This window comes from Paroedura picta, chromosome 14 (assembly GCF_049243985.1).
Source record: "Paroedura picta isolate Pp20150507F chromosome 14, Ppicta_v3.0, whole genome shotgun sequence".
NCBI lineage: Eukaryota > Metazoa > Chordata > Lepidosauria > Squamata > Gekkonidae > Paroedura > Paroedura picta.
Window position 1 is genome coordinate 6,828,864 of NC_135382.1, and position 141,913 is coordinate 6,970,776.

A 141,913-nucleotide genomic window follows, 5' to 3' on the forward strand; every position below is an offset into this window, starting at 1 on the left:
ACCGAGCCCTGAGGTACCCCGCTACTCACCCCTCTCCAGTCTGATGAAACACCATTGACAACAACTCTTTGAGTGCGGTTCTCTAACCAATTCCCTATCCACCTAACGATCTGAAAATCCAGATTGCAGTCCATCTTGCAAAGTAATTGCAGCCATCCAGTGATGATTGTTTATAACTATAATATACATAAGTAATATTTTAGGAGAAAGTTGGAGTGAAAACAGAATTGAAATCTGAAGAGCCCTGGGGTGAACGTGAGACACGCACAATGAGACAGAGTAGCTAAGCATCATTCTTTAGTTTTTGAAAGCACTTAGAGCTGGTCACTAATTAGGGAAGCCAAATTCCAGGTGGGGCCTGGCAGACTCTTGGAATCAGAACTGATCTCCAGAACTGACCCATGTGACAGGAAGAGTTGTGGCCTCACTGGTGTCAAAGACAGGTCCCTGGGCAGCAGATGGAGAGTCAGAGATAGGAAGCCAAATCCCAGGAGACATGACCTGGAGAGGAACAGGTCAAGGTCAGGGCCATGGAGAAATCCTCTTCCCCACTGAATGTCATCTCCTCTCCATCTGCTCTGCTGCTTCTTTCTGTATCTGCATTAGGGTGGACAGCCCATATCCAGTTGATGCTGCAGGAGCCAGTGGAATTCCAGATGCCCTTGAAAAGAGTTCACAGTCTTGGCTCAGTGTATCTTAGGGACCATCTAACTCACTATGCCCCCTGCAGTGCCTCACGCTCTGTAAATTCAAATAGGTTGGTGATCCCCATCCCATGTGAAATCTGCCTGGCCTCAACCAGGGCCAATGCCTGTTGGAATAAGCTCCCAGAAGAGCTACAGGCATTGCCGTAGCGAACGCTGTTTTGCAGGGCCTATAAGACAGAGCTCTTCTGCCTGGTTTTCGGTTGAGGCCTGGATGAAGGTTAAAGGAAAATCTTGGGTCCCTCCTCTGTTATTCTTTGATGATGTAATTTATGTCTTTCTGGCTTGCCGGTTGCAGGCAAGCAGCTGGGGGAGGGTTTTTTAAGGGGATAACAGAGTTGCTTACTGTTTACGGTAAGGGCCATTTCGCACGGCTTCAAAATAGCACAATGGTTGCTAATTGAAAACGCTACTAATTTGGAATAACCCACGATGTCGTAGACAATCTGCAACACTCCTGAAACCGACCCGCAAAAAGCGCTTCGTTGTAGCGCTTTCAGGGGAATCCCAAACAGTGGATTCACCCTCCGGAAAGCGATACACTCCTGCAACCAATCTGCAACAATAGCGATAAAGACCTGTGCGTTAACATTGTTGCTGTTTCTTCAAAGTCCCTCCTCCTGAGCCTGTCCTCCAAACTTCCGGCGAAGCGATCGCCATTTTTTTTTCCCCGAGCGAGTGGAGATCAACGCACCGGCGAGCCTCCGTTTAGCCAGTGAGGCTTCCCAGGCTGCAGTCCCTCCTCAGAGCTGTTTACAGTCACTAAGCACAAGAAGCCCGCAGAAGCCCGTTTGCTGATGTATTTTCCCTTTATTTTTCACACTGTTTCGGCTGAAAATCGCGCCCGTGAGGGGGGGGGAGGGGGGATTTTTTTTTTTTCACTCTGAGGCAGCGTGTTAACGATCAACCGATCAAACGACAGCTCAAACACCCCAGGCAGCTGGATGGGTCTCTCCGTTGCAACGAATCTACCCAGATTTGTTACAATGGGTCTGTTTTTTTTTTAAAAAAAACCTTCCTTAAAGGGAAAGGGGCTGTTTGGAAGCATGCTAACGGCTGCCCATTGGCTGCTTGACGGCCAGGGGCGGGACGAGCTTGGCAATAGCGCTTCCTTTCTAGCGATTTCTGCCGAGACCGGAACCTGTGGGAAACGCTAAAAAACGCAACTGATTCCACTACAAAGGCAGGTATGCATAACGACGAATTCCACTATTTTAAATGGCGATTTTTCATTCCGCAAACAATTTGCAACAAAGATCCCCGTGCAAAAAGGCCCTAAGTGTTGTTCATTGATGTCTTGTGTGCAGGCACACATTGGGACTGCGCATGCGCAGGCCTGCCGCTCAGATGTTCCCTAGCTAAAAGTCTCCAAAGAGGGCGCTCCGCACCGCTACCACGCATGCGCCGGGTTTCCCGCGCACCGATCATGAGGACACGGGGCGGAGCACCCACTCTCCTCAGTTCTCTGCCGCCTCTCATCGGAACGAATCCGATAAACTCTAAGACTCAGCGAGGCAGGCGGGAGGGAATGTGTGCCTGCACACAAGACGTCAATGAACAACTCTTACCGTAAACGGTAAGCAACTCTGTTTTCATTTTATGTCTTGTAGTGCAGTCCCACATTGGGATTTTCACGAGCTAAATACCTGTGGAGGTGGGTGAGTCCTCTAAGAAAAAAGTGAATGCAGAACCGAAGTTCCAAACCGAGCCTCTGATCTTGCTGACAGATTGATTGCATAATGCTTGATGAAGGTGCTTTCATTAGACCACGTCACTGCTCTGCAGATGTCACAAAGAGGAACCTGCCTGAGGAATGCAGCAGAGGAGGCCTGAGATCTCAACAAATGCTCCCGCAGGTGTAATAGGCATGGGAGTGCTGCAGCCTTGTATGAGGCACGAATTGCGGACACCAGCCAACGAGAGAGGGTCTGGGAAGACGCCCTGCATCCCTTCTTAGGCCCCCAATAACAAACGAACAGGGACATCGCACGTTTGACGTCTAAATTGTGTAGTTCCTGTTCTCCCGGAGATTGTGGGTTCGGGAAAAAAAAAACAGAAGGGAAATCTCTTGTGAAAGGTGAAACTGTGAGACTACCTTGGGTAGAAACTGCCAATCTGGATGGAGGACAACCCTGGAGGGTAACACCTCCAGGGGGAATCTATCCTAAGCGAGGCTAGTTCACTGACTCTTCTCGCAGAGGTAATCCCGACTAAAAAAGCTACCTTCATGGATAGCAAAGCCAAAGAAATGGACACCATGGGTTCAAAGGGAGGACTCATCAAGGCCTGAAGGACCACCTCCAAAGACCATTGCGGGATTGGTGGTTGACAGGGGGGGGGGAAACAAATTCGTAAGACCCCGGAGAAAACGTTTGGATAATTTGTGGGCAAATAATGAAGTGCCTTGCACTTCGGCGTGATAAGAAGCCAACGCCGCCAAGTGAGTCCTGACCGAGGTAACTGCCAGACCAGAGTTTGCTGATTCCCATAAGTACAACAGGACCTGTGGTAAGGGACAAGTAAATGGGCAAAGATGTCGTGATAGACACCAACGTTCAAATCTAGCCCACTTATTCGTGTAACTACGCCTAGTAGAGCTTTTCTGGGACTGCAACAACACCTCCCTTACGCTAGGTGGGAGGGGTTCGTTAGTGATATAATCTGCTATGCCGTGAGGTGAAGCCTGGATAAATCTGGACATGGTTGGGAACTGGAAGTCAGGAGGGCAGGATCTAACGGGAGTCGGATCCAAATGCCGTTGGCCATCAAATTCAGCTTGGTAAACCATGGCTGACGGGGCCAAAAAGGGGCAATCAATATTGCATCCGTATTGTCCGCCGACATCTTCGCCAACACCCTCAGGATAAGAGGCAGCGGGGGAAACGCGTAATGCAGAACCCCTGTCCATGTGATCTGGAACGCATCCCCCAGAGACTGCGGGTCTAGTGTCCAATCGTATTCCTGAGAAAACACCCTGCTCAATCTGTCTGCCCTGGTATTCATGAAGCCCGCTATGTGTATCGCCCTCATGTCTGCCTGAATGTCGAAAAGAATCTGCCACACTCTCAGGGCCTCGGCACATAGGGCTAAGGACCCGGTGCCCCCTTGTTTGTTGATGTAGAATAGGGTCGCAGTATTGTCCGTGCGAAGGAGAATCCGCTTGCTTCGGCATAAATCTGAAAAAGCAGTCAAGGCCAAAACCACAGCTTGAATTTCCAGTAAGTTAATGTGTAACGTACATTCCCAAGGGGACCAACGACCCTGAGTTGACAACTCGCCGCAGTATGCCCCCCAACCCTCTAAAGACGCATCAGTAGTAAGAACTAAGTCATGCATCCAGGAGCCAAAGGGTACACCCCTCAACAGGTTATTTTCCGAGGACCACCAATGAAGGGATCGGACAACTGACCTTGGAACCGAAAAGTGTTGGAACTGTGAGTGTCTTAATGGGTTAAAATGCCTGAGAAACCAGGATTGAAGACCCCTCATGTGCCATCTGGCATAGGGGACCACAGCTGTCACTGAGGCCATAAGGCCGAGTGCCTGTTGAAATCTGTATGCAGGTTGCCATCGGTTCCGTCCAAAGGAACCCAGAATGGAAGACAAGGGCCGTATTCTATGGACTGGCAAGGAGGCGGCAGCAGTAGACGAATTTAGGAATGCTCCTATGAACTCTATCTCCTGCGATGGAACAAGGTGGGACTTCTCTCTGTTCACAGCCAAACCCAGTTGGGCACAGACCAATAAGGTAAATCAGACCTGGTCCGTGAGCTTCGAAGCTTCAGGACCTACTAAAAGCCAGTTATGGAAATATTGTAATGCCTCTCAGCCTGAGAAAAGCGATTACTACTGCCATACACTTTGTGAAAACCCACGGAGCAGTAGCTAATCCAAAAGGTAAAACGGTGTACTGATAAATATCGGAACCATGTCAGAACCGAAGGTATTTCCTGTAGGACCTATGAATACCAATATGGAAGTATGCGTCCTTGAGGTCCAAGACTGCAAACCAAGCATTACGTTGTAGGGATTTGATAATGGAAGGTAACGAGACCATATGAAATTTGGAAATGTATAAGCATTTATTTAGCTGCCGAAGGTCTAGGATTGGGCGGACCCCGCCGTCTCCCTTATCCACCAAGAAAAAAACGGGAGAAAAAACCCAACTCTTGGACACCTGTTGGCATCAACTCTACAGCTCCTTTGGACAAGAGGTCAGAGAGCTGGACACTAAGCTCTGGGAAGGGGTTGTCTGGGGCAGAGGCACCCAAGACACAGACTGGTGAGGACTGAAACTCCAAGTGATAACCCTCAACAATGATAGACAAAACCCAGGTGTCCTGGGTAATACTGAACCAGGCCTCACGGAATTCGGCCAAACGATCCCCAAAAAACTGGACTACAGGGTTGGGCTGCTGGCATAGTCAGAACTTTTGTTGGGGGTGGGGGTGGCTTCGACCAAAAGATTGGTTCGAAGGGCATTGACGCTGAGGATGTTTACGGGCTTGGAACGGGGCGGACCAGAGCGGAGCGGATACTGGGATGGAGGACCAGAGAAGCGTTGAGGGTAGTAGGGCATAGAAAACGAGGCCTGACGTTGGAAGCGCTGCTAGTAAAAATTTTGAGAAGGTGGAGGAGGGAAAGAATTTAAGTATCTCGCAGACTGCCGGGTCTTCCTCAAGGAGAATAGGAAATCATCCGTTGTCTTAGCAAACAGCGAGGACTTCTCGAACGGCACGTCTTCAACCTTGATTCTGGTTTCGACAGGAAGAGATGTATTTCGGAGCCAGGAATGGCGACGAAGGACGATAGCAGAGGCCATGGATCAGGCCGCAATATCTGCCGCATGCTTGCCTGATACCCTGTTAGGAAGTTTTGATCGCCTCGGCTTGGATCATGCGGGCGAGACTTCGTTGCTCTTCGGGAATCAGCTCGATATACTTCGAGAAACTCTCCCACAGGCAAAGCTGATAGGCGCCTATGATGGCCTGGTAATTGGCTATACGAAAACTGAGCGCCAAGGAAGAGTAGACCTTCCGTCCCAACGTATCCAAGCACCTGCTCTCTCTATCTACCGGGGAGGAATGCTGGCCAGGTTTGCGTTTCAACTGCATATCGTCTATAATGGAAGACGTGGCAGACGGATGGATAGAAAGATATTCCGAAGAGTCAGGCTTTACCCTGTACAAGGATTCAATTTTCTTTGGTGCCGGTTGTACCGAAGCAGGTTTGTCCCAGATAGGGACCGTCAGATCTTCGAAACCCTGGATAATAGGCAGGGCAATATTCGACGGGGCATTAGAATAGAGTCTGCTCATGATCTTGTCCTTGGGTCTTGCATCCGACGTCGAAACGTCCAGGTCAACGGCCTTGGCCATTCTTAGGAGCTGCTCTCCATACATTCTGTAGTCCTCAGTAGGCGAAATTGAGGTAGGGTCTGCCAAGGCTTCGTCGCGGGACGGATCCGACGCGGAGTCTGGGCTGGTGGGAATCGGAACGGACTGGGGCCCAAACGAACCTAACGGAACAGCCGACATCATGGCCGAAGCGCTGTCAGGGAAGTTCAGAACAGGATCCTCCTCCTCGGCCATAGGCCGACATATACCGGTGAATGCTCCACAGGGACCTGGGTTAACGGTCTCCATTGAGCCGGGGGAGCAGAGACTGATTGAGGCAACGCAACCGAGGATCCATCGTCCTGCACATCCAAGGAATAGGATTGCTTTAAAGGCTCTCGCAACGGAGGCGTAGAGGACCGACGAACGGAACCCATGGATCCGTGTTTCGGAACCGAAGGCTTGTCCTTATGCTTAGACTTTTTTGCCTTTTTAACAGGGGGATCAGCCGAGGCGCCCCGTTCCGAAGGCGGTAAAGCCGGTGCCGAAGCTACGTTAGGAACCTCAGACGCCACTGGGGGTCTCTTAGGAGGTTTTGGGGAGCCTCTTGACGGCTCCATGGCAGAACGGACGGAAGAAGGTCTGGATCCAAGGACGGATGGCACCTTCGATGGTGCCCGAGATGGAGTCGGCTCAGACTGGGTCCGTACAGGAGGGTCTGCTGAAAGGGCCTTCTCCCAAAGCGCCGCCTTGAGCCTCGCAGCTCTGTCAGAGCGGGCCTTCGGAGTAAACTTCTGACAAATTGTACATGAAGGTACGGAGTGGCCCTCACCCAGACAAATAAGGCAACGGTCGTGCTCGTCCATCACCGGCATCTTCACAGCACACTGGCTGCACTTCTTAAAAATAGCCTTAGAAGCCATTCTGAAGAAAAAATCGCTGACACAGTAAGAAAAAGATGAGGAGACTAGCAAAGGACGTCCACTAATCGCAGCGGCGAAAGGAGAACTGAGGAGGGTGGGTGCTCCGCCCCGTGTCCTCGTGATCGGTGTACGGGAAACCCGGCGCATGCGCATGTGGAGCACCCTCTTTGGAGACTTTTAGCTAGGGAAGTTCCGAGCGGCAGGCCTGCGCGTGCGCAGTCCCAATGTGGGACTGCACTACAAGACAGAAAATGAATGGATGGCTACAAGGGTTATTTATGTTGCATATTTTAAGCTTGTGATTAATTTCTGTTGTTAGCTAATGTGAGCTGGCTATGCCAAGAGCAGCAGCATATATAAGAAATAAAATACATAAATACATTCTAAATTGGGAAATTCCTGGAATTTTAGGAATTGGGGAGGGAGAGGGATTGGGGAGGGAGAGACCTCGGCAGGGTGTCAGGATCAGGAGCTCTGATCTCTACCATGATTTGTGTTTGACCTAAGTGACTCCATCTTGAATCAATGTGTGTTATTCTAAGAGTCTCTCTAGAACCCTGAACTGTCTGCTTTGCGATGTGATTTAGATTTGCAAATATTTTTGCTAGACTGTGTTATCTTGAGGAGAGGAACTGTCTAACATCCAACGCCAAGACAACCTGGTTATTGCTTTGGATGTGAGCCCAGGCTGGCATCTGTGGGAGGGGTTTTTCGCTCTCTGGGAAAATGTACAGCTTTGGGCGGGAAAGAGAACCGGTAAAAGTGTTTGCTGTCTGTGTATTGATCAGAATCGACCATGAATGTTGAGGTGTCTTGATCTGCTAGCAATAAAGCTTTCTATTAGTCCAGAAGTATCATTGATACTCTGTCTGCCCTTGACACAGGGTAAAATGCTGGAAAGCCCACAACCCAAAGCCACTGACCTCTCTCACCTGGGGATTCCAGGAGATCTCTGGGTCGTTGGGGGTTGACACCCTTATGTGTGCACGGAGGCAGAAGCCCTAGCGCCATCATCACACATGACCTGAAACAGCACGGGGGAAAGGAAATGGCTGCACTATGGGTCTTGTGGCTGCATTTAAGGTAAGGCTGCTGAGGGTTTCTTGAAAGGCCAGCTTCAAACTGCTGCTCAATACAAAATAACGTTTCTCTCTGAGCTGGATAGTAAGATATGCCTGCTCAACAAGAATTGGCGATCTCTTAGTCCTTCAATCCAGGCGATACTCCACCTGCCAAGGTGTGTGCCAAGAGAGGGGAAAAAGGCAATTTGCATTTGGCAGAGAAATTTGCTGCTAGCAAGCTGGTCAGCAAGTAATGAGGGAGGGAGGCAAAAGGGAAATTTCTGCCATTGCTTTGGGAGGACTGAGTTTCTCTCACAATCTGTATTCCTCTTTGCTTCTAATCACACTACTTGTATATGGATATATTTTAAAGAGACATGTCCATTACCTTTCCACCACAAAGACAACGCCCCCATAAAAATGCCTTAGAACTAGCTGAGATTCTGAAAGCAGGAAAATAACATTTGGACGAGACACGTGTTGGCGGTGTGGGGAATTCCTGTGGAGGACAGCAGGTGCCATGCCATCCTGGACAGAGGAAAATATGTCCTCACATCACTGGCTTGATCTTGTTTCAAATGCAGCCCACAGTCCTGCAGTGCATGATCCATAAAGAGCACAATTACTTTTTGCTAACCTTTTAAATCAGAATTGCCATTATGTCCTTCACTATCTTCTAAAAAACATATGCCTGCATGGCTCAGCAAACACAATTAGCAGTTGTGAGCATTAATATTAGTACAACTATTAAATGCACTGCTGTGTTGAAAACTGAGGCTGGCATGAAGTTGTTCATTTAAAAAAGCAATTACTTTTGAAAGATTTGTGGAGCACTACATCCACTTCTAATAAACAATTATATGAATGAGCTAGGAGCTTTGTTCCTGCACATCAGTAAATCCAACCCTGGTTTAAACAGAGTAGGAAATGGTGAAAAAGGACGGATTGGAAATAAATATAATTGATCTATGCACAATTTAGGGCTCTATTTCTTCTTCCCTGTGTGTTGCCAGCCATGCAAAGATCATGTAGGGAATGTGATGGTGTCAAAGCAGCACTTAACCAATCAGATTTGACTATCTGACAGTGTCACCAAGGGCAAACAAAGGTTTCATATTGCCCTCCCTGGAAATGGGGAATGTAGCAAAAGCAAATACATACTTGTTGCTATGGCAACTAGATGGATGCTCCCGATCTTGCTGGACTGGTGACTTCATTACTTGCCAGCCCAGCAAAGCAAGACATTTTCACACCAATCCAGCTCTAATTCCATACATATTTTTGAGATTCATCCCTTCCAGGTATGGATATGTGCCCCTGTTTATTGTTCTGGACCTGCAAGTCTGCTGCTTGCAACATGGACAAGGGAATGTTGGTTGAGTAGCCTTAGCAACAGGGAGATGTTTCCTCTTCTTGCAGACACCAGGTCTTTGTGTGGCATTTCATAGAATGGTTGATAAGGGGGGATGATTTTCCAAGGAGACTGAAGGACTTGGGGAAATGCTCCTCCCTGCCACCATGTCCCGGTTTAACACTTTCTACTTAAGAGTTACATCGATGAAACTAATCTGTAAATTAAAACTGAATCCCTATAACCAAAGGACTATCTGAGTTTAACTCAGGACTTTTGCACAACATCGCAAACTCTCGCTGCACCTCCTGGGCAGGCCCTGGGGTGGCTTTGCGGCAATGGTGTTTACACTCAGGGTCATTGAAGGTGAGCACCCAAGAACGCCATCTCACACTGGATCATGCTTCCTCAACCAGTCCAACCCCAGAATGAAGGGGAAAGCCGCCCACAGGGCCACTACAGGCTGTATGTGCTCCCAATGTTCCTCTATGTCCAATTTAAGGGGAAGGGTACAGGCCACTGCCTCTCCCCCCTTGCAGAATTCTCCATCCATCTGGGAGAAACGGATGGGGTTCCATAGTGGCTCTACCTCCACCTCCAAAGTCTGTACCATGTGTGGATTTACTATAGTCCTGGTACAACCACACTCCAAAATCCCTTGCACCCTCACTACTGCTCTACTTTGGGGATCAGACAAAGTCACTGGAATTAGAAGAAGGGGTATGGGACTTACTGAATGATTGCCCCTGCCTCTGACCTGCCGATGGGGCTGTCTCATGACAGGTCTGCCCCATTTTCTGCTGGCTTCTGGGGATCCTTGTCTTCCTCTGAACCGTCACTGGATGAGGTTTCCAGGGGTTTGGTCAGAGGAGTACGCAGGGCACGCACCGTCTTCTTGCTTGATTTCCCAGCCGGAGTATGGGTTTCACAGCAGATTTCGGCGAAGGGGTTCTTTCAATGGTGGTAGATTTCTTCATCTTCTTGGAGGGGTAATCTGCCAGGAAATGCCCCTGGCCCCCACAGCCCAGGCACAGCCCCATCTCTTGGCACCTCGCTCTCTCCGCTGTATCAGGTGTCGTGGGCTTGGCTGCTGGACCCTTCTTCACCCTGCTGGGGCGCTCGGGGGTTTTCCCACTGGCATCCCTTGCATCCATGAAGGACAGAATGTGCATTCGGTTTTCAATCTCCCCAGCCAACTGGATCCAGCCCATTAGCATTGTTGGGTGCGCCTGAGTCAGACACTGCTGTAGAAGGTCACAGCAGAGGCTATCCTGGAAGGCATGAACCCAGTTAAGCTCCAACCACTATAGTACCACTAGCCGGCGAAATTCACCTGCGTACTTCAACACAGTCAAGGAACCTTGCCTCAGGTTTCTGAGTTCCTCCACAGCCAGGTCCACCGCCAAGGGGTCCTCAAAGCGCTCACGGAAAGCATAAAGGAACAAGTTGAAATCTTGGGTTTCAGGATTCGCATAGATGAACAGGCTCATGTACCAATCTGCTGCCACTCCATCCAGGGCTTCACCCACAATATGCACATGATCCACTCCATCCCTGAGTAGGTGATCAAAGTCCATGATGTATCCTTGTAGCTGGATCATGAAATGGGCAAATTTCTCCAGGGAACCATCGTACTGGGAATCGCCACATATGTTGGCGTGGGTCCCTTCTCTGGCTCCCCAGGTAGGCATGGGATTCCTCGGCAGCTAGGCGCCCAGGCACGGCAGGTGCCTGCGGAGCTGGCAGCTGGGCTGGCAACATTGGCTGCTGCGGTTGCTTGGGAGGGACCTGTGGTGGTGGCGATGCAGGTTGGACTGGTTGACCAATGGCCCTGGCTCCTGGTGGAGGCACCTCTGGACGAATCATCTCCCCCTCCAGATGCAGGATGGGCTGCCCCAACTTAAATATTTCTCATCTTTAAAAAGGACATGTAGCCAAGGTTTCTGCTCTTTTCCATTAATATATTGCTCCCATAATTATGTTTCTGAGAAGAAACCTACCACCCATTCCTAGCTTTGGGCATTTGCTCCTGCATGTATTTTAAGAAGTCTTTCTCTAGGAATCCTGTACAATTAAATCAAATTGAAAGGAGGGTACTGGAAGACATAATTTCATTTGACATGTGCACATGAATCCAAGTATATGGACAAAAGCACCTCTTCTGTAACACAGAATCAAAATACTCCCAGAAATATCAGATGTTGGAAGGCACCATCTTTAACAGCGCTTCGCTGTTAAAATAACAGCCTAAGGGGTGGGTAAGAGCCTCTTGTGGCGGAGAGTGGTAAGGCAGCCTTCTGAAAGCTTTTCCCATGAGGCTGGGAGTTCAATCCCAGCAGCCGGCTCAAGGTTGACTCAGCCTTCCATCCTTCCGAGGTCGGCAAAATGAGTACCCAGCTTGCTGGGGGGTAAACGGTAATGACTGGGGAAGGCACTGGCAAACCACCCCGTATTGAGTCTGCCATGAAAACGCCGAAGGGCGTCACCCCAAGGGTCAGACATGACTCGGTGCTTGCACAGGGGATACCTTTACCTTTAAGGGGTGGGTGGGTAGAAACTGGGCGTGGCCTGTCTGAAGCAGGGCCCAATCAGGACGTCCTCCTGGGATATGAGCTTTGGCCAGCCCTTGCCAGCAACTGTTTGTATTCTGGGACATAGACAGACGAGCATCAATCCTGTGAGTCTGGAAAGTTTAGGAAGATCTAAATAGAGAATATTTACAGCCTGAATCTGTAAACAGTGAACAAGTAAATGGCTGGAGAGACATGGGAACTGAAGTGACTTTTTTCAAGCTTGGCCTGGTAAATAAAAAAACAGTATAAAAAAACCTTACTAAGGTCAAGACTGCTGTGCACAGAGAGACCTCCTCTTAGGGTTGCCATCTTCCAAGTGGGGCTTTCTACCCCACCTCCCTCACGGGGAGTCTGCTATGGGGTGAGGAAGGGAAGGTGATTGGAAACTGTTTTGAGACACCTGCGGCCTCCTGGGTGACTGTGGCCCATTCCCAGTTCTCTCAGATCTCTCACAGCCCCACACCCCTCACAGGTTATCTATTGTGGGGAGACGAAGGGAAAAAGTGTTTGTAAACTGCTTTGAGAATCCTTTGGGTAGTAAACAACAGGATATAAAAATCCAGTTCTTCTAAGGAGCAACCATGAAAGAAGCATGTGGCCACATAACATTTTATCAACAGGTAAAAAATGGAGACAGAAGGAACAGGGTGGACACCTGTGTACTGTGACTACCCCATGTGTATTAGGGCAGGGGGACATTTCAGTGTTTGTGGCCTAATTCACAGAAGAAGGGAAATGACGCAGAACTGGGAGGAATTGGTTGCCATGTAATCTTTCCCTAAGAAGAGTCTCCAGTCTGATTTTCCCTTCACATATCTGAAGACATGGCTCTGGAAAGCTCATCTGTAACCACTATGCCAAAATTCCCAAAGGTCAGTCCTCTCCCACACTCAACGAACATTCCAAACCACAGGTTCTTGACACTCATATCTCCATACCTGTTCTGTCCAGCCAGGCAGCCTTTAGCTAGAGTGCCGAGAAGTAGGAGATATTCTCCCTTGTCACTTTTAGAGATAGGATGTTGGGAATTGTAGTAAGTTAGCTCTTTCCTTTGTTCCCCAAATGTGATTGGAAGATAAGCCCAATTTCCTGGCTAACAGCCAAGGTGGAAAAACACCCCTCCCTCCCTCCCTCCCTCTTTCCAAACTGTTAGTCTTCAGCCAACCACAGTAGATGGAACACACACTCTTTTTCACCAAACTAAACCTAAAAGAACCATTTTCTTTTAGAAGATCTCCAGCCACCATGTAAGTTTGCTGCCATGATATGCCTATGTGTTGGACACTCTCTGTCGAAAGTCATTCTGCTCGGGCTGTGAGACAGAACAACATTCATGCCCTCATTTGTCACCACACCAACACAACCTCTCACGCAACACACAACCCCATGCCCTTACAGACTGGAGAAATTCTTCCCCTTCCTCTTCCCACTGCCAAGCTCTAGTGCCGTTATATTCCTGGCTTTGCCCCTAGTTCTAAATCCATCATTATATTTTGCTATTTATTATACTATCACATTTTAAATTATCTCACAACTTGTGATCACTTCTGTTTTCCCTACCCACTGAGCTTGGGACATTGATCTGAACCAGGACTACAAAAAAAAAAAAAAAAAAAGGTCCATGCATTTTGCAGGTAATGCTATTACTTCTGAAATGTTTTACTGACAAATCAATGGAATTGTATCCATCTAGAAAACAACTACTTTCCCCATTTGGAGGGCTGTGTCCAGACTTACAACAGATTCAAACAGTTTGTCCCAGTGGATATTCCCTGCTTTCCCCACCTCAGTACAGCTCCTGTACCTTGATGCATTTTGGTATACAAGCCCCATAAATGTCAACTTATGATCTGGATGTCACATGGGAAGGCAGAGCAGGGCACTGCTGGGGAAGACAGAAAAGATCAACTTGCTTGGTCATCATCCACTTAATCTCACATATGTTTGGGTCAACCCAACCTCGAGTAATCAGGAGTATGCTTGGTCATAGTTCAGACATCTTCCCATTCATTCTGAAAGATTCTGAATTATATCCCCACACGGTGTCGATGCCCTCTCCAGTGCTATGACTTGGCTTCCAGTGGGGGAAAGGGAAACGACAGACAACAACTTTGGCTTCTGGCCGGAGTTCTTTTCCAAGCTTGTCCTCAAGTTGCAGCATCTGAGAAGAAGCAAAAAGTGCTTTGGGTGGTGTGGAAGACACGACATGCAGTGACAGAATACAGATTAGAACTGAATGCGTTAAGCTGTATGAAGAGCTCAGTAGAAAAGACCCAGGGACTGCAAAATCATTAGAAAATGAGTTTGGAATAGAACAATCAAACACGGATGATAGCACTTTGAAGGAGCTGAAGAATTGTAAACAAAAAAGGACATACAAGAATTAAAATAATTGATTTGCTAAACATCAAAAGGAGAAAGATGCTGGGTGGACAAAAGAGAGGTACAAAAGAAAATGAGGGGCGGGATGACAGCTAAAAGATCAACAGAGGAAGCCATGTAGAATAAGTCTTCCTTTCCCAGACACAGAGACTTCTTCCTCCTTGAGGATGCTTCAACAGCATCTGAAAATGTCGCCCTTATCCTGAGTCTTTAACCTTCAGTTTCTGTTTCTCCTCTGTAACATTGTCTCCTGCACTATTCTGTATTATGATCCTGTGAGTTTTTTCCTCCTGATTTCATTACTGAACAGCACTTATTAGTGAGCACCTTAAACATCTTTATCCCTGGTGCCTATGTATATTTCTGAAACCGGCCTCGGGGAGGAGCAAGTCCGGCTGTCTGAGTAAAAATAGGGCCAATAAGGCCCGTGCACCACCCACCCTCCCTCACCCCTCGCCTCACAGACACGCCTGAAACAGCAAGTCCCCGCACTTGCTGGGCCCCAGGCGGCGGCGGGAGCCTTCCCTGCACCCTGCCAAACGCGGCTGCTGCCTTGTGCAGGCAGCGGCCGTGGTTGGCACAGCTAAGGTGCGGAGGGGGGGAGGCCTTCCCTTCCCCGCAGCCCGCCAAGTGCACCCGCTGCCTTGCACAGGTGATGGCCATGCTTGGCAGCCTGCGGGGAAACCCCTACTCCATGGGCGGGGGGAAGCCTTGCAAAGCCCATTCTTGCGGCTAGTATTTAATAAGAACAACAAAGTTTTATGCAGGCACACATTTTTGGACTGTATCCTTGAATAAAACTTTTGGGGTCTTAAAGGTGCTACTGGAATCAAACATTATTCTGCTGCTTCTGACCAACAACGGTACCGACATGATGGGCTACATGGTCCCTTGCAGCTGCATTCTGCAACAGTTGTAATTTCCGGGTCAGGGTCAAGGGCAGGCCCTCATAGAGTATAAAATTAAAGGTCTCCCCTGTGCAAGCACTGAGTCATGTCTGACCCTTGGGGTAACGCCCTCTAGCGTTTTCTTGGCAGACTCAATACGGGGTGGTTTGCCACTGGGGGGTAAACAGTAATGACTGTTTACCCCCTAGAAAGCTGGGTACTCATTTCACTAACCTCGGAAGGATGGGAGGCTGAGTCAACCTTGAGCCGGCTGCTGGGATTGAACTCCCAGCCTCATGGGCAGAGGTTCAGACAGCATGTCTGCTGCTTTACCACTCTGCGCCACAAGAGGCTCTTTGTAGAGCATATTACAAGTCAATTCTAGAGGCCAACATTTCATGGATCACTGTGGTTAGGTGCTCAGGAGACAGGTAGGGCACTAGTAGCCTCGACTGGCGAAGGTGGAAATATGCCTGGCGGGCTACCTTAGTGACCTGAGCCTCCATGGATAGGCATCCAAAGTCACCCCCAGATTTCTGGCCTGCGGCACGTGGTCAGTTGCGTCCCAGCCAGGATGGGTAAAAATGCTTCCTGGTCTGCCTCCTTCCTACCCAACCACAGGACCTCCGTCTTGGACAGGTTGAGTTTCAGGTGACTCAGGCTGTAGTCTGCTTGCAGCAGGTTATGGCTTCCAAACATCTGGTGAATCAATCGGGGGGGGGGATCCTGTCCATCCATCCATGAGGAGATAGAGCTGAGTGTCATCTGCATATTGAACCAAGCCCCCAACTCCATACCAGCTGTGCCAGAGGGCCCATAAAGATGTGGAACAAAGTTGGGGAGAGCACCACCCCCTTCGGGACCCCATAAGGGAGTCGACAAGGGTAACTCATCCCCCACTGCCACCCTCTGGGTCCGGTTTTGGAGAAAGGGGCGCAGTCACTGAAGGGCTGTACCCCAAATCCGTGCCCCAGCAGTGCACCAATAGCTCGTGGTCGGCCACATAAAAAGCAATTGACAGATCTAACAGTACAAGAATGGTGAAACCGCCCCAATCCAGCTGGTGACAGAGATCATCCAACAGGGCAACTAACACTGTCTCCACCCTGTGGTCAGAATGGAAGCCTGACTGATATGGGTCGAGCAACGAAGTTTTCTCAAGCAAATGGGGGCACAAGTTGTATTCTCTTCAATCTTGCCTGTCAAGGGAAGAGGAATGTGTCGGGAGAGGAAGATAATGGAGGTGAATCACCGGCTGCGTAGTTGGTGCTGGCAGGAGAGATTTGGTTTCTGGAACCATGGGATAGGCTTTCTTGAGGAAGGCCTACTAGCACCTGATGGACTGCACTTATCGAAACTGGGGAAGAATGTGTTTGGCAGGAACCTGGGAAGATTCATCAGGAGAGCTTTAAACTAAAGACACTAGGGAAAGGAGACGATCAACATAGGGAGTGTATGGAAGGAAAACGATCGGAGGCAGCCCAACCGGTAAGGCCAGCTCATAGGCAACCAAAAGTAAAAGGATTCAGATGTCTTTATACTAACGCCCGAAGCATGGGCAATAAAAAGGAAGAGCTGGAACTTCTCATGCTGATGGAAAGGTATGATCTAGTAGGCATCACAGAAACTTGGTGGAATGATTCTCATGACTGGAATGTAATGGTGGATGGATATGAACTGTTCAGAAAAAACAGAATAGATCGAAGAGGTGGAGGAGTGGCACTGTATGTGAGGAAAGGGCTTACCTGCCAGGAAATTCTAGTGAAGGACAGCATATCTACAGTGGAAAGCATCTGGGTGAAAATAAGCGAGGGGAAAACAAACAGTGTGGTGGTTGGTATCTGCTACCGACCGCCTGGCTAATGAGAGGATGTGGATGCTGCACTTTGTGAGCAGCTTGAGAAAATATCCAAGCGGCAGGACCTTGTCATCATGGGTGACTTCAATTTCCCAGATGTGTGCTGGGAAACAAACTCTGCGAAGCGTCCTCAGTCATGCAACTTTCTGACCTGCCTGGCTGACAATTTCATTTATCAAATGGTAGAGGAACCCACAAGAGGTTCAGCCATACTGGACTTAATACTGACCAACAGGCAAGAGTTGGTGGATGAGGTGAAGGAGGTGGGGACCCTAGGGGGAAGTGACCATGTCCTCATAGAATTCCTTTTGAGATGGGGAGCCAAGGAAGCTTGTAGCCAGACTCGGATGTTGGATTTTCGTAGGGCAAACTTTAATAAACTCAGAGACATGACGCGTGTCATACCATGGACGAGAATGCTGGAAGGGAAGGGAGCATGTGAAGGGTGGGCGCTACTCAAACAAGAGCTATTGCATGCTCAATCAATGACTATCCCAGAAAGACGAAAACACTGCAGGAGCTCTAAGAAGCCTATTTGGATGAACAGAGAACTTCAAGAGGAACTAAGAAAGAAAAGGAAAATGTTCAGGAAATGGAGGGAAGGACAGAGCTCTAAAGAAGAGTACCTACAGGTTAGTAGACACTGTAGATCAATCATCAGAAAGGCCAAAGCTGAGAGTGAGCTAAGATTGGCCAGGGAAGCCCATTGTAACAAGAAAAGATTTTTCAGTTATGTAAAGGAGGCAATAGGCCCACTGTTGGGTGCGGATGGACAAACTCTAACGGAAGATGCAGAGAAAGCAGAAAGGCTTAGTGCCTATTTTACATCTGTTTTTTCCCACAGGTCAAAGGGTTTAGGCACATATAGAGATGGCCGTAGCCAAAGGATAGTGTCTTGGTGGCAGGTTAACATGGATAGAGAGGTTGTCGAGAGGCATTTAGCTGCACTGGATGAGTTCAAATCCCCTGGTCCGGATGAAATGCACCCGAGAGTACTCAAAGAACTTTCCAGAGAACTTTCACAGCCCTTGTCCATCATCTTCGGAACCTCTTTAAGGACTGGAGATGTCCCGGAGGACTGGAAGAGAGCAAACGTTATTCCGATCTTCAAAAAAGGGAGGAAGGATGACCCAGGAAACTACAGACCAGTGAGTCTGACCTCTGTTGTGGGGAAGATAATGGAGCAGATATTAAAGGGAGCGATCTGCAAACATCTGGAGGACAATTTGGTGATCCAAGGAAGTCAGCATGGATTTGTCTCCAACAGGTCCTGCCAGACCAACCTAGTTTCCTTTTTTGACCAAGTAACAGGTTTGCTGGATCGGGGAAATTCGGTTGATGTCATTTACTTGGATTTTAGTAAAGCATTTGACAAGGTTCCCCATGATGTTCTGATGGATAAGTTGAAGGACTGCAATCTGGATTTTCAGATAATCAGGTGGATAGGGAATTGGTTAGAGCAGCGGTCCGCAAGCTTTCAGCCGCTGCGGACCGCTGCGGCGGAGGGGGGGGGAGAGGGCAGCCCGGGGGGCCGCGCACATGCGGCATCCCCAGCACAAACGTGCATGTGCAGCCGTCTGCGCATGCGCGTTTGCGCCACTGCCATGCCGGCGGCCGCGGCTCCCCCTCCTGGCCCCTCCTGGCTGCCAGGAAATTGGCCGCTAAAGCGGCCGATTAGCTTGTGGCTTGGCAAGCTTTTCTTCCCTCCCCTCCCGAAACAAGGAGCTTGCCGGGCCGCGAGCTAATCAGCCATTTTGGCGGCCGATTTGCTTGCGGCCTGGCGAGCTTCTCGCTTCGGGGGGGGAGGGAAGAAGGAGCCGCAGCCCGGCACCAAGGCCTTCCCGGGTTGGGGAATTGGTTAGAGAACCGCACTCAAAGAGTTGTTGTCAATGGTGTTTCATCATACTGGAGAGGTGAGTAGCGGGGTACTTCAGGTACTTTTTAACATATTTATTAATGATCTAGATGAGGGGGTGGAGGGACTACTCATCAAGTTTGCAGGTGACACCAAATTGGGAGGACTAGCAAATACTTCGGAAGATAGAGACAGAGTTCAACGAGATCTGAACACAATGGAAAAATGGGCAAATGAGAACAAGATGCAATTTAATAAAGATAAGTGTAAAGTTCTGCATCTGGGTCAGAAAAATGAGAAGCATGCCTACTGGATGGGGGATACGCTTCTAGGTAGCACTGTGTGTGAACGAGACCTTGGGGTACTTGGGGATTGTAAACTAAACAACGATATAGGCTAGATATTAGGAAAAAAATTTTCACAGTCAGAGTAGTTCAGCAGTGGAATAGGCTGCCTAAGGAGGTGGTGAACTCCTCCTCACTGGCAGTCTTCAAGCAAAGGTTGGATACACACTTTTCTTGGATGCTTTAGGATGCTTAGGGCTAATCCTGCGTTGAGCAGGGGGTTGGACTAGATGGCCTGTATGGCCCCTTCCAACTCTATGATTCTATGATTCTATGATTCCTCCATGTATGCGAGGAGCTGGTCCGCAGCAGCTCTTTCAACCACCTTACCCAGAAATGCCAAATACAAGACCGGATGGTAGCTGGCTGGGTCCTGTGGATCTCACAATTCCATCCAATATTTTGGACTGCATCCTTTTTGAGAGGAATATGGCATGAATGTGCCTGAATAAAAGGCAAACAATGTGGTTTGGTGAATTTCTGCTTAGGCTAAAGCCTAACCTGGTTAGGCTAAACCTTTAAGATTACCAGGCTAGAAATTCTGCCCTAGCAGCAAGGTGTAAACAGGTGGCGGTCAGGAACAGGAAGCTGGCCAAGCCAAGGGCAGTGGTTAACCTCTGGAGTAGACAATATAAAAGAGCCAAAAAACTCAGCGCAAGCCTCACTGTTTGGGTATGCTGCCTCATCTCGAGTCCCCCCCCCAAGAATGGATCCCCTAGCCCTGGGGATCTCACATTATATCACATCAACTTATTATAAGGAGTTCTACCATATCTAGACAGCAGAGAGGAGAAAACTTGAAACTTACCATTTGAGGTACTCCAAAAATAACCACATTTGTAAATTGGGAAAAATTGACCTATTTTTTAAAAAAGAAAGTGTTAATATTCACCCTCTAAACACGTGGATTTGCCTAACATGTACATACACATTTGTGTCTCAAATGAACACCCATCCTCTACATCCCATAAGATCCAACAGCTGTTAAATGTCAATTCAGTGCAATTCAGTCCACTCTCCGTCTCTGACCGTGGCAATGGCCTGCCCCCAGGATCATCATTTGCTGATGGAGAACCAGAGCACACGATTGTCTGCTTGCAGCTGCACCATCAGGGCAGAGGAAAGAAACGGAAGAGACAGACAGCCAAGCAAAAAGGTCCTGCCACAGCCAAGTCATGAATGAGACAGACAGCCAAGCAAAAAGGTCCTGCCACAGCCAAGTCATGAATGAGCAAGAAACTTGGTAGCATCCTGCAGGTGAAAGGGTCGACTGCGTACAAAGGCAAAAGTGGAAAGCTTTAGTAATGGAGGGTATACATGGTGCTCTGCACAGATCAAGTCAGAAAGAAACTCTTTGGAGAGCTCTACAGGCACAATAAGGTGAGGGACACATGAGCAGAAGGGAATTTGTTGCTTTACCACCTGCTTAAATGACTCCATTGATCATTTACTAAAATACTAAGGGCCATTCCGCACCAGGATCTATGTTGCAAATTGGTTGTGGAATGAAAAAACGCCATTTTAAATAGTGGAATTTGTCGTTATGCATACCTGCCTTTGTAGTGGAATCCAGTTGCGTTTCTATTGTTTCCCACAGTTTTCCGGCCTCAGCAAAAATCGCTAGCCAGGAAGAGATATTGCCGAGCTCTGTCCCGCCCCTGGCCGTCAATCAAACAAGCAACCAATGGGCGGCCGTTATCATGCTCCCGAAATGCCCCTTTCCCTTTAAGGCAGGTTTAAAAAAAACAAAACCACACGTGGCAACGAATCTGCGTTGATTCGTTGCAACGGAGAGACCCATCTAGCTAGCAGGTGGCGTTTGAGCTGCCATTTCATCGGGTGCGATTTTTGGCCGAAAATAAAGGGAAAAATAAAGGGAAAATAAACCAGCAAACGGGGCTGTGTGGTGCTTGGTGACTTAAAACAGCTCTGGGGAGGGACTGCAGCCGGGGAAGCCTCACTGGGTAAATGAAGGCTCGCCGGTGCGTTGATCTCCGCTCGCTCCGAGAAAAAAAAATGGCAATCACTTCACCGGAAGATCAGAGGAGAGAGTCAGGGGGAGGGATTTTGCAGAAACTGCAACAATGGTAATGCACAGAACCTTTCCGCTAGTGTTGCAGATTGGTTGCAAGAGTGTAGCGCTTTCCGGAGGGTGAATCTACTTTTTGGGATTTCCCTAAAAGCGCTACAACGAAGTGCTTTTTGCGGATCGGTTTCAGGAGTGTGGCAGATTGTCTACGACGTTGTGCATAACCGCATTTTTGTAGCGATTTCAATTTGCCACACTCCTGCTACAAAGAATCTGTGCGGAATGGCCCTAAGCATATTCCAAAGGTGCTGCACTACTGTGTGTTGACTGGTTTTTATTTGTATCACTGCAAATGCTTTCCAAAGACACATACCTTCCATAAGTCTGAAACGTAAAATTTAGCATTATGATGCACCCCTGCTTTCCAAGCATGGTACCGGGAATACCACACTAGCCAGGGATTCAGTTCGTACCCAACAGCTTTGAAACCAACTTTTGCAGCTGCAATTACCTGTAAAAGAAAAAACAGATTTTCCTTTGAGCAGCAGACAGGGGTTCCCTGCAGCTGAGTGACAACAGATAATAATTTAACACACGCTCAATGTATTTATACCTTAGGAAAGCTGCTTTAGTTTGTAGCCTTAAAAGAAACATTTTTCATTTGCTCAAGCCATGGTCATTTTGATGCTTAAAACCTCCATTTTTGCAGAGACTTGCCCTTATTTGGTTTATTGGGTCTGCCGAGTTGTTTCTCTCTGGAGGCCAGAGTTGCACTTTGTCAAAAAAGAGGCAGTTATTTAGATCCTCTTGCAGAAAGGGGAGGTGTGTTGGGGGCTGTGTGTGTCTCAGTAGAAGAACATCTGCTTTGCAGATGCAGAAGGTGATAATCATGGAAATTATGTAAACAGAGCCAGTATAGTGTTAGCACTCCCAGAGTAGGAGTCTGAAAGCAAGACAAAGCTTGTATCCAAGAGGGAGGTAGAGCTCAGTGGGAGAGCCTCTGCTTTGCATGCAGAAGGTCCCAGGTTTAATCCCTGGCAAGGCCATGCTCAAGGATTTCAGGCCCTTGCAGAGGAGGTGCAAGGGTCAACGAGGGAAGAGGTCCCAAAACAAAGTCTAAGACAATGGGAAGAGGCCACTGGGATAGAAGGAAATGGAGTAGAGAAGAAAAAAAAGGAGAGTACTGGTAATTGGAGACTCCCTGCTAAGAGGAGGAGGCAAGGAAGCTTGTAGCCAGATGCGGATATTGGATTTTCATAGGGCAAACTTTAATAAACTCAGAGACATGACGAGTGTCAAAGGGAGCGATCTGCAAACATCTGGAGGACAATTTGGTCATCCAAGGAAGTCAGCATGGATTTGTCTCCAACAGGTCCTGCCAGACCAACCTGGTTTCCTTTTTTGACCAAGTAACAGGTTTGCTGGATCGGGGAAATTCGGTTGATGTCATTTACTTGGATTTCAGTAAAGCTTTTGACAAGGTTCCCCATGATGTTCTGATGGATAGGTTGAAGGACTGCAATCTGGATTTTCAGATAGTTAAGTGGATAGGGAATTGGTTAGAGACCTGCACTCAAAGACTTGCTGTCAATGGTGTTTCATCAGACTGGAGAGAGGTGAGTAGCGGGGTACCTCAGGGCTCGGTGCTCGGCCCGGTACTTTTTAACATATTTATTAATGATCTAGATGAGGGGGTGGAGGGACTACTCATCAAGTTTGCAGATGACACCAAATTGGGAGGACTGGCAAATACTCCGGAAGATAGAGACAGAGTTCAACGAGATCTGAACACAATGGAAAAATGGGCAAATGAGAACAAGATGCAATTTAATAAAGATAAGTGTAAAGTTCTACATCTGGGTCAGAAAAATGAAAAGCATGCCTACTGGAAGGGGGATACGCTTCTAGGTAACACTGTGTGTGAACGAGACCTTGGGGTACTTGTAAACTAAACATGAGAAGGCAGTGTGATGCAGCGGTAAAAAAGGCAAATGCCATTTTGGGCTGTATCAACAGGGACATCACATCAAAATCACAAGATGTCATAGTCCCATTGTATAGGTTGAGGGACTTGGGAATGTTCAGCCTGGAGAAAAGGAGGTTGAGAGGGGACATGATAGGCCTCTTTAAGTATTTGAAAGGTTGTCATTTGGAGGAGGGCAGGATGCTGTTCCCATTGGCTGCAGAGGAGAGGACACGCAGTAATGGGTTTAAACTTCAAGTACTAGATAGACTAGATATCAGGAAAAATTTTTTCACATTCAGAGTAGTTCAGCAGTGGAATAGGCTGCCTAAGGAGGTGGTGAACTCCCCCTCATTGGCAGTCTTCAAGCAAAGGTTGGATACACACTTTTCTTGGATGCTTTAGGAAGCGGCGGCAGAGGTGGGACCAGATGGGGAGGGCTTTGGAGTGGGGGAGAACGTGGAGGTGATAGGGTATGGGGAGGGCTTTGGAGCTGGGGGGGGAGGATGGGTGGTGGGAAGCCGCGGGACGGAGGTGCGTGTAGATGGGGAGGGCTATGAAGTGCGGGAGGGGGGAGAATGCGGTGAGCGGGGATGGAGAGGGCTTGTAAGGGGGGGAGAGGGCATGGCAAAAAGTGGCGGCGGTGGTGATCGGTTGGCTCAGTACTTGACTCGTCAGGTCAGGTCCCAGGCGAAGTCGGGGCGCGGCGGAGCCGGGAGGGGCGGGAGGTGACGTGGCTGGCCGTCCGGGGGGGGGCTCCCAATGGTGGGCTGGAGGCGAAGGCCGACTGTGTGGTGGAGGGTGGGCGGATCGTGAGACAGCTGGCGAAGCGCTTCATCGGTTCCTTGGGGAAGTCTGGGCGTGGCGGGGCCGGCACTCTCCGTGGCGCATGGGAGGGTAGGGCGGGCGGTGACGTTCATTGGGGGCTTACAGGTATGCAAGTGCAGCTGGCAGGCGAAGGCAGGCTGTGGTGGGCGGTGGCGGTTGGGGAGGCGTGCAGCCGGGCAAGCGTCAAGCCGCCGCTCAAGGAAGCAACTGCGAGCCGCGCTGCCGGGGACTCCCTGCCGCAGCACAAGGGAGCCCCCGGCATCGGACTACACGCCGCCTCCATCAAGAAAATGGCCGCCAGCCAGAAGACGCCGCGAGGGAGCCCGCCCGCTCACCGGTAAGCCACCTTTTACTCTGCCCCAGCCTGCTAGCGCCCATTGTATTTCGGATACAATGGGCTTTTGTACTAGTACATCTATAAAACATTGACACATTCTAAGAGCCATCCTGACAGGTATATTTTCAGATTTGAATTAAATATTAAACATTTTTTGCAGAACAGTATGAGCTTTGGCCCTATGGCAATACACTAATAAAGAAGAAATAAAGGGGAAGAAACCCCGTTTTATATTTTTGGTACTTACGATTATATTGCCTATGTACCTACAGAAGAAAACAAAAAAAAAAGAGAAAAAAAATTCAACCACTGCTTCTCCTTTCCCTTCCTCGGTCTTCTTAAGGGGGTCTCATATCGAGGCTTGCTGCATCTTGTTGTTCCCGTAGGCTTGTGTTCTGTCCAGTTGGCCTTTGGCATAGAAAGTGCAGTTGTACTCTTTCCCGCAGAGTATGCATCGATGAATCTTGAGGCGGAGGTGCGGCCAGATAGGGAGGGTTTTGGAGCAGGGGGGGAGGACGGGTGGCGGGAAGCAGCGGGACGGAGGTGCGTGTAGATGGGGAGGGCTATGAAGCGCTGGGGGGGGGAGAACGTGGTGAGTGGGGATGGGGAGAGCTTGTAAGGGGGGGAGAGGGCGTGGCAGAAAGTGGCGGTGGTGGTGATTGGTTGGGCTCAGTACTTGCCTTGTCGGGTCCCAGGCAAAGTCGGGGCGTGGCGGGGCCGGCGCTCCCTGCCCCGCATTGGAGGGGCAGGAGGCGACGTGGCTGGCCGTCCGGGGGGGGGCTCCCAATGGTGGGCTGGAGGCAAAGGCCGACTGTGTGGTGGAGGGTGGGTGGAATGGGAGGCAGCTGGCTGGCGAAGCGTTTCATCGTTTCCTTGGGGAAGTCTGGGCGCATGGGAGGGTAGGGCGGGCGGCGACGTTCGTTGGGGGCTTACAGGTGTGCAAGTGCAGCCGGCAGGCAAAGGCAGGCTGTGGTGGGTGGTGGCGGTTGGGGAGGCGTGCAGCCGGGCAAGCGGCTCGTCGGCTTCCAGGTGAAGTTATGGCGTGGTGGGGCCAGCGGGCTGCGCGTCACATAGGAGGGCAGGGCGGTCGGACAGTGACATGCCTTGCCGGCTGTGAGTCTTGAAATGGCGGCCGGCAGGCGAAGGCAGGCCCTGGTGGAGGGTGGGCGGTCTGGGAGGTGGGCTGTCAAGCGGAGGGCCCAATCGGCTGGCGCAAAGCGCCAGCCGATCGGCCCCTCCACTTGTCAGTTCAGGGGCAAGACCCCAATCAGTGGGCTTCCTCATCCCGGACCAACTCCTCCCACAGAGGGCTTACTCCTTTATTTTTTTTTATCTCAGAGCGGTTACAGATGGCTGTACATTATTAAAAACTTCTCCCCATGCTTTGGCCATTGGAGTTGGTCCAGATGACAGCATATGATTGGCAATAAAAAGAATAAAAATCGGGGGTAGATCATCCAACGTCTCCAGGCACAGCTTAACACTGTGCTCAGCAACTGGGGGGAGGGGTTCTTGTACCCTGGGATCCCCACCCAGTCTCAACAAACACCTGGCAGAAGAGCCCCATCTTGCAGGCCCGTCAAGGCCCGCAGTTCTTCTGGGAGCTCATTCGACCAGGTAGGGGCCAGGATCAAATCACCGTGTGGGTGATTTGAGTCCCCCAGGAATTGTGGGATGGGGGCGTGTGATTTAAAAAAGAACATGACTTTTGATGGCATTATGGCACTAGTGCATTATTGCACATGCTCAGAAACACCCCCCCAAATGGCGGAAGATAGGACTGCCCACTCTCCCAAGAAAATGCAAAACAAATGCCACGATTGGAGTCCTGACCAGTGACGGGAGAAAACCACAGACACAGAATGCCTCGTGCAAATTTGGAATCTACATTTAGAATCCAATGGGTTGAGAATGCTCTGGCAAAGCAGAACTGTGGAATTAGTCCAGGAATTTCCCAACCTAGATCCGGCTATCCCAGTTCCCCCTCCAAACAGCTGACATTAAACTTACAATGCGTCCATCTCCGCTACCAATATCCACCAGGCATCCACTTCGGCCATTCAGCGCACTCAAGACGTTGTCAATTTGCTTTGGAGTAGCAGGCACAAATGGCAGGCAATGCTTCCTCAAGGCTGGAGCAACGAATGGGGTGGCAATCGAATACAGCACCACTAATGAGCCCCCGATAATGCCAGTAGCCCACAAGCCCCATTTCCTTGGTCGAGAACCTTCATCTTGGCCTTGGCTTTCTCCAGGAAGTATTTTTGACATAACAAATAGAGCTGGAAAATAGAAACCATGTATGAAACACCAGGGGTGCCATCCAGTCACACAAAAGCATTATTTATTTACTGCATTTAGCTCTTGTCTTTCTCTCCAATGAGGTCTCAAAGTGGCCACCATCAAGCTTGTAGCCAGATGCGGATGTTGGATTTTCGTAGGGCAAACTTTAATAAACTCAGAGACATGATGTTTGTGATACCATGGACGAGAATGCTGGAAGAGAAGGGAGCATGTGAAGGGTGGGCGCTACTCAAACAAGAGCTATTGCATGCTCAATCAATGACTATCCCAGAAGGATGAAAACACTACAGGAGCTCTAAGAAGCCTATTTGGATGAACAGAGAACTTCAATAGGAACTAAGAAAATAAAGGAAAATGTTCATAGAATAGTAGAATCATCACAACACTGTAAGGGGTTCTTGGGTGGGATCTATCCGGGATGAGGAAGGGTCCGGATTGGACCCTTCCTCCGGACAGACAAAGCGCCTGTCGATTGCTCCCTTCGATTCCAAGCCCTGAGCAATTGCGAACCGTGCGCAGCGCGGCTCGCAGTTGTTCCTTTGCTGGTGGCCTGACGCGTCGGAGGCGCGAAGCAAGGGAGCCCTTGGCAGCCGTGCAGAGCGCGGCTGCCGGGGGCTCCCTGCCAGCAACCTGTCACACAGATGCTATCCCTTAGCTACTTTGGTGGGAAAAAACAGATGTAAAAGAAATCCTTTGGTGGGAAAAAACAGATGTAAAATAGGTGCTGAGCCTTTCTCCTTTCTCTGCATCCTCCGTTAGAGTTTGTCCATCTGCAACCAACAGTGGGCCTATTGCCTCCTTTACTTTACGTTTGCTCCTCACATAACTGAAAAATCTTTTCTTGTTAAAATGGGCTTCCCTGGCCAATCTTAGCTCACTCTCAGCTTTGGCCTTTCTGATGATTGATCTACAGTGCCTAGTAACCTGTAGGTACTCTTCTTTAGAGCTCTGTCCTTCCCTCCATTCCTGAACAGAGCTCAGACAACTGAGAGCACGTGGAGAGAGCTACTGGGGAGTGTTGCTGCTGACCAGGCGAGGCTATTATTGACCAGGTGAGGCTAATCTACGGCTGCTGACCAGGTGAGGCTAATCTACGGATCGTTACCCATTTGTGATGGTCCATGTGGGAACGAATGACATGTCCCTGAATACCATCGCTCCTATTAAAAGAGACTATCAAGATCTGGGGAGGAAACTCAAGCAAATTGGGGTACAAGTGGTATTCTCTTCAATCTTGCCTGTCAAGGGAAGAGGAATGCGTTGGGAGAAGAAGATAATGGAGGTGAATCACCGGCTGCGTAGTTGGTGCCGGCAGGAGAGATTTGGTTTCTGGGACCATGGGATAGCCTTTCTTGAGGAAGGCCTACTAGCACCTGATGGACTGCACTTATCGAAACTGGGGAAGAATGTGTTTGGCAGGAACCTAGGGAGATTCATCAGGAGAGCTTTAAACTAAAGCCACTAGGGGAAGGAGACGATCAACATAGGGAGTGTATGGAAGGAAAACGATCGGAGGCAGCCCAACCGGAAAGGCCAGCTCATAGGGAACCAAAAGTAAAAGGATTCAGATGTCTTTATACTAACGCCCGAAGCATGGGCAATAAAAAGGAAGAGCTGGAACTTCTCATGCTGATGGAAAGGTATGATCTAGTAGGCATCACAGAAACTTGGTGGAATGATTCTCATGACTGGAATGTAATGGTGGATGGATATGAACTGTTCAGAAAAAACAGAACAGATCGAAGAGGTGGAGGAGTGGCATTGTATGTGAGGAAAGGGCTTACCTGTCAGGAAATTCTAGTGAAGGAGAGCATATCTACAGTGGATAGCATCTGGGTGAAAATAAGCGAGGGGAAAACAAACAGTGTGGTGGTTGGTGTCTGCTACCGACCGCCTGGCCAACGAGAGGATGTGGATGCTGCACTTTGTGAGCAGCTTGAGAAAATATCCAAGCGGCAGGACCTTGTCATCATGGGTGACTTCAATTTCCCAGATGTGTGCTGGGAAACAAACTCTGCGAAGCGTCCTCAGTCATGCAACTTTCTGACCTGCCTGGCTGACAATTTCATTTATTAAATGGTAGAGGAACCCACAAGAGGTTCAGCCAATTTGGTCATCCAAGGAAGTCAGCATGGATTTGTCTCCTTTGTCTCTAGTTAGGTGGATTGGGAATTGGTTAGCGACCTGCACTTAAAGAGTTGTTGTCAATGGTGTTTCATCAGACTGGAGGGGGGTGAGTAGCGGGGTACCTCAGGACTCGGTGCTTGGTCCAGTATTTTTTAACATTTTTTTCTTAATGACCTAGATGAGGGGGTGGAGGGACTACTCATCAAGTTTGCAGATGACACCAAATTGGGAAGACTGGCAAATGCTCCAGAAGATAGAGCCAGAGTTCAACGAGATCTGAACACAATGGGAAAATGGGAAAATGAGAACAAGATGCAATTTAATAAAGATAACTGTAAAGTTCTGCATCTGGGTCAAAAAAATGAAAAGCATGCCTACCGGATGAGGGATACGCTTCTAGGTAACACTGTGTGTGAACGAGACCTTGGGGTACTTGTGGATTGTAAGCTAAACATGAGCAGGCAGTGTGTTGCAGCGGTAAAAAAGGCAAATGTCCTTTTGGGCTGTATCAAAAGGGGCATCACATCAAAATCACAAGATATTATAGTCCCATTGTATTCGGCACTGTTTAGACCACACCTTGAGTACTGTGTGCAGTTCTGGAGGCCTCACTTCAAGTAGGACGTAGATAAAATTGAAAGGTTACAGAGGAGAGCGACGAGGATGATAGGTTGAGGGACTTGGGAATGTTCAGCCTGGAGAAAAGGAGGTTGAGAAGTGACATGATAGCCCTCTTTAAGTATTTGAAAGGTTGTCACTTGGAGGAGGGCAGGATGCTGTTTCCCTTGGGTTCAGAGGAAAGGACGCGCAGTAATGGGTTTAAACTACAAGTACAACAATATAGGCTAGATATCAGGGGAAAAAATTTCACAGTCAGAGTAGTTCAGCAGTGGAATAGGCTGCCTAAGGAGGTGGTGAGCTCCCCCTCACTGGCAGTCTTCAAGCAAAGGTTGGATACACACTTTTCTTGGATGCTTTAGGATGCTTTGGGCTGATCCTGCGTTGAGCAGGGGGTTGGACTAGATGGCCTGTATGGCCCCTTCCAACTCTATGATTCTATGATTCTGTGGATTGTAGTGGCACTTGAGCCATGGGATTGCCAAGAGTCAGACACGATTGAATGGCTGACAACAATGACAACAAGCTATGGCTGTCGACATATATGATTTGATGGTAATGCTGGGATAACCCAATGCTGGGATGACCCCTTTAAGATCCATGCAGTGGTACCATGTTTTCATGCTATTTTGGCACCATGAAGGAGCAACTCCATGATTTTTTATCTGTAACCTGCAAAAAGCATGAGGATTGTTGGATAACTAATTTTTTGCCCCATGAAGCAGCAGATGCATGATATTTGTGGTGCTGCGAACTGACTAAAACATGGTCTATAGAAAATGTAAAAATCATATGAATTCATGAGGATGTTTAAAATCACTGAGACCCTACTTTTATCTACTCCCAGGCTGAAGATCTGTTAAAAATGTTTTAATCTGCACAGCCAATCAGAACACCCAAAGCTCCATATAGCCCCAGCCACTGTCTAAATGCGCTTTACTCTAAAAGGTGTTGGGACCCCCGCCCTACTGCATTCTTTGGCAAACGCTCATATGTAAGCATGCAAAAAGCTTGCAGTTCAGTGTGATGCAGTTTCATGTGGGGGTAAAGTTCACATGAATTCAAGGAGTGTGCATGAACTTTGATGGACTTGAAGGTGTGCACGTATGCGAAAGCTTATGCCCTAAATCAGTGGTCCCCAACCCCCGGTGCAGGGACCGGTGCCGATCCGCAGATCAGTTGGTACTGGTCCGCGACTACTCCTCCTCCTCCTTCCTGGCTGCTGCCTCGGGGGCTGCCCTACTACTCTGCTACCGGCTCACCTTTGGTGCTCTCCGGCGACTGCCATGGCTGGGGCTCCCGCTAGGCGTGGCACTGCGCAGCTGCTGCTGGCAGCGCCCCCCAGCGGACGGCGGGAAACCAAGTGGAGCAGGGACTCAGGCGGCGGTGATGTCCCTCGGCAAAAGACTACCCCCCGTACGGGCCTCAGTAAAACTGTCAAGCATTGACCGGTCCCCGGTGATAAAAAGGTTGGGGACCACTGCCCTAAATTAAACTTTGTTGGAATTAAAATGCACGTGAAAGCTTATGCTCAGTATTAAAATCTGGATTTAAAGGTGTGCAATGCACACGGGACCCCTTCAAGGATCGCTGCCTTGCCGTGGCAAAGGGGCTTGCGCAGCTCAGTGAAGCTATGAGCTATGCCGTGCAGGGCCACCCAAGACGGACAGGTCATAGCTGAGAGCTCTGACAAAAGGTGATCCACTGGGGAAGGAAATGGCAAACCACTCCAGTATCTTTGCCATGAAAACCCAATGGACAAATTCAAAAGGCAAAACGATATGACGCCGGAAGATGAGCCCCTCAGGTCGGAAGGTATCCAATATGCTACTAGGGATTAGCAGACGGCTAGTGCGAGTAGCGCCAGAATGAATGAAGCGACTGGGCCAAAGCCGAAAGGACGCTCAGTTGTGGAAGTAACTAGTGGCGAAAGTACAGTCCGATGCTGTAAAGATTTTTATTCCATAGGAACCTGGAACCTCAGATCCATGAATCAAGGCAAGTTGGACGTGGTCAAACAAGAGATGACAAGATTGAAGATCGACATTTTAGGAATCAGTGAACTAAAATGGACAGGAATGGGTGAATTTAATTCAGATGACCATCAGGTATACTACTGTGGACAAGAATCTCGCAGAAGAAATGGAGTAGCCTCCATAATCAATAAGAGAATAGGAAAAGCAGTCGGGATACAATCCTCAAAATGACAGAATGATCTCAGTTCGAATCCAAGGCAAACCATTCAACATCACAGTAATCCAGGTCTATGCCCCTACCACTTTTGCTGAAGAGGATGAAGTTGACCAGTTCTATGAAGCGCTACAACACCTTCTAGAAGCAACACCAAAAAATGATGTGCTTATCATCATGGGGGATTGGAATGCTAAAGTAGGAAGCCAAAAGATAACCGGGATAACAGGTAAGTTTGGCCTTGGAGTACGAAATGAAGCAGGGCACAGGCTGGTAGAATTTTGTCAAGAGAATACAATGGTCATAGCAAACACTCTTTTCCAACAACCCAAGAGACGACTCTACACATGGGCATCACCAGGCAGTCAACACAGAAATAAGATTGACTGGCTCTGCAGCCAAAGATGGAGAAGTTCTATACAGTCAGTAAAAACAAGACCAGGAGCTGATTGTGGTTCAAATCATCAGCTTCTTGTTGCAAAATTTAGGCTTAAATTGAAGAAAGTAGGGAAAAGCACTAGGCCACTCAGGTATGAACTAAATCATATCCCCAACGAATATACAGTAGAGGTAACAAATAGATTTAAGGAATTAGATCTGATAGACGGAGTGCCTGAAGAACTATGGACGGAGGTTCGCAACATTGTACAAGAGGTAGCAACTAAAAGCATCCCAAAGAAAAAGAAATGCAAGAAATCAAAATGGCTGTCTGAGGAAGCTTTACAAATAGCTAAGGAGAGAAGGGAAGTGAAAGGCAAGGGAGAAAGAGAAACATAGACCCAATTGAATGCAGAAGAGATAAGAATGCCTTCTTAAATGAACAGTCCAAACAAATAGAAGAAAACAATAGAATGGGGAGGACCAGAGATCTTTTCAAGAAAATTGGAGATATGAATAGAACCGTTCATGCAAAGATGGGTATGATAAGGGACCAAAATGGTAGGGACCTCAGAGAAGCAGAAGCGATTAAAAAAAGGTGGCAAAATTATACAGAAGAACTATACAAGAGCGAGCTTAACATCCCTGATAACCACAATGGGGCAGTTACTGACCTGGAGCCAGGCATCCTAGAATGTGAAGTTAAATGGGCCTTAGGAAGTTTGAGCAACAATAAAGCTAGTGGTGGTGACAGCATTCCAGTTGAACTATTCAAAATCTTAAAAGACAATGCAGTAAAAGTGCTACACTCAATATGCCAGCAAATTTGGAAAACTCAGCAATGGCCACAGGATTGGAAAAGGTCAGTTTACATTCCAATCCCAAAGAAGGGCAAATCCAAAGAAAGGTCAAACTACTGCACCATTGCGCTCATTTCTCATGCTAGCAAAGTTATGCTAAAATTTTACAAGCTAGGCTCCAGCAATATGTGGACCGAGAACTTCCGGAAGTACAGGCAGGATTTGAAAGAGGCAGAGGAACTAGAGATCAAATTGCCAACATACGCTGTATCATGGAGAAAGCTAGGGAGTTCCAGAAGAACATCTACTTCTGCTTCATTGACTATGCTAAAGCCTTTGATTGTGTGGAGCACAACAAATTGTGGCAAGTTCTTAAAGAGATGGGAATACCAGAGCATCTTATTTGTCTCTTGAGAAACCTATATGCAGGTCAAGAAGCAACAGTGAGAATTGAACATGGAATCACTGATTGGTTCAAAATTGTGAAAGGAGTTCGGCAAGGCTGTATACTGTCGCCTTGCCTATTTAACTTGTATGCGGAGCACATCAAGAGAAAGGCGGGATTAGAGGAGTCACAAATTGGGATCAAGATTGCAGGGAGAAATATCAACAACCTCAGATATGCAGATGATACCACTCTAATGGCAGAAAGTGAAGAGGAACTAAAGAGCCTGTTGATGCGGGTGAAGGAGGAGAGTGCAAAAGTTGGCTTGAAACTCAACATCAAGAAAACAAAGATCATGGCATCCGGCAACTCTCAATGCCTGGCAAATAGATGGGGAAGAAATGGAGATAGTGACAGATTTTATTTTCCTGGGCTCCAAGATCACTGCAGCAAAGAAATTAAAAGACGCTTGCTCCTGGGGAGGAAAGCTATGGCAAATCTAGACAGCATCCTAAAAAGTAGAGATATCACCCTGCCAACAAAAGTGCGCTTAGTCAAGTCTATGGTCTTCCCAGTTGCAATGTATGGCTGTGAATGTTGGACCATAAGGATGGCCGAGCATCAAAGAATTGAGGCTTTTGAACTGTGGTGCTGGAGAAGACTCTTGCGAGTCCCTTGGACTGCAAGGCGAACAAACCGGTCAGTCCTAGAGGAGATCAGCCCTGACTGATCCTGAAGATGAAACTCAAATACTTTGGCCACCTCATGAGAAGGAAGGACTCCCTGGAGAAGAGCCTAATGCTGGGAGTGATGGAGGGCAAAAGAAGAAGGGGACGATAGAGAATGAGGTGGCTGGATGGAGTCACTGCAGCCGTAGGTGCAAACTTAAATGGACTCCGGGGAATGGTGGAGGGCCTGGAGGGTCATTGTCCATGGGGTCGCAATGGGTCGGACACGACTTCGCACCTAACAACAACAACAACAATGCACACGGGAGCTTATACCCAGAATTGAAGTTAGCTGCGCCCTAAGGTATGCATGCACATGAAAGCGTCTGCCCAGAATTGAACTTTGTTCACGAAAGCTTCTACCGAGAATAAAACGGCGCCACTGGACTCGAACTTCGCCCTCCCCGGTTAACAGCTGCAGAGGACTGCCGCCTTCCTTTGCCCGGGACTCAAAGGTACTTACTTCGGAGTCTCAGACAGGGCACGAAGGTCAGGACGAAGCCTGGGGGGGGGGAGGCTCCCCCAGCAGGAGCTCCTCAGTGGTATCTTCCCTAGGGGGCGGAGCCTTCAAAGACCACCTTGCCTCTCTTCTGTCTCCTGACGTCCCTGCAGAGTCTCGCGAGATTGACTCCCGTCTGCCACCATAAAACTCCACGGCCGATCTGGGCCTCTTCCCTTTCTTTCGGCAACTGTGCAGGGTCGTCGTGTGGATAAAGGAGGCGTTGTACCATCCATGGAAGCGGAGCGGGGGAATTGATACACCAGGGAGTGGTGACCAAATTGTGACTCTCCCGATGTCCAGACTACAATTCCCGTGAGCTCCTGCTAGCACCGTCGCGGTCTCATGGGAAATGTAGTCCGTGATAATCGAGAGAGGCCAGAATCTGGCTTCCAGGGTTAAAACCTGAGGGGATGAGAATTGTATAGGGCGCCCCTCATCCATAAACTCTCTTTCGTACGACAGCGTAAGCCAGGGGTAGTCTAACTGCGGCCCTCCAGATGTCCATGGACTGCAATTCCCATGATCCCCTGCCAGCCTTTGCAGCAAAGGCTGGCAGGGGCTCATGGGAATTGTAGTCCATTGACATATAGAGGGCCGCAGTTAGACTAACCTTGAAATAGGGAAACTAGAAACGTGTCCTGTGGGGAAATTTATGACAGACTTCAAATTATTCAGTTTAATATTTTTAAACTGCTATCCTAATTCCACTGAGGGCGCCTGCGCGGTAAAGTGAGCTCTCAAAGGGGCCCGTTTCCGTGAGGGCGGCTTGTTCTCTCATAGCCGAGACGAGGAGGGGGAGAACGGTGTTCTATTTGAAACCCGAAGGTCAGATCGCGCCCGCCGGATCCCTTCCCACGCCATTGCGCGTGCGCACCGCCTCTCCGCCGACGTTTCCAGAAGAAGGGTGGGCGGGGCTTTGGGAGGTCTCGCGAGACGGAGCGTTGCCGGGCGCATCCACGCGGGGCCGTGGCCATTCTTTCCGTTAGGCGGACACCCGGCTCTTCTTTCTCGGCATCATGTCGGCCATGGGCACGCTAGCCTTCGACGAGTACGGGAGGCCCTTCCTCATCCTGAAGGACCAGGAGCGGAAGAGCCGCACCACGGGCCTCGAGGCCCTCAAGGTAGGGGAGGCGAAGGGCGAGCAGGCCGCGCTCCAGTGCAGGGAGCGCCTGTCTGGTTGCCAGCCTCCAGCTTGGAGATCTCCTGGTTCACACCTGATCTCAAAGCAGCAGAGGTCAGCTTGGCCTGAGAAAAGGTCGGCTCGGTGGCAGGGCTTGCCAAAATGGGGCTTCAGAGGCCAGGGACTACAGTGACCATCAGACCCTGCTGGCTCTCTTTATGCTTTATGACGACTTTTGCACCCTTTTTCAGTCCGCCCCCAAATACCATCCTCCTCAGGCTTTACCCCTAAACTCTCCCCGTACTTACCAGCCTGCATCTGACAACCCGGTGTGCATGGGTTGGTAATATAATAATAATATTTAAAAAATTATTTATGGCTCATCCTTGATTCTTACCGCTTGCAAAGTTTGAGTTTAAGGGACCAATAGAGGCTTATTCTGGGTATAAGCGTTAGTGTGCATGCAGAAGTTACAGTGTATGGTATTTGTGTATGCTTGATTTTTAATAGATGTGTGAATGGATCAGAATGTGTTATACGCTCGAAGACCAACAAATCATAATGATCCAGCAATCAAGAGTTTAAATTATAGTGTTAAAATATAGCAATTTAAAGTACTGTTTAATATGATAAAACCATAGAATAAATGTAATATTACATGATTTTTACATTAGGCCTCATAATACACGTGTGTGCTGGGTGACTGTCACATTGCTTTCAGCACTTGTACAGCTGAACATGTGGTTTAAACCCTACACTAACTGGTCCCCAGTTTCATCATAAAGTGAACATAAGTTGGTACTTCCTCACAAATGTGTATATGGGTAAAAGTGGAAAGCTGAATGTAAACCCCCCCCCCAAATAAAAAAAAAAACCAAACACATACTTAGCCATGTGTGTTTTTTGTTTGTTTTTTTGAATTGGCAAGCATTTTATTTTCCTTACAAACACATGTACATGTATTTATTGAGTGTACAGTGCTTAAGTCTAGTAGTCCTGATGTGGTGTGGCTATGGATGTTGCAGATGAAAGTATGAGTTTGTATGTAAATTGTGGCAAATGTTCTATTTTTTAAAAAGGATTAGAGTGTTGATTTGGACAAATGTGGATGCTTTTCCACCCCCAATACATAAGGAAAATTAATGAAAAGGAATGTACTAAAGCAAACAATGAGCATGGGAAAACTGATTCCTGAAGGCCCACTGAATGTTATGGGAGCCAGGAATGTTAGTTGACTTGTGTCCTATTTACAGTATACAAAAATTGCAAAGAAATATGGAACGAATTTAGAGAACACCCATTCTGTACCTGGAATGACAACCCCTAGAGCAGTGGTCCCCAACCCCCGGTCCGGGGACCGGTACCAGGCCGCAGCTCTCCTCGTCCTCTTCCCCAGCTGCTGCCTCGGGGCTGCCCTGCCACTCCGCCACTGGCTCACCTTGGTGCTCTCCAGCGGCCGCCATGGCTGGGGCTCCCCCTCAGCGTGGCACTGCACAGCTGCTACTGGCAGTGCCCCCCCACTGGGCGGCATGAAGTCAGGGGCGCCGACGAGAAAGCAAGTGGAGCAGGGGCTTAGGTGGTGGCGATATCCCTCGGCAAAAGACTATTCCCCCCCCCCCGGGCCTCAGTGAGTGAACTCATGGCTCCTGAGCATGAACTCAGTGCTCTGGGACTATCATTTCCCTCTAGGGCAGTGGTCCCCAACCTTTTTATCACCAGGGACCACTGCCCTAGAGGGAAATGATAGTCCCAGAGCACTGAGTTCATGCTCAGGAGCCATGAGTTCGCTCTGGGATATGTCAGTATGTCAATACATGTTTTCTGTATTGTTCCTGGTCTGCTAAGTTCTATGTAAGCCGCACTGAGCCTCAGGGGAGAGTGGTATATAAATGTTATTAAAATAAATAAAAATGTCATCACAGACCTAGGTATTTGCTCAAAGATACAGGTACAGGCTTGCAGTTTTCTTGTATTCAGTGTATTTGCAATTTTGCTTGTATAAAACGAAGGCATTTGTAATTTTTAAATTCTGTAAATATGTCAGATAATGCAATTTAATATCGTAAATGAAAAATTATGCAGTAAATTTATTTTGGGTTTGATAGGACAGTAAGTAGTGTTTGTATTTTAGTTTTCTTCAAAATTTCCATTTCTATAAAAATTGGTGGAAAAAACTTTTTTCCAATGAAGTCAACATTTCTTGAAAATTTACATCTCTACTCACAGCAGATTTGCTTTCACTGAACCTTTTTGATGCTTTGGTGTACTTCAGTGGAGTCCATGAAAATCAGTTGGCATTCCTGGCTGCCATTATACCCAGTGGATCTTCTGGCATCTCCCATTGTTTCCAGAGGGCATTCTTGTTATCTCTTTTAGTACATCCCTCATGAGAATGATGTAGTAGCGCTTGAGAGGGAAAGGTCCCGGATTCTGACATGCTATACTGGTTGTCTACTTCTATTTTTTTATTTTAACCTACAGGAACATTCAGAATAGCATTTCTGGTTTCATCAGATGAGTTTAAAATATCACTGTGTTGCTTTCCAACTTTACTGTGTTGCATGTATTTACTAGGTCACAGAAACATCAAAATGACCCAGTGCAGTGATGTTGAATTTCAGGAGCTGTCTGTTGATAAAAATAATACCCCACAATCCGACCCACAAGCAATTTAAAACTAGGTTCCTAAAATTGCCCCAATACATATGCCATCTTGCAGCTGTCAGCATAAAATGCTGTCAAGGCTCTGCTTTGAATCTCAGCCACAAAAGTGAATCCATACTCCTGTCTTCACTAACCTGGGAAGGAGTATGATTACACAAAGTGGTACTCTGAAGTAGGCAAGTGTGCGCGCGTACATACACACACACACACACAATTGTAATCTTTTGGGTTCGGTCTGAATTGCACAGATGCCCCTTCACTTTTTGGATTTGTCTGAATTGATTTGGCCTGATCCAAAAAGTTTTGGGGATATTGCACATGCATGCTTCCCCTGTTATTGGTTCTGGTTAGCAGAAAAGGCTTATTTCTCTTATTGGACTAAACCCTGTTAAGAGCTCTTGAAACCTTATATTTTTGTAATAATACCTTTTTTTTTTAATAGTCCCACATAATGGCAGCTAAGGCAGTAGCAAATACACTCAGAACATCACTTGGGCCTAATGGTAAGCATAAAGATTTGATATTATGAACTTTTTGCCTTTTTTGTTTGTAAGGCTTTTTCTGCTTATGTTGACCGTCACTATTTCTTTATTGCAGGCCTTGATAAAATGATGGTTGACAAAGATGGTGATGTGACAGTGACAAATGATGGTGCTACCATTTTGAGCATGATGGATGTGGAGCATCAGATTGCTAAACTTATGGTTGAGCTGGCGAAATCTCAAGATGATGAGATTGGGGATGGCACCACAGGGGTTGTTGGTAAGATTAATTTTGCAAATCCCGTGGTAATTTTATAAGTTAAAAAAGTTACTTCCAATGGCATTATTTTAAAAGTAAAGGTGAGACTAAAATACAGTGGAGACTGTATACTAGAGTATACTTTTCATTTTTCCATGTTCTGATTATAAAAACAGAATTATTGTGTTGAAATGTTAGAGAAGTTAAGCAGATTATACCTGCCTTAGTCCTTCTGTGTGAAGGGAAAGAACAGAGGAATTCAGTTTATTGCAGGGGATCATGTGCTACTACAGAAAAAGCCAGTAGCCTGTTGATTGTAATATAGTAGAACTGCCCTGATTATCCATTTAGAACAAGCCCTATTAAATTGTTTCATAAATTTCTGAGTTCAGTATTTTTTAAGAATAGCCAAAACAAAGGATTAGGATTTTGAACTTTCTTAACCATATCCTATAATCTGTGCCAGTGAGCAAGAGTTTGTATTCAGAAATTCCTGCCTTCCTGCATCATTCTTTGAACTAATTGTACATTTTTTTGTATTCTGTTTAAAGAGTACTGTAAAAGAAGCAAGTTAAAAAAATAGGTTATTGTTATGCACAACTTTTTGTATTTGAAATGGTGGGTCAGGATAGTTAATTAGTATTTCTTTACAGAGTTTAAAATAAAATCTTAGCTTAATGCTAAATAGCTTCTTAGAAATGAACGTATGCCAGTTGAATGTATGATTTTACGAAAGGTTGCCTTTCTTTGTAAAGAAATGACTGTGAAGAAAAGATTGTCCATCAGATAGTTCATAGTGATTGATAATTCATGGTTTGAAAGGATAGGGCCAGAGATTAGCAACTTGTCACAGGTACTGGCTGTTCATCTGGTTATCCTTTAATTTCTACTCATGGCTGGTGACTATGTGATCTGAAATCACCGCATAGCAAAAAAAAAAAAAAGGTTCTTATGTGTTTTTTAGTGTAAGTAAACAAAGCATATATTCCTTAACTTTGGGGGATACAAGTGTGGTAAGCAGACCATATCTGTATTATAACATCATCAATTTGTTATATGTTTGGTCTTGAAGTTCTGGCAGGTGCGCTTCTGGAACAGGCAGAGCAGCTGTTGGATCGTGGTATTCATCCTATCAGAATAGCAGATGGTTATGAACAGGCTTCTCGCATTGCCCTTGAACATTTGGATAAGATTAGTGATAGTTTTCCTGTTGACCCAGATAATACCGAGCCCCTCATTCAGACTGCAAAGACAACTCTTGGATCGAAAGTGTATGTATTGGTCAAATCCTGAGAAATGAAATTTTGCTGTTGTTTTTGAGGTGGTTAAGAGTCCCCTGGTAAAATAGTGGTTACGGAATCATTAAAAAAAGGAGTTACTGAGTAGAGTAGCCACATTACCAATATTTACTTATGACTAAAAATGTTGCATGTTGTGCTTTAGTAAAAACTGTGGGAAAAGGACTATTGTGACTTCGATTTCATAGTTGCCTGATTTAATTGGTTGAATATTCAGTCCACAGTGCACATCTGTGTTCATATTCCTGTTACAACAAGTAAATGAAATACTGTGTGCAAATTGTCATAATTTTACTTGTTTATTCTACTCAATTGGTGATCAGTTTTGGCCAGGTCACTGAGTGTAATGCTGAAGCTGGCTGAGACATAGTTTAAGGTGCATGTTTTCAAATGCCCATCGGACTCAGCAATACATAATATTTGTTTACTCATTTTTATTATCTGATAGCCTCCTTTTGTATTTAGAATAAATCGGTGCCACCGACAGATGGCTGAAATAGCTGTAAATGCAATACTGACTGTGGCAGACATGGAACGCAAAGACGTTGACTTTGAATTGATAAAAGTCCAAGGCAAAGTTGGTGGTCGACTGGAGGACACTCAACTGATAAAAGGTGTGATTGTGGATAAGGACTTCAGCCATCCCCAGATGCCTAAAGTGAGTGACCCTTTTTGGTTATTGAGGGGTACATGTTTCTGAATAAAGTAGCTGACTCTGGATTTCCTTGTTTCTTGCTTTATTTCATCATATCTCACTTTAAAAGTATCTTGAATGGTTTTAAATACATATGGACTGCTCTTGAAATAATAACTTTTTAATTTTGTTACTGCAATTTAAAATGCAACTGTTTTTTTCCTAGGAAGTTCATGATGCTAAAATTGCCATTCTGACTTGTCCGTTTGAACCTCCTAAGCCAAAAACTAAACACAAGCTTGATGTAACTTCTGTGGAAGACTACAAAGCATTGCAGAAGTATGAGAAGGAGAAGTTTGACGAGATGGTGAAGCAGGTTAGAATTATGTGTTCTTTTTCCTGTTATGCTCTGTTATTTATATCTGAAATCAAGGCTCTTTAAAACTCATAAAATTTGCTCTCAGTATCCCAGTCATTCTTAACAATGCTGTCAAATGACATCTCTTACTCAATTATATGAAGAGTGTTTTATTCAAGGGGCGTGAACTTCACACCAGAAAGCTAAATGCCATGTCTGTGAAACTTCAAATAATCCTGTTTTTCTATTCATTGGGATGATCATGATACTATGCAGAGCGCTAAAACCTTGCCCGCCAGCCAGCAGAAAACTTATTCATCTACCACTTTTATTCTATAGATTTAAGTAGGCAATACCTGTCTCACTCCTTGAATTGTGGGAGTGCATGACAGAGGGCCCTCTACTGCTTCTTATAACTGCCTCCACCACTAGGACACCCTGGACAAAATGATTCATATCATTTACAAATTATTATGAGTTTACTTGAAGGCACAAGCATGGCAATCAGCAGAGTGATCTGAGGAATCATATGCTCTTCTCAGTTCAGATTTCTCACTACATCAAGACCACCATCTTCTAATTTCTGCAAATGAGAGGAGCAAATCAATATTCTCATAAGGGTTATTTTTTGTTTCTTGTTACCACCATCACCCCTGTAGCAATAACTGTTCTTCCTAGACTTATGAAAGGTGAGTTTGAGAGGAAAATAACACCCAGTGCTGGGCCTCATACATTAGATCCTCCCACAAGGAATGGGGTACAACTGAAAATACTGAGCAGATGACAGTGAATTATATCTTCCAAAAACTTCCATTGGCCAGGGAATCTCTGTACCCTTCTTCCATTACAACAAAATAACACTCATAGGTCTCATCTGGGCTGACACCAATCCTGTAAGCCAGTGGTCCCCAACCTGCGGGCCGCGGCCCGGTGCCGGGCCGCGAAGGCCATGGCGCCGGGCCGCAGCTCCCTCTCCCCGCCCCCCCCCCCCCGCAGTAAAAAAACTTCCCAGGCCGCAAGCTTGCGGCCCGGGAAGCTACTTACTGCGGGAGGGCGGGGAGAAGGAATCGGGGCCAGGCTGCGCCCGTGCAGGCAGCGCCCGCGGGTGCGGCCCAATCCGCAGGCGTGGCCTGCGGGTGCGGCCCGATCCGCGGGCGTGGCTCGCGGGCGCCGCCCGATCCGCAGCATGGCTTCCGGGTGCGGCCCGATGCGCAGGCGCGGCCCGATACCCTGCCGGTCCCCAGCCTAATAAAGGTTGGGGACCACTGCTGTAAGCTCATTGTTCCAAAAGGGATCTTTCAGGCATCTGTTCTTTACATTTCATCCTCATTCTGGATCATCCCAAAACAACTATCTAAGCATAAGAATGTTTCTTCTGCAGCAGAAGTTCTGTTCCTCCCTCTCTCCAGTATGATTTCCAACCCAAATTGAAATCAACCTTCCTTTGTACAGTTTCTTGATAGCCATCTCAGTGTTCTACTCATGGGTACCTGTGTCCTTAGGTTATTTGGGTCCTAACATTGCCCCAGATATAAGAGAGGCTTTAAGGTAGTCGATGAGGCACTTTAAGCATGACTAGGAAGTTACGTTGACTGATTTTGCACAGCAGTGGTTGTGCCAGGCTGCTGCTGGGTCCTTGTGTTGGGGTAGCATGCCCAGCCTCATCCTGAGAAAGCACAGGGGACAAAATCTCTTGGTGTATGTGGGCTGCCCTGATGTAGCGCACGTGCACAACACCAGGGCTGGGAGAGTCCAATGCACTGCGTGATGGTGGGGGTGTGGGGGCCCCACCGAAAGCGGGCAGGAAAGCGGCATGTGTGGAGGTGGGAGAATGTCCCATCAAGCTCCATGGCTTCATGGAGTAAAGGGCCGGGGTGAGGTGGGGGAGAAGGACACCCAGTAGCCCAAGAAATCCACACAGCTTTTGTGGAACTCAGATTTGGACTGTTTTACATATTGCTTGCACGTGGTGCAGGACTTCCCTCACCAACTGTACTTGCTCAGAGGGGTTCTCTGAATACAGCAAAATATTATGTAGTTATACCAGGGCCCCTTTATACAATAAGTCATGCATGACTTCATTAATTATGTTCATGAACACGCCGGGTGTGTTGGCCAACCCGAATGGCATGACAGGGTACTCAAACTGTCCTAGCGGGGTGTTAAACGCTGTGAGATACTCGTGCCCCTTCTTAATTCTCACTCTGTAGTACGCCTCCAACTTAGTAAAAATCTGTGCCTTCCCCAGATGGCCCAACAAATCCTTGATTAAGGGGAGGGGGTAGGCGTTAGAAGTGGGCACAGCATTCAGACCCCTGTAATCTGTACATAGTCTCAAGGTGCCATCCTTCTTCTATACAAACAGCACCGGCGCAGCCACAGGGGAGGTGGTGGGGCGAATGAACCTGCGTGCCAAATTTTTATCCAAAAAGGCGCGCAATTCCACCATCTGCCAGGGGCTCGTGGAATACAGTTTCGCTTTAGGGGGCGGTTCCCCTGACTTCAGTTCAGTGGCACAATCTGTCTTTCGGTGGGGCAGCAATTGATCACATTCCTTCTCATCAAACACATTCTGCAAGTCCCAATATTCCTTAGGCAACCCCAGAAATCTGGGGCGGCACAATGCTGTGTGTTCCCTCCGCCCTTCCACGTTACTGTCCGGGGTGGCATGCCGGCAATGGTGCCTGCATCCGCGATCATTGAAGCGGAGGACATGGGACCTCCAGCTCGCACTCGGGTCATCCCTGTGCAACCAGTCCAAGCCAAAAACAAACGGAAATGCCGCGCTAGGAGCCTCTACCAGCTGGATCCATTCCCAGTGTTCAGAGATCTCTAGGTCTAAGAGGAGTGTGCGGGACACCGCCTCCCCTCCCTTCACACACTTCCCATCCATTTGGGCAGTAAGTGACCGAACTACCCTAAATAATTGGGCCAGGTGAGAGCTTGCAAATGCGATTTTCCATAAGTGTTCGCAGGCGGGCTAAAAGGCGCCCGCCGCCCAACTGAGGAGGGGGTGGGTTCCTGAATTGGGCCTGTAGACGTAGTGGTCTGAACATGGCACAGTCAACGCTGCATCCAGATCCACCTCTATCCCGGCACCGAAAATCAAATCAAGCCTGTGGCTGGCGTGGTGGGGGGGCGGTTACAAAATGCGCGAGCCCCAGTGTCGCCATGGATGACTCCAGGTCCCCGCCAAGTCCTGAAGATCAGTGGTCCCCAACCCTTTTATCACCGGGGATCATTCAACGCTTGACAATTTTACTGAGGCCCAGTGGGGGGGGGGTAATTTACTCCTCTACTCTCAACCACTGCCCTAACGCTCTCTGACTCTGGTCGCTATGGTAATGTTTAAACATCCCTTCACTGGCAGTCTTCAAGCAAAGGTTGGATACACACTTTTCTTGGATGCTTTAGGATGCTTAGGGCTAATCCTGCGTTGAGCAGGGGGTTGGACTAGATGGCCTGTATGGCCCCTTCCAACTCTATGATTCTATGATTCTAAAATAAGATACAGAAACGGCACAACAATGAACATAAGGAACATTTTATTTTCATGGAAATTTTAACTCATGACAATGACAAATCAAGAGGAACCCTGGGCTTGTTTCTCTGCAACGAGATAGTCCCATGTGTGCCTGCCGGATCGTGGATGAAATAAAGGGCCGGGGGGGGCGGAGAAGGCGTCCTTCGCGGCCCACCTCCAGTTAGTCGACGGACCACATGTGGTCCGCGGCCCACAGGTTGGGGATCGCTACTGAAGATGAAAGTCCTGACGTTGAAGTCACCCAGGATTAACAGTCTTAACGGGGATTAACGGGGCAGGGCACCTGGTGGTACGTTGGACGGGCGGTATACCAGCCAGATAGCTAAGCTCTCAACCAAGTCCTATCCCAATACCAACATACTCCACCGGTTTCTGGCACCGAGAGAGCCCTATAGGAGAAAGTCTCCCGAACCAGAATTGCCACCCCCCCCCCCTTGTGGATCCGGGATTGGTGAAGGACCAAGTAACCTGGACAGTTCTCTGAAGGCCACCGATTCTCCCTCCTTGACAGCTGCTTATGGAGCCACCTTGACTTCCTTAGTCTCCTTCCATCTTTTCTTCTCAAGGGAATGGTTTGTGATTGAGCTTTCAGTATTTCACTTTTAAGAAACCCCCAGCCCTCTTGGGCTCCTATCTCTTTAAGTCTTTCTGACCACGGGACTATACCCAGCATACCTTAAGTCTGTTAAAATCTTCTTTCCTGAAGTCCAGTCTATACGTCTGACAACGTAAAGGTTTACTCTTTCCCACAATTATAAATTCCAGAATTACATGTTCACTGCTACCAAGTGTGCCCACTACTTCCACCTCATCTACCAGTTCTTCCCTGTTGGTTAGAATCAAAATAGCAATCCCCCTGGTTCCCCTCTCTACTTTCTGGGAAATGAAACTGTTGGCAAGGCAAGTTAAGAAATTAATGGATTTTGTATTTTTAGCAGATTTGGTCTTCAAGAGATATCTGGGTAATTGAAGTCCCCCATGACCACTGTTTCCCCCTTCTTTGAAAATTGTGTAATTTGATCTAGGAGTGTATCTCATCCAAGTCCTCTGACGGCCTTGGTGGTCTGTAGTAGACCCCCCACAGTAATACCACTCTTATTTCCAACTCCTTTTATATTTACCCAAATATACTCAGCTGAGTATACTCAGTCCTGACATTTTTGCTTCTATATGTACAGAGTAATTTTTTAAAACTTTGTATATATTTGGCATGTGTTTGTTCCTTTGTTGTGTAGTTTAATACATTTTAATGCATCATTTTTATTTGTTTGTTTTTTAGATCAAAGACACTGGTGCGAACCTAGCTATTTGCCAGTGGGGATTTGATGATGAGGCCAATCACTTACTGCTTCAGAATGAGTTGCCTGCTGTCCGTTGGGTTGGTGGACCAGAAATAGAAGTAAGTAAATGGATTGATGATTCTTCTTTCTCTGTATTCTGTGGGGCTCTTTCCTTTCATGGCTTTGCCTGGTTGCTTTCAGCTAATCGCCATTGCAACTGGAGGGCGCATTGTTCCTCGATTCTGTGAACTCACAGCTGAAAAACTAGGCTTTGCTGGCATCGTCCGGGAGATCTCCTTTGGGACTACGAAGGACAAAATGCTAGTCATTGAGCAGTGTCAGAATTCCAGAGCTGTCACCATCTTCATTAGAGGTGGAAACAAAATGGTGAGTTCAATAATTTCATCAGATACCTTGTCCTGCAATTTTTGAAGTCCCTATGTGCTTGTGAGAAGGAATGATGATTCACTCCAGTAATGCATCTTGAATTTTAGAAATAAGAAATACAAAGAAGTATGCCAATACCAGTTTGAGCAGACTGGTATTAGAGGTTTGAGTGCTGGGATGCTGGTAATCTGATTTTTTTTTTCAATGTGTTTGAGGTGGGAAGTTAATAATGATAAAGCTAATTGTTCTTTATGGATGGGTGTCAGCTCATTTGAATCTCACCAATTCTCTGGCTGTAAGTAGGTATGCTGATGGGCATTCTAGGGAACAGGGTTAAGTGAGGCTGTAGAAGCAAAGCTCCGTAAAATTTTAAAGGTGGATATCATGGAAAGTGTGTTTGAATTTTGGCACTTAAATAATCTGCTGGTCAGATAATCACATCAAACTTCCCCAAGTCAAAAGAGGCTTCCTAACTGAAGGCTTCCTAATTGTAGCTCGAGCCTTGAAAGTTGTAATAGGATGACAACTCTTTAGAATTCCTTTCCCTATGTAATTGTTCCTACTCTTTTATTCAATTGTAGACTCTATATGCCATCAAAGGTTTTGAATTTGCTCTATATTACTGGCTTAGATTATCCTTCCTTCATGGCCTTGCCCTACTCTCTGGAGCTCCTCTTGAGTATGGGGTATGATCAGGCAAAAAAGGCGTTAAACAGAGATTAATGGACATAGCTAGTAATCCAGCATTTATTGTTGGCAAGCTGAATAGATCATTGTCCTCCCCTATGACATACCTAACCAAACTTAAAGTACTTAGTCATAGGGGGGCCTTCACTTTAGCACTCTGTAACGTCCTCCCCTGAACGGTAATAGAAAGAGAATATAGGAAATACCTTATCTGGAAAGGAAATTCCCCTATGGCTCTGGACATGTAGAAACTGTGGAACATGCAGTCCCTCAATGTCAATATTATAATGAGATCCATACTAGTTGGATTCAACCACTGTTATGTAGATTGCCAGGGATTTCAGGAAAATTTTATACTTGTTGCTTATAGATTTAAAAAAATCAGAGAATCAGATTTTCGCTGGGGACTCCTGAGGGATGGGTGGGGGCAGCAGCTGATGAGGCCTGGCACTGAGCCATGCTGCTGCCGCCTCTACCATCCATCAGGAGTGCAGGTGGATGAGGGATGGGCGGGGCAGCGGCTGGCCAGGAGTACCAAGGAAGATGAGTGACAGTTGTTGCGGCAGCATGAGTAGAGCTCAGTGCTAGGCCTTGCCAGCTGCCACAGCATCCATTCCTCTTAGGGCTGTGTCCGGCGGCATCCAAATCGGCCATTCCAGGCCGACGCAGCCAGCACCGTGGGGGGGGGGGGAGGCGCGGGCACTGGTGCGTCAGTTGGCACACACATGCAGGCACAGAGCTCCACACCTGTGTGTGTGCGCCGAGTTGTGGCCCGTGCCTCCCTCCCCCTCGTGGCGCTGGCTGCGTCAGCCTGGAATTGCTGGTTCAGACACCGCCATGCACAACCCTAATTCCTCCTGTGGCCTTGGAAGACCCGCTGCAGCTGGCCAGGGCTGGTGCTGAGCCCCGCTCGCTTTGCTCCCCGTCAGGAATGCAGGTGGATGAGGGATGGGCAGAGCGGTGGCCAGGCTCAGCAATGAGCCCTGATAGATCCTCTGTCTCCTCTCCCTTGGACACAACTGCTGCCTCCACTGTGGGCTCCATCGCCGCTTCCTGTCTTCTGCTTGCGACAGTGCCAGCGGAACGAGTGGGGTCATTGGCTGTCTCTCTGCCTGAAGTGAAGCCCACCAAGTGGGACAAGACACACAGTTCAGAGGGAGTGCCTTCTGGACTTGCAGCCTGGTTATAGGTGATGAATCAGCCTAAGGCCTCACCAGTTCAAATTCCTCCCATATTTCTGTAACTGAGGCTAAGCTTTGTTTCAAGTCAGAGATCTTATCACTGGCCTCACTATCTCCACTCTCACATAGAAAATAGTCCACCCAGATTTCTGGAGAATTTCCTCTTCACATTCAAGATTCCTCTGTTGCCTATTTAAATTATTAAGGGTTTTCTAAACAATTGAGGGTGTTTTGCTTGGGCACAATTATCCACTTTTAGCCACATCAATCTCATATGTCTTCGCTTTTTCACACGCAATAACCTCTTGTAAACTCGTTTCTGAGAAATAAAACCAGGGATAGGATGATATGTACAACAAGTTTTCGTTCTTCAATAGTTCCTCTTAAGTTTTGATAGTTCCTGTTAAGTTTTCCACCCTTTTTACAGTTGTAGCACCCTTCAAAAATAAGGTTTGAAATGCTCCCAATAATTTAGCCAGTAACTCACATATGTTTTGCCCTGGTTTGTAGTTAATAATATATCTTTTGATGTTTAAGTTTCCTTCTTTATAAGCTTCATAACTTGTATCAGCTGTATAAGGCTTCCACTTGTTATACCTGTGATATTATGACCTATCGTATATACTCGCATATAAGCCGCCCCGCATATAAGCTGAGGCACCTAATTTCACCACAAAATGCTGGAAAACATTATTGAATCATAGAGTTGGAAGGGGCCATACAGGCCATCTAGTCTAACCCCCTGCTCTACGCAGGATCATCCCTAAGCATCCTAAAGCATTCAAGAAAAGTGTGTATCCAACCTTTGCTTGAAGACTGCCAGTGTGGGGGAGCTCACCACCTCCGTAGGCAGCCTATTCCACTGCTGAACTACTCTGACTGTGAACATTTTTTTCCTGATATCTAGCCTATATCGTTGTAGTTTAAACCCATTACTGCGTGTCCTCTCCTCTGCAGCCAACGGAAACAGCATCCTGCCCTCCTTCAAGTGACAACCTTTCAAATACTTAAAGAGGGCTATCATGTCCCCTCGCATATAAGCTGAGGGTGGTGTTTGGATAGTAGCTTTTCCCCCTTCCTTTCCCTTTTGGGCAGGATCTTTTATTTCCTATTTTTCCCACCCTCCTCCTCCCTCTTTCTCCTCCTCCTCCCTCTTTTCCTCTGACCCCTGTTGCCTTTTTATATCCAGTCCTGTGCTCTTTCTGTTTCCTCTACTTTTCATTCCTTTCCTCCTTCTGCTCTCTGCTCTCCCTCTGTGACAGAGGCTTTAGATTGTCCTGCAGAGCTTCCTGCAACACGTGCTAGCCTCATGCTAGCCTCATTAAGGCAGTGAGGGGGGGTGAGGTGGAGACTGCTCTTCCCTACCCTCCCACTGTCCCTCCCGGGTTTGATGCTTTGTTCCTGCTTCTGTTCTTCAGGCACGTATACTTGTCTCCCACCCCCCACCCTCCTTTCTGGCAGCTTTTTAAAATACTCGCATATAAGCCAAGGGGGACTTTTTCAGCTTAAAAAAAGGGCTGAAAAACTCGGCTTATGTGCGAGTATATACGGTACTTTTAATTCAAATGTTATGGGAGATGATCACTACAAAAATTTCCATGTCCATGAATTTATTCTTGGAAGTAATTAACCTGCTACAAGAATATAATCTAAAGTGCTGGTGGAGATACAAGTAAAGTTAAATCAGATAACATTAATTGTTGGGGGCCATATAAAATTTCTAAGTTTAATTTTCAAACACTGATGTATCACCTCTTTGTATATCTGTTTCTGTGATTGAAGATCATTGAAGAAGCCAAAAGATCTCTTCATGATGCATTATGTGTAATCCGGAATCTGGTTCGTGACAACCGCATTGTCTATGGCGGTGGTGCTGCTGAGATCTCCTGTGCTCTGGCTGTCAGTGAAACAGCAGACAAGGTAAGGAAGACCAGTCAGTGATAGTAGCTCAGGGAAGAGTGTAGCAAAGTTGAAATGCTACCTTGGAAACTTCATTTTGCCTTACGTGGAGTTGAGCAGTTCACCAATCAACAACAACAATTTTTATTGGCATAAAAAATAATACAAATCAGAATACAGTCAATTAGTTCTTAAATTCACTCAGCTTAATTGCCATTTGTAAGAATTTAGTCAGTTTATCAATTGTATCTGGATCCTGATTGGGGAGAAGGAATTGTTTCTTACATTTATCAGAGTAGCCAATATATTTAACTAGGAGTGAACTTTAGCCCGAATGGCATTGTGTATGGGACAGTAAAAAAAGACACGCTGTATGGCTTCTATAGAACCTTGTTTACATGGGTAGTGTCGCTGTATGTAAGGAATCTTCTGAAATCTCCCCGCCATAACTGCTGATGGGAGGATGTTAAACCTGGCAAGCATAAATGCCCTGCGTTGTTGGGAAATAACAAGGTGAGAGAAATAGAATGCTAATTTATCAGACTGTGGAGAAATACCTAAAAAAAAGTGGAGAGCACGTTTTTCTAGCTGCTTCATTCAGCATTTGAAATTCAACATCTAATATTCTGTGTTTTATAGTTTAATATATTGACTAGAATTCAAAGCCCATTCCTAAGAAGGCCCCGCCGCAGCCGGCAAGCACGCCCGGCGGGCCAGCAAGGCAGCAGGTGTGCTCGGCGAGCCCTGGAGAAGCTATCCCCAGCCCCCCCCCCACACTCTGGCATAGCTGCGGCTTCCGCAGGCCTCCCCAGCGGCGAGGCAAGCAGCTGGACTTACAGCGTACTTATGGCGGTCAGTTCGGCTTCTGGCCAGAGCTCTGGCTTGTGCTGGTGAGGGCCCAATCGGAAGGCGGTTTGCGCCTTCCGATTGGGCCCTCCCCTGACTGGCTAGAACTGCTGTCTGTCCTGGTGAGGGGCTAATCAGAAGGCACTTTGTGCACTTTGTGCCTTCCGATTGGCCCCTCACCCAGACTGGCCCTGCCCACTCTCCGCCCACTTACCCCTTAGCCTTTTATGTTTGTACAGTGACAGCTGTAAAAAGATGCTAAGGCCAAGTTCACCATCAAAAAAGTTTGGTGGACTGACTAATATTGTCTAATAGTCTATTTTTAATTTAATTTTTATTTTGATTATACAAGAAGTGGACCATGATCAAAGGGATTAATAAAATGAATCTTTTTGTTCAAATGGTTTTGTTTCTACAAAGTTGGAAAAACTTTTTGTGGTTACAAGAAATTTTCAAATTATTGGCACCTGACACCAGTTACTGATGTTTTTTTTTTCCATCTCAAAAAAATTGGGAGCTAGTATGGGCCAGTAAATAGTTTTGGGGGTCAGGTCCTTACTCTCCCTGAAAAGCACAGGGACCAATCACGCTCCTGGCTTAAGATTTATGCTAGGATTGATGGAGTGAGAGGACTTTGCCCAGAGTTCCTTAGAACAGTGGTCCCCAACCTTTTTGAGGCTGGGGACCGGCAGGGCAACTGCACACCTGTGCATGCTGCGCATGCGCGATTTCGGGTGCGCATGCGCCATGTGTGGCCGAAATCGCGCATGCATGGCACTTTTGCGCATGCACAATTTCGGCCGCACATGGCGCATGTGCGATGTGCGGGCGCGGCCCTGATTCCCTCTCCCCCCTCCCACAGTAACAAGCTTCCCGGGCTGCAAGCTTGCAGCCCCGGAAATTTTTTACTGCGGGGGGGCGGAGAGAGGGAGCTGCGGCCCGGCGCCAAGGCCTTCGCAGCCTGGCACCGGGCTGCGGCCCGCGGCTTGGGGACCACTGCCTTAGAAGAAGGGTAAGAAATCAAATGTGCTTGGCCAGTACAGTCAGACTGTCTTTATATCACGTAAGAAACACATAAAAATAAAAAGCACTGCCAAGGGCAGAAAATATTTGCCAGGGTTGCAGGACAGAATTTAGGCTTAAATCGAGAAATTCTAGATGCCTTTCCAGCATACCAATAGTTTCTGTTTGGTCAGACATTTGAGTCAACTTCCTCCTCTACTGAGGAATTATTTTGCAAGATTTATTTTTTTGTAGATTGGAAAAGACATTTGAAAAGAAGAAGTAATGTAAGAAGTGGTGTATTGACAGTTTCTAAAAATGGTTACAATGGAAAATCCAAGTAACATTATATAATTTTCAAGTTGAATTGTGCAGCTCATAATTAAATTAAAAAAATGTCTGCTTAAAATTTTTTTTGCAGTCCATCCTGTTCTGTTTGGTTACTAGATTGTTGTATTTCGGTTATATATGGATGGTTCACTGAGAACTATACCTCAGCCATGGGGGTTTTAATGCTGTATTTCAGTTCTCAAATGGGGGTGTATAGGAGCATCATTCTTCTTCGAGGAGACTTTTCCTCTTGCCATAGTGGGATGGGAAGTTCTCAGTTCTGCTTTATTCAAACAGGCTTTATTCATGCTCAAGTGATTATTGACTTGAGCTGTTTGACCATAAACTGTGGCAAAAAATACGCCCCTCCCCAAATTGGCTGTAGAATTTTAAAATATCGGTAGCAGTTGGGTACCTACCTCCAAAACTGGCAACTTTTTTGTTTATTTAGATGCTTTCTGAATCTCTACCTTTTTTTAAAGCTCTATTATGTTCCTGCTTTTGACATCAAACAGTTTGTATAACTAGCTGAAGGATCAGTGGAGTATGCGGGTCAGGCAGCTGTAAAAAAGTTTCTATCCTGTGGGTATCAGTTAGATTTCTTGGCATCTTTTTAGCATTTTTTCCTCACTAAGATTGCCTAAAAAGGCAAATGTGTTCTCATTTAGTTGACCTCTCTTTATCATCAGTTCTCCCCAGCACTTCCTTGGAAGTAGGAACTCCTCTCTTTAGGGTGGGGCAAATTAATGTCCATACCCAAATGGTGCTGTGCAAAGCACCACTTTTTCCTTTTAGAGCTGTTTCCCTTAGTTGTTTTTGTACTGAACACTTCTAATATTTGCTTTCCTAGTGCCCCTCTCTGGAGCAGTATGCCATGAGAGCTTTTGCTGATGCCCTAGAAGTAATCCCAATGGCACTCTCAGAAAACAGTGGTATGAATCCCATCCAGACAATGGCCGAAGTGCGCGCTCGCCAGGTGAAGGAAGAGAACCCTGCTCTGGGTATCGATTGTTTGCACAAAGGGACTAACGGTAAGAGAACTTTACTGTGCTCAGTGCTCCTTGTCTTCTGATAGCATCAGTGAGTCGTAAATATGAACTCTACTAAAAAAGTGTACAGGCTCTTTACTGCAAAATAGCTTCCCTCACCCTTACTGTCTACCTTTTTTGTGCAAGAATGGGAGTTTTCAGCTGGATTTACTGGATTTACTTTGTGCACTGACATTCCTAGAGGAGACAGTAATTCTCTTCCTGTGAAGTTCAGATCTTTCTGGTACTCTGACTGCAGCATCTATCAGTTTTGATCCACTGGCAGTAAAAAAGTGGCTGGAATACGCTAATCACCTTTGATTCCTGGTTGTGCCGTCTTCCCATCTCATGCGTAGGTTGACAGTGCTACCAATGTCTGCTTGTGTCCAGTTTTGTTGATTAGCATTTTACAAAAACATTTTAAATTTAGCAGGTTTTAGTTTAAGCTGTTGTTAAAACCATGGTAGAGACCTTATGACAACCTTCCAGGTAGGGCTGGGGTATTCTCACTTTAACTTGTACTGGTGCTATTTAATTGCAGTGATCATATTTAAATGCTTCTTCTCTTGGCAGATATGAAAGAGCAACATGTCATAGAAACTTTGATTGGGAAAAAGCAACAAATCTCTCTTGCCACTCAGATGGTTAGAATGATCCTGAAGATTGATGATATCCGCAGACCGGGTGAATCTGAAGAATAAAAGCATACAACCCAGACATGTGGCCAGGAGGCTACCTCAGCCAGATGCTAGTACTTGTTCAAAAGCTGCATTTGTTTGAGATTCTTAGTTAGATCAATAAATCACTGTTGTGGCTTTCAGAAGTATCACTGCATTTTTAAGGTTGAATGTATTTAAACGTACAGCTTAAATTATGTCTCACAGGCCTTCATTTGCAATGTCATTTAGTATGTCATGTTATTAATACTAAAGCTAATGGACATGGTTTGTATAACTCTTCTAATTTTTTCATCTTATCTTAAATTGGTGCCCTGAACTACTTCTGGGGTCTTGCAAGGTTGGAAGTTGGGAGGGGTGGGAGGACTCAACATGGAAAGAAGGTATTGTCTTGGATCCAGATGAGTGTTTCTGTTATAGAATCATTTCCATTTACAAAGTACAACTTCATAGCCTTGCCCCCTCCTGCACGTGAAAATGGCTAGTCGGCAAGAGGTGGGAGCTGTTTCCAGAGGTGGGACCATGGACATGGTCAGCTGGATCTGAACCATTGATTTGAAGAGGACAATGATTTGAGGATGAGTTGAAATGTAGTTTTGTCAGCATGGCGATATTCAGGTTTATTTCTCACTACTCTCTAGTTTCTTGCAGTCTTGATATTTGCTAGAGCCTGAATATTTTGTGGTCAACAGATCTTCTATTGCATATTGACTTGGCCTCCTCAGTTTGTGTTTGTTCTTTTGAGGGCGGCTCCTGGAACCACCGAAGTGTCTGTAATTGGGGTTCTATCAGAGGCCAAGGAAAGGTCTCATGAGAAAATAGATATTCATATTGAAATATCATTTATGACTCACTTGAGGCTACATTATGTATTGTCACTGTAATGGCTACCTCTGCCATGAAAGGTTATGTGGACTATGCAGTAGTGGCCACATGTATCCTCAGCAGCTCCACTTGGGTAGGAGAGGTGGAAAGAACTGGGGATTGTTGAAGGTGCCTATTGCCCCCTATAACAGGCCAGTCTGGGAACATGTAACATATGTGCTCTCTGGAAAGGAAGACAGAACAAAATGTAGCACTGTAAGGATTCTATGGACAAGATGAAGACACTAAGGGTATGATGGTTCTCTGTAGGGTTGGGTGTTTCGGTGGCTGAAGCACCCAACCCTAGTTCTCTGTGCATGCAGTTGGATTGCGGATGTGTTGATAGTGTTTCAGATGCTAAATTCCCTAGGTTATTTCTTTACTTGCCCTCATATCAGACTTGAGTCTAACATGAGGTGCAGCAAGTGCTGCTTTATACGTGGAAAAATAAAGTGGCTGGAGTAATTTGATAGAAACCCTCTAATGAGTTTATGGCCTAGAATGGGATTGTTGATCTCACGTAATCCAAGACTGGTTGGTCAAGTTCAACTGAGACTGACCAGGAGCGTAGCTTCACACTGGCTACCAATAAGGATGGAAAGGCTGGTAAGAATTTCTAAACTTGCCTGGCATTGTCAGATAGCCTAGCATTGCTGTAGGTCTCATCATCTAGGGCCATGTGGCCAAAAAGGAAAGGCGATAGTGACATCTGGCAGTGTTCCAGATACAGCCATTGAATCAGCTTCTACCTACTAAGAAAGATTGGGGTGCGAGGGATCTAAATGAGTTCTGGCTTTCCAGGATCTTGACGCAGGCATTGAAGATACGTTTTGTTGTGTTCACTCTTCTAATTGTGTGTGTGTGTGTAGGAATTACTTTGATGCCTGCTGCTTGCTGGGGAGACGCTACCAGGGCCACCCACTCTAGCATCTTTTGCCCAGGCTGAGGCAGGACACCAAGAAGTGAAGTTTTGGTATCGGTGTAAATGGTGATGATACCAAGGGATGAATGGGAGCAAATCTAGCTTATGTTTCTCTTCTGTGATGCAGTTTAAGGTAAAGATGTGGATCCTAAAATTTCCACAGATGGAAAGCATTCCCTCCATAGAAGCAGGACCCACCCTTCCCTCCTGCTGCAGCCTCACATACCCCTTGAGATGCAGCTGCTGAGGACAGGAAATCCTGAGGAAGAGTTGGTGGTGAGTGTAGTAATTGCCCTTGCATGTGGAAATTCTAGGTGGAATCCACTCTCAATGCATGGTGGAGCAACTTGGTTGAACCGAAACCAGACTCAGTCTGGTCAGTGACTGGACAAGGAGCCTCTGCCGTACTCAAAGAGCAGCATGTGAGCAGCAGAGCTCTAAGCCCTGGGATTCACGTGCTTCAAGTTTCAGGATAAGGCAGGATAAAAGTGGTGATAATGACTATGAAGGGTACACAAATGTATTGAGGCCAAATGGATAACTTGGCTCCTATGATGTGGCCAAGCTGCAGGTGCTGGAATTTCAAGTCTTTTGCTTTGCTTTGAAGTAGTATAGTCCATGTAGGTGTTTGTGTGGGCTGGGTATGAGCACAAACCTTTCTCTACTTCTGCATAAAAGGGTTCATAGAGAACCGAAACTACTCCTCTTCACATTTCAGATCCTTTTAAGTAGAGAAACGCTTTGGGTTGCGGGATCTACATACACTCAATTAAAAAAAAACGTGTTTGCTTCCCCCCCTTGTCAGCTAATACATCTCCAATTCATAGAATCATAGAGTTGGAAGGAGCCAAACAGGCCATCTAGTCCAACCCCCTGCTCAACGCAGGATCAGCCCAAAGCATTCTAAAGCATCCAAGAAAAGTTGTATCCAACCTTTGCTTGAAGACTGCCAGTGAGGGGGAGCTCACCACCTCCTTAGGCAGCCTATTCCACTGCTGAACTACTCTGACTGTCAAATTTTTTTTCCTGATATCTAGCCTATATCGTTGTACATGAAGTTTAAACCCATTACTGCGTGTCCTCTCCTCTGCAGCCAACAGAAACAACATCCTGCCCTCCTCCAAGTGACAGCCTTTCAAATACTTAAAGAGGGCTATCATGTCCCCTCTCAACCTCCTTTTCTCCAGGCTGAACATTCCCAAGTCCCTCAACCTATCTTCATATGGCTTGGTCCCTTGGCCCCAGATCATCTTCGTCGCTCTCCTCTGTACCCTTTCAATTTTATCTACGTCCTTCTTGAAGTGAGGCCTCCAGAACTGCACACAGTACTCCAGGTGTGGTCTGACCAGTGCCGTATACAATGGGACTATGACATCTTGTGATTTTGATGTGATGCCCCTGTTGATACAGCTCGAAATGGCATTTGCCTTTTTTACCGCTGCATCACACTGCCTGCTCATGTTTAGTTTACAATCCACAAGTACCCTAAGGTCTCGTTCACACACAATGTTACCTAGAAGCGTATCCCCCATCCAGTAGGCATGCTTTTCATTTTTCTGACCCAGATGCAGAATTTTACACTTATCTTTATTAAATTGCATCTTGTTCTCATTTGCCCATTTTTCCATTGTGTTCAGATCTCGTTGAACTCTGTCTCTATCTTCCAGAGTATTTGCCAGTCCTCCCAATTTGGTGTCATCTGCAGGGAGAGGGAATCAGGGCCGGGCCGCGCCCGTGCAGGCCGCCCGATCCGCGGGCGCGGCCCGAAGCGTGGGCGTGGCCCGCGCGGGCGCGGCCCGATGCCCTGCCGGTCCCCAGCCTAATAAAGGTTGGGGACCACTGATCTAGATCATTAATAAATATGTTAAAAAGTACCGGGCCGAGCACTGAGCCCTGAGGTACCCCGCTACTCACCTCTCTCCAGTCTGATGGAACACCATTGACAACAACTCTTTGAGTGCGGTTCTCTAACCATTCCCTATCCACTTAACTATCTGAAAATCCAGATGGCAGTCCTTCAACATATCCATCAGAACATCATGGGGAACCTTGTCAAAAGCTTTACTAAAATCCAAGTAAATGACATCAACCGAATTTCCCCGATCCAGCAAACCTGTTACTTGGTCAGAAAAGGAAACCAGGTTGGTCAGGCAGGACCTGTTGGAGACAAATCCATGCTGACTTCCTTGGATCACCAAATTGTCCTCCAGATGTTTGCAGATCGCTCCCTTTAATATCTGCTCCATCATCTTCCCTACAACAGAGGTCAGACTCACTGGTCCTTAAAGAGGTTCCAAAGATGATGGACAAGGGCTGTGCAAGTTGTCTGGAAAGTTCTTTGAGTACTCTCGGGTGCATTTCATCCGGACCAGGGGATTTGAACTCAACCAGTGCAGCTAAATGCCTCTCGACAACCTCTCTATCCATGTTAACCTGCCACCCACACACTATCCTTTGGCTACGGCCATCTCTAGATGTGCCTAAACACTTTGACCTGTGGGGAAAAACAGATGTAAAATAGGCACTAAGCCTTTCTGCTTTCTCTGCATCTTCCGTTAGAGTTTGTCCATCCGCACCCAACAGTGGGCCTATTGCCCCCTTTACTTTACGTTTGTTCCTCACATAACTGAAACATCTTTTCTTGTTACAATGGGCTTCCCTGGCCAATCTTAGCTCACTCTCAGCTTTGGCCTTTCTGATGATTGATCTACAGTGCCTAGTAACCTGTAGGTACTCTTCTTTAGAGCTCTGTCCTTCCCTCCATTTTCTGAACATTTTCCTTTTCTTTCTTAGTTCCTCTTGAAGTTCTCTGTTCATCCAAATAGGCTTCTTAGAGCTCCTGCAGTGTTTTCGTCTTTCTGGGATAGTCGTTGATTGAGCATACAATAGCTCTTGTTTGAGTAGCACCCACCCTTCACATGCTCCCTTCCCTTCCAGTATTCTCGTCCATGGTATGACACTCATCATGTCTCTAAATTTATTAAAGTTTGCCCTACGAAAATCCAACATCCGCGTCTGGCTACAAGCTTCCTTGGCTCCCCATCTCAAAAGGAATTCTATGAGGACATGGTAACTTCCCCCTAGGGTCCCCACCTCCTTCACCTCATCCACCAACTCTTGCCTGTTGGTCAGTATTAAGTCCAGTATGGCTGAACCTCTTGTGGGTTCATCTACCATTTGATACATGAAATTGTCAGCCAGGCAGGTCAGAAAGTTGCATGACTGAGGATGCTTCGCAGAGTTTGTTTCCCAGCACACATCTGGGAAATTGAAGTCACCCTTGATGACAAGGTCCTGCCGCTTGGATATTTGCTCAAACTGTTCACAAAGTGCAGCATCCACATCCTCTCGTTGGTCAGGCGGTCAGTAGCAGGCACCAACCACCACACTGTTTGTTTTCCCCTCGCTTATTTTCACCCAGATGCTTTCCACTATAGATATGCTCTCCTTCACTAGAATTTCCTGACACGTAAGCCCTTTCCTCACATACAGTGCCACTCCTCCACCTCTTCGATCTATTCTGTTTTTTCTGAACAGTTCATATCCATCCACCATTACATTCCAGTCATGAGAATCATTCCACCAAATTTCTGTGATTCCGCTAAATAATTGGTGGTATCGATCAATCAACTACCTTTATTGGCATATTGGTATCAAGACTCCTGCATTTCTCACAAGGGCATATGGTTGTTTTGACCTACTGCCTAGCTGAGGTGAGTTAGAGACACTGCACTGAAATGGCTGGGGTCCTTTCTCCGAAATTGGGGACAGAGGGTAGAAGTAGGGGAGGACATATCCCAAGATAAGGCCCTAAATTGTGGGGTCCTATAGGCTACCTAAGGAGGTGATGAGCAGTCTTCAAGCTGGCAGTGTTCAAGCTGGCAGGTTGGATACACACTTTTCTTGGATGTTTTAGGATGCTTTGGGCTGATCTTGCGTTGAGCAGGGGGTTGGACTAGATGGCCTGTATGGCACCTTCCAACTCTATGATTCTATGATAAGCTATTCTCAATGCTATTTAATATCAAATTTCATACCTTTATTGGCATATATAGAAAATGAACAATAAAATCTATCAAAGATTAAGCCATCAAAATTCAGACTCCAGCACTGGAGCAGAGGTGCCACCACATCTGCTGGATGTGATGCCTAAACAGGAGATGCTCTGGTTTGAATGATAGAGATGGATAAAGATGAACAGATATACCTTTTGTGGCCTGCTTAGCAGTTAGATGAAAAGAGGACAGTTGTGGTGTGGGGAGAACCTATGTTGCCATCCATGGAGCACAAGAAGCATTTAGGATCAGGTTTCTGGCTTTGGAGCCAGGGCAGTGACACTATTTTGGGTCCATAAGATAACATGGTTCTTTTCAGAAAGCAGATTGCAACTGAGGGTACAGGAATGTCTTGGGAGCTCGATGATTTACTTGGGGGAGGCTGCTGAACTGGGACTGTGCCTATTAGCAAGGAAGAAAGTTCTTGACTGAATTTCTATTCAGAATTATAAAATTGGAGATACAGCACTGAATGATATATTCAACAGGAACTCTGGGACAATGGGAAGATTGGAGAGTCCAAGCTGTCTCAGGGTACTTTAAATTCAAATCCGCTTAATGGTTGGTGATTGCGTACTATGTTAAAGATAATCTGGAAGAAAGTGTTTTTGTCTTCTGGCTTGGAGTGCCTTAATTGATTTCTTCCTGCTGGCACATTTCACATTCCTTCTTAATCAAAAAGGCTTCCTTTGAGGTTGTTGATGCATGATCTGCCTTGAGACACAAAACATGGGAATTGCTCCCCCTGATCTGCACTTTATTTTATTTCTATGTCAATTGATAGTAGTCCGTCCCTCTCCTCACTGTCTCGGGGCAGCTTGCCCTTGGGGGCTGGGACTTGCTCATGGTGTTGTACGCGCGCCATTGTAGAGTCAGGCTGGTAGTGAGGGGGTTTGCTGATGAAACGGGGTGAGGAGGTCTGGCAACATTTCTAGATAGATTTGCCCAGGCTACCTACCTTTTCTCTGCCCACTGAGATGGGAGCATGGTTCGAGTCCTGACTTAACTGGGTCCAAGCTGTGAGCACCTTGGGTCCCTGACCATATTCCCGCACACTAAGTTTCAAATGAGGTAAGAAGCAGATGCTGAAGAGGAAGAATTTGAAAACATCTAGGAAGAAATAATTATATACTTCCACAAGATATGCTAACACACAAACTGTTCCACCAGGCTGTGTCCCAGGCTAACAGGGCTCTTGTGGGCAAAATGGTGGCTTCCATGTGCACTCATTCACTATGTTACATTAGATCTAAAAGTGAGCCCATGGAGCCAAGCACCCTTCAGACTTTATGTGCATTTCATGTTTGCCATGTTGAAAAGCACTAGGATTACCTGTCCTCAGAAGTGGGCCACTGCTCGATTGAGGGGGTGGGACGATGCAGGGGTCCCAGCAGTCCTGGTTGAAAGGAAGTCTACTGAGCAGCAACTCGCATACAACCCCCCCTCCCTTAATGACAAATCCGGTTTTGAGACTTGGGCTAGTCACACCTGCTGCAGGACTATAAAAAAGAATTGGTTCTTATACGCTGCTTTTCTCTACCCGAAGGACTCTCAAAGCGGCCTTCCCTTTCTTCTCCCCACAACAGACACCCTGTGAGGGAGGTGTGGCTGAGAGAGCCCTGATATTCCTGCTTGGTCAGAAGAGCTTTATCAGTGCTGTGCTGAGCACAAGGTCACCCAGCTGGTTGCTTGTGGGGGAGCCTGGTGCTGTTCCTTGTGGCCCCCCTGTCCCTGCCCTGGGAGTATCTGGGCTACTAGCAGAAGAGCCATGGCCGCCAAATGCCATGCAAGCAGGGGCTCCGTTTTGAAGCCGGTTTAGCTGCAATTGTTGAAAGGTGAGGGCATTCTCCAGGGCCTTGCACTTATTTATTTCATTTGTCACCTGCCCTTTTTTCCCCACCAGGAATCAAAGCCTTCATTTCTCTCTGTTTTCTGTTGTTGCCCTTCGTCCTTCACACTGGAAAGAGCCTCTTGTGGCGCAGAGTGGTAAGGCAGCCGTCTGAAAGCTCTGCCCATGAGGCTGGAAGTTCGATCCCAGGAGCTGGCTCAAGGTTGACTCAGCCTTCCATCCTTCCGAGGTCGGTAAAATGAGGACCCAGCTTGCTGGGGGGGGGGGGATGGTAATGACTGGGGAAGGCACTGGCAAACCACCCTGTATTGAGTCTGCCGTGAAAACGCTAGAGGGCGTTACCCCAAGGGTCAGACATGACTCAGTGCTTGCACAGGGGATAACTTTACTTTTACCTTAGATGCAATCCTTGAAAGGTGAGGGCACTCTCCAGAGTTTTGCACTTATTTATTTCATTTGTCACCTGCCCTTTTTTCCCCACCAGGAAAAAGCCTTCATTTCTCTCCGTTTTCTGTTGTTGCTCTTTGTCCTTCACACTGAGAACAGGTGGGGCTAGTGAGATCGTGGGGGAAGGCAGGTAGAATGGGCGGCGCCCCCAACTTGCCAAGTCGGGGAAATGTATTTCCGCTGCTGGCCTGTAATACGGCCAATTCGGCTTAGATCAATGTGCAAATCTGGAGAGAGTCCAAGGCAGTGGTGTGCTGGGATGTGCTTGGAATCTTCAAAGTTTCCTTGGAGAGCACATGATGGAAATCATTTGCCAATTGATCGTCTTTGATCCCACACGGGAAGATGCTTACGATAATGCAACGCTAGTTAGCAATGATGTCTGGCTGCTTCCTGGGGGGACCTGGAGCTCTTCCGAAATTGCAAGGGATTTCTCTAGAGAAGGTGGCTGCTTTAGAGGACGAACTTTGGGTCCTTGCTTCCCCCACCAGCGGCACACACTAGGAATTTCCCGGCCTGTCGTTGGCAACCAGGAGGCCGGCCACCGCTGCGCAGAACAAGGCGAGCCCTGCGGAAAACGCAGCCCTCGCGGTCTGCGGGGGAGGCGATGGGCGCCGAGTCAGCTGCTGCTGCTGCTGCTGCTGCTGGAGAGCTCCTCCTTCCCCGGGGCGGGCCCTGCGGCCGCCAACAAAGCCCGCACCCCGGGCACCGGCGCTTCCACTCGCAGTCGCAGCCGTCAGCAGAGCCGCGAGAGCCGGAGGCGGCGCAGTCATCAGCGGAGCCGAGCGGAGCGTGGCGCGGGGGCTGCGGGCGATGGCGCGGGGCGGCTGGCTGGGCGTGGGCGGCCTCTTGCTGCTGGGCTGCGCCTGGGCACTGGGCCGGGCGATGCTGGTGGGGGCGCCCATCGAGGCCAACCTGGACACGGACTCGGAGGCGCAGCGCGCGCTGCGCTTCGCCGTGGATCGCTACAACCGTGGCAGCAACGACGCCTACAGCAGCCGCGTGGCCGAGGTCGTCCGCGTCCAAAAGCAGGTCAGCCCGGGCCGCGCAGAGGGCCCGCCGCCCTCCCCCCCGACCCACCCCCGCGGCTCTTCCCGAAGAGAACGGGTGGGGTCGCCAGAGGCAGCGGGCACAGCTGCGCGGGGCAAGGTGGGGGGGTGCCGGCCGGCCAGCCGGCCGCCTGCCCCGCTCCCCCTCCCCAGCTCCAGGCGCTGGCCGCCCTAGAGGCGAGGGGGCGAGTCGGAGGAGCGGCGGAGCCAGGCCAGGGGTCCGTCTTGGCCGCAGGAGCAGCTGGGGGAGGGGGCAAGACGGCTCGACCGGAGCCCGCCACGCTTGGACCAGGATCGCTTCTCAGCTCCGCGGCTGAACGACGGTGGAGCCCCGTAGCGAGGCTGCAGCTGCGCTTTGGGGGGAGGGGGGGGTTGAAAGTCCGCTAGAATAGATGATTCTTCATGTGCCTTTGGCGCGTCGACACCCAACCGTTTCCGGCTGACGATGACCCACAAGTCCAAACTAACTGAGTCTGGTGGTCCAGCATGGGCCAAGATTTTTTGGCCCCTTAAGCAGGGGTAGTCAAACTGCGGCCCTCCAGATGTCCATGGACTACAATTCCCATGACTACAATTCCCTGCCATCATTCGCTTTGCTCAGAAGAGAAAAAAACTGAGCCCCTGCCAGCGAATGCTGTAGTCCATAGACATCGGAAGAGTTTGACTACCTCTGCCTTAAGCAAACCATGACCTTGGCATTCCTCTAGTTCAGCATTCTATTTTCTACAGTGGCTAACCAGATATGTTGGAGACGCCAGCAAACATCACATGAGAAAGGCACAGCTGCCCCCACTATGAACCCCCCAAACCAGTGGCATTGCACAGGGAGGGGACCTTCTCACTGCTGACCCCCCCTCTCCTCCCACTTACCCTTCCCGAGATCCTAAGCAACTTGTTCAAGTAAACATCAAGTGCCCTTTTACTTGATTAAGAAGAAGAATAGTTGGTTCTTAGATGCCGCTTTTCTCTACCAGGAGTTTCAAAGCAGCTTGCAGTCGCCCTCCCTTTCCTCTCCCCACAACAGACAACCTGAGAGAGCCCTGAGATTACTGCTCAGTCAGAACAGCTTTATCAGTGCTGTGGTGAGCCCAAGGTCACCGAGCTGGTTGCATGTGAGGGATCCAGGAATTAGACTCACCAGATTAGAATTCTGCATTCCTAACTACTACACCAAACTGGACATGCAGTGAAGAAAAGAATACCAGCTCATGTATGGCATGGGAGGTCCTGTTTGCAGGGCCAGATCTTGGTTTCGAAACTATCCAAGACAATAATGGTAGGAGGAGTGGTAGCTTTAGGGAGGGATGACTCGGGACCCAGTGGGTCCTGACCCAGAGATTGAGAAACCTGCTTTAGCAGGAGTCACACAAGAATAAGTCAACTCCGATGTGGATTGGTTGCTAGCTTCGAGGAGGCTAACTAACTAAATGTTCTCTCGATCCTTGACCCCCATGGCTTGTGAAAGCAGGTGGCAGGATTATTGGGGAACCTCTTTGTGAGATTGTGAACTTGTCCCTGTCTTCAGGGACATTCCCAGGGAGCTTAAAGGAGGCAGTGGTTCAGCTGTTATTTGGAGATCATTGCTGGATCCTGCTGGTTAAAGTCCAGTTTAGCATTTAACGTTTCTGGGAACTGCTGCCGACAAGCTGCAAGCTTTCCTAGATAAAGCATAGGCCTTGGACCCGTTCCAGTCTGTCTTATGGCGGGGCCCTGGGCTGGAGATGGATCTGGTCACCCTCATGGATAATAGGGCCAAGGTGGGTCAGTGCTGCTGCTGTTATTAGATCTCACGGCAACATTTGACAGTCGATCACGAGCTTTTGGCTTGCCGGCTTGCCAATGTGGGGATATGGGAGTTGCACTTGCAGTGTTCTGTAAGCTGATTCCTTTAAGGTCAGGGACAGGAGTTAGCTATCAGGGAAGAGCAGACATGCTAGTGCCCACTCCCTTGTGGACTGCCACAGGGTGCGATTCTCTCCCTGATATTATTCAACATCTATATGCGCCCTCTTGTACAACTGTCCAGGGATATGGGCTAGAATGTCACTGATGACACCCAGCTCTTTCTGTTGATTGGGAGGCTGGCCAAGTACTCAAATGGCCAGATGCCTTGGAGGCCATGGCAGGATACCCTTGGCCAAGTTGCTTGAAACTCAAGCCATTAAAGATGAAGGTCCTGTGGCTGGGGAAGAAGGGACGAGAAGAGGAAGTGTGCCTCCTCTGCCTCAAGGGAGTACAGTTAACACCACTGTCAGGAGCTTGGGAGTGATCCCCGACACCCCCTATAAATGGTGGTGCAAGTCGCAAATGTAGCTTACCAGGCCTTTTGCTACCTGCATCAGGGGAAGTGACTAGTGCCCTATCTGGCCCCAGAAGACCTAGCCACAGTGATCCATGCGGCAGCCACCTGCAGGCTAGATTTCAGTAATAGTCTCTCTACAGGACTACCCTTGGCCCTGATCCAGGAATTATAGCTGGTACAAAATGCAGTGGCATGGGTCTTTACGTGGACCATGTATCCAACCTGTCTTCCAAGAAGTGCATTGGCCGCTGGTGGAGTTCTGAATCAGGTTCAAGGTTCTGGTATTGACTGTCAGGGCCCTATGCAGTATGAGCCCTGCATATCTGAGGGACCGTCTCACCCAGTATGTTCCGCAGATAGCACCATGCTCATATAACACCAAATTTGCTGGTGATCCCTAGCCCCAAGGATGGGCACCTGGTCTCAACCAGGGCCAGGGCCTTTTTGGTCTTGGCTCCAGCCTGGTGGAATGAATTGCTTGTTGAGATCTGTGCCCTGATGGAGCTGTCAAAGTTCCACAGGGCCTACAAGATGGCACACTTCTGCCATGCTTATGGTTGAGACCACAGCATTCTGAAGTTTTATTGGCTTCCCTCTACATCTCCTTCTTGTCATCTCCTCCTGTCAGCTTCTTGGCCCCTCCTATCTTGATACCATCTCCACTCTGGGGTAGCTGGCGGAAGGCCCAAAGTGGGTGGGAATGGGGGGGTTAAACTTTATTTTATAACAATTTATTTTATTATTGCAGCTGATGAGTTTATTGATTGTTTTATTGTTGTAGGTCTCCCTGAGCGCATATCGGGAGGGGCAGTATACAAATTGAATGACGTTGTTGCTGTTAATGAACTCCCCCCCCCCCCAGATGCATGGAAGGTCCTTTCTAGTTGACCCCATTTGTGTCCCCCAGCAGGCAGTCACAGCAATGTCAACACAGACAGGAAGGAGTCAGTGAGTTCCACGGAGAGCCAAAATGGTTTCAGGGGGCTTTCTTTTCCTAGTCTCTGGGAGCAGGTTCTCTTCCAATACTTCCTTCCCTCCTGCTTTTAGCTAAGTGTCCTTTCTGCCGTTTACGGAAGTATCCTTTTCTAACTGGGATGAATTCCTAAAGCTAAATATGAAGCCTCTGGCTTGCTTCGGGGTTGGGCTGGGCCTGTCCCTCTCCGCTCAGGAGCAGCCCACAAGTCGGTTTCCCTTGCTGCTGCCAGCCTGGTCTCAGAATAGGTGGGCTGCTCTGCTTCCCCCACCCCAGCAGAAGACCTTGTATCTGCCCAGTGGGTGAACTCCAGAATGTGGGAGCCAGAGGTATTCTCCAACTGGGCCTGGATAGTGCATGTAATTATTACATCCAGGGGTCCTTTGCAGATTTTGTTCAGCCCTTGTAAAAGCTTTGTTACTCCCACAATTATCTTGTGGCGGTGATTTCCATGGGGCTTTTACTAAGATGGCAGAGAATGCAGTGGATCTTCCGATATTACTGGTCTTCTGAGTATTCAGGGCTGTTATTGGTGCATCTGTTGCAATCTGCTAGATCAGCCTTTCTCAACTTTTTTTACCATTGAGAAGCCCCTGAAACATTCAGGTTTTGAGAAGCCCTAGAAGTGGCACAATTGGGCAGAATATTGGGAAGCCTAGCTGTGCACTCATCCACCCGGGGCCCTCCTCTTCCCACACCCTTCAGACCAATAATTGGCCATTGAGGGATAAATATGGCCATATATGATAATATCACTAATAACTAACATTTAAAAAAATATAAACAATTAACACACAAACACACACCATTAAGGAAAGCCTATGCTGGGATTAACTTTATCCTTGCTCTGGCTCCAGTAGGGCTAGGAGACTGCCACAGACCACCGCACAGATCATAAACCTGGTGGTAGTGTTATACCTTATGCTTCTTAGGTTTCAACAAATGAAAGGCATGAAAACAGGGATGGTACACAGGACAGTGGAGAACATACTACACTGGTTAAAAAGCATGTCTGTATATGACAAAGAACAAAAACCGGTACAAGTTTGGTGCAGATGGTGCAAATGATGGCTGTGGCTGGAAGGTCGCGAAATGCCGATCACATGAGGAGGTTGGGGACAGTATAAGTTATTGGGGGGGGGGAGTGTTGTTTTGTGTTTGGTGTAACTTTGAATCTTGTAATTTATAATTTTTGAAGTTGCTAAGGTTGAATTGTGTAATTTGTAAGCTGGAGTTAGTTACTTGAAAGATTTGTACATAAAATAATTATATATATATTGAAAAATCAGCTGTATATATGGTGTTTTGTAGAATGGACATAATTTAATAAAACGTATTTTACCTCCAATGGCCGGAGGTTTGGTGCAGCAGGGTGAAATTTGCTAAATACTTCTTCCACACAGTAGCAGCTGCAGAAGGGAGGGGAAGAGGGTCTTTCACTTGGAGAAATGAAAGTAAGCAAGAAAAGTGAAAGTAAATTTGACCCAGAGTACGCAGAGAGAGAAGAATTTGTGCTCTCCCAGTCAGTAGTAGCATCCACAATACACAGAGCACCTTTAGAGCAACACCAGACAACAATCTGTGGGCTACCCAGAGTTAAAGCCAGCTGGCTTTCCCCAGTTGGAGTCTCTGGAGCTGCAAAGATTCGCAAATGGTACCCCCCCCCCCACACACACACGTTTGTTTTAACTGGATAAAGCTAATCTGGACAATTTTGTGACCACACTACTAAGCTAAAATCATCACTTTTTTTGCCTGGTGAGAGGCAAATCTGGGTGGTGGGGGCAGAGGATCTTGGGAAAGAGCCCACATCCACTGGATCGCAAACATATTTAATCAAGAGACACACCCACATACATGGCCCGAAAAAGGAAAATACGTGCCTCTTGTGGCAGGTGTCTCCCTTCCATAAAATTCCAGACCTGTTTCCAGGGGACCTTTGTCTGAGAGCAATAACAATCCAGTTCCAGAAGACAAAGCCTCTTAACCCATTTGAAATGGAAAGGTCCCGCACAAGCCACCGCCATCTCTTTTCCTCACTCCTTCCGTTGGAGTGAATGGTGGCCCAGGGAGACGTTTGAGGGCGCCTGCCGTCTGCTGAGAGTTCCCTACAAACTTACCAACTTATAGCGTCTCTTCCACAACTGGGCAGTCTTCTTTTATGTTGGCTCTTTCTGTGTCTTACAGGTTGTTGCTGGGATAAAGTACATTTTTGAAGTTAAAGTCGGGCGGACAATCTGCAGGAATTCTGAAGCAGTATCTGAGAGCTGTGCATTCTTGGTGGGGTCAGATCAGGCAAAGGTGGGTGTCAGATATTAGCAGACTGTTTAATGTTATTAAATGTGCTAGTGGAGAAGCCCATGTTTAAAACAGGCAGATGGTGAGCAGAGTGTGTGGGGTGGGGCTTCCCCACCCTCTGTGGGCAGTTTCGAGGGTGAGGAGAGTGCCAGAGACGTAGTAGGGCCCTCTTTTGCTTCCGCCCTGGCAGTGAGGTGGCCTCGGAGAGTGCAGGTGGACTTCCTCAGTGCTCCAAGATGGCGAGGCAGGCGTGGAGGGCATGGTGGGGCCTTGTATTGGTGTGGCCACAGAGAACTATGTCTGCCTTCTGCACTGCTGTCCAGTGGCTAGGCCGCCAAAGAGGGTGAAGACACCAGGGAGAATGGCGGGGTGGATGGTGGGCACAGAGCACATGGCTGGCCTTCCGCTGAGCTTTGGCAGTGTGGAAACCATGCAGCTCTGCTACTGAGGGGCAATAAAAGGCCTGGGGGAGAGCATGGCAGCCCTCTGATTGGATATCAGTAGAGAAGGCCTTTGCCACTGAGGGCCAATTAGAGGCCTTACTGTGCTTCCAGATGATGCACCAGCCCTTTGATTGGCCCTCAGTGGCAGATGCCTGGCATGCTGTCGGGTAGCACAATCATGATGTGGTATGATTAGAAGTCGTGGTGGTGGTTTGTGCTGGGAAAAGGTAGAGTAGAATCTGGGATACCCCTAAAGACAAGCAAAACCCTGCAGGGACCAAACGCTTTGTGTTTCTCTTGCACATTGTTTTCAGAAACATCATGAACTGCAGCTGTCTCCCATTTTAATTGCTGCTGATCCCCCTTTACTCCCAAGAAAAAAGCTTGGGATACTTTAAGGAGGTAGGCAGGCTCAGCTGGAATCCTTCAGAGCTGCTGACATGCTCCCCCCCCCCCCCCAAATCCCACAGAAAGAAAATTTCCACTCCCCGCCCCCAACCAAGCACAATTCATTCTTTGTATACCAAGCAAATACTTTTGTGGAGCACGCCTCTGGAGAGCCAGGCAAGCGTTTACTTCTGCCCCTGGCTAGGTTTGTTGCTAGGGAAAGATTTTCTCTGGATGGAATGGAGACCAGCAGCTCCTTCCAGACACTCTTGCTGTGCTTGAGCTTATTGCAGCCGCTTTACAGCCAAGTCATTTGCTGTGGCTCAGACCTTGGGATTGCTACGCTGCCCACAGCTGCTAGCCCAGGGCACCTGGAGATCTTCCATTATGACATTGGATCTCCAGATGACCAAGATCAGTTTCCCTGGAGAAAACGGCTGCTTCGGAGGGTGGGCTGTATGGCAGGAGACCCAGCTGAGGTCCCTGCCCTCCACGAGCCCTGCTGGTGGCCCAGGCAGGATTTATTGATTTAATTTATATGCTGCCATATCCAGTGAACTGGCTCAGGGTGGTTTACATCATGTTACATCGACAGATTAAGCAATTTAGGCTAGATATCAGGAAAAAAATTTTCACAGTCAGAGTAGTTCAGCAGTGGAATAGGCTGCCTACGGAGGTGGTGAGCTCCCCCTCACTGGCAGTCTTCAAGCAAAGGTTGGATACACACTTTTCTTGGATGCTTTAGGATGCTTCGGGCTGATCCTGCGTTGAGCAGGGGGTTGGACTAGATGGCCTGTATGGCCCCTTCCAACTCTATGATTCTATGATTCTATGATTCTAATTTACTAAAATTAATTTTAAAAATCTAAAATAGATAAATTTTAAAATTTAATATAGTATCTAATATCAAGACTGGAATACCAGCATCAACTATCTCAATTTATCTTCATTTCATCTGGAGCTAGAGTATGGTCTGAGGGGAACTTTTTTGATAGGGAGGGCCCAGTGCATGTTGCTACTTTACTGGCCCCGACCAGAAGCCTGGAAGAAGACCTCAGTTGTCAAGGCCTTGTAGAACTGCGCTAGTGGGGGCCACCAGGTGGGGGCCAGAATAGAAAATATTCTGGCCCTGATTGAGGCCAGATGTACTTCCTTGCAGCCAGGGACCACCAGCTGGTTGGTATTAGAGCAAACACTTTTGTGGGGTATAGATGAATGGCATGTACAATGGCTCCATTTAAGCAAGATGCTGGGTGTCTGCAAAGTTGCACAGGTTCTTCCCACCAATATTTTAAAATCTAGCCTAAGAAACCAAGTCTATGATGGGGCTCTGTAGGTCATTCCCAGGTGAGGAACCTCAGTAGTGGAGGCCCTCATATCCCCTGGAGTGGGGATCAGGATTCCCCTGAACCCGACTGCCGCCCCTGTTGCTCATATTGAAGAAGACTGGCTGTTGGCTCCCATGGGAGGAATCATTCACTGCACATCATGATTATGCGGGGCAAATCCTGATGTCCACCATTGATATGAAATGCACTGGAGTGTAGTGTCAGGACATGCAACTGTGAACTTTTGCCTCTGACCTGTACAGTCATAACCCATAACCCATCATGATGGTTGTGCTAACTGCAGCTTGTTTCCAGAACTCGAGACCAGGGGGCCTCAGCCATGGCAAACCTACAGGGCACCCTTGGAACTTATTTATTTTTGAGCTTTGGATGGCTTACAACAATTAAACAGATAAAATGCCCATACAATAAATAACCTGGCCAAAATTTTACAATTTATCAACTTAAGATAGTTTAAGAAAAACAAAAGCTGATTGCTCTGACAGGGGATTGAGATGGGCTGGCTGCGCTACTAAAGAGCCTGTTGATTCGTGTGAAGGCGGAGAGTGCAAATTTGGCTTGAAACTCAACATCAAGAAAACGAAGATCATGGCATCCGGCCAGTTCCTGGCAAAGAGATGGGGAAGAAATGGAGGTAGTGACACATTTTATTTTCTTGGGTTCCAAGATCACTGCAGATGGGGACTGCAGCAAAGAAATTAAAAGACGCTTGCTCCTGGGGAGGAAAGCTATGGCAAATCTAGACAGCATCCTAAAAAGCAGAGACATTACCCTGCCAACAAAAGTGCATTTAGTCAAGGCAATGTATGGCTGCAATGTATGGCTGCGAAAGTTGGACCATAAGGAAGGCCGAGCGTCAAAGAATTGAGGCTTTTGAACTCTGGTGCTGGAGAAGACTCTTGAGAGTCCCTTGGACTGCAAGGTGAACAAACCGGTCAGTCCAAAGGAGATCAGCCCAGACTGCTCCTTAGAAGGCCAGATCCTGAAGATGAAACTCAAATATTTTGGTCACCTCATGAGAAGGAAGGACTCCCTGGAGAAGAGCCTAATGCTGGGAGCGATCGAGGGCAAAAGAAGAAGGGGATGACAGAGAATGGCCCATTATTCACGGAGGGGAAGGGGCGCATCAGAGCTGGCAGCAGCTGAGCGCAAGATCGCAGCATGCCGCCCAAAAAGTTGCGTCAGTGGAATCCGGGAGAAAGCGGAGTCTGCTGGCTGATCAGGACGCAGGCAGACGCGACGCCAGAGGAACCGCGTGCATAATCGGGGACGTGCATAACCGGGAACGGGTGCAGATTTCGGGAGGCAGCTAGTGCAGGGGGCCGGAATAAACGGGGAGCAAAGAGTGGCCGTGGAATCAGGCCAGTGGACGACCCAAAGGGGAGGGGGATCCGGGGGCCGCTCAGGTGAGCCCATCAGGAGCAGGCAGCTGCAGACTGCAAGGCACCCATAGAGACCCAGTCTGGAACGACGACAAGGGGTTACGCAGAGGGACCACTCCACCCCCAGACCACAAAAGACAACGGAGACCAAGAGTACAAAAATACAAAACTTTAATAGTAAAATGTAAACTATAATTATGTGCAAGCACAACAGAGGAACAGAACAAGGGGCCGTAGCAACTGGGAAGTTAACAGAAAGAGGGACTAGGGCACCCCCCCCCCCAAGTCCAGCTGTAGGGAGGAGAAGCATATGGCCGCTTGCCATCAGGTCGCCCAGGATGGACCGGCTCCTTCCGACGTCTCTGCCGCAGCCCCTGCAAGAGTGGGAAGACCCAGTGAGGAGCATGCCCACAGCAGAGGGGCCAAGTGGGCATGGCTGCACAGCGGTACTGGACAGGCGGCCTATGGGCAAGGGAACACACGGCCACCCGGCACAGGCATACACACCCTCAGGGAGATGGAGCACCCACGTGGGCATCCCAGCCTCCGCCCACATGAGGTCAAGGATCTCTCCATGGGCAGGCGCAGACACAGGGGTACCTGCGGCCATGCTCCGGAGCGCCTGGAAAAATGCCTCCCGGAGCCGCGTGAACTTGTGCCAGCACTGCCGGGCCGTCCGGGAATACCCAGTGGCCTCCAGGTGCCCCGTGGAATATGTCCTAGCAGTTGCAGGGGTCCGTGGTCATGAGCCGGCGGGAGTGGCCAATAGTCAAGCAGTGGAGCAGGAAGAGCTCCACCGCATGGCATTGCCAGCGAGCCCCCTCCCGCCGGTCTCGCCAGGTCCTCTGCATGGTTGCAAATGACCAGGCGGGGCCCCTCCTTCCCCTGCCCCTCCTGGACTCTTGCACGGGGGTCGAGGGCCCACCCCCGCCGTGTGCAGGACACCCAGCGTCCCATGGAAGCAGAGGCGGAGCCTGGCATGCCCACCCCTGTCCACGCCACCTATAAGGGCGGCTCTTGGAGTACTGTGGCTGGCTAGGGGAGACAGAAGAAGGCAGGGCAGCAGACAGATACCTACTGGCAAGAGAGACCATCATGGCAGTGCAGCGTCCGAGGCCGGGGCCCGGTGCCACCGGGGGGGCCATGACCATTTCAGACGACCTCCCTACGCCTAGCTCCTCAGGAGCGCCCAGCACAAGTGGCTAGAGGGGACGGCACAATGAGGAAGTGGTGGTCCTTTTGGACATGTGGGGGGAGTCTGCTGTCCAGTAGGCCCTCCACACGTCCCACCGTAACCGCGATGTCTTTGAGGGAGTAGCCAGGGACCTTTGTGCACGTGGCGTCAACTGCAGCGCAATGGACTGCAGGACTAAGACCAAAGGGCTGCGCCAGGAGTACTACCATGTCCTGGAGCACAATAGGTGCATGGCCGCAGAGCCGGCCACAAGCCCCCACTACCGGCGGCTGTCCGACATCCTGGGGACAAGGGGCAGTGGACGGCCCCGGCAGGTGGCAAGGAGTCTTAGTGTGCGGTGGGTGGTGCGCCGGCCTGCAGAGACCCACGCGGACCCTCTCGAACAGGGCCGCCGGTCGCCCAGTCCTGCCTCTGCTGGTGGGGGTACTCCACTGGCACGGAGCCCCCCCCCCCCAGGCCAAGGGAGCCACGGCCAGGTAACACAACCAGGGGACGTGACCAGGCGGCCGGGCCAGGGGGGGTCGGCATGCCATGGCCCTGTCCCTCAAACACTGTCTTCCGCCTGCCTGGTCTGTGTATGTCACCGGCGTCGCTCTCGGAGGAGAGAGGCCAGGGCGGTAACACGGACCGAGAAGGTACAAGGGGGCCTGACCGCCAGGGAAATGTGTGGCCAGGCGGCCCACTGGAGCTCAGACTGGCGCACGGGTCCTGGTTGCGGGACCCTGGAGGCCAGCGGGCCTGGCTGGGGAACGGGAAGGGCAGGCAGCAAGGCAGTGGCCTCCCATGGAGGCCACTGGGTTATGGCGTCTCGCTTCCAGGTGCTGCGTGGGGGGACTGCCATGAAGGCAGTCCAGCATCGCCGGAGGAGGCCTCGGACTGTGAGGACCCGTGGGAAGGGCCCGCAGGTGTGTGCAACGGAGTGGGGGCTCGAAAGAGCTTGGGGGCACTGCATGATCCTGGAGCTGGCCCCAACCGCTTTCTGCCTGCAGGTGAAGCCAGCAGTGGCGGAGGTGGCAAGAACCCTGAGCAGGACCTCGGGGCCCTGACTGCAGAGAAGTGGCTCCTGCGGGAACCGACCTGGCAGCACCGTTTGGCTGTCCTTACGAATGTCAGGGAGCGTCTGTTGGAGCAGGGGTGGGAAGACATGCAAGAACAGCGCCAGTTCGAGGAAGCCGTGATCATAGAATCATACAGTTGAAAGGGGCCATACAGGCCATCTAGTCCAACCCCCTGCTCAATGCAGGATCAGCCCTAAGCATCCTAAAGCATCCAAGAAAAGTGTGTATCCAACCTTTGCTTGAAGACTGCCAGTGAGGGGGAGCTCAACACCTCTTTATGCAGCCTATTCCACTGCTGAACTACTCTGACTGGGAAAAAGTTTTTCCTGATATCTAGCCTATATCATCGTGCTTGAAGTTTAAACCCATTACTGCGTGTCCTCTCCTCTACAGCCAGCAGAAACAGCATCCTGCCCTCCTCCAAGTGACAACCTTTCAAATACTTAAAGAGGGCTATCATGTCCCCTCTCAACCTCCTTTTCTCCAGGCTGAACATTCCCAAGTCCCTCAACCTATCTTGAGTCAGGCTAGTCGTCCCTGGCCCCAAAGAAATTAAGCTGACCTTGACCAGAGCTGGGGACTTCTTGTCCTTTATTCTTGCCTGATGGAGCGAGCTCCCAGCAAACATCAGGCCCCCCTTAGAGCTCATCGAGTTATGTAGGGCCTGTAAATCTGTACTTCCTGCTGGCCTGTGATTAAGGCCAGAAAAATAGTCAACATCTAAATGGCACCCCTCCCCTGCCCCAGGTTCTGATTCCATGCTCATTGGGAGTTTTCTGAATTTTATAACTGTTAACTATGTTTCTAGGAATATTGTGAAGCACATGTTTACTGCTCTGAGTTTGCTCTGATGGAGAGTGTGATCTATAACTTTAAATAATTTTAAGCTGCTGTCTTATGGTTGGTGGAAAGACCACATTTCACCTTTTTTCTGTTTGCAGACAAGAGCTTGCACCTTTGAGGTGGTCATTGTTCCTTGGAAGAACGACATCAAGCTGGTGAAAGATGAGTGCCAGTAAAACTTTGTTGGCCTTGCGCATGGCTGATGCGAAGATCAATAGTCTCCAGAAATTATCCTTGAACAGGGCTTCTCACAGCCAACTCAGTATTGCTTATCTGTTCATGCTACACAAGGAGCTTTCTTTTCGGTCTGTGTTCTTCACTGAATTCTGTAACCAATATTTTTAGGCTTCGTTAGGAGCAGAAAATAAACATACTACATTCACATTACCAAGCAATGAGGGTTTTGTGAGATTTTGAAACTTACTGACATTTGTTGCTCATAATCTTATATTCCAATTGTGAAGTTGGTCAAATCTTTGGATACTTAAATCTGGTTACTGGTGCTGTGAATGGGCAAGACAGCTCTTTGTTCAGGTTTGTAGAAAATATGAAATCTTAAAAGCAAAATACTGAGAGATTTAAAAACATGAAAATGAGAAGAGCACCTGCAGCTTTAAGTAACAGACTCCCCCAGTGGCTGTTGCTAGGCAATCACAGGTTCCAAGGCTGAGTTTCAGTTCTTAGGCCTTTGAGAACTTATTGAAATGAGGCCTAGGGTTGCCAGCTCCACTCCATTCTATCCAGTGGGATGGACTCTCCGTGGGATAGAATGGAGAGATGGGGGAGTCCTCTGTCAGAACCCCTGGACATGGACCCCGTGGTCCAATTGTTTTGAAATTCATAGCAGGGGACGGGGGGTCAGAGAAGAGCCTCCTGGGGCTACCATGAAAGTTTGGAGGCTGTAACTAGAACCCCAGGCCCCGGGAAAGGCAGGACCCACCCGTCTTCCCATTAAAGTTAATGCCACCATTGACTTTAATGGGCGCCAAATCGTCTGGATCAGGCCTCTGGTGTACAAGCCTATTTGCAAGTAAGGTTTTGGGTGGTTTTCACCCCCCCACCCCGCATTAGGTTTGGGGCTTTATTGGGGGTGACTTGTGGTAGCCCAGGTGTCTCCACTACACTGATGTGTCTATCTTGAGCTTTCAATGTTAGGAAACCACTGTCATAAAGCATGCATGGGCATACATGGGGAGGCTCAGTGGTAGACTGTTAGCTTGGCATGCAGAAGGTCTCAGGCTCAATCCCCAGTATCTCTAGTTGCAAGATTTGGTAGTAGGTGACGAGAAAGACCTGCCTGAGACCGTTTGTCCCACTTCTGGGGCCTGCCATTACCCACAAGTAGGTTTTCAGTGTGTAGTGTAGGACCATCCCATATGCCAGTCAGTTCGAGAGGCTATGGACAGTCCCTTCCTGGAACTAAGCCTGCAGCTCTGAAAGCTATTAACCAAAGGAACAGTTGGGGAAGTCCTGGACAGGCTCAGTTCCAGGGGATGCCAGTCCCTTTTTTTGCTTGTTGAAAAGGACAGAGGTTGAAAGTGGTACTGAGGATGCTGGTAAATCTGTGAGGCCAGATGCTGACTTCTAAAGAAGGGCAGCTAGATTAGATTGGAGTCCTGGGCTGTTTGTCCCTATTTGGATGACTGGATGATCTATTCCTGATCTGTTGAGTAAGCAGGTTTTCCATGTGCTTACCTGGTGTGCTGCACAGGGCCTAGTTGTGAACCTTGAGAAGTCTCATTTAGGACCTTAACAAAGGTACTAAATTTATAGACTCCATACAGGAGCAGGCTTTCCCCCCATTGCTAGAGGTAGGCCGTTGCAATGTTTGGTATGTTCCATGTGCAGGAATCGAAGCGATCAGTTTGTGCTCTCCAATGGCTACTAGGGCTCATGGCAGTTGTTTCCTTTGCCAGATGGCAATACGAGGGCACTGCTTCCAGAGGAGACACAGCCCCTCCAGACGTGGTCCCCATGACCATTTCTCCATGCTGAGGACTGTCCTCAGGTCTCTTCAGGGCTCCCAGGACGTTCCCTTGATGCCCTGGGTATCTGAGGTAACTGTGACTACGGACAGCTCCCTTGAGGGCTGGCAGGCAGGTGTCCAGGGGTTTTCTATGCAAGGCTTATGGTTGGCATGTGAGCATGAACTGCATAGTAATGTCCTGAGATTCAGAACTCTCAAATCTGCCCTAATAACCTTTACAGGTATCCTAAAGGGCAGTAAGTGTTGGTACCAACAGACAACACATCAGCTTTCTCTTACCTTCCCCTTTCTCAACCAGGGCTTGTGAAAACCTGTGGTTCTTGATGGACCTGGAAGGCTTTCCTGAATGGGTAGAACTTATTTATATACTAGCTGTGAAGCCTGCTTTAAAAGTGGGCAGGAAGGAGGAGGGAGACCCTACTTGGCCAGCTGTCACCGCGGAAAGGCAGGAGCTGATGGTAACCCTCCTTGTAGCCTTGGAAAATCCTGGGAGGTCTTGCAGTTCAGGGTGGGAGCTCTGTCCAGGGTGGGGTGGGAGCTCCTCCCATCCCACAGGCTCTCAGTGGGGTTGGGGCCATAGAGCCAGCAGAATCAGGCGGGCGGAGGAGAGGCAGCCACGTTCACCAGCAGCTCTGGCAAGGCAGCAGGCTGGCTGGGGTAGCCAGCATTCCTCCTGCCATTGCCAGCATCCTCCTCTGGCAGCTCTTCCAGAGGAGCGTGGAGAGAGCTGAGAGATTTTAGGAAGCGGCAATCAGAGGGGCAGCACACTTACTGACGGCATGCAAGCTTCTCTGAGTGGCCTCCATGGGAGGCCCCCCCAAGGGCCAATCAGAGGGCTTGCATACCATCAGAAGTACCCTGCACATTTTATTATACTAGAATTTAAGCCCACTGTATCAAAAATACAGCGGGTGCTAGAAGGCAGTGGGTGGGTATGGGAGGCTCCTGGCTGGCTCCTCCCTCCGGCCCCCTCCCTCTCCAGCCCCTGGCTTCAGACCAGGGCTGAAGCCTTTCCCAGCCGCCCTCCCCCCTGATCTGCTGGCTTCAGCATGGGGCTCGGAGCGGCTGCTGAAACAGGGACAAGTTAGATTTCTGCTTGACTTAGTTGTTGGGATGAGAGAGATTCAGACACACATGCAGGTATCTGAGTGTCAGGGAAGTCTGCCGATTTTCCGCCGAGCTCCCCCCGAAGAACAGCATCTTTTATTAACATCACTTGCACATAACATGTATCCATGTATCTCTTTTGGCCTTCAGGCCAGTACTCAAACACAGAAGCTTCTTGCAGGTAAGCGTACAAGCAGCTATTGTTCTTTGTGCTTTCTACTTGCATTGCGATAACAGCGTGTTCAGCAGTTCACTTTAACAATACACACACACACACTAGGCCTGCACCACATTCCACCCTTTTTTATTTTTAATTTGTGAGGGGTAGCAACCTATGAACTTTTAGATCTAGGGGAGCATTGTCTGTGCCTCTTCCCCATCTGAGTCACTGTACCTCCTGTTCTGCCGCCACAACACCGCTGCCTGCATACGGTGAGGTGGAGCAGCGCAAGATTTCTGTGCCAACAGAATGGGTAAGCATTGGAACAAACAACATGTCCCTAGAATGGCAAAAAAGCCAAGACAAACGAATTTAACTATGGTTCCGAATAAGCCAGTGGACAACCAGCTCCAAAGTGAAGCCCACCAGGTAGGAAGAACATCCTTGTGAATAGTGGCAGCCAAAGTGTGGAGAGAATCCATTTGTTTCTGCACAACATTTGAATTATCAGAAAGATTGAAGCAACACATATTTGCTACAGATTGGCAACCTTGATGATGCAGCAGGAGCAAATAATGACAGCTCGATTATCTAGGATTGCATGTCTCAGTTCTTTTTGTTCTTCATTAAGCGCTGCTAGTAGCGTTTATACTTTTGGCTAGGCTACAGGCAATAGCAACAGTTATTCCATGGTTAATAACTGCTAAACTTGGCACTCACACTAGAGAGATGGCGAGAGCTACAGCTTCAGCCTTATTTAAAAGAGTTACATCTGAATTGCAAGATTCATCTAAAGAAGCCACGACTCTGCGAACTCTCTGACTAGAAAACCATTCTTTGCGTGGTAACACAACTGATAAGTGACTTAAACAACACAATGAATATGACACATTAGCTGGAATATAGTTAAAAGTATGTGATCCACATGTGAAAAACCATCCTGGAGGAAGAAATGTGTGAGCATAAGCAAATGAAACATTTTAAACTGAGGAACAATTAAGTACATTAGGACCAACTTTAAGACAGTGGGGCTTCTTGTGATGGTAGTATTAGAAGCAACATAAGGAGTATACAGAGAAAGAGAATAATCTTTGAGTGTGCGTGAGTTTTTTCCCCAATCATACATCTGCCCATAACTGAATTTTTTAGCAGGTACTACTCCCTTCAACCAAGTCTCATTTAACAACAAATGCAGAGGAGTACAGACAGGAATTAAGCATGTGGAGAGTAAATTGTGCAAGTTCATGGTGGATTGCAGACAAAAGGTGGATGCATTTACTTGCTGTGCTAGATGGGTCCAGAGATTAAATTTAAGGCGGTTGAGAAGTAGTTGCACCGGGCTGGTGGATAGCAGCAGAAAAATTCCCAACAGAAGGAAAAGTGACTTCATGATGCAAAGAGGGTGTGTGAGCAGAATTGGCAGTGATAGCCGCAGAAAGTGCAAGGAACAGATTCTCTGGTGTCTCCTGGGCTCCGGTTTGTTGCAGAAGCTGGTGAGCTTGGAGAGTCGTTGCTTTGACAGCCCCCCAGGTCACAGGAACTGCTTTGTTGGTTATTGGCACTCTGTGGTGTTGGAGAGAGATGTTCGGGAACTCCAGTACTGGGTTGGGCTGGCCTTGGTGCCAAGCCATGCAACCTATGGGTGACAAAAAGATACATACCCTCTCCCCCAGATTAACAAAGGAGCTGGTCCATGCCAAGTGGACCTGTCAGGTAAAAGACGATAAAAGACCATGGGCAGGGGTAGGAACGATTAGTACGTTCTACTATGGCCTGGCCTGCAGAGTTATAGGGCAAGCCATGAATGAGCTGAATGTCCCAGCATGACATTAGAGACTTCTAATAAGTCTCTGCCCCAAAGACAGATAGGAATAGGGAGGACATAAGGACGAATCTTAACCACCCTAGTTGAGGAACCTAACAAAGAAAAAGAAAGCAAAGAAGCACTCTGATAAGCAGGTTGTTGACCACCAACTCCCCAAACAGAAGGACACCTTTCACAAGTGGCCAATCAGAGGGCCAAAGTGATTGACTAATAACACTTACATCAGCCCCTGTGTCCAAAAGACCCTCTAGCTCTCGGCCTTCCACCAAAAACTTGTGCTTCGGCCGACGAGCTGAAATAGGGGTAGAGAAAGCAATCATTGGGCTGTGAGGCTCACAGAAAGTAGAGGGAAAACAAATGAGATGTGCTGGACCTATGTCAGAAGGAAGAGACTGTGGCATATTAACCCGCAGCTGCATAGTAATTGGAGAGTGCGTGCCTTCAGGAAGAACTAAAAGAACAACAAAAAGACCTCTTTGATGAGCTTCAGAGCGAGGCAGGATGAGACCCTCATGGCCAGGAGGCACTAGGAACTTAGAAAAAGAGGAGGAGGGTTTTCTTGAAACAAGAACTTTCTGAAAAGCAGAAGTACAGGGGAGGCAAATGCTCTGACCCATAAAGTTGATCAGAGGTGTAGACACCACCAGATGCAGCACCACAAGTAAGACATCCATTACTGCACTCACTGTCCCACACAACAAATTGTGCAGGTGTCATAAGCATTCTCATAGTCACTTTCCAATCTTCAGGAATCATGGCATTATTACGAGCAGTAGCCTCAAACATGCCTTGTACAAAAGTACTTTGAATTCCCATATCAATAATTGCCCTGCGTAGTTCATGAAGAATTTTATAAGAAAGATATTCGACTATATTCTGTCCTTGAGCATTTTGTCTGCCTGTCTGAATTACAGGACAGACTGCCAACATCTCATTAAGTTCAAGAATAGTTTCTGGATCTTTCGTTTGAGAAAGTTCTTTTTGAAGAGCTTCCCTAGGAGAAATGTGATGAGGAACTGGAGAAAAAGCTTCCTTATCTGGAGGCACAGGAGGAGGAGGCGGGAGAGTGGGAAAAGACGGACTAACAGGCAAAGCAGACAAGGCAGGACAGAGTTGAGGAGCAATAGGAATGCGGTCTGAATTTTCTTTTGGCAGAAGAGAGGCAGAAGAAGAAACAGGACAGATACAATCAATAGCAAAACGACATTGATGCCAGGTGTGAAGAATCTGAACAGAGGCAGGAGGTTCTTTGTGCAAAAGTTTCCCTATTTTTTCCCAGTCTTTGATCTTAAGTGAGCCCTTTTCCGGGTACCAGGGACATTGTCTATAAATAGTCTCCAGTAATTCTTGAATATCTCGGTCAGAGATGGACCTGCGACTTTTCTGACACAGAAACCTTAACTCTCTAACATGTTCCTTCTGAGGTTGTGTTAGATTTGAACCCATACTCACCAATGAGGGGTCGTGAAGATGACGAAGTGCACTGTGGGGCCTGTTCCAGGCGTTGATGAGTAGGTGATGGTCCCTGGCTCGGGCGCCACTTGTTGGGATGAGAGAGATTCAGACACACACGCAGGTGTCAGGGAAGTCTGCTGATTTTCCGCCGAGCTCCCCCTGAAGAACAGCATCTTTTATTAATGTCACTTGCACATAACATGTATCCATGTATCTCTTTTGGCCTTCAGGCCAGTACTCAAACACAGAAGCTTCTTGCATGTAAGCGTACAAGCAGCTATTGTTCTTTGTGCTTTCTACTTGCATTGCGAGAACAGCGTGTTCAGCAGTTCACTTTAGCAATACACACACACACACTAGGCCTGCACCACACTTAGTCACCAGTTCTGTCACCTCTCATGGAACTCATAGAATCATAGAATCATAGAGTTGGAAGTGTCCATAGAGGCCATCTAGTCCAACCCCCTGCTCAATGCAGGATCAGCCCTAAGCATCCTAAAGCATCCAAGAAAAGTGTGTATCCAACCTTTGCTTGAAGACTTCCAGTGAGGGGGAGCTCACCACCTCCTTAGGCGGCCTATTGTGGTGGCGTGGCAGCCGTGTTGGCACGGAGAAGGGTGTCCTCCCTTGGAATACAGGATGCGGCCAGTGGGAAAATTGGCACATGCATTCTTCTAGCAGGGCGCGTTGTCCTCTCTGGAGGTTCTCCATGGTAGGCCTGTGCCAGCGCAACTCCCCAAACCTCCATGAACAGCAGTTGCAGGAAGCACAGCCCTGTTTTCTCCCGGCATCCATTCTACTGCCAGTCCACAGTATTTGCATCTCATATGGATTATGTTTCGCCATGTTCGCTCTTATTTAGCCCTGCACTGCTTGCAGATACAAGGTATGTATTTGCAGAGCTTCGTTAGGCTTCGTGCATGAAAAGAAAAGAGGGGGCACGGTGTCATCAGCGCTAACAGCAGCATAAAAAGAAAAAAGTTCCAGAGGAGATCTAGGAAATAACAGGCTGGTCAGTCTAACGTGGAATCCGTCATTAAAGATAGAATTAGTAGGTACACTGGGGAACAAAAGCTATTGAGGAAGAATCTGCATGGATTCTCTAAGGGAAGGTCTTGTCTCACTAACCTCCAGAAGATCTGGGGGGGGGGGCACATGTGGACAAGGCATGTGTGCATGCAGGGGAAGGGAAACAGCACTATCAGAAGGGAGTTGTTTTTTTCTAATTTAACTGCCTGGAGCAACTAATAGGTGTTCAGTCATGCAGGCAAAGGCAAATCCCCTCCCAAAGTTGTAGCACAAAGCATGCTTCTCTAAGTTCCCCATCAGGAACAAGATTTATTTTTAAAAGAAGCAAGCATCGTGATTCCATAAGTGGAGGCAATAAAGACGCACTAGGCATCTAATCATTTAGGGTAGCGATCCCCGACCTGTGGGCTGCGGACCACATGTGGTCCTTCGACTAATTGGAGGTGGGCCCCGAAGGACGCCTTCTCCCCCCCCAGCCTAGCCCTTTACTTCAGCGGTCCCCAACCTTCATCTGGTCGGGGACCGCCTCCAGGGGTGGGGGAGAGCAAGCGGCCCTGCTGCCGCAGTTGCTCAAAAACGCGCACGTGCGGAACTGCTGCGCATGCACGTTTTGGCCACCAGGTGGCGCTAACACACATGCGCAGAGTTGCCGTGCACGCGCGTTTTGGCCACCAGGGGGCTCAAACGCGCACGCGCGGCAGTTCCGCGCGTGCGCGTTAGTGTTACTGCTGCGCCGGCTGCCGTGCCGGCTGCCGTGCCAGCTCTCGCTGCAGGGGGGGAGGCAGGCGCAGCCGCTGGCGGCCCGGTACGATGCCCTTTGCAGCCCGGTACTGGGCCGCGGACCGGGGGTTGGGGACCCCTGCTTTACTTCATCCCCCCGGCCCTTTACAACACACTTCGGGTGTCATTGTCTCCCATCACTCCCAGATGGGACTATCTCGTTGCAGAGAAACAAGCTCAGGGTTCCCATTGATTTGTCATTGTCATGAGTTAAAATTTCCATGAAAATAAAATGTTGCTTATGTTCATTGTTGTGGCGTGTCTGTATCTTATTTTGAAGGGATGTTTAAACATTACCATAGCGATTAGAGAGCGTTAGGGCAGTGGTTGAGGGTAGAGGAATAAACTACCCCCCCCCCACCGGGCCTCAGAAAAATTATCAAGCATTGAGTGGTACCCAGTGATAAAAAGGTTGGGGACCACTGATTTAGGGGGCCCTTCAAAGCAGAGAAGAGTGAGACAGCAGGAAAGATGAGGAGGGACTGGGAAGTGTGATTATACGTAGCGTTATGCCATTCAGCTGCCGTAATGCTATTTTTAACAATGTGCAGAAGTGCTCCAAGTATAGTTCTGGTCACAAAAAATGCACATAAGGACAACTAAATGTTTAAGGGGATAGAACACCTAGAAGAAAAGTTAAAGAGCTTAGGACATTGAGGGTCAGTCAGATTCACCACACCACCCTCTGACCTACAAATATTGAAGTCAGGGGAGGACTGGATGTCCCAGGAAGATATCCTTGTTAGTGGTATCCAATACTGATGAATGGTCCAGGAGAAGCACGAAGGATCTGCTCCCCCTGTCAGTAGATAGTGGTGAAAGGAAGTTCTCAGATGATTAACTAGGGGTGGCCCAACTACCAGCTGGCAGAGGCTCATGGGAATTGTAGTCCATGGACACCTGGAGAGACACAGTTTGGCTGCCCCTGAACTAGAGAGTTACATTTGTCACGTGTGAAAATACAGCACAGTTTTCTTAAATGGCCACATGGTGGTGCCAAAGATGGGAAAGTTACAAAGCCAGGTAAAGTTAGTCTACTGTGTGTTGTGATTGCAAATTTGGATTGATATATGATGTATGCATAAAAGAGTTTTTAAAGTACAATTGAATGTACAAGATCAAACAAAAGTGTAGGGAAGCCTATATCTGCCAATGTCCATCTACAAGGGGCAGGTAGGTCTATGCATAGCTGCTTTCCACATGGATACCGCTCCCTTTACCTTTCCCCCCACGTGCAGTGCAGTTTTTTAGAGCCAGCACACCATGTCAGTCTTTGGTTTTAACCCCACAAAGGTTGAACAAGCAAGGTCCAAGAACGTACAAAGAGAGAAACCAAAGGAGAAGTGTACCTTCATCACAACAATGAAATGTATATTCAGGTGGGCAGAACAGAACAAAGGTACCTTGAAGACCAACAAGGTTTCATTCTGGGTAGAAGCTCTTGTGTGCATGCATTGGGCATAAGGTTTCCATGTGCTTGCATTGAGAAAGCCTGTATGCACATGAAAACTTACACCCAGAATTAAACTTAGTTGGTCCAGTATGGTGTAAAGGTTAAGAATGATGGACTCTAATCTGGAAAACTGGGTTTGATTCCCCACTCCTTCACATAAAGCCAGTGGGGTGGCCATGGGCTGTCCTTGTAGAGCAGTTCTCTGAGAACTCTCTCAGCCCCCCTACCTCCCTTGGTGTCTGTTTATAAGCTACTTTGGGACTCCACCAGGTAGTGGAAAATGGGATATAAAAACAGCTCTTTGTCTTCTGAAGGTGCCACTAATCTCCACCTTTGTTCCAATGAAATGCACAAAACCTTAACCCCATACACTACACCACCAGTAGTCTGTCCAAAGCAAAATAGCCAGTGAATCAATATATGTGAAATAAATGTATGGATCTAGCCTGGTGTCCTGGTTAATGTGGAGAACGCAGCCAGCTGGGTGACTCTTCAATATAAGAAGTATATTTTTACTGAACTGGTTAAAAAGAACAACCCTTTAATTGTCCACATCTGTGGTGGGGGAAATAGCAACTCGGGGAAAGAAACTGTTCAGAGACTTCTGTTTCGGTGTTCCATCACCCACCCCTCTGTGTTCACAGCAGCAATGAATGCAAAATGAACAATCAACATTTGACACTGTGTGAATGCAGCCATACTTTAGTACTGTTTAGTAACTGCATGGTCAAAGGAACATAGGAAGAGCCTGCTAGGACAGACCGATCCAGTCCATCTCACTCAACATCCTGTTGCACTCAGTAGCCAACCAGTTGCCTCAGAGGGCCAAACGGGGCATTAGAACCCCTTCCCTATGGCTGCCCCCCTCCCGTCCCAGCACTGGGGTTCAGGTTTGCTCCCTTTAATCACCATGACAAGAAGTCATTGACGGACCTCTTCTCCATGAATCTGTCTTAATTTCCTTTTAAAACAGCTTACATTTACGGCTATCATTACCCCCACAGGCTGCAAATTACACAGTTTGATTGTTTCAAGTGGGTAGCCATGTTGGTCTGAGGTAGCACAAAAAAATTGAGTCCAGTCAGGCACCTATAAGACCAACAAAGATTTATTCAAAGTGTGAGCTTGCGTGTGTAGGCACACTTCCTCAGACAGTTTGATTGTGTATATTAAATGCCATCAAGTTACTTCCAACTTAGGGTGACCTTACGAATTGATGAAGTAGAAGAAGAAGAAGATGATGATGATGATATGAGACATGCAGTCGAGTCCGACTCTTGGTGATTCTATGGCACAACCACCGCCACAATCCCATCCCTCTTTCTTTTAGTTGTGTAATGTTCTGGCCAGTGTCCACTTTGATCGCATCCAACCACCGTTGGCCTGGCTTCCTTTTTCCACTGACCAATCCAAGCATAACTGCTTTCTCCAATGAGTTGGATCTCATGAGATAGCCAAAGTAAGTGAGCCAGAGTTTCATGATTTGGCCTATCAGTGATAGGATGGGCTTTATGCGCTGTAGTATTTACTTGTTCATGACTTCTGCTGTCCATGGACCCCACAGAAGCCTTCTCAAGCACCAGAGTTCAAATGAATTGATTCTTCTCTTGTTTGATTTTTTCATCATCCAACTTTCACAGCTGTAAGTGGCTACTGTAAATATGATAGATCGACCTGATCTACATTTGGTAGTCAGGCTTATGTCCTCACTCTTCCATGTGCAGTTCAAGTTTGTCATTGCTGAGCAACCCAGATCAATTCAACCTTTTATTTCCATATTGGAATCGCCACTCGCATTTATTTTGTGATCCAAGAAAAATGAATTCTTGAATGCATTCGATTTCTTCAACTTCACTTGTTATTGTGACAGGTCTGTTTTTTTGCAGTGTTTTTTTTTTTGTCTTGTTAGAAAAGGCCAAATTTCTTACTTACTTCATTGACCTTGGTGTTCAGCTGTTCTAGGCCTTCCTTAGTTTCTGACAGGAGGGTCCTGTTAGTACCAAAGATTATTTATATTCCTTCCTCCAATCTTAATTCCTCCAATTCTTTATTCTTTGAGTTCAATCTCTCTCATGATGATCTCAGCATACAAATTAAACAAGAAACCAGAAGTCAACCTTGGCACATTTCCTTCTCTATTTTGAACCAGTCAGTGTCATCAGATGATGTACGTATAGTCACTCTATGCAAACCTTATGAATTAAGACTTCCAAAATATCCTGCTGTTAACAGCCTTACGTGAGTATTGTAAACTGAAGGCTGAGGCTTCCTTTAGTGAGTTTTCCTCTTTTCCTGCTGCCTCATTCATTCATTCATTCACTCCTTCACTCATTCACTCCCTCCCAAAATGGCCAATGAAGGGCCTGGAAGGGGCGAGAAAGGGAGGGGTCACGGGTGGGCGTGTCTACAGCTCTGCTTCCCAACCGTATTCCGCATGATCGCACCACTTCTGGGGTTTCTCGATGCCTGAAGAATGTTTCAGGCGATGCTCAACAGTAAAAAAGTTGATAGTGTTCTAGGGAGAGTTCAGGCTTGATCGGATCTAGAACCACACTGGTGTTTTGGGTAGTCGTGTACCTGTAAAACTCTCCTTTAATACCACATTTCAAATAAATCAATTTCCTTCCTGCCAGTTTTCTTCACTGTCAAACTTTCACACCCATACACAGTAATGGGGAATGAATTATCTTGATCTTGGTTGCCAGAGAAACATCCTTACACTTAAGAATCTTTTCTAGCTCCTTCATGGTTGCCCTTCCCAGTCTCTTTTTCTTATTTCTCAGTTCTTTTTGGTTGATAATAGAGCCATTTTTTTAATCTTGAATTTTTGTCTTTCTTGATGTTTTGTTGTAATTCAGACTGGGCACTCACTGCTTCGAATTTTGATTTCCATATCAGTTATCAAGTGCTGTCCATATATATACAATCTCCTGTTTGGTTGCCTGAAATATGTTCAAAATTAACAAATAGTTGTCTTCAGAATCATAGAGTTGGAAAAGACCTTCAGGGTCATTCAGTCCAACCCCCTGCAGAGTGCAGGAAACTCACAATTACCTGCCCACCCACTATGACCCCAATTCCATGCCCAGATGCTGCCCTTCACACAAAAACCCAGAATCCCTGGCCAGTATGTCCTGGAAGTAATTCATTTCCCAACCCCAAAGTGGCAATTAGCATTCCCCTCGGCATGCAAGAAGAGCCAGGCACAGACACAATCCCTTCTGTCCAGCCACTCACAGTCTGCCTAAGCTCACAGAATCAACATTCCAGAAATCATTCTGCTTCAGGTTGTGCTGCCACCCTAAATCTTCCAAGAATACTAGGTTCTACTTTGTTTCGTCCTTTCATATCATCATCATCATCATCATCATCATCATCACCACCACCACCACCACCACCACCACCACCACCACCACCACCAATATCAATATGAATATGAATATCAATATCAATATCAATATCAATATCAATATCAATATCAATATCAATATCAATATCATTTCAATTTATTTCCCGCCACTCCCTGACAGGCTCGTGGCAGGTTACAACAGTCTTAAAACCCCATTAAAACTCCCATTAAAAGACTTAAAACTCCCAACATGGCGGAAAAAGAAATATCCTACTCCCACCCCTGCTACCAAGGTGACAGATAATGGAGAAGGAGCGATGTGCACTTCAAACCCCAGGAGGGCAATAGGTCTACCTTGCCGATCCCAGCCTCAACCATAGACCTGGTGGAAGAGCTCCGTTTTGCAGGCCCTGAGGAACGTTGTCAAATCCCGCATGGCCTGCAGCTCACCCAGGAGCTCATTCCACCAGGTAGTGGCCAGGACAGAAAAAGCCCTGGCCCTGGTTGAGACTCGGAGTATGTCCCTAAGGCCAGGAACGATTAATAGATTTCCCCCCACAGAGCGTAAGGCCCTGCGGGGGGCATAGGGCAATAGGCAGTCTCTCAGGTATGTGGGTCCCAACCCGTGTAAGGCTTAAAGGTTAAAACCAAAAGCCCAAAACATCCTAAAGCATCCAAGAAAAGTGTGAATCTAACCTTTGCTTGAAGACTGCCAGTGAGGGAGAGCTCACCACCTTCTTAGGCAGCCTATTCCACTGCTGAACTACTCTGACTGTGAAAATTTTTTTCCTGATATCTAGCCTATATCGTTGTATTTGTAGTTTAAACTCATTACTGCACATCCTTTCCTCTGCAGCCAACGGAAACAGCATCCTGCCCTCCTCCAAGTGAACACCTTTCAAATACTTAAAGAGGGCTATCATGTCCCCTCTCAACCTCCTCTTCTCCAGGCTGAACATTCCCAAGTCCCTCAACCTATCTTCATAGGGATTGGTCCCTTGGCCCCAGATCATCCTCGTCGCTCTCCTCTGTACCCTTTCAATTTTATCTACGTCCTTCTTGAAGTGAGGCCTCCAGAACTGAACACAGTACTCCAGGTGTGGTCTGAACACTGCCGAATACAATGAGAATATAATATCTTGTGATTTTGATGTGATGCCCCTGTTGATACAGCCCAAAATGGCATTTGCCTTTTTTAACGCTGCATCACACTGCCTGCTCATGTTTAGTTTACAATCCACAAGTACCCCAAGGTCTCGTTCACACACAGTGTTACCTAGAAGCGTATCCCCCATCCAGTAGGCATGTTTTTCATTTTTCTGACCCAGATGCAGAATTTTACACTTATCTTTATTAAATTGCATCTTGTTCTCATTTGCCCATTTTTCCATTGTGTTCAGATCTCGTTGAACTCTGTCTCTATGGAGTATTTGCCAGTCCTCCCAATTTGGTGTCGTCTGCAAACTTGATGAGTTTGCCCCTCATCTAGATCATCTAGATCATTAATAAATATGTTAAAAAGTACCGGACCGAGCACCGAGCCCTGAGGTACCCCACTACTCACCTCCCTCCAGTCTGATGAAACACCATTGACAACAACTCTTTGAGTGCGGTTCGCTAACCAATTTCCTATCCACCTATCTGAAAATCCAGATTGCAGTCCTTCAATTTATCCCTCAGAACATCATGGGGAACCTTATCAAAAGCTTTACTAAAATCCAAGTAAACGACATCAACCGAATTTCCATCATCCAGCAAATCTGTCACTTGGTCAAAAAAGGAAACCAGGTTGATCTGGCAAGACCTGTTGGAGACAAATCCACGCTGACTTCCTTGGATCACCAAATTGTCCTCCAGATGTTTGCAGATCATAGAAGGACGTAGATAAAATTGAAAGGGTACAGAGGAGAGCGACGAGGATGATCTGGGGCCAAGGGACCAAGCCCTATGAAGATAGGTTGAGGGACTTGGGAATGTTCAGCCTGGAGAAGAGGAGGTTGAGAGGGGACATGATAGCCCTCTTTAAGTATTTGAAAGGTTGTCATTTGGAGGAGGGCAGGATGCTGTTCCCGTTGGCTGCAGAGGAAAGGACACGCAGTAATGGGTTTAAACTACAAGTACAACGATATGCTTTAGGATGATTAGGGCTAATCCTGCGTTGAGCAGGGGGTTGGACTAGATGGCTTGTATGGCCCCTTCCAATTCGATGATTCTATGATTCTAGATATCAGGAAAATATTTTTCACAGTCAGAGTAATTCAGCAGTGGAATAGGCTGCCTAAGGAGGTGGTGCGCTTCCCTCACTGGCAGTCTTCAAGCAAAGGTTGGATACACACTTTTTTTGGATGCTTTAGAATACTTAGGGCTGATCCTGCGTTGAGCAGGGGGTTGGACTAGATGGTCTGTATGACCCCTTCCAACTCTATGATTCTATGATTCTATGTGTGTGTACGGCTGCCAACCTCCAGGTGGTAGCTGATCTATCTGTCTGTCTGTCTGTCTGTCATCAGGCTTCCAACCTCCAGGTGACAGCTGGAGATCTCCCAGACATTTGACTGATCTCCAGCTACAGAGAGCCATTCACCCGGAGAAAATGGCTGTTTTGGGTGGAAGTTATGGCTTTATATCCTGCTGAGGTCCTTCTCCTTCCTAAACTTCACCCTCCCAAGGCTTGACCCCCCAAAATTTTCCAAACTAGAGCTGGCCATATAGCACATGCCCAAGGAAAAACCATCCTCTGCAGCAATTTCCCCCATGGAAACTTATCTTTGTAATCTGGAGTAGCGATCCCCAACCTGTGGGCTGCGGACCACATGTGGTCTGTCGACTAATTGGACGCCTTCTCCCCCTTCCCCCCGGCCCTTTACAACACATTTCGGGCGTCATTGTCTCCCATCACTCCCAGATGGGACTATCTCGTTGCAGAGAAACAAGCTCAGGGTTCCCATTGATCTGTCATAGTCATGAGTTAAAATTTCCATGAAAATAAAATGTTCCTTGTGTTCATTGTTGTGGCGTGTCTGTATCTTATTTTGAAGGGATGTTTAAACATTACCATAGTGATCAGAGAGCGTTAGGGCAGTGGTTGAGAGTAGAGGAGTAAACTACCCCCCCCACCAGGCCTCAGTAAAATTATCAAGCATTGAGTGGTCCCCGGTGATAAAAAGGTTGGGGACCACTGATCTGGAGAACACTTGTAAACCACCTCACAACTTCATCTGACTGAGGTCCTATCACAAAAATCAGTCTTAAAACAATAGCTGCTAAGATCAGGAAATCTAAGCCATTGTTACAGTTTCCTGTTCATTGGCTGCAAAACGTAAATAACTTCTACTTGAAGCAGCCTAATCATAGACAAAAGAGGCCCCAAATATCCTTCAGAAAACACAGCCAAAGGAGCCGTTGTGACTTTGTGGATCCACTTACTCGGCCTTCCTGCAATTAAAATACCCCGAAGTCCTATTTCCTTGTATAAACATCGGAGATAGTTAGCAGGCTCATCAGATATTTATAAGTGAAACGTTTAATGCCGACAGAACTGCTTGAACAATAGGACCCTGAAACCTTAAAAAAATAATGTTTTTCTTGGCTTTGCATCTGATACAGGCCACGTTTTGACTAGCTAACTTGGTTCCCACTCCAATGAATTTTCCACTAGATTTTATGCCGATTAATGTTATCATATCTTCAATCCATTTGGTGTGTAGAATTTCCAAGGGGTAGCAGTATGAGAGCCAATTTTAGTATTATACAAAATGAGGCAGTAGTATTGTGGACAGATTGCACATTTGGGCATATCTTTTAATGCTTCTCCCCCCCCCCCCAACCTTTCAGAGCAAAACCTATATCTGAACACCATGTTCCTGGATAGCTGGTTAAAAGACACCCTAAGGATGACTGCTTACCTTGGTAAGAATACTTCTGATTGCTTTGTGGTGCAAGGCTAAAAAAAGGTATTGAAAATTGGACTTACCTGAAGGTTTCTTCTGCTGTAGGTCATGCATGGCTTCCTATGACAGATGGGCATGTAGGATGTATGTGGGTTCACTGCAGGCCCAGAGTCACAATGGTGCACAAAGGGGCAGGCCTCCCCAATAATTTGTCAACCCCCTCCAAATCAGTCCTAGGGATTGGTGTGAAATCGATTACAAGTCTGCCAATGAGAGAGTATCTCCTTCCCTCCTCCTCCCTCTCTCCCAAGGTTTGCCAATGAGGGAAAGATTCTCCTTCGCTCCTCCCCCCTCTGATATTGTCATGCGCCTGTGTAGATCCAGGGTACAGCCTCATTTGGAATACTGTGTGCAGTTCTGGTCCCCATGGCTTAAAAAAGACATTGGAGAGCTGGGAGAAGTACAGAAAAGGGCAACCAAGCTGAATAGGAGGCAGAAGCACCTTCCACAGGAGGAAAGGCTGAAGAGCCTGGACTTTACAGTTTCGAAAAGAGACAATTAAAGGGGGACATGCATGGGGTGGCCACTGAAATTGTTATCCCTCTTCCAAAATACTCGAATGCAAGGGCATCCAATGAAGCTTGTGGGCAAGTGGGTTCAGGATGGACAAAAGGAAGAAGAAGAAGAAGAGTTGGTTCTTAGATGCCAGTTTTCTCTCCCTGAAGGAGAGTGGCTTACAGTCATCTTCCCTTCCCTGAGAGAGCCCTGAGATTACTGCTCAGTCAGAACAGCTTTATCAGTGCTGTGGCGAGCCCAAGGTCACCCACCTGGTTGCATGTGGGGGAGGAGTGGGGAATTAAACCCGTCTCACCAGGTTAGAAGTCTGCATTTCTAAACCAAGCTGGACATGCAGTGAAGAAATTAACACCAGCTCATCATGCATGAGTGTATGAGTGTAACCGCTGCACCAAGCTTTGCACAGGAAATAATTAAAATATGGAATTCACTGCCAGAGGATGTAACAATGGCCACAGGCACAGAGAGCTTTAAAAGAGGACTGGATGGATCCGTGGAGGAGAAATCTATCAATGGCTGGCTACGAGCTGTGGTGACTGAGGGGAACCTCCATATTCAGAGCCAGGGAGCCATGTCAGGGGAAGGCCTCAGCCTCTGTCCCTCATTGTCAGAAGAACTGGTTGGCCACTGTCTGAGACAGGATGTGTCCTAGATTAAGGTGACCAGATTTTAACATTGGTAAAGCGGGACACCATTGACCGGGGGGGGGGTTCTTGATTAAAAATTTGGTCTATATGGAGGAACAAAAAGTTTAATAGAACGCATAGAATGCAAAAATAGTATTGTAATATCTATTTTAAAAATTTCAACATAAATACAATTTGCCAGGTGCCCCCAGATGTCCCTCCAAAAGTGGAACAATCTGGTCACCTTATCCTAGATGGACTATCGGGCTGATCTAGAAGGTTCTGCTTATGTTCTTATGGGTGGAACCTGAGGACTGTGGGGTTTGGGGAGGGACTTCATTGGGATAGAACACCACAGAGTTTGCCTTCCAAAGCATCCATTTTCTCCAGGTGATCAAACTCTGTCACTTGGAGATAGGGTTGCCTATCCAGGTGGTGGCTGGATATCACTATTACAATTAATCTCCAGGTGTCAGAGATCAGTCACCCTGGGGAAATGGCCACTTTGGTGTTATACCCCATTGAAGTACCTCCCCTCTCCAAATACTGCTCTCCTCACACGCCAAATCTTTCAGGCATTTTCCAGCTCAGATCAGTCAGCCCTTCTTGGAGATCACTTCTAATCTAGGAAGATCTCAGTTACACCTGGAGGTTGACAACTTTAGGTCAGTCCAACCTCCTGCTGGGGATTGGTCCAAGACTAGTGGGCCTCAGTTGCCATACAAGCTTGGTTGGTCAGGCCCTGAAGGTTACTAGGCCACATAGAGTTTACTGGTTACTGCTTATAATGTTGTTTTTACCTTGTACAATACTATAAATAATAAAATATACTAGTGGGCAACTGAAATAAAACCATGGGCAATTTACTAATTCCCTAAGGCCTGTAGCTCACCTTTTACTCCCACTCTATGCTGGAGAGTCAGTTTAATACGAAAGGAGAAGTATAATATGAAAGCAGTCTAAGTCCACAAGTCCCACTGTGAGCAGACCATGGATTTCTGGGGCTAGAACTAGGAATCTCAGGGCCAGAACCTGGGACTGAAGGCTGACGGGCTACATGGACTTTGGGTGATTTGGCCTCAGAGCCTTCTGTAGGTAGAAGCAAGGGAGGAAGGAGTATGAAGCTTGGGAATGATTGAGGCCGGTATAGATACAAGCAGCCTAGTCTTCTAGCTTTGCTAGCTTTGCCTTAGCTGTGGAATGCAACCTCCATGATTGGATATGAGTGTTGTCAGCCTGCATACTGCGTGTACCTGGTACATCCCCAGCAACATCCTTTAATTTTGTTCCTGTAAGATTTCTCAGTTCATTCCCCAAACTTGGATGGTTTCCCTGTTTCCCTGTTCTGTTCATCCACTCCACCCTGTTTCCTGGACGCCTTCCCAGGAGGTAACTAAAGAAAAGGTTAAGTGTTATAAGACAGGGCCAATGCCTTCAGAGAGGTCCTGGGGAAATGAGAGCTGAAAGGCCCCACCTCTAGCCTTATCTCCAAGACTGATGCTTGGCATAGTCACAACTTGCCTGCAGGTTCTTCCTTACTTAATTGTTTCTTAGCAGTTTGTTCCACTTGGGAATATGCTACCCTGCCAAGTACCATGGAAGAATGTTACTGTGTTGCCAAGCAAAAGATCCAAAGGTCAAGGAGCCAGATATGCAACTGGCCATTAGTATGCCTTCTGCATAGTCATCAAGATCCTGCTTCTAAAGGCTAACACAAGGGGAACTCTGATTGTGGCCGATAAAGAAACATCACTTTTGTGCAGAAAGGCTACAGTTCATCTCTTGCAAAAGGGACAGGAAATTACTGTATAAAAAGAACATTCCAAAATGATGAGTTTTAAGAACATTCCAAAATGATGATCCAAGCAAGATATTGAAATAATGAGACCCCCCTTGGAGGGAGGGTCTGCTGCTGGGTATGCAGAGACCATGCAATGCGAAGGAGATCCCTTTGTTCTGAGGCAGGTCAGTTTCCCCACCTAGCCCAGCACTGGCTCAGCTGTTTTCCATCCCCTCCCCCCCATATATACTCTTCTGTCTTGTCCAGTCCCTTGATGCCCGTGTTTGCCAGCTCTGGATTAGCCAAAGCCTGGCTATTTGGGAGGTGAAAACTGGGGAGGAAAGGAGGGGTTTGGCCAGGGAAGGGACCTCAGCAGGATAGAATGTCATGGAGTCCCCCCTCAAAGCCACCCTTCTCCCCAGGAAATTGGCCTTGGTCGTCTGGAGAGCAAAAGAAATAGCAGGGAATCACAAAGGGCCACCTGGAGGTTCACACGGTCCATTGTGACTGCGCCCTGTTATCTTATGTGGGGCTGGCAAAGTCCTCCCAGCACTGACCCTCAGCTGCAGAGATCAGTGGATCATTGGAGAAAATGGCTGCTTGGGAGGTGGGACTCCCAGGCCTTGTACCCCTCTGAGCACTCTGCCCTCCCCAGGCTCCTTCCTCAAATCTCCAGGAGTTTCCCATAATACTGGCAAACCTACCTCCCCATCTCCCATTGGTGGCCCTTGGGGGGGGGGACACCTGGGAACCTTGCTTGGCTGAAGGAGCTCCAGCCCACCACCCATCAGCAACAGAACCAGGCAGCATGGCTATGGCAACATCAGCAGGGCAGGAAAAGCCCTCCCCACTCCCATGTGGCCTAGCAGAACAATGCCAGAGGTCTGTGGCCACAGTGAAGCAGTGGAAGCAGCCAGGGAAGGAGGGCAGGGCAGGAGCCAAGAATACTCAGCTGCCAGGAGGCACTGGGGGACCAGGAAGTAGGCCTCAGTGGAACAGCCAGGGATAGCTGGCCAGGTTGACAAGCCAAGGACAGGATCTGCAGGAAGGGCCTGGAGACAGGCAGAGGCAGGGGAGAGTGATGTCAGGCCGGGAGCAGCGGTATATAAATATAATAAACAGACAAACAAATAAATGCCCTGGAAGGATTGCCAGCCAGCAGGAGGTGATTTGGAAGCCTTGGGTCAGGAGAGCACAGAGAGAGCACATTGCCCCAAAGATGGAGTGAGCCAGGCTCCACCCCCAATTGGAGAATATTGATGAAGCCCAGGGTAGCCCCACCTCCAGGTGGTCCTTCATTGAGCACAACCCCAGTTAGTGTGGGAGGACTGGAGAGGTCACCCCTCAGCAATCAGAGGCAGGGAGAGAGGGCAAAGGACAGCGTTCCCTCTAAGCGGTATACACGAGTAGCCAGTCCTCCAGAATCTGGTGCTATGCTGGGTCTTGCACTGCCTATTGTCCATGTGAAGATTACAGAACTTAGATCAGGGGTAGTCAAACTGCGGCCCTCCAGATGTCCATGGACTACAATTCCCATGACTACAATTCCCTGCCGGCATTCGCTTTGCTCAGAAGAGAAAAAAACTGGCTGGGGGTCTTGCAAACTCGTCTCCTCCCCTCTGCTGGATGGAATGACGATTTCACCCCCAGCAGCTCTCTCCATGTGCTCCCAGTTGTCTTACATCCTGCACAAGTGCTCTGTGAGGATTTTGTTCAAACGTGTGTTCTGAGTTTGGAACTCAATTCCCAGGCAAAGGAGGGCTTAATATAGTTCCAGGCTGGGAGGGTAAGGCGAGGGCTTTGAAAACTGCTGGATATTTTGAAGCCTGGGAAGGGCAGGGACCTCAGCAGAGGAGAATGCCATCAAGTCCACCCACCAAAGCAGCCCTTTTCTCTAGGGGAACAGATCCTTATAATCAGTGGTAATAGTGGGATATCACCAGCTGCTCCCAGGAGGGGAGCCACCCTAGGGGAGGGGCCCTTCCCTGACCTGCCTGCCATAGCTCTGGGGAGCCTCTATGATGCACTCTTGGGGAAACTTATTTCTACTGATAAGCGGGGCAGGTAATAACCTACAACTGACCCCAAATCATAACAGCCAAAAAAACTGAAAAAAGGGAAATACGTTTGTAATACAGAAAAATTCCAAACTCCATTAATATACCTTCATAAACATACCAAAAAAGTCACAAGATAATAGGTTGTAAAACACTCGTATTGTCAATTGATAAAGAACAACCACATGCAGCTTGACAAGTTGCTCATCTGTGGTTTGACTGACAAAATGGAATACACCCAAATTTTCCCAGATGCCTGCATGGCTGTTCTTGCTGCAGATTGCTGACACATTACAAACACACTGTCCGTCATGAGCATTTCCTGTGACTGTGAACTGGCCTCGTGACAGCTAGAGATAAGCTACTGGGGGGGGGGAACCCAACACACTATAGGATATTTCAGCAGTTCTATTTTGCCTTTACTGAAATGCACCCCAAAGCTCTCCAGCCCCTCCTAGACTGAAATGAATGGGAGTCTGTGTAAAAATTTCTTCGGCATCTGAATGTCCTGTTTAAAAGTTATCCAAACCAACTGGTGAACCTGATTAACTTCTTCCTAACAGGACGTTGTGGGAGTCACTTGAAAACTTGAAACCAGGGTAAAAGCAAAAATAAATAAATAGAAAGACAAACAGTTACAGAATTTTTTTTTGGGGGGGGGGGTCAATTTCTGCCAGCAGGGGACACTGTAAAAAGGACTGGATGTACCAGAAAGGAAAAAAAGAAAGCTCCAGAAAATGAACTGAACACATTACATGTTTTGTTTTATGGCAATAATTTTTAGGGTTGCTAACCTCCAGGCAAGGACTAGATCAATTCAAATGAGTAGCCGTGTTGGTCTGAAGTAGCACAAGAAAACCAGAGTCCAGGAGCACCTTTAAGACCAACAAAGATTTATTCAAGGCGTGAGCTTTCGAGTGCAAGCACCCTTCATCAGACTATAATCTTCTTATATGACAGGGAACATATAGCAAAAATCAATTCTGTTACATCAGTAGACTGTGTCACAACCAAATACAGCCAATGATAATCCTTTGTCAAAACAGCCAATGACTCCCCGAGAATTCAGTGTACTTTACAGAGAGAAACCAAAGTGTTGCTGGTAGAGAGATCAAAGGCTCTCACCTCTCCATATGTTGCTTGCTCCATACAGCTGTGAGACGTTCCTCCCAGGGAATGCTGGTCACTTCCCAAGGCCAGGGAGTCTCTCAGAATTGCAACTGATGTCCAGATTACAAAAACCAGTGGAAGAAATGGCAGCTTCAGAGAAAACAGCACCAGAGCTCCTCAAACTCTGCTCTTCCTGTGTCCTATCCCCAAATCTCTAGGAATTTCCTACCTTGGAGTTGACAAGAACTAAGCAAGAGCTAATGTAGTGAAAGCCAAATCAGAGTAGTAACTAAGTTCTCGGAAATCTAGGCTTGATCCTCCCTCTTCCAGGGCAACTCACTGGGTGAACTGGGGCCAGGCAAACACTCTCAGACTAGCCTACCTCAGAGGATTGTTGTGAGGAGGGGAGATGTAAGCTCCTTTTGGGAAGGAAAGTGAGACATGAATGAAGTAAATAAAATTAACATACCCCTCTTTTAAGATGATGTCAAATCACACAACTTAGGCAAAGTAAAAAGAGGGTTGCTAACCTTCAGGTGGGGCCAGGACCTCCGGGGCTAGACAGGTGAGTTCCCCTTTGAGAAAATAGTTCCTTTGGAGGGAGGAGTTTATGGCACTATACCCCACTGAGGCCCTTGCCCCCCATCTCAAATAATTTCTCAACTCAGAGTTGCAAAGATATGCAATGATTGCAGCAAAGAACATGTTTTATTCTGCCTGAGTACCCTTTGGAAGGGCATTTACAGACACACCAGGCCCTTGCATGCAAGCACAGATTGACTGGAGGCATGCAGTCAATCTGTGGAATGATTCTCATGACTGGAATGTAATGGTGGATGGATATGAACTGTTCAGAAAAAACAGAATAGATCAAAGAGGTGGAGGAGTGGCACTGTATGTGAGGAAAGGGCTTACCTGTCAGGAAATTCTAGTGAAGGAGAGTATATCTACAGTGGAAAGCATCTGGGTGAAAATAAGCGAGGGGAAAACAAATAGTGTGGTGGTTGGAGTTTGCTACCGACCGCCTGACAAACGAGAGGATGTGGATGCTGCACTTTGTGAGCAACTTGGGAAAATATCCAAGCGGCAGGACCTTGTCATCATGGGTGACTTCAATTTCCCAGATGTGTGATGGGAAACAAACTCTGCGAAGCGTCCTCAGTCATGCAACGTTCTGACCTGCCTGGCTGACAATTTCATTTATCAAATGGTAGATGAACCCACAAGAGGTTCAGCCATACTGGACTTAATACTGACCAACAGGCAAGAGTTGGTGGATGAGGTGAAGGAGGTGGGGAGCCTAGGGGGAAGTGACCATGTCCTCATAGAATTCTTTTGAGATGGGGAGGCAAGGAAGCTTGTAATCAGATGCGGATGTTGGATTTTCGTAGGGCAAACTTTAATAAACTCAGACATGATGAGTGTCATACCATGGACGAGAATACTGGAAGGGAAGGGAGCATGTGAAGGGTGGGCGCAAGTCAAACAAGAGCTATTGCATGCTCAATCCATGACTATCCCAGAAAGACGAAAACACTGCAGGAGCTCTAAGAAGCCTATTTGGATGAACAGAGAACTTCAAGAGGAACTAAGAAAGAAAAGGGAAATGTTCAGGAAATGGAGGGAAGGACAGAGCTCTAAAGAAGAGTACCTACAGGTTACTAGGCACTGTAGATCAATCATCAGAAAGGCCAAAGCTGAGAGTGAGCTAAGATTGGCCAGGGAAGCCCACTGTAACAAGAAAAGATTTTTCAGTTATGTGAGGAGCAAACGTAAAGAAGGCAATAGGCCCACTGTTGGGTGTGGATGGACAAACTCTAACGGAGGATGCAGAGAAAGCAGAAAGGCTCATCACCTATTTTACATCTGTTTTTTCCCACAGGTCAAAGGGTTTAGGCACATCTAGAGATGGCAGTAGCCAAGAGATAGTGTCTGGGTGGCAGGTTGACATGGAAAGAGAGGTTGTTGAGAGGCATTTAGCTGCACTGGATGAGTTCAAATCCCCTGGGCCGGATGAAATGCACCCGAGAGTACTCAAAGAACTTTCTGGAGAACTTGCAGAACCCTTATCTATCATCTTCAGGACCTCTTTAAGGACTGGAGATGTCCCGGAGGACTGGAAGAGAGCAAACGTTATTCTGATCTTCAAAAAAGGGAGGAAGGATGACCTGGGAAACTACAGACCAGTAAGTCTGACCTCTGTTGTGGGGAAGATAATGGAGCAGATATTAAAAGGAGTGATCTGCAAACATCTGGAGGACTATTTGGTGATCCAAGGAAGTCAGCATGGATTTGTCTCCAACAGGTCTTGCCAGACCAACCTGGTTTCCTTTTTTGATCAACTGACAGATTTGCTGGATCGTGGAAATTTGGTTGATGTCGTTTACATGGGTTTTAGTAAGTCTTTTGATAAGGTTCCCCATGATGTTCTGAGGGATAAATTGAAGGACTGCAATCTGGATTTTCAGATAGTCAGGTGGACAGGGAACTGGTTAGAGAACCGCACTCAAAGAGTTGTTGTCAATGGTGTTTCATCAGACTGGAGGGAGGTGAGTAGCGGAGTACCTCAGGGCTCGTTGTTCGGTCCGGTACTTTTTAACATATTTATTAATGATCTAGATGAAGGGGTGGAAGAACTACTCATCAAGTTTGCATATGACACCAAATGGAAAAATGGGCAAATGAGAACAAGATGCAATTTAATAAAGATAAGTGTAAAGTTCTGCATCTGGGTCAGAAAAATGAAAAGCATGCCTACTGGATGGGGGATACGCTTCTAGGTAACACTGTGTGTCTCGTCTGAATGAGACCTTGGGGTACTTGTGGATTGTAAGCTAAACATGAGCAGGCAGTGTGATGCAGCAGTAAAAAAGGTGAATGCCATTTTTGGCTGTATCAACAGGGGCATCACCTCAAAATCACAAGATGTCATAGTCCCATTGTATATGGCACTGGTCAGACCACACCTGGAGTACTGTGTGCAGTTCTGGAGGCCTCACTTCAAGAAGGATGTAGATAAAATTGAAAGGGTACAGAGGAGAGCGACGAAGATGATCTGGGGCCAAGGGACCAAGCCCTATGAAGATAGGTTGAGGGACTTGGGAATGTTCAGCCTGGAGAAAAGAAAGTTGAGAGGCGACATGATAGCCCTCTTTAAGTATTTGAAAGGTTGTCACTTGGAGGAGGCAGGATGCTGTTTCTGTTGGCTGCAGAGGAGAGGACACGCAGTAATGGGTTTAAACTTCAAGTACAACGATATAGGCTAGATATCAGGAAAAAGTTTTTCACAGTCAGAGTAGTTCAGCAGTGGAATAGGCTGCCTAAGGAGGTGTTGAGCTCCCCCTCACTGGCAGTCTTCAAGCCAAGGTTGGATACACACTTTTCTTGGATGCTTTAGGATGGTTAGGGCTGATCCTGCGTTGAGCAGGGGGTTGGACTAGATGGCCTGTATGGCCCCTTCCTATGATTCTGTGATTCTATAATTCTATGCAGCCAAAGATGTGAATGCTTATTGCAAGCCAGTTTCTGTTCGACCCACCTCTGCAGTTCCTATCTCTTTTCTCCATTTTGCTTGTCGTTTTAGAATCACAGAATTATGGAGTTGGAAGGTGTCTCCAGGGTCATCTAGTTCTACCCCCTGCACAATGCAGGAACTCACAACTACCTGCCCACCGACAGTAACCCAAATTTCATACCCAGATGATGCCCCCCTTCCAGAAAACTAGAATCCCTGGCCAGTCTGGCCTGGAAGAAATTTGCCTTCTTATCCCAAAGTCGTGATTGGCATTTCACTGAACATGCAGGAAAGGGCCGCAAGAGCCAAGCACTGACACAACCAAACACTGACCCACCCATTCACAATCTGCCTAAATTTACAGAATATCTGTTTAGATTTTTCCGTCTCAATCTCCTAACCTTTCCTGCTTCTCTGGTCTCTAGTGATCTCAACATGGCTTCCATGGGGGGCATGTTACCTGCTGTTGTATTCCTGGTACCTACATTTGCTGTTCCTGGTACCCACATTTGCAGTTGAAGGCTGCATTAGTTGTTTTGGCTTTCCGCCACCTCACTGGAGTAGGAGGCAGTTCAGAAGATCCCAGGATTTGGGTTCCCAGCTCAGCACTGAGGTGCTACCAGCTCAGCATCACTCCAACACTGTGTGAACCAGAAGGGACATCATGGCATGAGTAATTAGTTTGTTTATTACTAGAATGCAAGCCCGCTGTATGTTAAATACAGCGGGTGCTAGCCTTGGGTTGGGCAAAGGGGCAGTCGCGACACGTCCGTGACGAGGCGGGGCTGTCCTTTTGATCAAGTCGAGGTCTCTCCCCCTCCCGCCTCCCACCTGACGCCAGGGCCTCGGGGCCTACCTGGCATGTCAGCGGGCAGCGTGGTAATGGCGGCCGTGGGCCGAAGGTGGTCCACGTTGAGGGGTGGGCTGGTCAGTCCTAGCCCAAGGGGCCAATCGTTGCCCCCCCATCCCAGCGCCCACACCCACAGCGCCCACCCCCACACCCCTTACCGCTTTATTTATACCGCAGAGCGGTGTAAAGATTTGATTTATACAATGTCGGCCCGGCCAGCTCATGGCAATTTACAATGAAGCAAAGAGCCCTCCGGGGGGCATAATGAGATAAGCGATCCCACATTCCAGGTCACGTATAGCCTTAAAGGTTAAACCCAGAACCTTGAACTTGATCTGGAAGCTAACTGGCAACCAATGCAGCTGCCCCAGCATCACCTGAATATGGGCCCTCCACCATGACCTGGTGAGTACCCTTGCAGCCACATTCTGTATCAGTTGCAATTTCGGAGGCAGAAGAGTAGGCTCACATAGAGCGAGTTACAGAAGTCTAGTCTGGAAGTGACAGTTGCATGGATCACTGTGGCCAGATGTTCCGTTTGGACTACCTTTGTGATCTGAGCCTCCGTAGACAGGGAGGTGTCAAAGATCACCTCCAGATTTCTAGCTGCTGGCACAGATGGAAGTTGTACACTGTCCAGGCAGAGAAGCCATGCTTCCAAATCCTGTTCTGCCCAGCTGCAGGACCTCTGTCTTGGCAGGGCTGAGGTTCAGATGACTCTGCCTGAGCCAGCCAGCCACTGCTTCCAAACAACTGGTGAATGTTTCTGGGGGGGAAGTCCAGCCAGCTGCCCATCAGGAGGTATAGCTGGATGTCATATTGGTGACATCCTAGTCCAAATCCCCAGGCCAGCTTGGCCAAAGGGTGCATGTAGAGCCAGCTTGGTGTGGTAGTTAGGAGTTCTAATCTAGTTAGCTGGGTTTGATTCCCTGCTCCCCACATGCAGCCATTTGGATGACCTTGGGCTTGCGACAGCACTGATGAAGCTGTTCTGACCAAGCAGGAATCTCAGGGCTCCCTCAGCCTCGCATCCCTCACAGGGTGTCTGTTGTGGGGAGAGGAAAGGGAAGGCGAAGATAAGCCGCTTGGAGACTTCTTTGGGTAGAGAAAAGCCATATATAAGAACCTCCACCTTCTTCAAAGTGTACAGGAGAGCATCGCCCCCTATGGTTCTCCGCATGGGTCAGATAACTCTTCCCCCAGAGGAACCCTCTTTTTTCGGTTCCCCTGATCTCAGCACCGGTGAGGCAGTGGAGCAATAACTCGTGATCGACCACATCAAATGCGGCTGATAGATCTAAAAGTACAAGAATGGCCGAACTGCCCCGATCCAGCTGGCACCTGAGATCATCTGTCAAAGCGACCAGCACAGTTTCCACCCCATGGCCAGGACAGAAGTGAAATTGATATGGATCCAAGGCTGAAGTTTCCTCCAATAATGCTAGGAGCTGGTCCGCAGTAGCCCTCTCAACTACCTTTCCCGGAAACGTGAGATGCGAGACCGGACGGTAGCTGGCAGGGTCCCGCAGGTCCAGCGCTGGCTTCTTCAAGAGACGGTGTACCGCTGCCTCCTTAAGCCTTTAAGAAAACTCTCTCGATGTTAGGGAGATGTTCACAATCTCCCTCAAAGGGCCTCCTATCCGTCGATCACCCAATTTGAGCAACCATGACAGGCAGGGATGCAGGGGGCATGTAGTCACACTGAGCCTAGCATGCTGTAGAGTATGATGCTCCAGGATTCACTCAAAGCTCTATGGTCAACTGCTTCATGAGAGAAGTGACAGCACTGCATTCATAGGATGGCGAACATGTTGATGCTGTACCCAGATCTCCCATGAAAAGTGGGGGATCATTAACTTCCCCCTCCTCACAGTCACAGCAAGAGGAGGCTGAAGTTGGTTCTTTGTTTCTTGTTCAGTCTGTATTCGTTCTGTGCCTGGCTGTTCAGGGGCACCCCATTTGGGAGCAGCTGGCACAAATACTGGGCTTAGGACCAGGAAATGGGATCTATCCTCTCAAGTGGGAGAGTCCCCTGAATGTCTATGAATTATGGTGGTCCAAACCTTATTTTGTGGGTTCAGAGCTTTCAAACTCTCCTCAGTCTGCTTGGTTGAATTCATGAATAAGGAACCAAAAAGGAATAAGGAATCAATGCCAGCCTCCTTGCAGTCTTCGCTCTACAAGCACTTTGCAATTGGGGCTGGTAAATATAATGTTTCATTTTGCAGAAGCAGTGTCTGTTCTCTTGGAGACGGCACATTTCCCAGACTCACTAACTGTATGGCATGCATACAGACGAATGTAGAGCCCTCTCCAGACAAATGTAGAATGGAGCAAAAACTAACACCCCCCCTTCTTCTGATGATTTAACAGCCTTGGCCATTAGAAAGAGCATTCCTGTCCAGTTGCTGTCAGTGTTCTGTGTGAGCAAGGATACCCGCAGGAGGGGTGTGCATTTAGAGGTCTTTTGAAAGCTCTGCTCTTTGTCGTATGCAGGCCTCAACATGGCTCAGGCAAACCATGGTGGTGGTGGTGGTGGGGGGGGGGCGTCAGAGCCAAGGCTGCTCCAGGAAAGTTGAAATCCAAATAGCACCCCCCCCTCCATTCCTTACTTAGAAGAGGCGTAACACATAGGACTGGAAGCAACTGTGACTTCTCCTTTCTGTTCTTTCTTCCTCAGCCCCTTCCTCTTCACATCTTTGGTCAGGGCTCCCGGAGTTGGAGTAGATGAGGACTGGTAACCTCCAGGTTGGGCCTAGAGATCTCCCAGAATTCCAGCTCATCTCCAGACTACAGAGATCAATTCCCCTGGGGAAAATAGCTGCTTTGCAGGGTGCACTTCATGGCAGTGTCCCCCACTGAGGTCCCTCCCCAGGCTTCATTGCACATCTCTAGGAATTTCCTAACCATGGTTTTTACCCACTCCCAGATCGATGAAATCCCTGCAGTCTACACTGAATTCATTTTTCCTTTTGATTTTTGGCACATTAAATTTTCCCTCTGCAAACATGCATGATTGATTCGTGGTGACCCTACCTTTCCCCCACAAGATCCTGGAGTGGATATAAGCCTCGATATTTCAAAAACTGCCATGAGTAAATGTGTAGATGTCTCCTTTTTGCGAATTAACTCACTGCTCCATGCCTCGGAGCAAAGCAGTCTTCCCTGATTGGCCAGGGCATCAGTTCAAAGACTTCATGGTTCAACTTTTTGCGTTTAATTAATGCTTTATAATAAGACTAGGGGCAAAGCCCGTTGTCTCCAAGAATACAACGGGCGCTAGAGCTTGGCAGTGGGAAGAGGAAGGGGAGGAGTTGTCCAGTCTGTAAGGGCATGGAGTTGAATGTGTGTGTTGTGTGGGAGGTTGTGGTGGCATGGTGGCAAAGGAGGGCATGGGTGTGGAGATATGGGTGTCAAGAAGCTGTGGTGTGGAATGTTCGTTGTGGGAGACGACTGATCTTTGGGAATTTTGGCATAGTGGTTACAGATGAGCTTTCCAGAACCATGTCCTCAGATATGTGAAGGGAAAATCAGACTGGAGACTCTTCTTAGGGGAAGATTACATGGCAAGCAATTCCCCCCAGTTCTGCGTCATTTCCCTTCTTGTGTGAATTAGGCCACAGACACCGAAATGCCCCTCTGCCCTAATACACAGTAGTCACAGTACACAGGTGTCCACCCTGTTTCTTCTGTCTCCCATATTTTCACTGTTGGTAAAATGTTATGTGCCCACATGCTTCTTTCATGGTTGCTCCTTAGAAGAATGGATTTTTGTACCCTATTGCTTACTACCCAAAGGAGTCTCAAAGCGGTTTACAAACACCTTTTCCATTTGTCTCTTCACAATAGTCAACCTGCGAGGTATGTAGGGTTGTGAGAGATCTGAGAGAACTGGGAATGGGCCGCAGTGACCCAGCAGGCCTCAGGTGTCTCAAAGCATTTTCCAATCGTCTTCCCCTTCTCTCCCCATAGCAGACTCCCCATGAGGGAGGTGGGGTAGCGAGCCTCACAGAGAAGCTGGCAACCCTAAGAGGAAGACTGTCTGTGCACAGCAGTCTTGACCTTAGTAAGGTTTTTAATACTGTTTTTTTATTTGCCAGGCCAAGGTTATTTGCCAGTTACTATTTCAGTGTCTCCAGACATTTACTTGTTCTCTATTTAGTTTCAGGCTGTAAATATTTATTTAGATCTTCCTGCACTTTCTAGACTCACAGGACTGATGCTGGTCTGCCTGTCTGTGCCCCAGAATACAAACAGTTCCTGATAAGGGCTGTCCATAACCCATAGGCCAGGACGGACACTCCTGCACCACTCCCTACCAACTGCAGGCAAAAATGGCTCATTTGAAGGCTGGACTCTGAGGCATTGTACGATTTTGAAGTCCCACCTCCAAACCTCCAGGAATATTTCCAACCCAGGGGTAGCCAACCTACAGGTGTGGCCTGGAGAGCTCCTGGAATTACAGCTCACCTGCAGAGTATAAAGATCAGCTCCCCAGGCAGAAAGGGCTACTTTGGACAGGGTTGTGGTAGAGAAGAAACATTTAAGGCTTCCCACACAGGTTGTTGTTGAATTGAAAGACCTGAGGCCTACTGCACAGGGTTGTTGTGCAGATGAAACAGGATACAAAAGAGCCAGCTTCCTCTGCAGAATAACGCTGTGCAGTGGCCTCAAATCTGCAGAGAGTTGCAAAGAAGAAAGACACATGGCTTGGCTGTGTCTAACCTCCGGGCAGAGCAGTATTTTAAATGAGAAGGGGCTTTTCTGTGGCCTCCCTGTTTGGCAGAAGGGGAAAGTCCCCCCCCCCTCAAAAGGAAGGCCCTCAGGCTCCCCTGCGTTGCTCTTGGTAAGGCCTCCTTCCCTCAGTCAGGGGCCTATCAGAGGCTCCTTCGCAGCAGGCCTGAAGGGAGGGAGAGCACTCTGCAGCCTCCTGCCGGCTCTGTCAGGGTTCTGATATATTTTCCTGATATCTAGCCTATATCGTTGTACTTGTAGTTTAAACCCATTACTGCATGTCATTTCCTCTGCAGCCAACGGAAACAGCATCCTGTCCTCCTCCAAGTGACAACCTTTCAAATACTTAAAGAGGGCTATCATGTCCCCTCTCAACCGCCTTTTCTCCAGGCTGAACATTCCCAAGTCCCTCAACCTATCTTAATAGGGCTTGGCCCCTTGGCCCCAGATCATCTTCGTCGCTCTCCTCTGTACCCTTTCAATTTTATCTACGTCCTTCTTGAAGTGAGGCCTCCAGAACTGCACACAGTACTCCAGGTGTGTTCTGACCAGTGCCGTATACAATGGGACTATGACATCTTGTGATTTTGAGGTGATGCCCCTGTTGATACAGCCAAAAATGGCATTCGCCTTTTTTACCGCTGCATCACACTGCCTGCTCATGTTTAGCTTACAATACACAAGTACCCCAAGGTCTTGTTCACACACAGTGTTACCTAGAAGTGCATCCCCCATCCAGTTGGCATGCTTTTTATTTTTCTGACCCAGATGCAGAACTTTACACCTATCTTTATTAAATTGCATCTTGTTCTCATTTGCCCATTTTTCCATTGTGTTCAGATCTCGTTGAACTCTGTCCCTATCTTCTGGAGTATTTGCCAGTCCTCCCAATTAGGTGTCATATGTAAACTTGCTGAGTAGTCCCTCCACCCCCTCATCTAGATCATTAATAAATATGTTAAAAAATACCGGACCGAACACCGAGGCCTGAGGTACCCCGCTACTCGCCTCCCTCCAGTCTGATGAAACGCCATTGACAACAACTCTTTGAGTACGGTTCTCTAACCAATTTCCTATCCACCTAACTATCTGAAACTCCAGATTGCAGTCCTTCAATTTTTCCGTCAGAACATCGTGGGGAACCTTATCAAAAGCTTTACTAAAATCCAAGTAAACGACATCAACCGAATTTCCACGATCCAGCAAACCTGTCACTTGGTCAAAAAAGGAAACCAGGTTGGTCTGACAGGACCTGTTGGAGACAAATCCATGCTGACTTCCTTGGATCACCAAATTGTCCTCCAGATGTATGCAGATCGCTCCCTTTAATATCTGCTCCATTATCTTCCCCACAACAGAGGTCAGACTCACTGGTCTGTAGTTTCCAGGGTCATCTTTCCTCCCTTTTTTGAAGATCGGAATAACGTTTGTTCACTTCCAGTCCTCCGGGACATCTCCAGTCTTTAAAGAGGTACCGAAGATGATGGACAAGGGTTCTGCAAGTTCTCTGGAAAGTTCTTTGAGCATTCTCAGGTGCATTTCATCCTGCCCAGGGGATTTGAACTCATCCAATACAGCTAAATGCCTCTCAACAATCTCTCTGTCCATGTTAACCTGCCACCCAGACACTATCTCTTGGCTACGGCCATCTCTAGATGTGCCTAAACACTTTGACCTGTGGGAAAAAACAGATGTAAAATAGGCGCTGAGCCTTTTTTCTTTCTCTGCATCCTCCGTTAGAGTTTGTCCATCTGCACCCAACAGTGGGCCTATTGCCTCCTTTACTTTATGTTTGCTCCTCTGAAGGACTGAAAAATATTTTCTTGTTACAATGGGCTTCCCTGACCGATCTTAGCTCACTCTCAGCTTTGGCCTTTCTGATGATTGATCTTGAGCAGTGGTTCTCAATCTGCGGGCTGCGGCCTGGCGCCGGGCCACGAAGGCCTCGGCGCCGGGCCGTGGCTCCTTCTTCCCTCCCCCCCCGAAGCGAGAAGCTCGCCAGGCCGTGAGCAAATCGGCTGCCAAAACGGCCGATTAGTTCACGGCCCGGCAAACTTCTCGCTTCGGGAGGGGAGGGAAGAGAAGCTTGCCGAGAAGCTTGTTTTAGCGGCCGATTTGCTCGCGGCCCGGAGGGGCCGGGAGGGGAAGCCGCCGCCGCTGGCATGGCGGCGGCGCAAACGCGCACACGCGTTTGCGCCCCTGCCGGGTGCAAACACACGTGCGCGGCAGTCCACGCATGCGCGTTTGTGCTGAAGCTGCCGAGTGTGCGCGGGCTCCCGGGCAGCCCTCTCTGCCCACTACACCGCAGCGGTCCGTAGCAAGCGGAAGCTTGCGGACCGCTGATCTACAGTGCCTAGTAACCTGTAGGTACTCTTCTTTAGAGCTCTGTCCTTCCCCCCATTTCCCTTTTCTTTCTTAGTTCCTCTTGAAGTTCTCTGTTCATCCAAATAGGCTTCTTAGAGCTCCTGCAGTGTTTTCGTCTTTCTGGGATAGTCATTGATTGAGCATGCAATAGCTCTTGTTTGAGTAGCGCCCACTCTTCACATGCTCCCTTCCCTTCCAGCATTCTCGTCCATGGTATGACACTCATCATGTCTCTGAGTTTATTAAAGTTTGCCCTACGAAAATCCAACATCCACGTCTGGCTACAAGCTTTCTTGTCTCCCCATCTCAAAAGGAATTCTATGAGGACATGGTCACTTCCCCCTAGGGTCCCCACCTCCTTCACCTCATACACCAACTCTTGCCTGTTGATCAGTTGGTCAGGGAGGGACATGATCTTTCTAGCCTGGCCTCAACTGGGTTCTTTCCTTCTAGGGGACTTGAACTTGGAGGGAGACTTACTGGCAGGTAGCTCTCCAGAGGTGACAGCACTTCCTGCATTACCCAGACATGATGTCATTGTGTAGGGATGGCTCTCTAGCATTTGCCTTAGACTCTATGGTATCACAACATAGTTTAGAATGAGCCCTAAAGTGTTGCACCTATGCAATGATGTCACTCCCGTTGCCAGTGAGGGTGATTCCCCCCTCTGTTGTCTCACTGAGTGGTAAGAGGGCTGCCAGGGAAAGGTGTCCCGCTAATCTGGGAGAACTGGAAGCGCTATTCCCTTCCTTGGCAACCCCCAAAGACTCTCCCCCTTTCTGTTTCTTTCTGTCTTTCCCACCCACTAGCCATTCTCCTGTTATCTGGGCCTCATCTTCAGGTTTTCTTTCTTTCTGTCCCTTGTCTGCCTCTCCCTGAGGAAAACCTGTCAGATTGTGCAGTGTGGCCTGCCACCAGGCTGGGGCACATTGCACAATGGCCACTGCTGGCTTATGACACGTTGTGCCCCACTGCACAGGGAACTGCTCTTGAAGCTGGCTGGGGAGGACCTAGTTGCATGGGGACTGCTGCTGAGCCAGGCTGTACAGTAGCTGCAACCTGGCCAGGCTCAGTCATGTAGTGACTGTAGGCTGGACACAGTTGCGCAATGCCAATAAAGGTTTATTATTATTATCCAAAATGCAAATCGTGGCACATAGAAGTGTGGGCTTTTGGACAAGGGCAGAGTCACTTAAAAAATGAGGGCAAAAATAAATCTTGCAAGGGACTGGCAACCAGGAACCAGGCAGTCTTTGAACTGATGCCCTGACCAATCAGCAACAGACCACTTCGTTACATCAGCGTTGGAGGCACAGGACAGAAAATTAATCCAGCAGAACGCAGAGATCTACACTTAATACTGGGGCTCTCGGAACAAATTCCTCATATGTAGTGAGTTATATCTGCTTCTGGATTTTGTGGGGAAAAGGTAGGGTCACCACAGATCAATCATAGATGTTGCAGAGGGAAAATTTAAAGTGCTAAATATCAAAATGGAAATTGAATAATATGCAGATGACTTTTTAAAATTAGGGGTCACAGGAGATAGAAAGCTCAGTGCATGTGCAGCCCAGAGTGCAGTTCCCATACGTCAGAAGGTCACCAGATCTTTGCTAATTCATACATGGCTTTACCAAGCCATTGTTGTGCTTTAAAAACTGCTTGTAGCTATTACAGGGTGAAACTCTAAACCTGTTAGACTCAACAGGAATTTAGGTCCATTGGCTTAAGCTGAATCAGGAGGATTTATATCATGTCGTGATTTGTTTATGACCCTTTGCAAACATGGCTGAATAGCATTAGAATAAGACATTCCCATGACCTAGATTCTATTTAAGGGCTTCGGTGGCTATTTCAAGATCATCAGAATGTGAAATTTATCTTATGAAGAGGCCATTTTATTTTTTCCTTCTAGCAAAAAAATGAAAAAGAAGCTAAACTATGTGACAATCTCTCTGAATCATGCAATCCTCCCCCTTTCAAAAAAACTGCACTGCCTACTTGACTGCTGGGAATTCCTATTTGGGTTGTTCAGCAGCTTTATAATGTCTGACGACTGAACAAAAAAGGAAAGAAAAGGAACATTCCAAGCTTCTCAGATGAAGGAAAAGTTTAACATCAAAAAGTCAAAAAGGAACCTTCCCACGAATTACGACTTAAAACCAGCTTGGACTACCAAGAGCTGTCTTTCACAACAATAGTGTGCTCAGGAAACTCTAGTCTCCGGTGCAAAATAAGAGAGCTCGAACAACACAGGATACATATGGACCGAACTGCAAAGCTGAAGGGATATGAGATACAAACAGTCTGCCCTCCATTGTCTCAGCATCTCGCACCAAAGACTCCTTAGTGCAACTTGAGCTTGTGACGGGAAAAGCCCTCCACTGGCTACTCCTTCACTTGGTCAAGATGGCGATTCTCCTCCAGACCGTTTGGCAGGGGCTGCTGCTGGGACTGGTGGTCCAGACAGGCCAGGCTGCGGAAGCCCTGTGCTCTGAATCCTCTTGCTACACGCTGCACTGGGGGAGCCTCAGCTGGCTGGAGGCCCAGAAGAAGTGTCAGGACAACGGGGGAAACCTGGCGACTCTGAAGAAGCCGGAGGAAGCCCGCCTGGCTGGGCAACTGCTGGCGACAGTGCCTGGGTGGGGAGCCAACCCGGAGGCGGAGGTAAGGCTGTGGATCGGACTCCATCGGGAAAAGGGCAAATGCTACCAGGGGCATCAGCTTCTGAGGGGCTTCACCTGGGTGGCAGGAGATGCAGAGACTGAGTACTCGAACTGGGCCCATGAGCCCCGGGAAACATGCACAGCTCAGCGCTGCGTGACCCTCCAGGGGCCGGGCCTGGCCTGGGTGGACGGCCACTGCAGCCGGCCAGCTCAGGGAAAGGGCGGCTACTTGTGCAGGTTCAGCTTCCAGGGGATGTGCCGCCCGCTTGCCTTGGCTGGGCCGGGTGCCGTCAAGTATACCACCCCCTTCGGCATCGTCACCGCTTCCCTGCTTGCTGTGCCCTTCGGCTCCACGGCTGAAGTGGCATGTGGAGCACAGGGGGCAGAGGTGGACAACGCCTTCCTTGTGTGCAAGATGCAAGCAAGCACAAATGGCAACACCTTTGAATGGAACAGCCAGGGCCCACTGTGCGCTTCACCCAGCCATGGCTGTGGCTACAGCAATGGGGGCTGTGAGCACCAGTGCCTGGAGCTGGGCAGAGGGGTCTTCCGGTGTGCCTGCCACTCTGGATACCAGCTCGGAGGGGACCGTCTTTCCTGCATCCCTGTGGACTATTGCAGCTCCAATCCATGCCAAGGGCAGTGCCTGCCACACACCGGTGGCTTCCACTGTCTCTGCCCTTCTGGTTATGTGTTGGCTGCCGATGGCCAGAACTGTGTGGATGTGGATGAATGCGCTGCGCCTCAAGAGCCCTGCCAGCAGACCTGCATCAACACTTTGGGCAGCTTCACATGTCTCTGTCAGCCAGGCTACAAGGTTGCTGAGGCGGATGGGCAGGCGTGTCAGGACATTGACGAATGTGCCGGGGTCAAGCCGTGCTCCCAACTTTGTGCGAATACTCTGGGCTCCTTCCTCTGCTCCTGCAAGCCAGGCTATCAGCTGGAGGGCATCAACAGCTCCTCGTGTCTCGATGTGGATGAGTGCCTGGAAGAGCCTTGCGAGCACATCTGCAAAAACCTCCTGGGCAGCTATCATTGTTTTTGCCAGCCAGGTTGGAGACTGGCCCCTGATGGCATCTCCTGCACCTTGGATGCTACCACCAGCACCCCCACCCCCACTACTCAGGGAGAATTGTGGGACCCAATGGACACTCGTCCTGGTTCAGGACCGCCAAGGCAGCTGCCAGACTCTCCAATCCAAGCAGAATTGGAACAAATATTTTTGTCACCCGGCACCACGTTGTGGCCAGAGGTGCTAAGCAGGCCACTAGAGACTGAAGACCAGGCTGTAGACGAGAGTGCACAAAAAAACACAGACAGCTCCAAGCAGCTCCTGTATTATATTGTTGGTGGTGTTGTGGCTCTTTTAGTACTGCTGGCTTGTGTTCTAATACTGGTCACTTTCCGGAAAATGAAGGTCAAGAAAGCCCAAAATGAAGCAAGGAGTGCGGCTGACAATTACTCTTGGGTGCCGGATCAGCGGGAGGCCAGGGCAGGAAGCAATGAGTACATGTAATCTATTGATAAGGGAGGGGCTTTTGCTGTAAAGTAGGCAGGGGGCAAGGAGGAAAGGGAAGCTATCACAGGACAAAACTGAGACTGCATCTACAGCAAGGATGGCCAATTCTGGACTCATTGCTGCTGTCGGTGCAGAGGCATTCAGATTGGTAATCGAGTGTCCCAAAAGGAGCTTTCGGTGTGTTTTCCTCCGTCAGAGGCCCTGTTCTCTGCAATTTTTCTGGGGTCTGCTATCAGAGGTATTTTTTTCTGTGCTAAAGCCTTATGACACGATTGCAATGCTATTGTTTCTAAAGGCCCCCAGAAAGCTGAGAGCCATGCAGGGAAAACAGCAGCTGTGACTGGCTGGTGGAAAGAAAACCATCCTGTTGCATTAGGAAAAGTCCATCCTTCCTTCTAGAAGGTATGAGAGCTATTTGGACTGTTTTCTTCTCCAAAAACTCACTGCAAAGCAGATTTGGGAAAGAGCATACTGAGGACAGGGAAAGGCTGGTTAGAGTACGGTGCCATTGTCAGGCCTTCAAAAATAACAACTCCAGTTTGGACACCAAAGAAGCAACCCAAAGTTTCCAGTTGCACAACAGATAAGACACGTTACTCAGGTTGAGCTAAAGACAGACACGGGGGTTTAAAAGCAACCCCAATGGATGCTTGAACCTAAAGTATATGGGGTGGGTGGGTGGGTTCACTTGGATTACTGACAGCAAGTAATGGTTATATATTGGCCTTCTCCTTTTTTTCCCCTTATGTTTTTCTGTGATGTAAAATGAGTATCTTTTTTAATATTAAGAATCACATGTATGCTTATTTGAATATATGACATTCCTTTCCATTAAAGAAATCCCTTCTAAAACCTCGACCTTTTAAAAGTTACAACTTGCTTTGGGGATTGCAGGGGGCAAGTGTTGGCCCTTGTGCTGACCAACAGGTATCGCCCACAACCATTTATTTCCCCTATTCAAGCAGACCCACTTTGAAAACCACCAAAGTTCCCCCGACCCAGAGTTTGCTAGGGGAAAGAAATGTATTTCTATTTTTAACAGAACAGCAGAGGTGCTTTCGAATTACTTCCACTACTCTTGAAATTATTCCACCTAGCTTCAGTATAATCTGAAAATTTGAAAAAAAGATTTTGTGAAAAATCTGACCCATTAGTAGAACCCTATTGGAGCCCAATATGGATGGAAATAGATTCATCTCTTAGTGCTGAAGATAATCTAGCCTGTACTTGATTAGGAACCCCCCCCCCCCAATATATGGCTGCATTTGATTGGGCAAAAACCATTAAGAAATGGCATTTTTTGGACGCAGTAAAGCCACAGCCTGAGCCTCTGTTCTGTATTCGACTAATTGCTAACAGGTTACATCTTCCTTGGACAGCAACGTCATCCCACAAAAGGAGCTGCATCCTCCCACATTTTGTGTATTTGTGTTTGGGAGGGGAACTGCTGAAAGCATGTAATGACAATAGGAACCAAAATGTCCTGGGATTGGGTACATGGAGGAGAATATTTTGGGGGAGCACCTGCTGAGAACTGATACCTAAGGGTGGTGGCTATTTTAAATCAGCTACAGTGGGGAGCTGCCTTTTAAGTGAAGTTATTTTTCACAGTTCTTTGTTCCCCCTAGATCAGTGGGCAGAATCTTGTTGGGTTGTGGTTTGTGAAAACGTATGCTTACCTTGACACCTTCAGCCGTTGGTATTTTGAGTCTGAAGTAAAGTTTGTTTCTTCTACACTTCAGCCTCCAAGGCTACCATGTTATACGGATTGTGACAAGAAAGATCACAAACCAGTTCTGTGTGTTTGGTTTGTGCTTTGGGAAAACACAGATCTGGCCCCCCTCATTGAGGGACATGCAAACTATGGATTTGCTGCAAAATGAAATGGCTCTAATACGATGACCATTTCCAGACTTGGGAATTCCTGGCTAGATGGGGTGGAGTCTGAGATTGGGGGAAGGGACCTTAAACGTGCACAGACTGGGGTTTGATTCCTCACTCCTCCTCATGCAGCCTGCTGGGAGGCCTTGGGCTAGTCACAGTTCACTCAGGGCTCTCTCAGTCCCGCCTACCTCACAGGGCATCTGTTGTGGGGAGGCGAAGGAAAGGTGATTGGAAGCCACTTTGGGACGCCTTTGGCCATTAAAAAGCAGGTATTAAGAACACGGCTCTTCTTCTTCTCTCACTTGCCATTGTGAATACAACATGAATTACACCCATCAGACAACTGAGTCCAAATTTGCTGGAGATGTATATTTACATAATGCTGTTAACTTTGGGCCACATCCTTTCCCTTCGTTTGCATTTTCCTGCTGTTTTCCTTCTCAGATGGACCTATTGTATAATCACACAGGAAGGAAAGGATGGCTTCCTCATGGCCCAAATGTCTTTAAGGGGCTTCCTTCCGAGCAGTGATGTCAGGGCTCTCTCAGCCTCACCCACCTCACAGGGCGTTTCTTGAGGAGAGAGGAGGGGAAGGCAATTGTAAGCTGCTTTGAGCCTCCTTCGGGTAGAGAAAAGCGGCATATAAGAACCAGCTCTTCTTCTTCTATGAGTACAACAGCTGGGGGGAAAGTCTTCACTTTTGTGAAGGCACAGAAAATGCTGGGAGTTTACATAGTAAAGAAAGAGTCTCTTAAACATGTGGGTCAACAGGCATATGACAGCCAAAGAACCCCCATGTATACTGTTGGGATACGGGAAGCACACACACAAAAGCCACTGTCCAGAATTACACCTTCTTGGTCTTAAAAGGTGCTGCTGGACTCAAACTTTGTTCTCTTGCTTCAGACCAACATAGCAACCCACCTGCATCTATCTTCAAGGGTAGATGAAAACTGATCATCTCGGGAAACACGTTTCTCTCCCAGTTCCAGTCACTGTCATGGCAGGGGGGGTGGGATGGCTCTACATCAGTTTCAGAGAAACTCCCCCGGGCTGAAATGGGAAATGATGCTGGGGAAGAGATCAGGCTGCTTGGTATTTTCGTTAGTGGGGCTTTTTTTGGAGCAGAAAAGTCATGCTCCTGGCCAGAGGCCAGTTCCTTGTCCTGCTGTCCGCTGCTAGCTTGTGTTCCAGGAGGAAGGCTCCCTTTCGCGGCTGAGCAGCCCCCACCCTTCTGAGTCACTCCAGCTCCAAACTCATCCGCTGCATTCGGGACACACCCACAACTTCCGTGCCAAACCTCTGCAGACTGACGCGGGACAGCTCTGAAGCACAGCCTTCCCCTAGGGGCGGCAGTGCACAGAATACAGTGCTGAATCACAGGGCAACATGGAAAAACTTCAAAAATAAAAATATACACACAGCCCTCTGCTTCTTGCAGAAGAGGCGACTGAGGGCAAAATGTGACACACCACCTGGTGCCAAGAGGCTGGCAGCGAGCAAGGGATCCCGGCAGGTTTGTAAGAACTACCATCAGTGTCAATGGAGTACACAGAGCTGGAAGGGACCTCCAGGGTCCTCTAATCCAGCCCTCTCTCCCTATTTATTTATAACATTTACAGAAATGTGCCATTTCCTCCCCTCTCTATTTCCTCAGTGATCCCCTTCTCCTTGCCTAGAGGAAAGCAAGGCTCCAGAATCCCTGGGCTAACCTGGCCCGGAGGAAAATTCCTTCCTGTGCCCAAAGTGGCGATCAGCATGACCTAGGCATGGAAGAAAGGGCCACTAGAGCTGATCAGCCTAAATCCACAGCTCAGCATTGCTGTCCACTGGCCACCTGGCCTGCGGACCCCCCCCCCCCAAGAAGCCCACCACCTCCTGAGGAAGCCTGGCCCACTGAGGAGCTGCTCTGTCAGAGGATTCTTCCTAATGTTACTCCGTATAACAGTTGTGTCTGTTATGTGAATAGGATCCATGCAGCATTTTGACAAGTTGGTAAAATGTGGTATAGATCTTATGACTGTTAGGTGGATCGAGAACTGGTTGACAGATCACACCCAAATGGTGCTTGTCAATGGTTCAGCATCCTCTTGGAGAGGATAGATGAGTGGAGTGCCTCAGGGATCTGTCCTGGGCCCTGGGTTGTTCAACATATTCATAAATGATTTGGATGAAGGAATAGAAGGGGTGTTTATTACATTTGCAGATGATACTAAACTGGGACGGGGTAGCAAGCACACCAGAACACAGAATCAGGATACAGGATGATCTTGACAGGCTGGAAAACTGGTCTAAAATGAATTTCAATAGTAATAAATGTAGTTTTTCATTTAGGTAGGAAAAATCAAATGCATCTCTATTGGATGGGTGAGACTTGTCTTGGCAGTAGTATGTGTGAAAGGATGTTGTTCTCTACATGGGGAGAGGTGCAGCTACTAATTCCATGCAGTGGGGACTGGATTTCCACACAGCATGGTTTAATAGCACCAGAGCAATATGCTGTGATGCCAAAATACACCTCAGAGGTCCTGAATTCTCAGCTTGCTTTCCAGTCTCTAGAGGGCTAATACAAGCCTAGAGGCTTACTTTTAAAAATGAAAGATGGCAGTTCAGAGAACCTGAAGCATATTTCCGTATAGCAATAAATTGCTAGAATGTTCTTAAATAGGGGGCTGGGGCAAAACAATGTAAGAGGGAGGGGAAATGGTTACCATGGGGAAGATGGGGGCTCTGTGGGCAGGAGGAGGAAAATCCATACTTTTCCCCCACACGACGACTACCCAGGCTTTGGTGTGATCACTTCCAAAACCTTGGAGCAAAGCAGGCTTGAGAAAGGTCAGAGAAAACTCAGGGTAGTTTGCAGCATGATATTGTAGGAAAGGGTGGTGGGACAATTACCCAATCACATTGAACTCGGGCCAGATTACTCTTGGAGAAACACTTTCTTTCTCCAAGTGCCTACAGACAGCTGTGGGGTGCTCCAGATACTTGTGATTCCCCAATGCAAAGCTTGGGCATCTCTGTATGAGAAAATTCTTAGAGATCTGGAGGTGGAGCCTGAGAAAGGCAGGGTTTAGGGAAGGGGGGGGGAATCTCAGTGGGGTAGGATGCTATTGAGAATGGTTTGCAGCTTCCAGGGGAAGAGCTTTCTCAGGGATGCCCCCTGCCGTGTGGAAGGCCCTCTGTCATGACACCAGGCCCTATGGGACTTGCTTAGTTTTCTGAGAGCTTGCAAGGACAAATTATTCAGGTTGTTCTTTGGAGGTTGTTCTATTCTCAGTTGGTTTGATAGTGTTATGGTGCTGAGTCATGTCTCTTAATAATTTATATTATCTAAAGTTGTTCAACTTCTATATTATGATGTTGCTTAACTGTACTACACGATACCCTCGCGTGTGAACTGCAACTAAAAAAAAATTAACAAGATTGAGTTTAACCTCCAAAACAGCCATTTTTTCCCCAAGGGAATATATCTCTGTAATCTGGACAGCAGTTAGAATCCCAGGAGATCTCCAGGGTTCACCTGGTGGTTGGCATCCCTTTTAATGACTTGGCCTATTGTACTTGTTGTTAGTTGCGAAGTCATGTCTGACCCATTGCGACCCCATGGACAATGATCCTCCAGGCCTTCCTGTCCTCTACCATTCCCCGGAATCCATTTAAGTTTGTACCTACTGCTTCAGTGACTCCATCCATCGTCCCCTTCTTCTTTTGCCCTCGATCGCTCCCAGCATTAGGCTCTTCTCCAGGGAATCCTTCCTTCTCATGAGGTGGCCAAAGTATTTGAATTTCATCTTCAGGATCTGGCCTTCTAAGGAGCAGTCAGGGCTGATCTCCTCTAGGACTGACCGGTTTGTTTGCCTTGCAGTCCAAGGGACTTGCAAGAGTCTTCTCCAGCATCAGAGTTCAAAAGCCTCAATTATTTGATGCTCGGCTTTCCTTATGGTCCAACTTTCACAGCCATACATTGCAACCGGGAATACCATAGCCTTGACTAGACACACTTTTGTTGACAGGGATTGGACTAGATGGCCTGCTTTTTAAAATGCTGTCTGGATTTGCCATAGCTTTCCTCCCCCCCTTTTAATTCCTTTGCTGCAGTCCCCATCTACAGTGATTTGGGGTGATGTGCAGCCTGTGCCCTGCTTCATTTTGTACTCCAAGGCCAAACTTGCCGGTTATCCCGGTTATCTTTTGGCTTCCTACTTTAGCATTCCAATCCCCCATGATGATAAGCACATCATTTTTTGGTGTTGCTTTTAGCAGGTGTTGTAGGATTTCATAGAACTGGTCAACTTCATCCTCTTCAGCAGCAATGGTTGGGGCATAGACCTGGACTACTGTGATGTTGAATGGTTTGTCTTGGATTCGAACTGAGATCATTCTGTCATTTTGGGGATTATATCCCAACTAAATAATAAGCCTGCTGTGGCCAAAATACAGCGGGCCCTAGCATGATGGGTGGGTGGAGGGATGGGGCAAAGGAAGGAGGAAAAGGAGAAAGAGAGACAGAAAGACAGAAAGAAAGGGAGGAAGATAGAGACAGAAGAAGAGGGAGAGAAACAGGTAGCTAGAAAGAGGCAGATGGAAGAGAGGGAGGAAGGGAGAAAGGGAGAAACAAAAGGAATGCTGGGAGGAAGGGAAGGACAAAGGGGATGCTCTGAGGAAAGGAGGAACAGAGTAAGGTAGGTGGCCTTGGGGCCTTCTGCTGGGCCCAGAGGCAGAAGGCTCCGGACGGCGGGAGTGGGCTTTGTGGCCTTCTGCTGAGCCCAAGGGCAGGCGAGCCTGCCCCAGGGCCCGGCAGAAGGCTCCGTGGGCGAGGGGAAGCCGGCAGGAGGACTTATCGCTGGGGAAGGCTTTGTGCTTTGCGCGGCTCCCCATTGGCTGCTTGGCCCCCGAGTGACACTCGGAGGGCCCAATCAGGAGCCACGAGTTTTTATCACGGACAGGGCCCGCCCTAACTCCTCCCCACTTGCTCCTTTATTCCTCCCGCTCCGGAGGAGTGGAAGGGAGGTTTAAAGATACAGCTTTTCCTACTATTTTATTGATTATGAAGGCTACTCCATTTCTTCTGATTCTTGCCCACAGTAGTATACCTGATGGTCATCTGAATTAAATTCACCCATTCCTGTCCATTTGAGTTCAGTGATTCCTAAAATGCTGATGTTCAGTCTTGTCATCTCGTTTGACCACGTCCAGCTTGCCTTGATTCATGGATCTGACGTTCCAGGTTCCTATGGAATAAAAATCTTTACAGCATCGGACTGTCTTTTCGCCACCAGTTACTTCCACAACTGAGCGTCCTTTCAGCTTTGGCCCAGTCGCTTCATTCATTCTGGCGCTACACGTACTAGCCGTCTGCTCATCCCCAGTAGCATATTCGACACCTTCTGACCTGAGGGGCTCATCTTCCGGCGTCATATTGTTTTGCCTTTTGGAACTGTCCATAGAGTTTTCATGGCAAAGATACTGGAGTGGTTTGCCATTTCCTTCTCCAGTGGATCACCTTTTGTCAGAGCTCTCTGCTATGACCTTTCCATCTTGGGAGCCCTGCATGGCATAGCTCATAGCTTCACTGAGCTATGCAAGCCCCTACGCCAGGGGTAGTCAAACTGCGGCCCTCCAGATGTCCATGGACTACAATTCCCAGAAGCTCCTGCCAGCGAATGCCATGACAAGGCAGCGATCCTTAAAGGGGATGCTGACCTTAGGTAGTCATTATATTCCAGCCGCTCAGCATGGCGTCATCAGCATCCAGCAATCAGGCAGCAAACTGCTTGCTACATCCTCCATTTTAAAGTGCCAGTTTGGGAATTGCATAACGTGGATTCCCCAGCCTAAAAAGTGCAAGCTACAGGAGAGCAACCGGCAGGCCACCATCAAAAGAAATGAATGGAGGCAAAGAAGTGCTATGTCCACCTCTGATGTACTGCCCTCATATCTGCCGCCCTCTCCCTTCTCTCAGGGATGGTTCCCCCCCCCCCCAACGAACAACCTTGAGCAACGAATAGACATACAAGCATGCAGGCAAAGCCAAAAATAATTTTTCCCAACGTTGTTACACAAAGCATGCTTCTCTAAAGTCCCCCCCCCCAAAAAATAAGGAACAAGATTTTTTTAAGTATCAAGACTCATTCCATTTTTTAAAAAGCACTATGCATCTATGATTAGATGCATCTATGATTAGATGCATAGGCGTTTCAATGGAGAATCATAGAATCATAGAGTTGGAAGGGGCCATACAGGCCATCTAGTCCAACCCCCTGCTCAATGCAGGATCAGCCCAAAGCATCCTAAAGCATCCAAGAAAAGTTGTATCCAACCTTTGCTTGAAGACTGCCAGTGAGGGGGAGCTCACCACCTCCTTAGGCAGCCTATTCCACTGCTGAACTACTCTGACTGTGAAAAACGTTTTCCTGATATATCGTTGTACTTGTAGTTTAAGCCTATTACTGCGTGTCCTCTCCTCTGTGGCCAACAGAAACAGCATCCTGCCCTCCTCCAACTGACAACCTTTCAAATACCTAAAGAGGGCTATCATGTCCCCTCTCAACCTCCTTTTTTCAGGCTGAACATTCCCAAGTCCCTCAACCTATCTTCATAGTCCCTTGGCCCCAGATCATCGTTGCTATCTTCTGTACCCTTTTAATTTTATCTATGTCCTTCTTGAAGTGAGGCCTCCAGAACTGCACACAGTACTCCAGGTGTGGTCTGACCAGTGCCGTATACAATGGGACTATGACACCTTGTGATTTTGATGTGATGCCCCTGTTGATACAGCTCAAAATGGCATTTGCCCTTTTTACCGCTGCATCGCACTGCCTGCTCATGTTTAGTTTACAATCCACAAGTATCCCAAGGTCTCGTTCACACACAGTGTTACCTAGAAGCGTATCCCCCATCCAGTAGGCATGCTTTTCATTTTTCTGACCCAGATGCAAAACTTTACACTTATATTTATTAAATTGCATCTTGTTCTCATTTGCCCATTTTTCCATTGTGTTCAGATCTCATAAAACTCTGTCTCTATCTTCTGGAGTATTTGCCAGTCCTCCCAATTTGGTGTCATCTGCAAACCTGATGAGTAGTCCCTCTACCCTCTCAGCTAGATCATTAATGAACATGTTAAAAAGTACCAGACTGAGCCCTGAGGTACCCCGCTACTCACCTCCCTCCAGTCTGAAGAAACACCATTGACAACAACTCTTTGAGTGCGGTTCTCTAACCAATTCCCTATCCACCTAACTATCTGAAAATCCAGATTGCACTCCTTTAATTTATCCATCAGAACATAATGGGGAACTATCGAAAGCTTTACTAAAATCCAAGTAAACAACATCAACCGAATTTCCACGATCCAGCAAACCTGTTACTTGATCAAAAAAGGAAACCAGCTTGGTCTGACAGGACCTGTTGGAGACAAATCCATGCTGACTTCCTTGGATCACCAAATTGTTCTCCAGATGTTTGCAGATTGCTCCCTTTAATATCTGCTCCATTATCTTTTCCACAACAGAGGTCAGACTCACTGGTTCGTAGTTTCCCGGGTCATCCTTCCTCCCTTTTTTGAAGATCGGAATAATGTTTACTGTCTTCCAGTCCTCCGGGGCATCTCCAGTCCTTAAAGAGGTCCCGAAGATGATGGACAAGGGCTGTGCAAGTTCTCCGGAATGTTCTTTGAGCACTCTTGGGTGCGTTTCATCCGTCCCAGGGGATTTGAACTCATCCAGTGCAGCTAAATTCTTCTCAACAACCTCTCTGTTCATGTTGACAAAGAAGATTTGAATTAAAAAACCTTAGAAGGTTTGAATTAAAAAAAATTAGTGACACTGTGGGCCCTTTAAAACATTGAGAAAGGGGATTGAATGCCATTATTGATTGACAGGAGAATCACGTGTGAAGCGCATTGCTCTCTTCTGCCATTTCTGGCAGGCAATGTGGAGGGTAAGAAGCGCGATAAGGCGGCACCCAAAAGCAAGACAGCAAGAAGGTGAGGAATGGCCAGAGGCACAATGATATTTAGTGCTATGCCATTACGCTTGCGTAATGCTATTTTTTAAATGTGCGGAAATGCCCTGATTATCTACCTATCGTATGGGACTCATGAGCTGCTCAAGGTGGTCTTGAAAGTTCCTACGCTCCTGGAAACTATGCAGAACTGAACTACTCAAGAGGGCTTTTCTGTGCCAGATCACTCCACACAAAACGGTTTTATGGATTTGCTTGGATAAATGACTAGGGGCGGTGGCCTGTACTACTGGGTTGCTCAAAGTAAGTAGGATCCAATTTATGGGATTTCTGTGCTGCTTCTTTTAGCAAGTTAATACTTATGGCTCTGCTTTGGTTCTTTCTGGTGGTTTGAGATTTCATCAAACTGAATGCCTTTGTTCCTGAAGGGGCCACCTTGTCGACGGTGTGCACTCTGCCTTTAAAATGTTCTCTGTTCTTTTCTCCTTCCCTTCTTTGTCCTTCCCACCTTGCCCACTGTGGAAAACTGGTCCAGAAGGAAGCCACTGATGGAATTTCATGCATTCCAGTGCTCATCATTTAGTATTTTCCTGAAAATGCCTAATGCTGCCTGTAGTGGAGATTTGAGGGCTCATCCATCACATGCAAGTTTGAGCTGGACTGTCCTCTCTCCCCTAATGGCCAGTCAGTGGGAACAGGGCAGGTGGGCCCACTGCTGGGGCCTGAGGAGAGCCTTGGAGCTGCCCGCCAGCCATATCCTGCAGCGTGGGGGCCAGCATCTGCCAGGGCTGGCCCCTATCATAGGACAGCATCTGTCCCAGTTAGCATTTTTCTCTAGGATCTGGTTCAGCTCTCCAGTCTGCCACAGAACCTTGGCCAGACATACACTTTCAGCCTCCTTTACCTCACAGGGTTGTTGTGAATGGCAAGGGGAAACTATGAACCTTGCCCTGAGCTCCACGAAGGGCAGGATAAACACAAAAGTGGGGTTGTGGCTAGGGCATCTGACTAGGATGTGGGGGGCTCCATTTTGAATCCATCCTCAACTACAGAAACTTGCCAGCTGACCTCAGCTTAACCTGCCTCTCAGGGTTGTGGTGAGCACTAAATGGAAGAGAAGAGAGTGCTGTAAGTTGCACAGGATCCTCACTGGGGACTACAAAGGAAGGAAAGTGAAAGGACTCTTGAGAGGCAGCAGAGGACTCTCTGCAGTGAGGAACGAGTAGGGCACCAGGCGATGTCCTGCACGGGGCTCCCTTGGCCATCCAGCAACCCGGCCATTCCACAGTGCTCCACTTGCAGCTTCCAGATCCCCACAGTTTCCTCTGGGAAGGCAAATGGCCATGGGGACCGATGGCCTTCGAAGGGGCTGAGAGAGACTCATGGGGTACATGGAGGCAGCCACAGTGGCAGCAGGGAAGCCCTCCATGCAGAGGCAGGAATGCCCCCAGGAATGAACAGTTTAAAAGGGGATTTGATTCATGGAGGATGAGTCTCAGTGGCTACCAGCCATGGCAACTGAGGGGCCCTTCCAATTTGGAGGCTCTGAATCGGAGAACCAGGCGGCCTCTGCCCTGCAGCAGGCCCTGCAGAGGGACTGGTTGGCCACCTTGTGGGGCGGGAGGCTGGGTGAGACAGACCTTGCTAGGATGGACCCAGCAGGATGGTTCTCTTTGTAGGAATGAGCTTCCCTGTTAAATCTGAGGGTTCAGGAGGCCCATTTCAGCTGCTGGTGTAAGAGAACTCAAACTGAACTGGAATCCCCCCTCCTACAGATATACAGCAGGGAACAATGGTAGACATTGGTCAGGGTGCGCCTCCGCTGTAAGGTGTGAACCGAGCTGCCCTCCCCCCAGAGCTCTCCCGACAGACAGTGGCTTCGGACTCTCCGGTGCTGGGAAGAGCCCGGGCGGAGCGCCTCACGGCCATGTCTGTCTGGCCGCCTTTTCTCCGGGCCGCTCCGAGCAGTACGTGGCAGCCTACGAGACGCCCCCCGCACCCCCGGCGTCCCAAGCCAGGGCCCCGAAGCGGAGCCAGGCCGGGAGGAAAAGCCCGCTAGAGCCCAAGGAAGGAAGGAAGGAAGGAAGGAAGGCGGGTGGGCGGGTAGGGAGCAGCCCTCTTCCCGACTCTCCCCGGCCTGGCCCGCCCCTTGGTGGCGTTTCGGTTTTCCGACGCCCCCCCCCCCCTCGCAGGCGGCGCTTCCCCGCCCTCCTCGCGCCCTCCCCGACGGCGGCGCTTATAAGGGCGGCGGCAATGTGCGGCCAGGGCCCGGGCGGGCGCGTGGCTGGCTGGCGCGGGCACATGGGGCCGCTCGGGCTGCTACCGCTGCTGCTGGCGGCAACGACGACGGCGGGGGCCGAGCCGCCTCCTCCTCCTCCTCCTCCTCCGACGTCGAGCGCGCAGTGCCTGGACTCGCGCTGCTTCGGCCTGTTCTGGGAGGCGCGGAGCTTCGCGGAGGCGGGGGCGGCGTGCCAGCGGGGCGGCGGGCGGCTGATGTGGGCTCTCTCGTCGGTGGAGGCCGAGGCCATCGACCTGCTGCGGCGCGGGCGGGCGGGCGGCGTGTGGCTGGGCTTGCGCCTGGCGGCGGGCCGCTGCGTAGAGGCGAGCCGGCCGCTGCGCGGCTTCCAGTGGGAGGCGGGCGACGAGCGCACCAACTACGAGGCGTGGGCCCGCGGCGGGCCGGCGGAGGACACCTGCGGGCCGCGCTGCGTGGTGGTGAGCGGCGAGCTGCGCTGGGAGGAGCGCGCCTGCGAGGCGGCGGCCGCCGGCTTCCTCTGCGAGTACAGCTACGCGGGCGGGCCGTGCGCGCCCCTCGCCCTGCCGCCCGGCGCCGCCGCCCGCTACGCCACCCCCTTCGGGGCGCGGGACGCCGACCTCTCCGCATTCCCGCCGGCCACGCGGGCCGAGGTGCCCGGGCTGCGCGTCGCCCTCGAGTGCCGCCAGCGCGCCGACGGCTCCTGGGGCTGGGCGGCCGTTGGCGACGCGGCGCCGGGCGCCTGGGCCTGCCAGCTGGAGGGCGGCGGCTGCGAGGGCGCCTGCCGGGAGGACGGCCACGGACGGCCGCGCTGCACCTGCCCCGACGGCGCTGTCCTGGGCCCCGACGGCCGCCGCTGCCTCTCGCCCTGCGCCGCGCTGCAGTGCGAGCACCTGTGCCAGCCCCACGGCGAGCGCGCCCTCTGCATGTGCGAGGAGGGCTACCGGCTGGGCGCCGACGGCCGCAGCTGCGCCGACATCGACGACTGCCGCGCCGAGCCGGGCCCCTGCAGCCAGCAGTGCGTCAACACGCCCGGGGGCTTCCGCTGCCAGTGCTTCCCCGACTACACCCTAGCGGGGGGCAGCTGCATCAAGACGGCCAACCTCTGCTTCCAGGCCAACTGCCAACAAGAATGTGTGGTGGTCAACGGCACTTCGCTCTGCACCTGTTTCCAAGGCTTTGTCCCACACCCCAAGGACCCCCAGCAGTGTGTCAAGGGCTGCAACCGCACCGAGTGCCCTGCCCAGTGCGACCCGCACACCGGGGACAGCTGCTACTGCCCCGACGGCTACATCCTGCAGGAATTTGAGGACGGGACAAAGGTGTGCACCGATATCGACGAGTGCAGCGAAGGCTACTGTGACGGTCCGTGCCGCAACCTGCATGGCAGCTATGAATGTGCCACCGGCAGGCCTGATGTTGGGGGCACCTGGTGGCCAACCCCAGACTCTGAGGGCTCCGGCGACTTGACCCAGGCCTCCACTGCCCTGCCCATCCTCACTCCTGTGCCCCCAAGCGTCAGCCGCAGCCCGGGGACCCTGGTCGCCGTCATCGTGAGCACCGTGCTGTCCCTTGTTGCCCTGGCTGCAGTTGCCTACTGCTTGCTGACGCGGCTCGGTGCTTTGCGGACCAGAACGGATTACAAATGCCAGCAGCTGGAGACGGAAGTGGGGCTGGAACAGGTTAGGTCCGAGAGCTCTGCTTGCAAGCAGAAGATGTAGGGTGCTTCTTTGGGAGGGGAGAGGCTGGCATCCGTTGCACTCAGTTATTTTCAGGGAAGGGTGAAAATGGATCCCAGTTCCAGATGAGGCTTCTGGCTGATTAATTGCTATGGAGACGGATTTATTCCCCCCCCCCCCCCCGTGGTTGTCTGAAGGAACTTGGAGGGGGATGGGGTGAGAAGATTTGTGAGATATTGTGAATCCTGATGCACCAAAGCCAATGGGGTTTGACGCTGCTGAAGGTGCAGGACACACATTGGATCCAGGCCTTTGGGGTTCAGGGACTTTTCTCCAGACATGTCGAGGACTGGGCATTTAGGACATCTGGGGAACATTGTCTTTGTCTTGGGTTTACCCAAGCACCATTTTAAAAGAAAGACATTTTTGAATTCCCAAAGGCGACATGATGATTGCATTCTGTAGATCTCTTCTTGGGTTTTGTACGTGTGTTGTGGTTGCCTACTCTTTGTATAATTTCCTCTCTACATTGCTGGTTGGGTGGTGGGTGGGTGGGTGGGATCGAATCATAGTGTTGGAAGGGACCTCCAAGGCCATCTAGTCCAACCCCCTGTACAATACAGGAACTCACAATTACCTGCCCACCCACAGTGACCCTAATTCCATGACCTAGTGATCCCTCAACCAAAAATCTCCAGAATCCAGCCTGGCCTGGAAGAATTTCACCAACCATCCCACAGTGGCAATTAGCAATTCCCTGGGTATGCCAGGAAGGGCCACAAGAGACAATCCCTGGCACATCCCTTCCTGCCCACCCACTCACTATCTGCCTATGTTCATAAAATCAGTCTTTCTGTCAGATGACTCTCTAGCTTCTGCTTAAAAACTTCCAAAGGAGAACCCACCACCTCCCGAGGAAGTCTGGCAGTCAACAGTTGCTTGCAAAAAGTTGTGCCAAATAGCTTTGCAAGGGCATAACCCAGTGAGAAGCTCTCCAGTTTTAGTGGCACTGAAGGCAGAGAGGGGCTATTCTACTGGTGTGTCCCCCCCCACCTCAGGCCTTGAAGAGCACCCCCCACCAGGTCTGTAGGATACCAAAGGGATGAAGACCGCTGTCTTCTTTTACTGTACAGGCAGTGCTTTCTTCCTTTGTGTGGTTCCTTTGGGTCCTTCCTTTGCCATTTCATGTTCTTTTGGCATAGATCTGGCATAACATTGATGGTCTGGGTGCCTTCGTGCATCTTGGCTGTTTGGGTGAACTGGGTTAAGCTCCTGAGGGTTGCTCTGCTCCTTTTCACAGAGCACCTTTTCTTCCATTGCAGAAGAAACGTTCTGTGGAAGAAAGCAAGTCTAGCTGGGCTGGGCAAGCGGGAGGGGGGGTTGCTGTTATGCAGAGATGCTGGGGCTGAGTGCTGGTGGGGGCTATAGCATCGACCTTGATGTCTCTGTGACAAAGTTCCATAGTCTTCCCTTACGCCTTTTAGAATTTCCAGGGAATTCTGGAAAACATTGTCAATTTTTAAGAATCCTGAATGCTTAAAAAAATGGGCCTTAAAACAATGTGAAATGAATCGTGATAAATCTGTGTGAATCCTATGGCCCACATTCAGCCTCTCCTTAGGCAGTTGCACTGGCTCGCACTGGTATACTGGGTCACGTTTAAGGTTCTGGTTTCGAATATCAAGGCCATATGCAGTCTGGGCTTGGCGTACTTGACTATGCTCCCTGAATGGTGCTTTGCTCAGACCATAAAGAATCATAGAATCATAGAAAGAGTTGGAAGGGACCTCCTGGGTCATCTAGTCCAACCCCCTGTACTATGCAGGACACTCACAACCCTCTCACTCATCCACTGTAACCCCCTTAAGACTTCACAGAATCAGCCTCTCTGTCAGATGGCTCTCCAGCCTCTGTTTAAAAATCTCCAAGGATGGAGAACCCACCACCTCCCGAGGAAGCCTGTTCTACTGAGAAACCGCTCTAACTGTCAGGAACTTCTTCCTCATGTTTAGATGGAATTTCTTTTGAATTAATTTCATCCCATTGTTTCTGGTCCATCCGTCTGGGGCAAGAGAGAACAACTCTGCTCCATCCTCTATATCAGTGGTCTCCAACCTTTTTATCACCGGGGACTGGTCAACGCTTGACAATTTTACTGAGGCCCGGGGGGGGGGTAGTCTTTTGCCGAGGGACGTCACCGCCTGAGCCCCTGCTCCACTTGCTTTCCCACTGGCACCCCTGACTTTCCGCTGCCCGCTGGGAGGCGCTGCCATCAGCAGGTTCGCAGTGCCAAGCCGAGGGGGAGCCCCAGCCATGGCGGCTGCTGGAGAGCAGCAAAAGTGAGCCGGCGGCAGAGTGGCAGGGCAGCCCCCGAGGCAGCAGCCGGGGAGGAGGACGAGGAGAAGCCGCGGCCCGGTACCGACTGATCCACGGACCGGTACCGGTACCGGTCCCCGGACCGGGGGTTTGGGACCACTGCTCTATATGGCAGCCTTTTTAATACTTGAAGACGGTTATCAAATCCCTTCTCAGTTGTCTCCTCTCCAGGCTAAACAGACCAAGCTCCCCCAGCCTTTCTTCATAAGGCTAAACAGACCAAGCTCCCCCAACCTTGGTCTCCAAACCCCTCACCATATGAACCAGCTGGTGATCCCTGGCCCTAGAGTAGTATCAACCAGGGCCTTTTTGGTTCTGGAACAGCTGTGGGCTCTACAGGAACTTTCTCAGTTTTGGAGAGCCTGCCAGGCTTTTGGTTGGGGCCAGTGAATGATGGAAACCAACACCATCAATTGGAGCCCTTGTTAAAATAACCCGTCCACAGAATGGGAGATTGGGAGGTAAACAGACCCACAGCTGAGGCAATTATATAATTTTAACTGGTTTTAACTGTAATTGATATGTGGCTGTAAACTGCCCAGAGTTGGCAATTTCTGAAAGGAACAGTAATAAATTTAATAATAGAATCATTGAATCATAGAGTTGGAAGGGGCCATACAGGACATCTAGTCCAACCCCCTGCTCAACGCAGGATCAGCCCAAAGCAATAATAAATAAATAAACAACCAAACATGGAGCTAAATGTAAACATGTAATGAAGACTTAGGTTATTTTTCAAGAAGAGGGACTGGAGTGACTTTTGCTCTCTCGTTGATATGAGCTTTCCAGAGTCTGAGCTCCCTTTGTCAGATATGAGTCAGAATGAAGACCTAGGACTCATTCCGCACACATTGGATAATGCACTTTCAGTGCCCTGTAGAAGTAGATTGTAAAATCCAGCTGCAAAAGCACATTGAAAGTGCATCATCCAATGCATGCGGAAGTCCTTCTGTCCCAGCCAGAAAGTGGAAGGGGTGTTGTAAAGAAGGAACTTGGGATGCAGAATTCCAAAGTATTCTGCTTTACTGGAGATGTCAGCTGCTAATATTTTGCTGCCATGCACTTCCTCTTTGTGCTAATCAAGCTAATTGGACCTCTTCATTCTGTGCCCTGAAAACCGTGTTGGTGCCTTAGTCGCTACTGAACTGGGGTGAGATGTTTTTCTGCAAACCAGCACAGCTGCCCTCTGGACCTCCGAGCCTGATATCTTGAGTCACATGATTGCAGGAGGACTGTAAACTGAGTTTTAACGCAACCATATTTTAGTCCAGTAGCACTTTTAAGACCAACAAAGATTTATTCAGGGCGTGAAGTTTCGTGTGCAGGCACACTTCCTCAGACCAACACGGCTACCTACAGGATTCTGCCACAAATAAATTTATCAGGATGGAGCTATGAAGCAGGCTGCCTCCCTCTGGAGTACTTTGGTGTGTTTGTAGGATTTATGTTCCCAGTGTAACTCCTCTTTCTTTTGAATGAGCAAACAGGAAATTGTTGCTAAACACAATTAAATGTTTTGTGATGGTGTAAAGATCTGGTTATGAGCAGAGTGGTAAGGCAGCAGACATGCAGTCTGAAAGTTCTGTCCATGAGGCTGGGAGTTCAATCCCAGCAGCCGGCTCAGGGTTGACTCCTTCCGATGGTCGGTAAAATGAGCACCCAGCTTGCTTGCTGGGGGGTAAACGGTAATGACTGGGGAAGGCACTGGCAAACCACCCCGTGTTGAGTCTGCCATGAAAACGCTGGAGGGCGTCACCCCAAGGGTCAGACATGACTCGGTGCTTGCACAGGGGATACTTTTACATTTAAAGAACTGGTTATTTTTAACAAGTGGTGGGAGCAGGAGGGATGTTTGTCAGCAGGGGTTTTCTTGAGGGCTCGATGCATGTGTCTGTATAGATTTAAGGGACAGTCGTGGTCAGCCTTGGCACAAGCACTTGCCAGTAGGGCTGGGTGCTTCGGCCGAAGCGGCCAACCCTACTTGCCATCCCAGGGTTCTGTCATTGGTAGTTCTTGTGCTTGCCACCCAGTGCCAGGGGTACATTTTAAAACTTGCAGAATACTTTACAGAAAAACGTTTTGTCCTTCATGTGTCAACTTTTGTGTGCCAAATGTCATTAATTTCCTTGGGTGATTCAGGGAATTTCTGTCTCTAAAACAAATCTTGAATGAATCTTGTTGACCACTTTGAGGATTGTTGTGGGTATTCGATTTAGACATACTGAATTGTGCAAGAACAGCTGTGGATTTGAGAGGGCAGGCAGCTCTGCCATTCACCACAAAAACAGGCTGTATCTGTTGGGAATTTGGTATGGAGAATCTGCCTATCCAGAGGCGTGTCCGACAGCAGAAAGCTCTCCGGGCACAAGTGCTGCAGCTCTCTTCTGTTTCCAGCCTTTGAGGTGGATATCCCAAAGTATATCTCAACGTTTTTGCCCATTTAGTAAATGTCAAATGCAAGAATACTGCAGGGGACTTTTCTTCACTAGTTTGGTGAAAATCCCAGGCAAAGATTGAGAAATGAAACTTGCACCACTTCTGGCCTACATGGCTTTTGTACTGGATCTCTGACTCCAAAGCAGGCACTGCAAGGAAAGAAGGTGTGGGGGCCTTTTTTCTTGTGCCTGACGTTCCCACATCAAGTAGTCCAGCTGTGTGAGCCAGAGTGGCTGCCATTCCCACAACTCTTTGCCCCCCCCCAGAGGAAGAAGCAGGCAGCTGCTGCCATGTCTACAAGAAGATCCACTGGGTGGATCTACAGGGGCTCCAGGTGGGGGGGGGACCTGCTACACTCAGCCCTGTGTCGCCTTCCCTAGGGGTCTAGAGTGCTCACCAAGTACTGCTCGTCCACTGCTGTGTTGCTCTTGTGAAAAAAGCAGAAAGGTTCAGCACCTATTTTACATCTGTTTTTTTCCCACAGGTCAAAGGGTTTAGGCACATCTAGAGACGGCAGTAGCCAAAGGATAGTGTCTGGGTGGCAGGTTAACATGGATAGAGAGGTTGTCGAGAGGCATTTAGCTGCACTGGATGAGTTCAAATCCCCTGAAATGCACCCGAGAGTGCTCAAAGAACTGTCCAGAGAACTTGCACAGCCCTTGTCCATCATCTTCGGGACCTCTTTAAGGACTGGAGATGTCCCGGAGGACTGGATGAGAGCAAACGTTATTCCGATCTTCAAAAAAGGGAGGAAGGACGACCCGGGAAACTACAGACCAGTAAGTCTGACCTCTGTTCTGGGGAAGATAATGGAGCAGATATTAAAGGGAGCGATCTACAGGGCACCTGAAAGGCTCTTCGCGCCTGCCGATTGGTCCCTCCAATTGTCCAGAGGAAGGGTCCAATCCAGACCCTTCCTCATCACGGACACATCCCACCCCAGAACCCCTTAGTGTTTTATTTAGTCCGCGGCGCCCGCGGCACCGCGGGCGGTGTTTAGATTATTGTTTTTATTATGTTAATGTTATTTGTAGTTATCTCCTTGTTGTTACTATAAATGGAGTTACGTGTATCAACTTTCTGACCTGCCTGGCTGACAATTTCATTTATCAAAGGGTAGATGAACCCACAAGAGGTTCAGCCATGCTGGACTTAATACTGACCAATAGGCAAGAGTTGGTGGATGAGGTGAAGGACGTGGGGACCCTAGGGGGAAGTGACCATGTCCTCATAGAATTCCTTTTGAGATGGGGAGGCAAGGAAGCTTGTAGCCAGACGCGGATGTTGGATTTTCGTAGGACAAACTTTAATAAACTCAGAGACATGATGAGTGTCATACCATGGATGAGAATGCTGGAAGGGAAGGGAGCCTATTTGGATGAACAGAGAACTTCAAGAGGAACTAAGAAAGAAAAGGGAAATGTTCAAGAAATGGAGGGAAGGAAAGAGCTCTAAAGAAGAGTACGCACAGGCACTGTAGATCAATGGTCCCCAACCTTTTTCCGGCTGGGGACCAGTGGGGCAACTGCCCCGCCCGCACAGAGCGACCGCACCCACGCAGTTCGCATGCGCACATGCGCCACGCGTGACCAAAATCACGCATGCGTGGCACTGCGCGGCCCTGATTCCCTCTCCCCCCCCTCCCGCAGTAAGAAGCTTCCCGGGCCGCAAGCTTGGAAGTCTTTTACTGCGGGGGGGGGTGGCGGGGAGAGGGAACCGCGTCCCGGCGCCCTGGCCTTCGCGGCCTGACACCGGGCCGCAGACTGCAGGTTGGGGACCACTGCTGTAGATCAATCATCAGAAAGGCCAAAGCTGAGAGTGAGCTAAGATTGGCCATGGAAGCCCACTGTAACAAGAAAAGATTTTTCAGTTATGTGAGGAGCAAACGCAAAGGAGGCAATAGCCGCACTGTTGGGTGCAGATGGACAAACTCTAACGGAGGATGCAGAGAAAGCAGAAAGGCTCAGCGCCTATTTTACATCTGATATTTCCTACAGGTCAAAGGGTTTAGGCATATATGGAGATGGCAGTAGCCAAGAGATAGTGTCTGGGTGGCAGGTTGACATGGACAGAGAGGTTGTTGAGAGGCATTTAGCTGCACTGGATGAGTTCAAATCGCCAGGGCCGGGTGAAAAGCACCTGAGAGTGCTCAAAGAACTGTCCAGAGAACTTGCACAACCCTTGTCCATCATCTTCGGGACCTCTTTAAGGACTGGAGATGTCCTGGAGAACTGGAAGAGAGCAAACGTTATTCCAATTTTCAAAAAAGGGAGGAAGGATGACTTGGGAAACTACAGACCAGTGAGTCTGACCTCTGTTGTGGGGAAGATAATGGAGCAGATATTAAAGGGAGCGATCTGCAAACATCTGGAGGACAATTTGGTGATCCAAGGAAGTCAGCATGGATTTGTCTCCAACAGGTCCTGCCAGACCAACTAGTTTCCTTTTTTGACCAAGTGACAGGTTTGCTGGATCATAGAAATTCGGTTGATGTCGTTTACTTAGATTTTAGTAAATCTTTTGATAAGGTTCCCCATGAGCTTCTGATGGATAAATTGAAGGACTGCAATCTGGATTGTCAGATAGTTAAGTGGATAGGGAATTGGTTAGAGAACTGCACTCAAAGAGTTGTTGTCAATGGTGTTTCATCAGACTGGAGAGAGGTGAGTAGCGGGGTACCCCAGGGCTCGGTCCGGTACTTTTTAACATATTTATTAATGATCTAGATGAGGGGATGGAGGGACTATTCATTAAGTTTGCAGATGACACCAATTTGGGAGGACTGGCAAATACCCTGGAAGATAGAGACAGAGTTCAACGAGATCTGAATACAATGGAAAAATGGGCAAATGAGAACAAGGTGTAATTTAATAAAGATAAGTGTAAAGTTCTGTATCTGGGTCAGAAAAATGAAAAACATGCCTACTGGATGGGGGATACGCTTCTAGGCAACACTGTGTGTGAAGGAGACCTTGTGGTAGAATCATAGAATCATAGAATAATAGAGTTGGAAGGAGCCATACAGGCCATCTAGTCCAACCCCCTGCTCAACGCAGGATCAGCCCTAAGCATCCTAAAGCATCCAAGAAAAGTGTGTATCCAACCTTTGCTTGAAGACTGCCAGTGAGGGGGAGCTCACCACCTCCTTAGGCAGCCTATTCCACTGCTGAACTACTCTGACTGTGAAAAATTTTTTCCTGATAGTTAGCCTATATCGTTGTACTTGAAGTTTAAACCCATTACTGCGTGTCCTCTCCTCTGCAGCCAACAGAAACAGCATCCTGCCCTCCTCCAAGTGACAACCTTTCAAATAGAAGAAGAAGAAGAAGAAGAGTTGGTTCTTATATGCCGTTTTTCCCTACCAGAAGGAGGCTCAAAGCGGCTTACAGTCGCCTTCCCATTCCTAAATACTTAAAGAGGGCTATCATGTCCCCTCTCAACCTCCTTTTCTCCAGGCTGAACATTCCCAAGTCCCTCAACCTGTGGTTGGGACGTAGGGGGCGGGAACAGGAAGCGCGTTTACCCACCCTGGGAGGGACGCACCTTACCATCGCGTCTCAGGCCAGGAATTTGGGTGTGATCATTGACGCCTCCCTGACCTTGGAGGTGCAGGTCAAAAGAGTAGCGGGCCAGGCATTTTTCCAGCTTCGCCAGGCCCGACTACTAGCGCCCTACCTGTCCCCCGAACACCTAGCCACAGTGATCCATGCAACTGTCACCTCCAGAATAGATTTCTGTAACTCGCTCTACGCGGGCCTTCCCTTGTCCTTGGTCCAGAAACTCCAGCTGGTGCAAAATGCAGCTGCCAGGGTCCTCACTGGTACACCTTGGAGGGCCCACATTCAGCCAGTGCTGAGGCAGCTGCACTGGTTGCCAATTGCTGCCCGGATCCGGTTCAAGGTTTTGGTTTTAACCTTCAAGGCTTTACGCGAGTTGGGACCCACATACCTGAGGGACCGTCTATCGCCCTATGCCCCCCGCAGAGCCTTACGTTCTGCGGGAGAAAATCTGCTGGTCATTCCAGGCCCCAGGGAAGCACGCCTGGCCTCGACCAGGGCCAGGGCCTTTTCGGTCCTGGCCCCTACCTGGTGGAATGAGCTCCCGGGAGAGCTGCGGGCCCTGCAAGATCTTCCATCATTCCGCAGGGCCTGCAAGACGGAGCTCTTCCGCCAGGTTTACGGTTGAGGCCAAGGCTAACATCTATGCCCCCCCCCGGGGACCCGGGACCCGGGATTGAGATTGGGGATTAGTACCATCAGTATCCCCTCTCCACCTGTTTGTAGTAGGAGGGGGAGGTTGATTAGCCTATCTTGCCAGGTTAGCTTGCTAACCGATAATGTTATATTGTAATTGTTGTTGAGGGATTTTAATGGATTTTATTGGGGTTTTTAAAATGTTGTAACCCGCCACGAGCTGTAAGGGAGTGGCGGGCAATAAATCGAAAGATAATAATAATAATAATAATAATAATAATAATAATAATAATAATAATAATAATAATAATAATAATAATAATAATAATCCTTCCCCCCTTTTTTGAAGATCGGAATAACGTTTGCTCTCTTCCAGTCCTCCGGGACATCTCCAGTCCTTAAAGAGGTCCCGAAGATGATGGACAAGGGCTGTGCAAGTTCTCTGGAAAGTTCTTTGAGCACTCTCGGGTGCATTTCATCTGGACCAGGGGATTTGAATTCATCCAGTGCAGCTAAATGCCTCTCGACAACCTCTCTATCCATGTTAACCTGCCACCCAGACACTATCCTTTGACTATGGCCATCTCTAGATGTGCCTAAACACTTTATCCTGTGGGAAAAACAGATGTAAAATAGGCACTAAGCCTTTCTGCTTTCTCTGCATCCTCGTTAGAGTTTGTCCATCCGCACCCAACAGTGGGCCTATTGCCTCCTTCCTTAATGTTTGCTCCTCACATAACTGAAAAATCTTTTCTTGTTACAATGGGCTTCCCTGGCCAATCTTAGCTCACGCTCAGCTTTGGCCTTGGGGTACTTGTGGATTGTCAGCTAAACATGAGCAGGTAGTGTGATGCAGTGGTAAAAAAGGCAAATGTAATTTTGGGCTGTATCAACAGGGGCATCACGTCAGAATCACAAGATGTCATGGTCCCATTGTATACGGCAGTGGTCCCAAACCTGCGGGCTTCGGCCCGGTGCCGGGCCGCGGCTCCCTCTCCCCGCCCCCCCCTGGCAGTAAAAAACTTACCAGGCTGCTTGCGGCCCTGGAAGCTTCTTACTGCGGGAGGGCGGGGAGAAGGAATCGGGGCCAGGCCGCGCCCTGATGTGGGGGCGCGGCCTTCAGGCGCGGCCCGATGCGGGTGCGCGGCTCGCAGGTGCGGTCCGATGCGTGGGCGCGGCCGATGCGTGGGAGTTGGCCCGCGCGGGCCGCGGGCCGCGCCCCAATGCCCTGCCGGTCCCCAACCTCAGAAAGGTTGGGGACCACTGGTATACGGCACTGGATGACCAACTCTGCTAAAAATGCAAATTCTGTTAAATTCTTAATTTGTCTTGCTGACAGCTTTATTTCCCAGAACGTAGAGAGGGGAACCAGGGGCTCTGGTATTTTAGATTTGATTCTCATCAATAGGGAAGAACTGGTAGATGAGGTGGAAGTAGTGGGCACACTTGGGTAGCAGTGACCATGTGCTTTTGGAATTTTCAATCATGGGAAAGAAAAAACCTTTACAGAGTTGAACATATAGACTGGACTTCAGGAAAGCTGATTTTAACAGACTAAATGTATGTTGCGTAGAGTCAAGTGGTCAGAAAGACTTAAAGAGATGGGAGTCCAAGAGGGCTGGGAGTTTCTTAAAAGTGAAATACTGAAGGCTCAGTCACAAACAATTCCCTTGAGAAGAAAAGATGGAAGGAGCCTAAGGAAGCCAAGGTGGCTCCATAAGCAGTTGTCAAAAGAGTTGAGGAATAAAAAAGAGTCATTTAGGAAATGGAAGGAAGGCCTTATTACCAAGGATGATAAACAAATAAGCAATGATTGTAGGGAGATGGTTAGAAAAGCTAAAGCTCCATATGAGCCTGGGGTAGCAAGAAGTACTAAACATAGCAAAAAAAAAAAAAATGGGGGGGGGGTCGTCTTTAGTTATATTTCAAGTAAGAAAAAGAGTAGCACTTGCCCCCTTGAAGCCCAAGAATGTAGAATCAGGATGGGGATTAGTTAGAATTTTAGAATCATAGAATCATAGAGTTGGAAGGGACCATACAGGCCATCTAGTCCAGCCCCCTGCTCAACACAGGATCAGCCCAAAGCATCCTAAAGCATCCGAGAAAAGTGTGTATCCAACCTTTGCTTGAAGACTGCCAGTGAGGGGGAGCTCACCACCTCCTTAGGCAGCCTATTCCACTGCTGAACTACTCTGACTGTGAAAAACTTTTTCCTGATATCTAGCCTATATCGTTGTACTTGCAGTTTAAACCCATTACTGCGTGTCCTTTCCTCTGCAGCCAACGGGAACAGCATCCTTCCCTCCTCCAAATGACAACTTTTCAAATACTTAAAGAGGGCTATCATGTCCCCTCTCAACCTCCTCTTCTCCAGGCTGAACATTCCCAAGTCCCTCAACCTATCTTCATAGGGATTGGTCCCTTGGCCCCAGATCATCCTCGTCGCTCTCCTCTGTACCCTTTCAATTTTATCTACGTCCTTCTTGAAGTGAGGCCTCCAGAACTGCACACAGTACTCCAAGTGTGGTCTGACCAGTGCCGTATACAATGGGACTATGACATCTTGTGATTTTGATGTGATGCCTCTGTTGATACAGCCCAAAATGGCATTTTCCTTTTTTACCGCTGCATCGCACTGCCTGCTCATGTTTAGTTTACAATCCACAAGCACCCCAAGGTCTCGTTCACACACAGTGTTACCTAGAAGTGTATCCCCCATCCAGTAGGCATGTTTTTCATTTTTCTGACCCAGATGCTGAACTTTACACTTATCTTTATTAAATTGCATCATGTTCATGTTTAGTTTAGTTTAGTTTTCTGTGGCCAATACCAGATTCCTCTAGACAACAAAAGTGGTCAGCCTCAAGGTGTTGGCGGGGACCAGATATGAGCCCCATATGGGATGGGGGGCCTGGAAATCATATTTATAAATAAATAAATATTGACAATCATCTCATGAATCTGACGGAAATATTATGGTGGGACCTAGGGCTGCAAACCTCCAGGTGGTGACTGAAGATCTGGGATTTCATCTGACCTCAAGGCAACACACACAGAGAGAAAATGGCTGCTTTGGAAGGGGGCCGCAAGGCATTACAACCCTTTAAAGTCCCTCCCCTGCCCAAAGCCTTCTCTTCTCAGGCTCTACCGCCAAAATCTCCATGTATTTCCCATTCTGGAGCTGGCAGTCCTACTGGGAGCATGAAAGGTTTGGGGGATTCGGATGTGAAGCAGGAGAAAAGCTACGTACTGAGAGTTTAATGCAGCCTTTCTCAACTTTTTTACTGTCGAGAAACCCTGGAAACATTCTTCAGACTTTGAGAAACCCCAGAAGTGGTGCAATTGGACAGAAAATATTTGGGAAGCAGAACTGTGGACACATCTGCCTGAGGTTCCTCCCCTTCCCACCCCCTCCAGGTCTGTCATTGGCTATTTTGGGAGGGGTGGGCAGGTCAACATGACCATATAGGATCATATCACAGGATCAATTGAAAAACTATATTAAATATTAATTAACTCCCACCCAGGGTTGTCAAGAAAGCCTGGTTGAGAAAGCCTGGTATAATGTATCAGGTTATGGTGAGGAAAGTGTACCTGCTTTTTTACTGCTTGAGGAATGAAGCCAGCAAAATGGTTTCTTCTGCAAGGTGAGTAGGCTGCACGGCTTCAATAAGAGGAAAAGAGATCCTGGAACAGCTGAATAACTCTGCAGGGAAGGGGCAGGAAATTCTTAGATTTTGTTGAATAAAAGGAAAATCCTTGTTTTTGGGTTTTTTAGCGAAGCCACGCTCTTACACATTAAGGAGCTGGAGGATTTTGTTTCGAGAAACAAAGGATTAAATCTCTTGTAAGAGCAGATGTTTTCCTTTGTATCACAAAGGATCATATTAGGACATTTTGTGCATAATTTGTTTTGTGGTCGGATTATGATTGTATTTAATATCTTACATTTTATGCTTCAATTAGAGTATAAGAAGGAACTCAGATTTATACTAGATCTTTAAAAACAAAACAAACCTCTGGTCACATTTGTACCAACTGAGGCCTGGAATTATCGTCAGCACCCAGCCCCTCCCCATGGAAAACACTCACTCTTGCAAAACATTTCCCCCCTGGGCCATCCCAGCCAAGTGCCAGAAAGAGCATGAGCTCACCTGCACCCATAACCCCCCTGATCCATGTGCTAGATCTGATGATGGCAAAGTGACACCCCATTTTAAATGCAGCATGGGTGGGTGGGAGGAGTGCTCTAGACCAGCAGTCCCCAACCTTTTCCAGATTGAGGACCGCTTCCGGGGGTGGGGGAGAGCTGGCGGCCCGGGCGCCGCGCACACCCGACAGCGCTGCACGAACGTGCATGCGCAGAGCTGCCGCACATGCACATTTGCACCCACTGGCAGGTGTAAACACGCATGTGCGGCAGTGCTGCGCAAACATGCATTTGCACAGCTGCTGCACTTGTGCATTTGCACCCACTGGCAGGCGCAAACATGCATGCATGGCAGTGCTGCGCAAGCATGCATGCATGGAGCTGCTGCACATGTGTGTGCCCTGCCGGCAGGCACAAACGCATATGCGTGGCAGCTCCACGCAAACGTGCATGTGCAGAGCTGCCGTGCATGCACATTTGCGTCCGCCGGGGTGCAAACAAACATGTGCAGCATCTATGCGCATGTGTGTTTGAGTTCCCCGGCATGCCGGCAGCCGCGCCTGTCTCTCTCCCCCCCCCAGCGAGAA

General features: G+C 48.4%; 4 protein-coding genes and 1 long non-coding RNA gene across 7 annotated transcripts; 3 read left to right on the plus strand and 2 right to left on the minus strand.

Annotated features, from left to right (window-relative positions):
• Positions 1 to 13,583: 13,583 nt before the first annotated feature.
• ATPSCKMT (ATP synthase c subunit lysine N-methyltransferase) lies at positions 13,584 to 34,821 on the minus strand. Of its 3 annotated transcripts, XM_077309829.1 has the most exons (6): positions 34,425 to 34,821; positions 26,442 to 26,713; positions 21,677 to 21,814; positions 20,083 to 20,133; positions 19,605 to 19,718; positions 13,584 to 14,109 (listed from the first exon to the last, which is right to left on the minus strand). In XM_077309829.1, the coding sequence occupies exons 2-6, from the start codon at positions 26,700 to 26,702 to the stop codon at positions 13,933 to 13,935; spliced, it is 741 nt and encodes a 246-aa protein (XP_077165944.1). In that variant the 5' UTR covers positions 26,703 to 26,713; positions 34,425 to 34,821; the 3' UTR covers positions 13,584 to 13,932. The 3 variants fall into 3 exon arrangements, with proteins under 3 accessions (XP_077165944.1, XP_077165945.1, XP_077165946.1); XM_077309830.1 differs by lacking the exon at positions 19,605 to 19,718 and having other exon boundaries at positions 34,425 to 34,800; XM_077309831.1 differs by lacking the exons at positions 19,605 to 19,718; positions 20,083 to 20,133 and having other exon boundaries at positions 34,425 to 34,815.
• A 509-nt stretch (positions 34,822 to 35,330) lies between these two features.
• Positions 35,331 to 54,416, plus strand: CCT5 (chaperonin containing TCP1 subunit 5). Its single transcript, XM_077309828.1, has 11 exons — positions 35,331 to 35,584; positions 38,690 to 38,750; positions 38,845 to 39,009; positions 40,061 to 40,259; positions 40,752 to 40,944; positions 41,147 to 41,296; positions 46,102 to 46,221; positions 46,304 to 46,489; positions 50,140 to 50,277; positions 53,285 to 53,465; positions 54,036 to 54,416. The coding sequence occupies exons 1-11, from the start codon at positions 35,480 to 35,482 to the stop codon at positions 54,161 to 54,163; spliced, it is 1,626 nt and encodes a 541-aa protein (XP_077165943.1). The 5' UTR covers positions 35,331 to 35,479; the 3' UTR covers positions 54,164 to 54,416.
• Positions 54,417 to 62,968: 8,552 nt separating this feature from the next.
• Positions 62,969 to 75,942, plus strand: LOC143823466 (cystatin-like). The gene is made up of 3 exons (XM_077309832.1): positions 62,969 to 63,308; positions 68,788 to 68,901; positions 75,654 to 75,942. The coding sequence occupies exons 1-3, from the start codon at positions 63,090 to 63,092 to the stop codon at positions 75,729 to 75,731; spliced, it is 411 nt and encodes a 136-aa protein (XP_077165947.1). The 5' UTR covers positions 62,969 to 63,089; the 3' UTR covers positions 75,732 to 75,942.
• Positions 75,943 to 78,691: 2,749 nt separating this feature from the next.
• LOC143823467 (uncharacterized) lies at positions 78,692 to 92,805 on the minus strand. Its single transcript, XR_013226487.1, has 3 exons — positions 92,674 to 92,805; positions 82,087 to 82,248; positions 78,692 to 80,445 (listed from the first exon to the last, which is right to left on the minus strand). It is a non-coding gene; the product is annotated as an uncharacterized LOC143823467 (long non-coding RNA).
• Positions 92,806 to 112,208: 19,403 nt separating this feature from the next.
• On the plus strand, positions 112,209 to 132,078 carry CD93 (CD93 molecule). The gene is made up of 2 exons (XM_077310794.1): positions 112,209 to 114,379; positions 126,095 to 132,078. The coding sequence occupies exons 1-2, from the start codon at positions 112,611 to 112,613 to the stop codon at positions 128,211 to 128,213; spliced, it is 3,888 nt and encodes a 1,295-aa protein (XP_077166909.1). The 5' UTR covers positions 112,209 to 112,610; the 3' UTR covers positions 128,214 to 132,078.
• The last annotated feature ends 9,835 nt before the right edge of the window (positions 132,079 to 141,913 follow it).

Excerpts from the sequence above, each read along its gene's own strand:
- ATPSCKMT (XM_077309829.1), bottom strand. The coding sequence starts at position 26,702 with ATGTCAAAAATACTTCCTGGAGAAAGCCAAGGCCAAGATGAAGGTTCT. Across the intron at positions 20,134-21,676 it reads ACGTTTCAGACTTATGGAAG|GTCAATTTTTCCCAATTTAC; the intron begins GTATGTGTCTTT and ends TTTAAAAAATAG. Across the intron at positions 14,110-19,604 it reads CTTGTATTTGGCATTTCTGG|ATGCTGCAACTTGAGGACAA; the intron begins GTAAGGTGGTTG and ends GCTTCTTCTCAG.
- CCT5 (XM_077309828.1), top strand. The coding sequence starts at position 35,480 with ATGTCGGCCATGGGCACGCTAGCCTTCGACGAGTACGGGAGGCCCTTC. Across the intron at positions 40,945-41,146 it reads GCCATCCCCAGATGCCTAAA|GAAGTTCATGATGCTAAAAT; the intron begins GTGAGTGACCCT and ends TTTTTTTCCTAG. Across the intron at positions 41,297-46,101 it reads TTGACGAGATGGTGAAGCAG|ATCAAAGACACTGGTGCGAA; the intron begins GTTAGAATTATG and ends TTTGTTTTTTAG.
- LOC143823466 (XM_077309832.1), top strand. The coding sequence starts at position 63,090 with ATGGCGCGGGGCGGCTGGCTGGGCGTGGGCGGCCTCTTGCTGCTGGGC. Across the intron at positions 63,309-68,787 it reads TCGTCCGCGTCCAAAAGCAG|GTTGTTGCTGGGATAAAGTA; the intron begins GTCAGCCCGGGC and ends TGTGTCTTACAG. Across the intron at positions 68,902-75,653 it reads TGGGGTCAGATCAGGCAAAG|ACAAGAGCTTGCACCTTTGA; the intron begins GTGGGTGTCAGA and ends TTCTGTTTGCAG.
- CD93 (XM_077310794.1), top strand. The coding sequence starts at position 112,611 with ATGGCGATTCTCCTCCAGACCGTTTGGCAGGGGCTGCTGCTGGGACTG. Across the intron at positions 114,380-126,094 it reads GCAGGAAGCAATGAGTACAT|AGCTCTCCCGACAGACAGTG; the intron begins GTAATCTATTGA and ends CCCTCCCCCCAG.